Here is a 144,179-nt window from a genome sequence, read left to right as displayed (position 1 = left end):
GTATAGTAGTATATGTGACAGAGTATAGTAAACCATGTATGAGAGTATGATGGTGTGTGTGTGAGAGTATGATGGTGTGTGTGAGAGAGTATGATGGTGTGTGTGAGAGAGTATGATGGTGTGTGTGAGAGAGTATGATGGTGTGTGTGAGAGAGTATGATGGTGTGTGTGAGAGAGTATGATGGTGTGTGTGTGAGAGTATGATGGTGTGTGTGTGAGAGTATGATGGTGTGTGTGAGAGAGTATGATGGTGTGTGTGAGAGAGTATGATGGTGTGTGTGAGAGAGTATGATGGTGTGTGTGTGAGAGAGTATGATGGTGTGTGTGTGAGAGTATGATGGTGTGTGTGTGAGAGTATGATGGTGTGTGTGTGAGAGTATGATGGTGTGTGTGAGAGAGTATGATGGTGTGTGTGTGAGAGTATGATGGTGTGTGTGTGAGAGTATGATGGTGTGTGTGAGAGAGTATGATGGTGTGTGTGTGAGAGTATGATGGTGTGTGTGTGAGAAATCAACTTAGAATTATGGCCTACACGGCCTCTCATAGTTTTTTGTGTTTTTGCTAGAACTGTTTCTACTTGAAGAACTCTGTAGTATAATTCAAGGTTCTTTGCTAACTCAATTAGATTTTTATGGATTTTTTTTTCTTGCCACATATAAATGCACATAACATATAAGCACTGGAAAACAATTGTGCAATTGATACAGGAAAAAAAGGAAAAAGGTGAAAGAAAGGAATCTGTTTGTAATCTACCTGCAAAAATTCTCCTCCTGAGATGTTTTTTTTTGTGTGTGTAAGCAGCAACATACTTCACCTAAAACTTGATATAATCGCCTTCAAGAGAGCCGAAACAGAAATAAAAACATTTTATATTAATTGAAGTTCTACAGGACAACATATGTTAAAGTTTGTAATTTAAGTCACATTCTTGTGAGGATTAAAGCAGGTTGCAGAGCCCGGATAGGTCAGTCGGTAGAGCGTCAGACATTTAATCTGAGGGTCCAGGGTTCAAGTCCCTGTTCGAGTGAGTTGCTTCCTATTGCATTAGGTAAGCGGTAATTTCCAGCATTTAACCAGCCACAGCGAAGAACTGTTGGAGTAGCGACTAATCTTAACCCATCAGATACACGACCATTCTTTTGTTACAGTAAGCTTGCAAGCAGAGCAACAAGACGGTTAGTATTTAAGGGCTTACTTTCTTACAACATTTCTTCTGCTAAACCATCGTGCTGTATGCTTAATTTAAGACTCCGTGGTGCATCGGTGTGTTTGAGCTTGTTTAAAAGCTCATTGGCTTTAGAACGTTTGCTGTTTTCACAGTGTCTGCGTTCCATTTTAGGTATAAACACAGTTATTGGGTGAGTACAAGTTTTTTTTTTTATTATGTTTCCTATTATATCATAGTTGCATGTAGTCAGAGTGATGCTAGAGATAACAGCAACGATACAAAGGTACACCAAGTTAAGGTTTGTGTGCACAGTTACATAAAAAAAAAAGTTAAGAAAGGTGGGTCAAAAAGGGCATGTGCCACACTTGGGATTGTGATTGAGTATACGTTGCATTGGGTGGGTAAACATGGAGCCGGCGTTGAAAAGCATGAGTTGGCAGCGGTGGGATTCGAACCCACGCCCCCGAAGAGACTGGAGCCTTAATCCAGCGCCTTAGACCGCTCGGCCACACTACCACTGGGTAAGGGGCAGATCGAAACGAGCAACTACGTATGCAATTTCTACCTGCATTTTCCAATAGAAGTCAAAGAGGTTGCAAGTGCAGTCACCACACTTGTGATGGAGCACAAGCTACACCAAACTGGTAAACATCATGAGTTGGTGATGAACTTTCTTCTTCAGACTGGTTTTTAAATGAAGGTCAAAGAGAAGGCAGGAACCTGGATAGCTCAGTCGGTAGAGCATCAGACTTTTAATCTGAGGGTCCAGGGTTCAAGTCCCTGTTCGGGCAAGTTGTTTCTTACTGCATTAGGTGAGCGGTAATGTCCCGTACTACATGCTTTGTTTAGAATGATGAAGAATTTGTACTTTGTGAGATATTTCTAAGTAAAATAGCATGTACTTGATAAGCTTGAAATAATTGCGCACTGCATGTGTAACATGTTCTCCACACCAACTAGTTGTTTTAAACAGACTGTAGTAAATAGAGGACCGTTTAAATCTATATTTATGTGCAGCCTAATAATGCACTGAGTTTTAGATATTAATACCTACATATTTTATGTTTAATGACATGCATCATAATTTTAGTTCTTGCTTCACAGAGCTGCTTTGTTATTGCTCTGCACTAAACAGTTGGTATATCCTGCACTATTTTGGCTCTTACATAATGCAGCATCAACCCTTAAGTCAGTCTGTCAGTGGTACAAAGTTACGATTTGGTTCAGTTCGTCCTAAAGGCTGCGATAAACGTGAGTACGTGAGCTTAAACACGTTGAACCCCCACTTTATAATGCAGCATCAATGATCTGTTAGTACATTACAATTTACAAAGGGTAAAGGCGAGTTCTTTATACGAGGAATTAGCTCAATTGTTAGAGCGCTTGCTTCGCGTGTGAGAGATAGCGGGATCGATGCCCGCATTCTCCAATGCAGAAACATTATGATCGTTTAAAGGCAACACGTAATGTAAGACTCGTTTCGTCATTGCTCACTGAAACGCTGCGTCAAAAATGAGGTCAGTTTTCGCTCTATTTTCATTCATCGTTTAATTTAAAGACCTTTATTAATTTTTTTTAATTGTCAAACATGCAATAACTTTGAAACAATCTTGAAACAAATCTTTTCACATTATTACGTATGGTAGAGGGTTAAAGATGTAAATTTGTATAAAGCATGAGCTGTAGCTGCACGCATTCAGTTTAAAACACTGATGCTCGCCTACAAAGCCAAAAATGGACCAGCCCCAAGCTACCATCGTGGTCTAATCAAACCCCGCTCTGTACCACGCAACCTCCGAGCCACTAGTCTCGCTCGACTTGAGCCCCCACCCAGGACTAAAGGAAGACAAGCATCAAGGCTCTTCTCTGTTCTAGCACCCAAGTGGTGGAATGAACTTCCTCTGTCTGTCCGAACATCTGAGTCTCTTGCTGTCTTTAAAAAACGATTAAAAACCCACCTTTTTATTAAGCACTTAAGCTGACTTGTACTTATTTACTAACATTTTTTTTCCATTTCCAAAAAAAAAAAAAAAAAAAAAAACACTTTTAACAGGTTTCAGCAGATTTGTGTTCTTTGACTGTTGTTTACTAAAACTTGAGAAATGAAATGTTTACTATGGAAGCTCTGGATGAGAGCGTCTGCTAAATGCAGAAAATGTAAATGTAAAATGTTAAAAGTGGAATTTAAACCTACGCCTCCAGGGGAGACTGCAAACTAAACACAGCACCTTAGACCACTCAACCATCCTGACCTGCTTGCAAAGGTCTAATACCAATCCCACAACACCCCCACGTGAACTAAGCTTTGGATGAACTGTTGTATCTTTTCACATTATTATGTATGGTAGAGGGTTACAGATCGCAGCACCTTAGACCGCATCCTGACTAGCTTGGGTACCGTTGACACCACATCATATATCAATAGAAAGGGAGCCCCATATGAGCACTCCAACTGACCAAATAATGATTTTGGGTGGACCATTCTTAGCACTGTAACGGCACTAGCATGTTAGGGTGTGTTTTATCTGGTATGAGTGTATTAGGTACAGCCTTCTTGTTGGGTTTTTAACTGACTGGATTATTTGTTAATAACTCAAACCCTGTTTGTGCTGGTTGTAGGCTATTCAATCGACCACTAGATGTAGTGTAGTGTGTATTCGTGTTTCCTTAATTTCGTTGTGTTCTCCCTTAATGTAATTGCGTTCCACCTTAAAGAATTTGTGTTGTCTCTTAATATATTCGTGTTTTTCCTTATTGTTGTTGTGTTGTCAGCTTTTGTTTGTTTTGTAAATGTTATTGTGTTTTAACTCAGCGGGCCACCGTAATATAGATGGCATAATATGAATACAGTTAGAAAGTAAAACGATGTCGCATGCTGACCTGTGTGGAATACAACTAATGTATGTAGTACTAAGAAGTGTTCCTTAAGGGTTTTTTTTTGGTGTTCTTGCTGGAACTGTTCTACAGGACAACGTATGTTAAAGTTTGTAATTCAAGTCACGTCCTTGTGAGGGTTAAAGCAACTTGCAGAGCCCGGGTAGCTCAGTCGGTAGAGCATCAGACTTTTAATCTGAGGGTCCAGGGTTCAAGTCCCTGTTTGGGAGAGTTGTTTATTACTGCATTAGGTAAGCGGAAATGTCCCGTACAACATGGTTTAATTAGAAAGTTGAAGAATTTGTACTTTGTGAGATGTTATTAAGTGAAATACCATGTACTTGATAAGCTTGAAATAATAGCACTCTGTGTGTGTAACATGTTCTCCACACCAACTAGTTGTTTCAAACAGACTGTAGTAAATAGAGGACAGTTTAAATCTATATTTATGTGTAGCCTAATAATGCGCTGAGTTTTAGATATTAATACCCACATATTTTTTGTTGCCTTAAAGACTCACTTAAATCCTGATCATAATTTTTGATGCTGCGTTTCATTAAGCGATGCCGCAACGAGTTTCATATTACATGATACCCTTAAATAATCATAATGTATCTGCACTGGAGAATGCGGGCATCGATCCCGCTACCTCTCACATGCTAAGCGAGCGCTCTACCATTTGAGCTAATTCCCCTTACGATGCTCCCTTGTTCCCATTTTGAAGGTTGTGATATTACTTTAAACTTACCTTTTCTTTTTCATGTAATTACTGATATTTTACTGGATCTCTGCTGATATCTTGTGGGCCATATTGACTAATCAGTGAAAATTAATGTTTCCTTGTATAATAAAACCATTATGCTTATTTAGCTTTAATTAGCTTTAATTATTAAAGAGTTAATAAGATAGTGATGGTGAAACTAAAAACCTGTTATTACCATCACTAAGTGTCTTTACCATCACAAGTTATGTGTCGGTAATGACATGTTGAGGTAATAACAGTTTTTACTTAGGGAAAAAAGTAAACAGCTAGTATACAATGTACTTTACATACATTTAAATAATGTGAACATTTCAATTGTAAAATACTCCTGTAACAATGTAAATAGACACTGAATAAACATACTTTATGATCAGAATGAATACATGTTTAAATTTCTCACATTTTCAGATATCAAAGCCTGGGTCCTGGCACCCATGTGGATGTTACTTTGACACGTACCACCTACCTCAGCATTGTTGCAGACCATGTACACCCTTTCATGCAAACTGTATTCCCTGATGGCTGTTGACTCTGAAGAAGTAACTTTGTATAAAGCTTGAGATGTCAGAAGTGGGATACGAACTCACACCTCCAGGGGAGACTGCGACCTGAACGCAGCGCCTTAGACCGCTCGGCCATCCTAACATGCTTACGAGGTCCTAATGCCAATTACCAACAACACCCCCACATGGCCAAAGATTTGTACAAAGTGCTGAATCTTTTCACATTGTTATGTATGTTAGAGGGTTAAAGACATAAATTTGTATAAAGCACTAGCAGTCAGAAGTGGGATTCAAACCCACGCCTCATGGGACACTGTGACCTGAACTTAGCGTTTTAGACCTCATCCTGACTAGCTTGGGTACCATCGACACCACCATTTGTACGAACTGCTTAATCTTTTCACATCATTATGTATGGTAAATTTACTGACTGTAACCCATTTGCTGCACTGTACACTTTGTCACTAGGCTGTAAACCATATATCAATCGAAAGGGAGCCCCATATGAGATCTCCAACTGACCAAATAATGTTTTTGGGTGGACCATTGTTAGCACTGTAACGGCACTAGCATGTTAGGGTGTGTTTTCCCTGGTATATGTGTATTAGGTACAGCCTTCTTTTTGGGTTTTTAACTGACTGGATTATTTATTAAGAACTCAAACCCTGTTTGTGCTCGTTGTAGGCTATTCAATCGTCCATTAGATGGAATAATATGAATACAGTTAATATTGCGTTAGAATCAAGCAATAGAACACGAGAGGGAGTGTGTTATCGCGAATAACATCACGGCTGTGATTCGGTCGCAGCCGTGATGTTATTCGCGATAACACATGACCTCAAGTGTTCTATTGCTTTTATACAACAGTTTTTACAAAATAAAGAAAGAAAATAAATCAAAGAAGCCCTGAATTTCATAATAAATATGCTTTAATATTGACAATACCTTCCGCCAAAAAGTAGTTCCACAACGAATATAAAGTTTAACACTACGATCGGGAAAAAGGTCTGTGTCTCCTGCGTGCGCGTTTGTGTGCATGAAGCTTGTCGTTACTGGCAACGTGTCAGCGGAGTAATACAGTTGTGGTGTGAAAAGGCTGTGCTGTTATCACGAATATCAGCACGGTTAGAACGCTTCTCAACCAATCAGATTGTAAGGTCGGAACTAACTGTGGTATAAAGTAAAACGATGTCTGTTTCTATCACAGTTTCATCGCATGTTGACCTCTAGAATACAACTGATGTATGTAGCACTAAGAAGTGTTTCTTAAGGGTTTTTTTGTGTTCTTGGTAGAACTGTTGCTACTTGAAGAACCCTTTAGTAGAATTCAAGGTTCTTTGCTAACTCAATTTGATTTTTATGGATTTTTTTTTCTCTTGCCACATATAAATGCACATTACATTTTAATGACTGGAAAACAATCGTGCAAAATTCTCCTCCAGAGATGTTTTTCTTTGTGTGTAAACAGCAACAGCCTTCACCTTTAAAGCACCTTTAAAACCCCCTTTAGCCTTTTGTAAATTGTAATGTACTATCAGAGCGTTGATGCTGCATTATAAAGTGCCCAGACAGCACAATACGTAGGTGAAGCATCGGTAAAACACCGCCGTGAAGGAAATTCATCGCGTTCTATTTTTAGACGTAGGATATTGGGAGGCAAAACGTGGAAGTGTCGCTTTTTGCTTTCCTATGCAACGTGCATCGGCTGAAGATCGGAACATCGCGTTTTCAGCTCCACTGTCGCATCAGGGTCACATGGAGCCGTGGTCAGAGAAGCCCGCTTGGGACTGAAAGATCACCGGTTCTATTCATCAGACTGTATCAACGATTTTAAAGGAGCAGAGATGTACATGCAGGAAAAGTAAAGCCAAATATTACCCAGAAGAAAAAGATATTTTACTGATACTATCGTCAACAATAAATATAAACTCAAGACACACGAAATTCACTGCTGGTTGTGGACAGAAAATGAAATTGCTATATTAGATTTATATGCACTGCCCCCTGGTTCCATGAACTATAGCTACTGTATAGAAATCATATTGTGTACACTGCCAACCCTGGTGACTATAACAACCACTGTATCAGAGAATGTAATGTGGCCTTTCATTAAAAAAATAAATCAATGTCAGGTGTAAAATGATAACCAGACAGTAGCAACATTTACAGTCACAAACAAATCAGGTTGGTTTACTGCAATGGTAGTTTGAAATGCAGTGGCATTAATAAAAATATTGTTTCAACAACAACACAAAAAGCTCAATAAGAGCATTTTCCACACCTTTAACTGTATACACAGGTGTAAAATATGTAATTTTTAAGATATAAAATATTCTTTGCCAGCCCATTACAGCTTCACATAGTGCCCAGCTCACTCTCTTCCTGCCAGCAGCAACAGAATTTCTGTTATCCATCAATGAACATTTAAAGGAAATGGTATCCTACACCTAACACCAAAGATTGCTGTGGCCATTTATGATCTGATAAGCAAAACATAATTTATCATGTAATGTTGAGCATTTAGCAGTTTGCAATAAAATAAATCCTTCAGCTAATAATTAAGGTTGCTGTGGCTGTTTATGATCCAATCAGCAACACTTGCTTCATTTGTACATTAGGCTTATTAATGCTGGCAAATTTTCTCTAATGATTTACAAAAAATGAATTTGTAGAAATGCTTCAGCTGATGCCAAGTAGCCTTTATTACATGGAAACTTGCAGAAAATATAAAAATATTATAAGGTCAACATCATACAACAGATAAAAATTGAGTTTAATGTACATATAACAATATAGAACATGATGTAACCTTAAAAATAGTGAGCCTGCATGAGATTACAGCCACCTGTAATATAGTTTCAGTTCAGAGTTGACTGAATAAAATATTTATCGATTTAAACACATTTACGAATGATGGTAGAACCAATCATGTTAAAATACAACATAAATTGAACTTGAGTTGCATTAGATACAGCTGGGAAAATGTGATACATTACATAAATTAAAATGAAAATGACAGCACTTTTCACAATCAGACTCGAAGTAGTTTACAAAAAACCCTGGTCCAAACCTTAATGAACAAGCTAAGCAAAACATTGGCAAGGAAAACTACTCCCTCAGAGCAAGAGGAAGAAACCTTAAGAGACTCATCCTACACTGGTCCAAACTAGAAAAATTAATAAGAATAACGAATAATTAGCCTTGGCCTAATAATTAGAGGACTGGGCTTGGTACCAGAAGGTTGCCGGTTCAATTCCCAGGATCCATGGCTGAAGTGCCATGGGCACCGGGGATGGCTGCCCGACACACTGGGTGTGTGTTGACTGGTGCACTGGTGTGTGCGTGTTCACTGCCACAGATGGGTTAAATGCAGAAGACATTATTTTATAGTCAATGCGAAATCTGACCGGGAGCCAGTGCAGTGTGCATAAGACAGGGGTGATGTGTTCATATTTTCTGGTTCTAGTAAGGATTCTGGCTGCTGCATTCTGGACTAACTGCAGTTTGTTTATACACCTACTGGAACAACCAGACAAAAGGGATTACAATAATCCAACCTAGAGGTAACAAAAGCATGGACAAGTATTTCTGCGTCATGTAGTGACATCATAGCTTAGCAAGGTTTCTAAGATGATAGAAGGCTATCCTGGTGGTGATAGCTACATGAGCTTCAAAAGAAAAACTGGAATTAATAATCACACCAAGGTCTATAACAGCTGTACATGGTGTAACTGAAATACCATCCAGAGTTACTATGTAATCAGAAAGTTTACTTCTAGCTGCCTGTGGTCCTAATATTTTTTATTATATAATTTAGTAAAAGAAAATTGTTCAACATCCAGAGTCTAAACTGGTGTCTCTCATCTGGATGTGCTGACACATAGAACTGTGTATCATCAGCATAACAGTGAAAGCTGATACCATGTTTAAGAATAATATTAACCAGAGGTAGCATATCTATACATACATAGATGGGCCTAAAACAGAACCTTGTGGAACACCAAACTTAACCTTACTGTGCATAGAATATTCACCATTTACATCTACAAACTGATAACGGTCACTCAAATAGGCTGTTCCCTAAACTCCAACAATATTTTCCAGCCTATAAAGGAGATCAATGGTGTCAAAAGCTGCACTTAAGTCAAGCAGTACAAGCAGGGAGACACAACCCTGATCAGAGGCCAGTAACAGGTCATTCACAACTTTAACCAGCGCTGTCTCTGTGCTATGATGAGGCCTAAACCCTGACTGACAAATGTTATTTCTATGCAGGTATGAACATAGCTGCTGTGCTACAACCTTTTCTAGGATTTTGGAGATGAAGGGGAGGGTTGATATCGGTCTGTAATTAGACAACTGGCAGGGGTCTAGGTTAGGTTTTTTGCCAGAGGTTTGATAACTGCTTTAAATGATTTAGGGACATAGCCAGTACTAAGAGATGAATTTATCTTTTTTAAAAGAGTTGTATCTGTTTTAGGAAAGTTGTGGGTACGGGATCTAGTATACATGTTGTCGATTTTGATCAAGAAATTAGTGAAATTAACTTGGTCTCACGGAGAGGGTTAAAAGACTCTAAACGCTGATCTGATGTAACTATACTGACATCTAGTTGGTTTGTCATCAGATTGCTCAGGTTTAGATTAATAGTATTAATTTTGTGCCATATGTTTTCAACTTCATCACTGAAAAAATTCAAAAAGTTGTCGCTGCTAAATACTGATGGTGTGGATGCTTCTGTAGTGGTGGTCTTCCTAGTTAGTTTTGCTACAGTATTAAATGTAGGATTAGTTTTGTTTTCTTCTAGCGAGGAGAAATATTTTGCTCTAGCAGCACTAAGAGCTTTTCTATAATTTAGGAGACTCTCCTTCCATGCGGTTTGGAACACAACCTGGTTAGTTTGACTCTGTTCTAAGACAGTCATTCTGCTGTTCACTCAAGGGGAGGCTGCTACAGGAAGCCAGGGAAGGGTACACAGGAGGGAAGTGATGTCTTTGAACTTTTGAAGGTTGAAGACAACTTAAGCTGCTGCTCCATAAGATGATGTCCGTTGTACATGCTGAGATTCGAGCCAAAACCTGTGTCAAAAGGAAGAAAAGAAAGAATAAGTTGAGTGTTGTTAAGCAAAACAATGGTAGACAAAGCCAAGTGAAGAAAACATCACCAAATTAGGTTATGAAGAACACTGCCATATTGTTATTGCTGTACTGTCCTGCTGCAGTGGCATCAGATCTGTTTTTTTTTTTACAAAATATATACACAACAAATGAGTGTTTCAGCTAAAATAGCTCAATAGATCAAGTTACAGAAGACAGTATATTTGCTGTACACATTACATAATAACCAAACATTAAGTGGTTTAGTTCCTTAAACATCACATGTACTGCATGCAGCACCTCAGATTGATCTTTCAGGCAGTCCTTTACACCAAACTTGTTTTTAGTAGGGTTGAACTAATAGAAAAACTAAAATTAGGGCAATAATCTTTGAAAAGCAATACAGCAGTGTATTCTGATAGTCAGTCAGACATTTTCTCATCTGCTCAGTCCGTCAGAGTGGTGGTTTGTCCAGAGCCCACCCGGAATCACTCAGCACAAAGCAGGAATACATATACCACATACCACACACACACACACCGAGGGGCAATTACGTGTATCCAATAAGCCTACCCTTTGTGTTTTTCAGGAGCAGGGAGGGAACCAGAGCACCTGGCGAAAACCCACACAGACACAGGGAGAAGCTCCAAACTCCTCACAGACAGATGCTGAAGCGAGACTCGCCTGTATAGTTTTTCAATTCTAGCAATATCTTTAAGTCATATATTTGACACATAAAACATTAAGTCTGGTAATACCTATAAACTGTGATTGCCTGTCATTATTTTCACATTTGTTTAATTCTGTTTTGTGAAAATAATAAATATTAAAATATAAAATATCACTCCAACGGGTCACATTTTTTACCCCAGTGGTGGAGCATGGAGTGATGCACATTCAAAGGGTAAAATATTTAAAGCATAAGACTGAATATCTGTGCATTAACACATCTTAGTGAATTATCCCATACTAAATTAGTCAATTTAGGGAACATTAACAAATAAGACTAGTATACTGAATAAAGTATGCAACACATTAACCACAAACAGCCTATTTATTATGCTGTAGGCATTGTGATTCTCTTGACTATCACCTTATGTTGCAACTCATCTGATTTTAAATTAATAACAAAGGAAAAAGAAAAAGTTAGTGAGACTGAAAATACAAGGCGAGTTAAACGTCAAACAATTTATCATAATAGGCTTTATGGGAAGCTCATGCTCAGTACAAAAATATTGTACTACCGTATAAAAGTAAAAGTTAAAAAATAAAAAAGTTACTCTTTTACTATATTAAATGTAAGTTATACTTAAGCAATCTTGATGGTGTATATTAATAACCTACTGTAGGAGCACTGGGTGCTGCATGGTGAAGGAGCAGTGATGCCACAGTGATGCTACAGACTGCCAAGTGGACCATGGCTAGATTAAAATTCAACATTTGCTGTGGCTGCAATTTCATTCAAGGTCAACACCCATTCCATTTCAAGTTATGTCAATCCATTTACCTTCAGTTTTAGAAAACCAAAAACCTATGTGAACACACCAGGCCCAGTTCTAACACCCTGCATCCATCTTTGCAGGGCTCTTATTCTTGGTAGAGGAACCCTGCACTACCTGCAGGGTCTTGTAACCTGTTGGACCAGCAGCAAAGTGATTTATCTATTTCGTCCCTTTTGTGTTTAGTCTGACTAATGCCTCAATTTGGTCATTTTGAAAAAGTGGTCTTTAAATGATTTGCCCCCAATTCACTTTGTTTGAGAGCAGCATTATCGTTCTTTATTATTTTAGTGCTGCTTTTGCTTTTTTTCTTGTCTATATTTTTTTAACAGATCCCAATGACCTTTCCCTATTCCTTACTTTAAGTAAATCAAACTTTAAGCTTCCCAGTGCTGTGGTTTTTGTTTGTAAAAAGTGCAAATGCAGTGTTTGAATAGGATTACCTCATTTTTGTTGGTGTAATCTCTGGTAATGTTAAGATGTGTGTCAGTCACTCTGAGCGACAGGAGCATCTCCAGGCAGCACAACAAACCATGGTGGAGACTATATGCAGGACAACGCAGAGGAAAGAGCACAGACAAACTGTTTAAGTTCATGAGACATTCATTTAATGAATTTATGATGAATGGTAAATAAGTGCATAGTAAAAACAAGGACAAGGCACATGTGTGTGTGTGCACAGATATATAAATGTGTTTTAATGTGTCATGTCCTGTCTAGACATGTGGCGTTTGAATGTTTCCTTTTTAATAGCAGATTTCTGCACCTGCAAGTCAATTTTGGCTTCTTCTCCTTCTGTTGTATTTAAAAGTCAAAGTTTACACTAGTCAGTAAGTTAAGATTACACAGACCCTCAGTTAAATATATCAATAAAAATTAGGATATGACTTCTTTTGACAACCATACCAAGTTTAAGAACATAAAGGTGCACTCACACTAGGCGCTGTTGCCTTGTACAATACCAGAGAATGATTGTACTCCCTTTTCCCCTGTGCACACTGCTATGTTCTGGGCCCGAGCACACTTGTGTCTTCACTATGCAACTGTTTTGTTGGAGAAAGGTATGTTTGCTACGACAGCATATTAGGGCCACTGCTAAATACATGAATAAATACATACATTCATACATGGATAAATGCTCTTTAACCAAGGTAACTCTTTTCTTTAAAAAAATGCATACTGATGTAACTATGTAAACATGTTGATGTGCTATATAAATATTGTTAATCAATGTATTTATTAACTATTGATTACCAAAACTCACTGTTTTGTCTGAGTCCACATGAATCTATTGACCACCAAGCGTACTGAACTGCCTTCGATGCGTCTCACTCAACACATCTATGCTTGCAGGCTTGTCACGTGTCACTTTGTTCCCTAATTTTGGTTCAACTGCAAATACATATGACCAGTATAAAAGCAAACCAGGACCCAATGTATTTGTTTCGTGTTAAATATAGCGTCATCCCCTGTAGCAAGTAAAAGTTTCTCCTCCTGATCAAATGCAATGAAGCATACCTTGGTCTAGCTGCTCTAAATCCTACATATACACCTAATAGGGACAAAAGTATTTGGACACCTACATATTACACCTACAGGAGAATTCATGACATCCCACTGTGAAGGCTTTCTACAAGATTTGAGTGTGTCTGTGGGAATTATTGTCCATTCATCCATAAGAGCATTTGTGAGGTCAGGAAGTGATGGACAAGAAGACATGGCTCACAATCTCCATTCTCCATTTCCCCCCAAAGGTGTTCGATGGGGTTGTGGTCAGAGCTCTGTGTGGACCAATCACGTTCTTCCAGACCAAACTCACCCAACCATGCCTTTATGAACCTTTCTTTGTACACTGGGACACAGTCATGTACAAACAGAAAAGAGCCTTCTCCAAACAGTTCCCACAAAGTTGAAACCAAATAACTGTCCAAAATGACTTGGTGTAATGAAGCATTAAGAATTCTCATTCCCAGGCCTAGACCAAGCCCTGAAAAACCCCATAACATTATCCCTCCTCCACCAAACTGGGTTGACACTGTGCACTCATTCTCCTGGCATTCACTAGGTGTTTGATTTTATATACCTGTGGCAATGGGACTGAACAAACCCCCTAAATTTAGTGATTAAGAAGTGTGTCCCAATACTTTTGTCCATATAGTGTATAAAATCAAGCACTTAGTGAATGCCCATACAGAGCTCTGACCTCAACCCCCTCAAACACTGCTGGGATAAACTAGAATTAAGATTGTGAGCCAGGTCCTCTCATCCAACATCACTGTCTGATCTCACAGATGCTATATGAACTGATACATTTCCCACAGACACACTCTTGTAGAAAGCCTTCCCAGAAGAATGGGAGCTGTTATAGCTGCAGAGGGGAACAGACTATATATAAATGTCTATGGATTTAGAATGGGGTGTTATAAAAGAATACTTTTGTCCATACAGTGTAGCTGATTATATTTACTAGACTGAACACCCTGAGGAGGGCGGCGGGAAAGTGTGAAAGTGACTGCACGCGCTAGCAGTCTCGCGCAGTTTGAGGGTATAAAAAGCCGTTTTTAACCCTCAGTTCGTTATTTCTGGCTTTAAGGAGTTTACCAGAGCAGAGTTTAGAGGTAAGAAATAAATAAAATAAAACACAAGATATGAAAAATTAATATGTTATAATGGGTGACAAAACAATATAATATACCGGTATATTAATCAGAATAAAATAAATATTTTTAGATTAACCAGGTTAACTTGAGTTAGCTTTGAGGCTAACACAGATGGATTGTTGTGGTAAATAAAATACCAAACAATATTTTTCATTTTCAGTTTGAGAGGAACATTATTAAACGTTTAATATTTTATTAATTCTCGAAATATATAATTCAGAGGAGTCGATTCCTCTACACCGATCGCCAGAGGAGTCGATTCCTCTACGCCGATTACTGTTGTTATTGTAAAGTGTAACGGAATCGTGGATCCCGCTTTGGTCCGCGATGCGTGGTGCCGTGGTTAACATTGAGTCGACTCAGAGTCGTGATTTATTAGTTGACCATCGAGCACCAACAAAACGGAACACTGTAAATTATCTTAAGCTCTAAGATGTTCAGTAGTAAAACATTAGGCACAGTTTAAACACACACTTTAAACTAAATGTCCAACGTGTCTGACTCCAACAGGCTAAACAGCTGGGCTGCTCACGTTCAGCACAATATCACTGACATATACTGGACAATTACCATTTAAACAAGAACTTAACACATTACCGACATTTCTTAAAGCTTAATTACGTGCCACTACTTTATAAAGTTCAACAACATGAAAGACTCACCTCATCTGATAACAGAGGAGGAAAAATCCACGAGCATCCCCCGTTCTGCTCCCACACGTGGACTAAGTGTTTACAGCTCACTGCAGACAAGAAGCGCCTACTTTCAGAGAAAGATCTGACTGACATCCAGAACCACCAATCACCAAATTACGCCGATCGGAGCAGCGAGCTGAGGGCGGGACTAAATTAATGTCCCATCTGCAAATTAAATATGTAAATAATATAAAATGTTCGAATATTTTTTACATTTGAATAGATATTGTATTTTGTGATTTAATTAAAAGGGTAAAAAAAAAAGAGATGCAATATTGTTATGTGCAGTGCGCTCTGGCCAGGGATTCGCTTACAACTCTGGGTCAGAAGAAGTGATTGACACTTCTGCAAACCAATAGCAGGGACTTGGAGGAAGACAAAGAGGCGATTAGCCAAGATCACTCACACTTAGTGAGCTTTGGTGAGGGAGAGCGCGTCAATCAGTAACAGATGCGCTGGAGCTTAGAAAATATGCGCGCCTATATCTGAAGAAGCGCTGTGGAATCCCACCTGGGCAAAACCTCTTACAATAAATCTACGTTTACTTGTTCATCACAGATAAAACAAATCAAATCTTTATGTTTTGTTAGAGACTATTTAAAATGTTTTGGGAACACATTGCCTACATTCAGAAAATGCTCCAGAATAATTTAATGGATTGGCCCAAGTGAATAAAATAATTATGACTAGTATGTTATCCACAACAGTTAAATACACATTGTCCACCCTAAATATAACAGACACGTCTTTCTTTTTCTCACTTTTTAGGGGGGCTACAGGTCTAACCACACCCACGTCTGCCATCAATCCCATTACAACAAACAAAACTTACAAACTGAAGAAGTTTATTGAAATAGTGTTTTAGGGTCAGTTAGGGTCAAAATAAAAGATATCAAGAAAGACATAATATTTTGTGATTAAGCTCTACTTCAAGATTATCAAAAATATTTAATACTAAAGTCATATTTATGATGGTGACCAAAAAATGTAAAGTTTAAAATCGTAATGAGATCAAAGTCATAATTATTTTGAGATTAAAGTTGTAATAGTTTGAGAATAAATGTGTAATATTTAGAGCATCATTGGACTACCAGAATCCAAATTCTAACCGTAAAAACACATGACCATCTTTAGGGCTGCATTGGGGTTTTCTGATAATATTACTAACACTTTCCTCGGTCAGGTTTGTGATTAAACATCAGTAAATGATGTGTAATTTATTTTAGAATCCAGTTCTTTTGCGGATTCAATACCTGAGCCTTTTAGTAGAATGTTTCCGTGTGCCTCACACACTACCATAAAATGCTGTTGGGTAGTCCACAGTGATTTCACATTCTCAAAATTTTAAGTTTAATCTTAAAATAATTATTTTAATCTTGAAATATTATGACTCTGTTCTTGAAATACTTGAGTTATAACTTAAATAGTGAAGTTCTACAATTATGTTCTACAGTAACGGAGCATGACATAAGTAACACTATAGTTTTTGTTATAATTAATATATTTCTCTTAAAACAGATTTCCAATTCTGTGATTATCCTGTGAAGTTTTTCATCTGCATCCAGTAAGTAACCATTGTGAAGATGGAACAGAAGACTGTTTAAAACATTTATTTTATGTTTCATGTTTGGTCTTTTTAAATTCTCAGTATGGCTTTCACAACACCCTCATATTGGACAATAAGAAGAAAATCCAAAGCCAGAGTTAATGAACAATTAATTTCTGTCTACGTAAATGAACTGGGCTGTGGGAGTCCATATCAAAGGCAGGAACAAAATACTGAGGAAATTGAAGACTGTTTGTCCAATGAGGACAACAAGGAATTTTTTGATGCCTTTGAACTCACAGAAACAGAATCAGACACAGACTCAGATTCAGAAGTCCAAGCCTCTCTGCATAGTAGACTGGCATCATGGGCTGTTGAGCAAAATGTTACACATTCTGCTTTAAACAGTCTCCTAAAGATCCTCGCAGATTACCACCCAAAACTCCCTCATGATGCAAGAACATTGCTTGGAACTGTTCGTTCTACAAAAATGACCTGCAAAGATATTGCTGGGGGACAGTATTACCATTTTGGTGTGCTTGAAGCTATTACACATCTCTTAGAAGAACACAAGCATGTCATAAAAGAAACACACCTTCTGAACCTCCAGGTCAATATTGATGGTTTACCTTTATTCAAGAGTTCCACCACACAGTTTTGGCCAATTCTAGGAATTATTGAAAATCTTCCAAAACATGACCCAGTCATAATAGGTTTGTTTTGTGGCAACCAAAAACCAGGATCCCTGGATGCCTTCCTAGAAGATTTTGTGTCAGACATTTCTAATCTGGAAAAAGGATTTAATTACAAAGGAGATTTCCTATACTTAAGGCTGTGCACAGTAGTTTGTGATGCTCCGGCATGTGCCTTTGTGAAAAACATAAAAGGTCACTCTGGCTATAGTGGCTGTGGGAAATGTACCCAAGAGGGGAAGTATATTGAGAATCGAGTTGTTTTTCCTGAAATTGATGCTTTACTGAGAACAGATGAGTCATTCAGGGCTCAAATAGATGAAGAACATCATCATGGTCCCACACCACTGCAAAGAACATCACTGAAAATGGTAACAGGCTTTCCATTAGACTATATGCACCTTGTGTGCCTTGGTGTTATGCGCAGGCTCCTTTTGTTGTGGCTACGGGGTCCTTTGTCCTGCAGACTGCCTGCCTCTACTGTTGACAACCTTTCAAGCAGACTTCAGCAAATCCGTAAAAATGTTCCCTTGGAATTCTCGCGACAACCAAGGTCTGTAAGTGAGTTAGACAGGTGGAAAGCTACTGAGTTCCGGCAGTTTTTGTTGTACAGTGGGCCTGTTCTTTTAAATAGCACACTCATTACAACAGCATACCAAAACTTTCTTCTACTTTTTGTGGGAGTGTTCATTTTATCCAGCAAACAGCTACTCCGAGACCATCTTGAGTATGCTAATGACATTTTGGTTTTATTTGTGAAACACTTTCAAGAGCTCTATGGGGAAAAGTTCATGTCTTACAATGTACACAACCTTGTTCACTTGGCACAAGATGTAAAAATACATGGTGCACTCGATAATTTCAGTGCATTTAAATTTGAATCTTTCCTTCACCAGATTAAAAAGCTAATTAGAAAACCTGGCTTCCCACTCAGTCAGGTCATTAGAAGACTGTCAGAGAGGCCCAAAAAACTGAATCGAAATAGGAAAAGAATGGGATTATACAAAGTTCATGCATGTGGTCCACTTCCCAGGTCCATCCAAACAGCCAGTCAGTATCGCGAACTGAGGACACAGAGTTTCTCATTGAGATTAGATGAAGCCAACAGCTTTATTTACATCAACAACAAAGTTGCCAGAGTGAAAAATATTTTCTCCCATGGAAATGAGGTCTACATTGCATACTGCTGTTTTCTCGAACAGGAATCATTCTTCGAATACCCTCTTTCCTCAGCCACACTTGGCATCTACTTAATAGACAAGGTCTCAGGGGCCACTGAATATTGCACATTTTCAGAAGTTCAATCAACAGAAGGCATTTCTTTTGCCATATAAGATGAAATTTGTATCTTTTCCCCTTCTGCATACCAGTTCATGAGAAATCTGCTACCAGAACCTCCCTTTTCATCCCCACTGAGTTTTTTTACATTTTCTTCTTCATAATCAAGTTTATTTTTTTTTATAGTTTTCATGACATATGAGTAGCATGATAGATCCCTGTATTATAGGAATGTACCTACTGGTTGAATTTGTGGATGAGGGAACAACAAGCCCGGTGGCAGCAGAGTGGTACCATGAGGGCATATCATGGTGGCCTCCATACACAGTCAAAGCCAAACTTCTAAAAAGTATCCGAGGCAGTGAGGTCCCAAATGTGAGCAGAGGATGGACACAGCACCAAGCTCGTATCCTTTACAGCTCAGGTAATCTAAAATGTATAAGAATATTGATTAGATAAACATTATCTATATTATGTACATTATACAGTACAGACCAAAAGTTTGGACACACCCTTCTCATTCAAAGAGTTCATGACTTATTTTCATGACTATGAAAATTGTAGATTCACACTGAAGGCATCAAAACTATGAATTAACACATGTGGAATTTTATACTTAACAAAAAAGTGTGAAACAACTGAAAATATGTTTTATATTCTCGGTTCTTCAAAATTACTGCTTCGCACACTCTTGGCATTCTCTTGATGAGCTTTAAGAGGTAGTCACCTGAAATGGTTTTCACTTCTCAGGTGTCCCCTGTCAGGTTTAATAAGTGGGATTTCTTGCCTTATAAATGGGGTTGGGACCATCAGTTGTGTTGTGCAGAAGTCAGGTGGATACACAGCTGATAGTCCTACTGAATAGACTGTTAGAATTTGTATTATGGCAAGAAAAAAAGCAGCTAAGTAAAGGAAAATGAGTGGCCATCATTACTTTAAGAACTGAAGATCAGTCAAATCTTGTGAAAAGTGAAAGTGAAAGTGTCCCCAAGTGCAGTCGCAAAAACCATCAAGCGCTACAAAGAAACTGGCTTACATGAGGACCGCCCCAGGAAAGGAAGACCAAGAGTCACCTCTGCTGCGGAGGATAAGCTCATACGAGTCACCAGCCTCAGAAATCGCAGGTTAACAGCAGCTCAGATTAGAGACCAGGTAAATGCCACACAGAGTTGTAGCAGCAGACACATCTCTAGAACAACGGTTAAGAGGAGACTGTGTGCATCAGGCCTTCATGGTAAAATAGCTGTTAGGAAACCTCTGCTAAGGACAGGCAACAAGCAGAAGAGACTTGTTTGGGCTAAAGAACACAAGGAATGGACATTAGACCAGTGAAAATCTGTGCTTTGGTCTGATCAGTCCAAATTTGAGATCTTTGGTTCCAACCACCGTGTCTTTGTGCAGCGCAGAAAAGGTGAACGGATGTGCTCTACTGCAAAGCAGTAATCAAAGCAAAAGGTGGCTACTATAATATAAAACATATTTTCAGTTGTTTCACACTTTTGTTAAGTATATAATTCCACATGTGTTAATTCATAGTTTTGATGCCTTCAGTGTGAATCTACCATGTTCATAGTCATGAAAAAAAAGAACAATCTTTGAATGAGAAGGTGTGTCCAAACTTTTGGTCTGTACTGTATGTACAGTCATGTGAAAAAGTAAGTACACCCTCTTTGAATTCTATGGTTTTGTGTATTCAGACATAATAAAAACCATCTATTTCTTATCAGGTCTTAAAATTATATAAATACAGTCTCAGATAAACAATAATGCATAATAAATTACACTCATTCATTCATTTGTATAAAAACACTAGACCAAAATAGAAAAAGCAGTATGTGAAAAAATAAGTACACCCCATGAATGAATAGCATGTAGAATCTCATTTATTAGTAATAAGTTGTAGTAATGGTTTTCTGTATGACTTTATCAGTCTCTAACATCGTTCTGGAGGATTTTTACTCCACTCTTCTTTACAACATTACTTCAGTTCACTGAGGTTTGTGTCCATTCATTTGTAAATGATCTCAAATTTAACTCTAGAATACTTTGGTTTCAAGAGGAGTTCATGGTCGACTCAACGGCTGTAATCTGTCCAGATCCTGTGACTGTAACACAAACCCCTAATCGTCACCCCTTCACCACCATGATTGACAGTTTGTATGGGGTGTTTGTGCTGATATGCTGTGTTTGTTTTTTGTCAGATGTGCCGTTGTGAATTTTGGCCAAATATCTCAATTTTGGTTTCGTCTGTCCACAGGACATTGTTCCAGAAATCTTGTGGTTTATTTCAGATGCAACTTTGCAAACTTAATCTGTTTTGTCATGTTCATTTTAAAGAGAGAACATTTTCTTTCAGAAACCCTTCCAGCAGGCCAAACCTGTTCAGTCTTTTTGTTTTAGTTGAACAGTCATTAAATTGAACATTTAACATGCTAACCGAAGCCTGTAGAGTCTTAGATGAAGCTCTTGGATGTTTTGCAATTTCTCAGAGCATTGCACAGTCTGATCTCGTGGTGAACTTGCAGGGACGTCTACTACTGGGAAGCTGCCTTGAATGTTTTCCACTTGTAAATGATCTTTCTTACTGTAGAACGATGAACTTCAGATTTGGAAATGGCTTTATAACCCTTCCCAGAATAATCAGCAGGAACAATTCTTTGTCTAAGATCATTGTTGATGTCTTTCCTACTTGGTATTGTGTTTACACACACCTGAATGGTCCAGACCACAATAAGTGCCAAAACTTCTGATTTTATAGACGTGATCACACTTACTAATCATCAGTTAATCAAGATCATTTGTTAAGCAGAACCTGACTGATAAATACCCTCTTAATTCCTTTAGAAACAGTAAGGGTGTACTTATTTTTTCACACACTGCTTTTTGTATTTTGATCTAGTTTTTTATATAAATAATGAGATGGTGTAATTTGTTATGTGTTATTGTCTATCTGAGGTTGTATTTATATAATGGTAAGACCTGATGAAGAACAGATGATTTATATTATGTCCTGATACATAAAAACATAAAATTCAAAGAGGGTGTACTTACGTTTTCCCATGACTGTATATTATGCATTTAATTGTCTGCATGCAAAATATATTACAGATTGTTTGGACAAGGTCGTCCAGAAATGGAGAATATCCTGCGAGACCTCGGATTTAAATTCAGACAATGATTTCCCACGAAAACGAAAGTAATTTTATAACATGTCACACAACATTGTGTAGTACTTCATGAAGATTTCTATTTGATTTTTCTTTTACTTTTTAGACCTAAAAAGCCATTTGAATTTATTGAAAAGTCTCAAGCAAAATGGCATCCCAGCCCTCAAAAACAGAATCTCAAAATGAAAAAGAAAACAGTGCATTCCCTACCACCACCACCACCAATACCACCACCACCACCTGCTGACCATCGAAACCCTGGAACAAACAGAAGTAGTAAGTTTAGTGTATTTTTCTTCCCCAAAAAAAAAAAAAAAAAAAAAAAAAAAAAAACCAGTCCAAGATGTAACACTCTTTGCAACTTGAGCTGGACTAGATGGGTCTAAATGGCTGAAGGCTGAACAGATACATACATGCGCCTGGCATTTTTGTGACATCACCAAAAATAAAAAAAAAAACACCCTCAGCCTTATTTTGATAAAATAATAATAAAAATACATTTTGAATCTTGTTTATATACTTATACCACCTTATAGGGCCCCTTAAATTTTAGGAAACACAATAGCTCAGAAGACTTAAATCTTTTCATTCCATTGCCTGAATAAAATATAGTTTGAAAGACTGGGAAAAGCCTGGCAAATCTTTAAAACACAACACTGGCTTTAAAGCTTATGATATTTCACATTTCCACATTATTACTGGGCGTTTATTAGAAATCTCATACTGAAGATTGTTAATATTCACTATAATTAGTTAGATACTGTTAAGAATGTGTTTGTTAAACTGTTTGAGGACTAAGCAGTGCAAAGCTAGTCTATAATAATATAACCAATGCCCAGAGAAAAATAAAATCATTTTTTTTAAGTTCCATCATATTTATAGAAGCTTAGTATTTCAAACATCACGCATAAACGCATATTGAAAAAAACAGGTTTTTAAAATGGACAGTGTACTTACCAAATTATGATTTTTCAGTGATGTCACAGGATGAGTGCTTCCAGACAAATGTTCAGGGATACTCGGATGAAATCTCCTTCCCAGAATCTAGACAAGGTAAAGTTCATTGAAAATGAAGAAATTAAATATATAAAAACATTACAACACTTTCCAAAAAAGTTGGGATGCTGGGCAACATATAAATAATAACAGAATACAATGATGTGCAAATTATTTACATTGTATTTTTAATTGAAAATAGTACCAAGAAAACATATCAAATGTTGAAACTGAGATATTCTCCTACTAATTAATAAAACAAGTTTAACATATTTAAATAAATTCAATTAAGCAATGGAACAAAAATGTTTCATGCTGTGGAAATGACTAGATTTAGGAGAGCTTACAGTATTTTTTTCCTTTTATCCTGTCCAACTAATAAAAGTTCTGAAGTGCAGTTTTAATTTCAGTCCACAATAAAACAAACTTAGAATAACAAATTTAAATTATGAATATAGTACATACCTATTTCTTTTTTTCAGTGATGTCAAAGGCCCAGTCCTATCAGGGAAGAATTCAGGATGCTTGGTTCACTGAACCAACACAGCAGAGTAAAATCACATTTGTCATATATGCTATTCATAGAAACCCCCTGCTTGATAAGTATTTATCAAAACAAATAGAGAAATATACATAACCTTACAAATTCATAAAAAGTTTAATCACCCATGCATAATTATTTGCTTTCAGTGATGTCACAAATCCAATTGCTCAGTCAAGATGGACAGTCCACCATCACAGAACAAAGTAAGGTTTATCTACAGCCATTAACATTACAATTAACTAAAATGTTTCTTAATAATTTAATAGAAAATTTCACTATAGATCTTCAGCATGTTTAAGAAGACAAACTTAAATCTTACCAAGTGCTTACCTTTCTCCTTAAGTGACAGAAGACAATCAAAGTGTTGGTTTGGAAAGCCACTGTGACATTCTGTCTGCAGGACCAGGTAAGATAACAGCACTGCACAAATTACAGTGACTTTATATTTGTGGTTAATATTCTGTCCTCAGTGTGTGTGTCTGTACACAAATTGACAGATAGCTAACACAGTGCCAAGAAAAAGTCAGAAGCTGGAGTAAAGTTAAATGTTCTTTACTGTGGTCTTCGTTTTTCAAGAAACAATTTGTAAAACTGAAATAATACAGAAGGAAAGCACTGGTTAGAAATACCATATACAAAGTATATGCAAATAACATTTCCATGTAAATGTAAATACAGAAGTAAATACTTAAATGTAACATATTTATAGCATTACACTAATATTATATTAAATGTAAACATAAATGTAACTTACAAGCGATGCTTTTCAAGGCACAAACAACAGAATGGATAGAAACAAGAACTGGAGCTGTAAGCTGACCACATGGCATGTAACCTCTAATGGTTTTCCTGATCACACCATGAACTATAACCTGACCATGTCATGTGAACAAACTAACCAATCAACACAAAGGCTGGAATTACACACGAAAACAATAAATCACTCTAAAACACCAGTAGAGGGAGGAAAAGTACCATAAATAAAAAAAAACTCTTACAGGGACATGACAGTTAACCTCACTTATTATTGTTATACTTAAATACTTATAAGTAGACCAATATACTGTCCTTGGTGTTAATAGCTAACGCACCTAGAGTCCGTCTGCCTACAGGCCGACTAGTGCCGGGTCAATGCACACGTAAGTTTAAGTAAATTCTATTTTATAAAATTCTTAATTGTCTTATTTATTGATCTAATAAAGATGTGTGAATAACCATGATATTATTATGTGACTTCCCAGCAGCAGAGAGGGCCATCTTAGAGATGCTGGGGGAACTGCAGCTCCAGGTCCAGCATCTCACTTCTGTTATTACCCAAAGAGGCCCCTTTTTGGGTAACAGCAGTCTGAAGATGCCACCTGCACCAGCAGATAAAGAGGAAGAAGATGGACTTCCACTGGAAAGCATTCAGGCCTTGAATGACTTTGAAGTCCATCTTCAAAACAAGATCTTCAAGCAAAAATTGGTAATTTACTGTACCTTACACACACACACACACACACTATATATACAGTGTATCACAAAAGTGAGTACACCCCTCACATTTCTGCAAATATTTCATTATATCTTTTCATCGGACAACACTATAGACATGAAACTTGGATATAACTTAGAGTAGTCAGTGTACAGCTTGTATAGCAGTGTAGATTTACTGTCTTCTGAAAATAACTCAACACACAGCCATTAATGTCTAAATGGCTGGCAACATAAGTGAGTACACCCCACAGTGAACATGTCCAAATTGTGCCCAAATGTGTCGTTGTCCCTCCCTGGTGTCATGTGTCAAGGTCCCAGGTGTGAATGGGAGCAGGGCTGTTAAATTTGGTGTTTTGGGTACAATTCTCTCATACTGGCCACTGGATATTCAACATGGCACCTCATGGCAAAGAACCCTCTGAGGATGTGAGAAATAGAATTGTTGCTCTCCACAAAGATGGCCTGGGCTATAAGAAGATTGCTAACACCCTGAAACTGAGCTACAGCATGGTGGCCAAGGTCATACAGCGGTTTTCCAGGACAGGTTCCACTCGGAACAGGCTTCGCCAGGGTCGACCAAAGAAGTTGAGTCCACGTGTTCGGCGTCATATCCAGAGGTTGGCTTTAAAAAATAGACACATGAGTGCTGCCAGCATTGCTGCAGAGGTTGAAGACGTGGGAGGTCAGCCTGTCAGTGCTCAGACCATACGCCGCACACTGCATCAACTCGGTCTGCATGGTCGTCATCCCAGAAGGAAGCTGACGCACAAGAAAGCCAGCAAACAGTTTGCTGAAGGCAAGCAGTCCAAGAACATGGATTACTGGAATGCCCTGTGGTCTGACGAGACCAAAATAAACTTGTTTGGCTCAGATGGTGTCCAGCATGTGTGGCGGCGCCCTGGTGAGAAGTACCAAGACAACTGTATCTTGCCTACAGTCAAGCATGGTGGTGGTAGCATCATGGTCTTGGGCTGCATGAGTGTTGCTGGCACTGGGGAGCTGCAGTTCATTGAGGGAAACATGAATTTCAACATGTACTGTGACATTCTGAAACAGAGCATGATCCCCTCCCTTCGAAAACTGGGCCTCATGGCAGTTTTCCAACAGGATAACGACCCCAAACACAACCTCCAAGATGACAACTGCCTTGCTGAGGAAGCTGAAGGTAAAGGTGATGGACTAAACCCAATTGAGCACCTGTGGCGCATCCTCAAGTGGAAGGTGGAGGAGTTCAAGGTGTCTAACATCCACCAGCTCCGTGATGTCATCATGGAGGAGTGGAAGAGGATTCCAGTAGCAACCTGTGCAGCTCTGGTGAACTCCATGCCCAGGAGGGTTAAGGCAGTGCTGGATAATAATGGTGGTCACACAAAATATTGACACTTTGGGCACAATTTGGACATGTTCACTGTGGGGTGTACTCACTTATGTTGCCAGCCATTTAGACATTAATGGCTGTGTGTTGAGTTATTTTCAGAAGACAGTAAATCTACACTGCTATACAAGTTGTACACTGACTACTCTAAGTTATATCCAAGTTTCATGTCTATAGTGTTGTCCCATGAAAAGATATAATGAAATATTTGCAGAAATGTGAGGGGTGTACTCACTTTTGTGATACACTGTATATATATATATTGTACACTGCATGTACATTACTTACCGAATATTTTTGTCAACTTCAGGTGTCAAAACTGTCACTGGTTGGGGGGCAAACACTTAAAAAAACAGTGTGGCGGATTTGTGGCAAAGTGTTTGCTCCTCAACTAGCTGTGCAGTTGAACTGGTGTGGCAGAGGAGAGAAAACGGCCATCAAAAACACACACCTGAAAGACACAATTGTCTGTAAGTATAAACATTTTTGTGAACAATTTTTTGTTCTGTATATTGACTTAAGATATCTTGTTTGTGCACCTTCTAGTCCACTAGACCATAATCAGTAGTCATTTTCTAACCACAGGATCATTGCTGGATGGATATTTTTGTGATCTTCCATTGATTAACAGAGTACAGTAGTCTTTATATGGTGTATAGGCTGTAGTCTTTAATCCTAGATGAATGCCTTACCATTCTCATGTGGAATTGTTTAATATGCCAAAAATTCATAGCTCTATCAAAAGATGACAAGCTATTGCAGTCTAATGGCATTAACCCTCCTGTTGTCCTCGGGTCAAAATGACCCGCCACTGTGTTAAAACCCCCCCAAAAATCCACTAAATGCTATTTTTTTACCTTGAAATTTTATGACTTTTCCTAGATTGGCCCCAACAATAGAAAAAGTGAAATGTTGCTTTTATTCACATTTCCATGTAAGCTGTACAAAAAAAGGTAAAAAGGTGGTCTTCGGGTCAAAATGACCCGTGAGGCAAATAGAGTTGAAATCAAGGTCACAGAGTTATTTACAACCCACAGAATGTTACAATGTTTTAGTTGTGTCTCAAATCAATCAGTAGCAGAAGTAATCAGGTGGTGTTCTCGCAGACTTCAGAAGACCACCTGTTTATTTCCAGAGGTTATAAAGGTGCTGCAGATAACAGGACCCAGAATTCTGTCTGTACTGAAGCCATGAGTGTGCGTTATAGCGTTGAAGAGGCTGTAGAGCTGATTTCCTCAGATGTCCAGCAAGACAACTCTAATTCAAAAGAGGAAGTGGAGCATGTATCCGAAGAAGAAGATGGGGAGGAATACAACCCAGAGCATGATGAATCATCTTCAGAAGAAGAAGAAAACCCTGAAGCTAAAAGAGAGACTTTCCTTTCAAAAAATGGCAAAATAACATGGTCCTCAGCAGCATATGACCAACACGGCAGGCATGCAGAACAAAACGTTGTGCTTGATGTGACAGAGGGACTGAGGGGTCACAATGTGACATGTGACAATTTCTTCACCTCTTATGAACTCGGACTGCAGCTCCTGAAGAGGAAGATCACCATGGTTGGTGCAGTTCGAAAGAACAAGCCTGAGCTCCCACCTGCACTGCTTGCGTCAAAGGAGAGAAAGGTCTTCTCCTCAAAGTTTGCCTTCACGCCCACCACCACTCCAGTGTCCTACCTCCCAAAGAAAAACAAGAATGTAGTTCTTCTGAGCACACTGCACGCAGATGGTGACATTAGCGATCGTGAGGACAGGAAGTCAATCATCATCCTAGACTACAACCGCAACAAAGGAGGTGTGGACAACCTAGATAAGGTGTTTGGAACAGATAGCTGCAGAAGAATGACTGCCCGCTGGCCCCTGGTCATCTTCCACAACATCATTGATGTTTCCTCCTACAATGCCTTTGTGATTTGGAGAGAGATCAACCCGACCTGGATGTCTCGTAAGCAGAACAAGAGGAGGGTGTTCCTGGAGCAGCTAGGAAAGGCACTTGTAACTCCACTCATTGAAAGAAGGAAGCATGTCCCCCACACAGAAGCCTCAGCAGCAGTTGTGAAAGCTATTCAGAGTGCAGGAGCCCCTGATCAACCTGAGGATCCAGCTACCACAGCCACTTCCCCAGCTAGGGCAAGTAAGAGGAAGAGATGTCAGTTCTGCCCTCAAAAGAAGGACTGTAAAACACATACTGTGTGCTGCAGGTGTAAGAAATATTTCTGCAAAGGCTGTGCACTTGCATACTGCCCTCCATGTGCTAATTAGTTGAATGGGTTGTTATATTTCATATTTTTGTATTGTACATTGTCTTAAATTGTTCACTGGAGAAAAAAAAAAGAAACTGAGTCATTGGGATGAATAAAATTTCATTTAATACAGCGAGACTATTTATTCTATTACTCATGTCTAATGTTACAGCTACATATACCTACTCTTTTTGTAATCCGATTTTTTTTTCAGTATCAGCAATGAGAAACCCGCTGCTCCCCTCTCCAAATGAGGCTGAAGCTGAGAAGATAATTAAAGAGTGGCTTCGCCTTTCCAGTGACAGGCTCAGAAAAAGGCAGCGATAGTTTTTACATTTATTTTATGTTTTATATATATATAATAGTTTATGTATATATAAATACTTGTAAATATGTTCTGTTTTTTTTAAAGTTAAGGCTAAGTTAGTAGTATGTAAGTTATTATATATTTATATGTGTATGTTAAAATAAGAAACATTTAATATCAAATGTTTTACATAATTTTGCAATTTTTTAAAATGTTTAATTCCTAATAAAAGTTTATTGTTAAACCTTTCATAATTTGAACTCAGTTTTGCTAAAAGACAAAACACAAAATAAAAATAAAACATTAAAACAAGACTGTGATAGAAGTAGTACAGAATTCATGTCGCCGAAAGGGAGTTTGGAAAATACATCGCGGAGACATCGGATGAAAGTCGTAGAAGGGGAAGCTGGACGTAGGTATGTCGGAAAATACGTCGCGGATACACCGGATCAGCGTCGTTTTAAGGGAGCTTTTTCATCAAAGCTACGTAGTGCCAATGTGCAAACGACATAAATACTATGTAATGCCAACCATTCTAAGTAGGGAGCAGCGACGTAGCAGCGACGTATTTGTGCTGTCTGGGTGAGGGTGCAACGTGTTTAAGCTCACATACTCTTTTCTGTATTATACCTTGCTTTTAAACCATCACAGACTCGCAGCCTTTCGGACGATCTAAACCCAATCAAAACTGTCTTTGTACCACTGATAGACTGACTTAAGGGTTGATGCTGCATTTTAAAGGGAATGTCGTGAGTTTCAGCTGTTCATCTTCTATGAAGCAGTTTCACCAGAATAAAAACCATTAAAAAGTCACGTACCTCTACTTTAATAAAAAGTCATTTCAGATAAAACTCCGAGACATTTCAAAATTGGAGAATTATAAGTTATTGTGTGTTTGTGTAGCCCAATTAAAATTTGGGCATAACTAATATGTTAATTTATAACTAGTAAATAAGTTGTTCTTATTTGTTCTGTAAATAATGTTCTGGTTGTTTTATGCTGTTTAAAGTAAAGTGTATGTATAGCCCTCCCTTGATTTATTTTTAAGCCAATCAGCATGAACTGTCACAGGTCGGGAAAAGAGCGAGAGAAAGTGGGTGGAAAAGAAGAAACAAGTGTCATGTAAGCGGGTAAAACACCTGTTTAGGATTTATCTCTCTTGATGCATTAAGACAAACGGACAGTGAGTCTTATATTAACATCTTGCAGTCGATTAGTGACATTGTTTATGCTGTATCAGCCGTGAACTTCGTCTCTTGAGTTTACGCGCATGGACATTGAAGGCAGTACGCTTCCTCAGCAGCTGTGATGATTACAGTGGATTAAAAGCATCGGATAAACTCTGATTGATTCATCCAAGATCAAAAGGAAAAAGACTGGTGGATTGTTTCTGTTTCATCCATGTAAACAAAGAACGTGGACAGCTCCACCACAACCGACCAAATATATACTTCGTGATCTGTGCTGATTGGGACTATTAGGTTGGATCAGGCCTGCAACGGTAATTTTGGGTACCCTTTTTTTAGTTAGTTATTTACCTAACTTAGGAGAGATTGATAATATTTTGAATATTACTGATGGCAATTTGAGTGAATCTGTATTATAACATTTTTGTAAAATATATTGGGGTTTGAAATGCATATTAATGATTGTGTAAATGAGTAAATAGTTAATTTGTTTAAGTATTATTAACGTATACAAGTTTGGTATGTGAGTCAGGGATAATGTTAATACAGCTACTGTAAATGGTGTTAGTCGCAGGTTTTTTTGTGCAAGGTTAGTACCACATATATACTGTATATAGGGTAATTGAAGTAGTTTTTTCGGTTTAAATAAGAGTATAGCTTAAATATAAAATAATCGTAAGTACTGATAAGTAGTGGCCCTTTTAAATCCTTACATTACCACAAAGAAAGAGATTTCTTAAACAAATAAAAGAAGTCAGGGAGCGCTTTCCAAATACAGCCAGGTGTGCTAGGGGGCGCTACATTTGTCAATTTAAACAAGTCAAAAAAGGTCTTTAAACCAAACGATTTGAGTAAAAATAGAGCATAACTGTCACACTTACAGACTGACCTAATGTTTGATGCAGCGTTTCAGTGAGCAACAACTTTCATATTATGTGTTGCCTTTAAGTGATCATAATGTTTCGGCATTGGAGAATGTGGGCATCGATCCCACTACCTCTCGCATGCTAAGCGAGCGCTCTACCATTTGAGCTAATTCCCCTTACACAGAACCTTCCTTTAGGATTTGTAAATTGTAATGTACTAACAGAGTGTTGATGCTGCATTATAAAGTGAGGGTGCAACGTGTGTAAGCTCACGTACTCTTTTCTATATTACGCGTTGTTTTTAAACCATCACAGACTCAGTTTATTTAAAACGTTGATCTTAGCCTTTAGGACGAACAATGTGAGGTCTTTTATGAAGTGCATTTTTTCTTTGATTTTGTTGGACCTGTAGGAGATTGTCCTGTTCTTGTTGCAGCTCTGCTGGAGGGTTATTTTCTTGGTGTTTGTGGTGGTGGTGGTGGTGGGGTCTTTGTTCCCATTTTGGTTTATTTAGTAAATGATGTACTTTACATCCATTTAAATAATGTGAACATTTCAATTTTTGTCGTAAAATACTGCTGTAACAATGTAAATGGACGCTGAATAAACATACTTAAATGGATATTTAAGTATTTAAGTACATATTTAAATGGATGTAAAGTACATCATATACTAAATAAACCAAAATGGGAACAAAGACCCCACCACCACAAACACCAAAAAAATAACCCTACAGCAGAGCTGCAACAATAATCAGAGCAAGATCAGGATGAATACATGATTCAGTTTCTCAGAGATCAAAAGCCTGGGTCCTGGCATCCATGTGGATGTTACTTTGGCACGTACCACCTACCTCAGCATTGTTGCAGACCATGTTCACCCTTTGATGAAAACTGTATTCCCTGATGGCTGTGTCCTCTAAAGAAGTAGATTTGTTTAAATCATGAGCTGTCAGAAGTGGGATTCGAACCCGTAAACTGCTTAATCTTTTCACATTATTATGTATTGTAAATGTACTGACTGTAACCCATCTGCTGCACTGTACACTTTGTCACTAGGCTGTAAACCAAAAATCAATAGAAAGGGAGCCCCATATGAGATCTCCAACTGACCAAATAATGTTTTTGGGTGGACCATTCTTAGCACTGTAACAGCACTAGCATGTTAGGGTGTGTTTTCTCTAGTCTGAGTGTATTAGGTACAGCCTTCTTGTTGGGTTTTTAACTGACTGGATTATTTATTAAGATTAATTATTATTCATTAAGAACTCAAACCCTGTTTGTGCTGGTTGTAGGCTTTTCAATTGTCCACTAGATGACATAATATGAATACAGTTACAAAGTAAAACGATGTCTGTTTCGAGCAAAGTTTAATCGCATGCTGACCTGTGTGGAATACAACTGATGTACAGTATGTAGCACTAAGAAGTGTTTCTTAAGGGTTCCTTTAGGTGTTCTTGCCCAGCTAGCAAAATTGTATCGGCCCACAAGCGGCCCGAATCGCGCATGCCGGAAAAAAACCAGTCGGCCCGATGCCGGCGCGCCGAGTCGGCGTTGTCTCGGTTGTGAATCACGGCCACAGCGCGGCCCGATATTTCTGGCCCGAGTCTGGGAATAACTCGGCCCGGACTCGGCCAAGTGTTACGGCTGAGATACGGCTCAAATGAGTCGGCCCTCGACCGGCAAGCCATAATACGGCCTAGTTTGAGCCAGATGTATGCCGTAAGTACCTGACTCGGCCCAGTTTCGGCTTATTACCAGTATCCCCCCATCCTATCCCACCCTGTCTGCCAATCCTTCCCTCAGAAAACAGAATCAGGTTACATGGAAAATGACTGCTTTTATTAAATAACGATTTACATACATTACAATACAATGTCTCTATAAAAAAATGGCAACTGCAGTATACACAAACCTAAATCACGATATATATATATTTATATGTATATATATATATACATATACATATATATATATACATATATATATATATATATACAGTGTATCACAAAAGTGAGTACACCCCTCACATTTCTGCAGATATTTAAGTATATCTTTTCATGGGACAACACTGACAAAATGACACTTTGACACAATGAAAAGTAGTCTGTGTGCAGCTTATATAACAGTGTAAATTTATTCTTCCCTCAAAATAACTCAATATACAGCCATTAATGTCTAAACCACCGGCAACAAAAGTGAGTACACCCCTTAGTGAAAGTTCCTGAAGTGTCAATATTTTGTGTGGCCACCATTATTTCCCAGAACTGCCTTAACTCTCCTGGGCATGGAGTTTACCAGAGCTTCACAGGTTGCCACTGGAATGCTTTTCCACTCCTCCATGACGACATCACGGAGCTGGCGGATATTCGAGACTTTGCGCTCCTCCACCTTCCGCTTGAGGATGCCCCAAAGATGTTCTATTGGGTTTAGGTCTGGAGACATGCTTGGCCAGTCCATCACCTTTACCCTCAGCCTCTTCAATAAAGCAGTGGTCGTCTTAGAGGTGTGTTTGGGGTCATTATCATGCTGGAACACTGCCCTGCGACCCAGTTTCCGGAGGGAGGGGATCATGCTCTGCTCAGTATTTCACAGTACATATTGGAGTTCATGTGTCCCTCAATGAAATGTAACTCCCCAACACCTGCTGCACTCATGCAGCCCCAGACCATGGCATTCCCACCACCATGCTTGACTGTAGGCATGACACACTTATCTTTGTACTCCTCACCTGATTGCCGCCACACATGCTTGAGACCATCTGAACCAAACAAATTAATCTTGGTCTCATCAGACCATAGGACATGGTTCCAGTAATCCATGTCCTTTGTTGACATGTCTTCAGCAAACTGTTTGCGGGCTTTCTTGTGTAGAGACTTCAGAAGAGGCTTCCTTCTGGGGTGACAGCCATGCAGACCAATTTGATGTAGTGTGCGGCGTATGGTCTGAGCACTGACAGGCTGACCCCCCACCTTTTCAATCTCTGCAGCAATGCTGACAGCACTCCTGCGCCTATCTTTCAAAGACAGCAGTTGGATGTGACGCTGAGCACGTGCACTCAGCTTCTTTGGACGACCAACGCGAGGTCTGTTCTGAGTGGACCCTGCTCTTTTAAAACGCTGGATGATCTTGGCCACTGTGCTGCAGCTCAGTTTCAGGGTGTTGGCAATCTTCTTGTAGCCTTGGCCATCTTCATGTAGCGCAACAATTCGTCTTTTAAGATCCTCAGAGAGTTATTTGCCATGAGGTGCCATGTTGGAACTTTCAGTGACCAGTATGAGAGAGTGTGAGAGCTGTACTACTAAATTGAACACACCTGCTCCCTATGCACACCTGAGACCTAGTAACACTAATGAGTCACATGACATTTTGGAGGGAAAATGACAAGCAGTGCTCAATTTGGACATTTAGGGGTGTAGTCTCTTAGGGGTGTACTCACTTTTGTTGCCGGTGGTTTAGACATTAATGGCTGTATATTGAGTTATTTTGAGGGAAGAATAAATTTACACTGTTATATAAGCTGCACACAGACTACTTTTCATTGTGTCAAAGTGTCATTTTGTCAGTGTTGTCCCATGAAAAGATATACTTAAATATCTGCAGAAATGTGAGGGGTGTACTCACTTTTGTGATACACTGTATATATATATATACAGGGGTTGGACAAAATAACTGAAACACCTGGTTTTAGACCACAATAATTTATTAGTATGGTGTAGGGCCTCCTTTTGCGGCCAATACAGCGTCAATTCATCTTGGAAATGACATATACAAGTCCTGCACAGTGGTCAGAGGGATTTTAAATCATTCTTCTTGCAGGGTAGTGGCCAGGTCACTACGTGATGCTGGTGGAGGAAAACGTTTCCTGACTCGCTTCTCCAAAACACCACAAAGTGGCTCAATAATATTTAGATCTGGTGACTGTGCAGGCCATGGGAGATGTTCAACTTCACTTTCATGTTCATCAAACCAATCTTTCACCAGTCTTGCTGTGTGTATTGGTGCATTGTCATCCTGATACACGGCACCGCCATTGGATGCACATGGTCCTACAGAATGGTTCGGTAGTCCTTGGCAGTGACGCGCCCATCTAGCACAAGTATTGGGCCAAGGGAATGCCATGATATGGCAGCCCAAACCATCACTGATCCACCCCCATGCTTCACTCTGGGCATGCAACAGTCTGGGTGGTACGCTTCTTTGGGGCTTCTCCACACCGTAACTCTCCCGGATGTGGGGAAAACAGTAAAGGTGGACTCATCAGAGAACAATACATGTTTCACATTGTCCACAGCCCAAGATTTGCGCTCCTTGCACCATTGAAACCGACGTTTGGCATTGGCACGAGTGACCAAAGGTTTGGCTATAGCAGCCCGGCCGTGTATATTGACCCTGTGGAGCTCCCGACGGACAGTTCTGGTGGAAACAGGAGAGTTGAGGTGCACATTTAATTCTGCCGTGATTTGGGCAGCCGTGGTTTTATGTTTTTTGGATACAATCCGGGTTAGCACCCGAACATCCCTTTCAGACAGCTTCCTCTTGCGTCCACAGTTAATCCTGTTGGATGTGGTTTGTCCTTCTTGGTGGTATGCTGACATTACCCTGGATACCGTGGCTCTTGATACATCACAAAGACTTGCTGTCTTGGTCACAGATGCGCCAGCAAGACGTGCACCAACAATTTGTCCTCTTTTGAACTCTGGTATGTCACCCATAATGTTGTGTGCATTGCAATATTTTGAGCAAAACTGTGCTCTTACCCTGCTAATTGAACCTTCACACTCTGCTCTTACTGGTGCAATGTGCAATTAATGAAGATTGGCCACCAGACTGGTCCAATTTAGCCATGAAACCTCCCACACTAAAATGATAGGTGTTTCAGTTATTTTGTCCAACCCCTGTATATATATATTGTGTAGCGTCGCCAGTGGGAGGGGCCGGCACGGGCTTTACCCAGAAAGCCTTGCGGCCGTGGTATCCAGGCTTACCGTCAGCGTGTATCCCAGTGAAGGGGCCTGCGTGGCTGCGGTGAGGGCTGGATAGGCAGCTTAAATGTTTGTCTGTTGTATGAATGTATGTGTGTGTGAATGAGTGTCTGTCCTAAACCACTGAGAGAACTGCCAAGGGCAGCTCACTCGCGGCCCTGACGCTATCCTTCCTGCTCGTCTTCCGCCACAATATATATACACACACACACACACACACATATATTTACAGGTCCTTCTAAAAAAATTAGCATATTGTGATAAAGTTCATTATTTTCCATAATGTAATGATAAAAATTAAACTTTCATATATTTTAGATTCATTGCACACCAACTGAAATATTTCAGGTCTTTTATTGTTTTAATACTGATGATTTTGGCATACAGCTCATGAAAACCCAAAATTCCTATCTCAAAAAATTAGCATATCATGAAAAGGTTCTCTAAACGAGCTATTAACCTAATCATTTGAATCAACGAATTAACTCTAAACACCTGCAAAAGATTCCTGAGGCTTTTAAAAACTCCCAGCCTGGTTCATTACTCAAAACTGCAATCATGGGTAAGACTGCCGACCTGACTGCTGTCCAGAAGGCCATCATTGACACCCTCAAGCAAGAGGGTAAGACACAGAAAGAAATTTCTGAACGAATAGGCTGTTCCCAGAGTGCTGTATCAAGGCCAGTGGGAAGTCTGTGGGAAGGAAAAAGTGTGGCAGAAAACGCTGCACAACAAGAAGAGGTGACCGGACCCTGAGGAAGATTGTGGAGAAGGGCCGATTCCAGACCTTGGGGGATCTGCGGAAGCAGTGGACTGAGTCTGGAGTAGAAACATCCAGAGCCACCGTGCACAGGCGTGTGCAGGAAATGGGCTACAGGTGCCGCATTCCCCAGGTCAAGCCACTTTTGAACTAGAAACAGCGGCAGAAGCGCCTGACCTGGGCTACAGAGAAGCAGCACTGGACTGTTGCTCAGTGGTCCAAAGTACTGTTTTCGGAAATCAAGGTGCCAGAGTCTGGAGGAAGACTGGGGAGAAGGAAATGCCAAAATGCCTGAAGTCCAGTGTCAAGTACCCACAGTCAGTGATGGTCTGGGGTGCCATGTCAGCTGCTGGTGTTGGTCCACTGTGTTTTATCAAGGGCACGGTCAATGCAGCTAGCTATCAGGAGATTTTGGAGCACTTCATGCTTCCATCTGCTGAAAAGCTTTATGGAGATGAAGATTTCATTTTTCAGCACGACCTGGCACCTGCTCACAGTGCCAAAACCACTGGTGAATGGTTTACTGACCATGGTATTACTGTGCTCAATTGGCCTGCCAACTCTCCTGACCTGAACCCCATAGAGAATCTGTGGGATATTGTGAAGAGAAAGTTGAGAGACACAAGACCCAACACTCTGGATGAGCTTAAGGCCGCTATCGAAGCATCCTGGGCCTCCATAACACCTCAGCAGTGCCACAGGCTGATTGCCTCCATGCCACGCCGCATTGAAGCAGTCATTTCTGCAAAAGGATTCCCGACCAAGTATTGAGTGCATAACTGAACATAATTATTTGAAGGTTGACTTTTTTTGTATTAAAAACACTTTTCTTTTATTGGTCGGATGAAATATGCTAATTTTTTGAGATAGGAATTTTGGGTTTTCATGAGCTGTATGCCAAAATCATCAGTATTAAAACAATAAAAGACCTGAAATATTTCAGTTGGTGTGCAATGAATCTAAAATATATGAAAGTTTAATTTTTATCATTACATTATGGAAAATAATGAACTTTATCACAATATGCTAATTTTTTGAGAAGGACCTGTACATATACAAATAGATAGAGAGATAGATCTAGATATATAGACAGATATATAGACATACATATCTAGATAGATGGAGAGATAGATAGATAGCGTTAGAGATAGATATAGAAATAGATATATAGACAAATATATAGATAGACAGATATAGAGACAGAGTTAGAAATAGTTAGATATCTATAGATAGAGAGATAAGATAGACAGATATATAGATAGATGGATATATATAGACATATATATAGATAGATGGAGAGATAGATAGATAGAGACAGACAGATAGATATCACATTATACATATATTATGTTTACTAAGTAGAAAACAGATTTTATTCCACATTAATTATAATTTATGAGAGCAGAGCCATATGTGTGTATAATAAAAACCTGTACTAGTATAAACTTAGAGCATGCTATGCTATAACAAACATATATAAACCTGGGTAAAGTTTACAAAATAAGGTTTCTAATTTTAAATTTGAGATTATATTTCACAAATCCACGGGTATTTTACAAAATCAGGAGTACGGATTACAAATTAACGGGTACAGTTTATAAACAGAGAATGGATTACTAAACCATGGGGACTAAACCATTTCCTTTTTAGTGACCGCTACCATGTGCTGTAAATTAGAATCAAATGGAATGACTTTTCCTGTTTGTAGAGCTGCATTTCCTCTTCCACATCAGGCCGTATCTTCCATATCTTACCAGTTCTTCTAGTCTTTCACTGGAGCTGTAAAATGCAGGAGCAGTGAATCAGTTTTCTAATGGACATAAATCTCATCTAATCTATAATTCAATTGTGGTTGTACAGTGAGAGTACAGACACAAGTCTACACTGACTTTTGACTGGTGGCAAGCTTCCCCTTTTTAATTTTTTTTTAAATGTTTTTTTGTTGTTGTTGTTTAAGAAAACAGGTCACTATACATCGACATCGACTGCATGCCTCTACAAATCAGCTACCCATTCAACTGTTTGAAATATAGTAGAGAGGTATGTAATGCAGAAATTACCTCCTATTGTCTCCTTGCCCTCTCCTTTCTCCCTCCATCTCTATCTGGAGCCAGATGTAGCCATCTTTTTACCACTGACTCAATGGCTACATCTGTGGCTTCTGCGCACACAACATTTTTTCTCAGTGACTCTAAAATAGAGAAACATGACATGTTAGGCAAATATCTATCACTTAAAAACAGTACTTGAAATTAGGAGAGTCCTCATGGTCAGATTATGACAGTAAAGGGCCCCTGGGTAAGAAAGTGCTATAGATCCCACCTGTCCCTCAGGAAAACTGAGATCTACAATATGTTATGTAGTTTGTCCCTCCTGAACATGACACTGTCTTTTATGTGATTATTAATCAGTGTACTTACGATTGACTATTTCTCGTAAACATGAGTCGCTGAATGAGACCTTTCCATTGGCCCCTTTCCAGTTCATTGATCTAGCGAGGTCATTTGAAATCATCTTCTGAAGAGTACGCCATGTCGTATCTCTTACATTTGTACCCCCGATGATGCCAAAATAGTTTATCTGAAGCAAAACAGCAATAAGTTGACATTGTGTAAGCTAATTTACAATTCTTTAAAAAAAGATAAAAGTAGTGATCAGATGTGAAATCTAAAAAAAAGAAGCACTAGAACACAATCATAATACGAACAAAAAAGGCTTCCCACCCCTGATATTAGGGCAGTCATGGGCTTAAGGAACCGGCATTGTGATCTGAAGGTCCCCGGTTCGATTCCCGGTAAAGCCCAGTCATGATACGGCTGAAGTGCCCTTGGGCAAGGCACCTTACTCCGAATTGTTCCCTGGGTGCTGTGAAGGCTGCTCATCACTCTAGGCATTTGTGTTCACTTCACTAGTGTATGTGTGTGTGTGTGCATATTATATTATAGCATATTATAATATATATATTATATATTATATTATAATATATATACTGTATATATATACAGTGTATCACAAAAGTGAGTACACCCCTCACATTTCTGCAAATATTTCATTATATCTTTTCATGGGACAACACTATAGACATGAAACTTGGATATAACTTAGAGTAGTCAGTGTACAGCTTGTATAGCAGTGTAGATTTACTGTCTTCTGAAAATAACTCAACACACAGCCATTAATGTCTAAATAGCTGGCAACATAAGTGAGTACACCCCACAGTGAACATGTACAAATTGTGCCCAAATGTGTCGTTGTCCCTCCCTGGTGTCATGTGTCAAGGTCCCAGGTGTAAATGGGGAGCAGGGCTGTTAAATTTGGTGTTTTGGGTACAATTCTCTCATACTGGCCACTGGATATTCAACATGGCACCTCATGGCAAATAACTCTCTGGGGATGTGAGAAATAGAATTGTTGCTCTCCACAAAGATGGCCTGGGCTATAAGAAGATTGCTAACACCCTGAAACTGAGCTACAGCATGGTGGCCAAGGTCATACAGCGGTTTTCCAGGACAGGTTCCACTCGGAACAGGCTTCGCCAGGGTCGACCAAAGAAGTTGAGTCCACGTGTTCGGCGTCATATCCAGAGGTTGGCTTTAAAAAATAGACACATGAGTGCTGCCAGCATTGCTGCAGAGGTTGAAGACGTGGGAGGTCAGCCTGTCAGTGCTCAGACCATACGCCGCACACTGCATCAACTCGGTCTGCATGGTCGTCATCCCAGAAGGAAGCTGACGCACAAGAAAGCCAACAAACAGTTTGCTGAAAACAAGCAGTCCAAGAACATGGATTACTGGAATGCCCTGTGGTCTGACGAGACCAAGATAAACTTGTTTGGCTCAGATGGTGTCCAGCATGTGTGGCGGCGCCCTGGTGAGAAGTACCAAGACAACTGTATCTTGCCTACAGTCAAGCATGGTGGTGGTAGCATCATGGTCTTGGGCTGCATGAGTGTTGCTGGCACTGGGGAGCTGCAGTTCATTGAGGGAAACATGAATTCCAACATGTACTGTGACATTCTGAAACAGAGCATGATCCCCTCCCTTCGAAAACTGGGCCTCATGGCAGTTTTCCAACAGGATAACGACCCCAAACACAACCTCCAAGATGACAACTGCCTTGCTGAGGAAGCTGAAGGTAAAGGTGATGGACTAAACCCAATTGAGCACCTGTGGCGCATCCTCAAGTGGAAGGTGGAGGAGTTCAAGGTGTCTAACATCCACCAGCTCCGTGATGTCATCATGGAGGAGTGGAAGAGGATTCCAGTAGCAACCTGTGCAGCTCTGGTGAATTCCATGCCCAGGAGGGTTAAGGCAGTGCTGGATAATAATGGTGGTCACACAAAATATTGACACTTTGGGCACAATTTGGACATGTTCACTGTGGGGTGTACTCACTTATGTTGCCAGCCATTTAGACATTAATGGCTGTGTGTTGAGTTATTTTCAGAAGACAGTAAATCTACACTGCTATACAAGTTGTACACTGACTACTCTAAGTTATATCCAAGTTTCATGTCTATAGTGTTGTCCCATGAAAAGATATAATAAAATATTTGCAGAAATGTGAGGGGTGTACTCACTTTTGTGATACACTGTATATAGGACGGCACGGTGGTACGGTATATATATATTGTAATATGTAGATATATATATAAACACACACACACACACATACATATACACACACACACACACACACACAATGTGTGTGTTTCATTACATGGATGGGTCGAATGCGAATGGACCAATTCTGCTGTGTACAAGCATAGTGGCAAATAAATCACTTTCATACTGTATTTACTTACTGCTTTCTCTTTGATGGCTGGGCTTTCACGAAGCTCTTGCTCTAGTGTGGTAAGACCACTCCTGTCCTTAATGGGAAACTTTGCTGCTATCGCCACCACTTCTGTCTGGTCTGTACCCATAGCACCCATAGAGTTTTGTTTTTGTAGTAACAGCAGGATTTGGGCCTGTTGCTGCTTGATTATTTCAAGCTGAGTGAGAATTTCGATCTGCACAGCTATGAAATATTAAGACTGTTAGCACATGTCCCTATGTCCCAAAAAGGAATGGATTCAAGAATGTAATCAGTGCTGACCCCACATTTAGGCCTGATGGAGACTGGTGTGTCAGCAAACATTACTCTCTAACAAACTAGTGTATTATATTTTAAGCAAAAAGAAAAAAGCTTGCTCACTCCTGAATGTTACACATTCTTTAGAATCTATTTTCAATTAGAACTACTTACGTGTGGTTGTCTCGATCTGCAGTTGTCTCCTTGCTGGGGTATTTAACCTAAGTGATGTCGGTAGCTGAGGTGTTTGTGCTGTGATGCCTATAGAAAGATAAACAATTAACCTGTTAACACTGCAATATAGTCAGTATATTATAATTTAATTTAAAATGATTAACAAGAATGATGTACCTAGAGTTCTTTCAGGCACATTGGGTGGTATTGTCCCAGCATCAGTGGCTTGACTAGTAGCTGGAGTATAACAATAACAATAATAATAATAATAATAGCATTTTACCAACTTTTCTTGCATTCGTTTGAATTTAAAGCTGCTTACATGCATCTGCCTCGCTCTGCATTTGTCGGGTTGCTGGGGTATTTACCATCAATGTTGTTCGGAGCTGAGGTGGTGGAAACAGGGGTGGTGGTGTGATGCCTAAAGAAAGATGAACATTTCCTGTTTACGCTGCAGTGTAGTCGATAGATCAGAATTTCTACATCATATTCAAGCAAGGCATAACACGTGAAATATGCATTTATTTAGAAAACAGAAAATGTTTAACAAGAATGTACCTAGAGTTCTTTCTGGCACATTGGGTGGTGATGTCGCATTAGTTGGTTGTCTAGTAGCTGGAGGTTAACAACATCAGTACAAAAATCTTCAGTTTATCAACATATGCATACTTTGAATTTAAATCTACAAGAGGCAAGTTGTTTTATATGCATCAGCAATAACTTTCCTGGAGTTGGGCTTACTACAGTTCATGAAATACTGTCTGCAGTTGTGTTCTCTGCTGAGTGTCATTATCAGAGGCCAATATGGACAAGCTCTTGATGCACAGAACACGTTAGCAAGTTTTATGTATAATTATAAGGATTTAGGTAAAAAAAAAAAAAAAAGCACCAAATTGACCCATTAACTCTGGAGACGTTCCAAGGTTAATATTAACGTATCAATAAACGATTAGTTTGTGCTTGTTAGGTTTCACCATACTAAAATAAAATTTTCTTACCATTGGCAGTATCAGTACCGAAGACCTGCCGCGCCATTTACAAACACAGTTACTCACATCGGCTTGTAAAATACGCCAAACAACGCGCATTACTAATATTAAAATACTTAGGTATGTCAGAGCGATTGTATGAGGGCTACGTTTATCATTAAAGAATGTTAGCTATGTGAGAAAAAGTGTAGCTAGTTAGCTAGCTAAAGTAAGCATAAAAATAATTTTTATATTGTAAAAATACAATTACATTTTACTATAGCATTCGATAGAAAAACTTATATATAATTAACAGTTTTAACTACACCTGAGTGATATATATATATATACAAAAATATAAGATTAAATTGAAATACTTACAGAATGAAGCAGGACACTGAGGCGGGTGAGAGCTCGCGCACGGCGGTGAGAGAAAAGAGCGGGAATCTTCATCGTCTTCTTCTTCGGTGGTTTTTACCTCAGCTTACTTTCACCCCTTCATGTTCCTCATTCAGAGTTTATTCATTATAAAGTACAGTGTATCACAAAAGTGAGTACACCCCTCACATTTCTGCAGATATTTAAGTATATCTTTTCATGGGACAACACTGACAAAATGACACTTTGACACAATGAAAAGTAGTCTGTGTGCAGCTTATATAACAGTGTAAATTTATTCTTCCCTCAAAATAACTCAATATACAGCCATTAATGTCTAAACCACCGGCAACAAAAGTGAGTACACCCCTTAGTGAAAGTTCCTGAAGTGTCAATATTTTGTGTGGCCACCATTATTTCCCAGAACTGCCTTAACTCTCCTGGGCATGGAGTTTACCAGAGCTTCACAGGTTGCCACTGGAATGCTTTTCCACTCCTCCATGACGACATCACGGAGCTGGTGGATATTCGAGACTTTGCGCTCCTCCACCTTCCGCTTGAGGATGCCCCAAAGATGTTCTATTGGGTTTAGGTCTGGAGACATGCTTGGCCAGTCCATCACCTTTACCCTCAGCCTCTTCAATAAAGCAGTGGTCGTCTTAGAGGTGTGTTTGGGGTCATTATCATGCTGGAACACTGCCCTGCGACCCAGTTTCCGGAGGGAGGGGATCATGCTCTGCTTCAGTATTTCACAGTACATATTGGAGTTCATGTGTCCCTCAATGAAATGTAACTCCCCAACACCTGCTGCACTCATGCAGCCCCAGACCATGGCATTCCCACCACCATGCTTGACTGTAGGCATTACACACTTATCTTTGTACTCCTCACCTGATTGCCACCACACATGCTTGAGACCATCTGAACCAAACAAATTAATCTTGGTCTCATCAGACCATAGGACATGGTTCTAGTAATCCATGTCCTTTGTTGACATGTCTTCAGCAAACTGTTTGCGGGCTTTCTTGTGTAGAGACTTCAGAAGAGGCTTCCTTCTGGGGTGACAGCCATGCAGACCAATTTGATGTAGTGTGCGGCGTATGGTCTGAGCACTGACAGGCTGACCCCCCACATTTTCAATCTCTGCAGCAATGCTGACAGCACTCCTGCGCCTATCTTTCAAAGACAGCAGTTGGATGTGACGCTGAGCACGTGCACTCAGCTTCTTTGGACGACCAACGCGAGGTCTGTTCTGAGTGGACCCTGCTCTTTTAAAACGCTGGATGATCTTGGCCACTGTGCTGTAGCTCAGTTTCAGGGTGTTGGCAATCTTCTTGTAGCCTTGGCCATCTTCATGTAGCGCAACAATTCGTCTTTTAAGATCCTCAGAGAGTTCTTTGCCATGAGGTGCCATGTTGGAACTTTCAGTGACCAGTATGAGAGAGTGTGAGAGCTGTACTACTAAATTGAACACACCTGCTCCCTATGCACACCTGAGACCTAGTAACACTAACAAATCACATGACATTTTGGAGGGAAAATGACAAGCAGTGCTCAATTTGGACATTTAGGGGTGTAGTCTCTTAGGGGTGTACTCACTTTTGTTGCCGGTGGTTTAGACATTAATGGCTGTATATTGAGTTATTTTGAGGGAAGAATAAATTTACACTGTTATATAAGCTGCACACAGACTACTTTTCATTGTGTCAAAGTGTCATTTTGTCAGTGTTGTCCCATACAAAGATATACTTAAATATCTGCAGAAATGTGAGGGGTGTACTCACATTTGTGATACACTGTATATTTCAGTCCAGTCGTCTTTAAAACATTACTTATTTAATCTCTTCTGTCTCCGTATTAACCTGCACTATTTCCCCTAATCATTTTTGTCGTTCATGTCTCAGTCATTAGAGCATATCAATTATCAATTATCGTTTTCCAGACAGTTACCGGTATCGGTCCGAGTCTCTGATATTTATAGTGGGCCACATACCTCATGCTGAACGTGGCCCGAGTTCGGTTATACAGAACTCAGCCGCTTCTCTTACTACAGATATCAGCCCAGACTCGGCCCTAATGACGTCACCCGAGTCCGACAGTACGCCAGATGTCCCGTATGGCGTCACATCAATGTCAAAACTATCGCGAGTGCAAATGTGAAACTCGCGAGCACAAAAAGAGGAATTGCGTGCACACTGATCATAAAATCGCTCTCAAACTGTCTTTTTCACTCTCGAATGTTGTTTTTCTGCTCGATTTCATTGTTGTGCGCGCGCGCGAAAGCAAATTGCGCTCGGCTGCTCTTTCTGCGCGAGAGAAGATTTTGCGCTCGCGTTTTCAAAGAGGCGGTTTTGACAGTTTGGGGGCGGAGTCAGGGCCGGCTCTATCAGCGAATGCTATTGGCTCTATGCATGCAAGCTCTGTGACGTGTTTCCGTTTAGCCTTAGTCGGACAGTCTAGCTTCTGTTTTGTGAGAACCCCCAGCAAAGTTCTAAACGCAACATGTCGTATAGCGATGAATATATAGAGTTTGCGTTTTCAAACACAAGATCGAGGTGGATCAGAACATTCTCAGGGTTCATGTTGAACGCTGCATTCGACGGGTAAAAGAGCATAAGTTGTTCGACACGGTGATCGCTATGTCCATTTCTGTTTACTGTGTTTTGCCTGCATGTGAACTATCGGATTGGACCACTTGACAAGGCATGAAGCTAAACACTCGCCTTTATCTGCAATTTTTTTTTTTAAATAACGTGTACATTTAAATATTGTAAATATATATTATAGTTTATACTCTATTTCTGTGTTAAACAAAAGCATAAAAACCAACAAAAGCCTCTTTATTATGTAAACATCTTTTATATCTACACTCTTTGATTATTTTATCAGTTCTACAATTACAGACTGTAGTTCATCTGTTTCTCTCTATACTGTGTTAGCCTCCTTTCTGTTCTTAATAATCAGGACCACCACAGAGCAGGTATTATTTAGGTGGTGGATGATTCTCAGCACTGCAGTGACACTGACATGGTGGTGGTGTGTTAGTGTGTGTTGTGCTGGTATGAGTGGATCAGATACAGCAGCGCTGCTGGAGTTTTTTAATATCATGTCCACTTACTGTCCACTTTATTAGACACTTCTACCTAGTTGGTCCACCTTCGGTCATCTATTGCTGCTGTTTGAGTTGGTCATCTTCTAGACCTTCATCAGTGGGCACAGGACGCTGCCCACCGGGCGCTGTATTTATCGTCTTATTTACTCATACCAGCACAACACACACTAACACACCACCACCATGTCAGTGTCACTGCAGTGCTGAGAATGATCCACCACCTAAATAATACCTGCTCTGTGGTGGTCCTGATTATTAAGAACAGGGTGAAAGGGGGGCTAACAATGCATGCAAAGAAACAGATTACAGGCAGTAATTGTAGAACTACAAAGTGCTTCTATAAGGTAAGTGGAGCTGATAAAATGGACAGTGAGTGTAGAAACAAGGAGGTGGTTTTAATGTTATGGCTGATCAGTGATAGATGGATGGATCGATCGATATCAGAAGAAACAATAAATGAGCTGGTGTTTCAATACTTGTCCATATTTAGTGTGTAAAACAGTTTATCTCCACCTTTGCCGTTTCTCACGTTTTGTGAATCTGGCAGTTGTTTAGCATTCATTTCATGATAAATAGACCACTTAAATGGTGTTAAAGACTTGAAATAAAATCTTTTTACATTTAACTTTAAATGAAAGTCAGTTTTTTCTCTTTTGTAACATGATACAAGGTTTTGAATTGAACAGCATATTGCTGCCAGCTTGACACTGATAAATTCTGTAATGATTATGTCTTGATAACCTGCCGTAAGAAACATAAAAAAAAAAAAAAAAATCAAGTTCACCCTCACATTTACTACAAAAATGTTTTTTTTGGAGAAAGACATGTTAATACTGTAACATCAAATTAATTAAATGACATGAAAATTTAAAGGTCTGACATAACATTTGATAATAAATAAAAGATAACTCATTAATATATTGGCAAACAAAACTTTTTACACTTAATGAAAAGATTGAGGGTAAATTGGTAATATATTCAGTCAGATATGTTAAGTTTGTTTTATTAGGAATTTAAAGTCATGTTTTACACTTTGGTTACATTCATGACAGAAACGGTAGTTACTCATTACACAAGATTCATCAGTTCAATTCATCAATATCAATTAATTATCAATTAATTAATTAATATAAATTATATTAATATAATAAATAATTAATATCAAACAGTCATGGACAATTTAGTGTCTCCAATTCACCTCACTTACACACTTCTGGACTGTGGGAGGAAACACGGAGGAGCACCCGGAGGAAACCCACATGGATACAGGGAGAACATGCAAACTCCACACAGAAAGAACCCAGACCACTCCACCTGGGAATTAATCACACACACATACATTATATATACATATACCTGACACTGTGCAAAGAGAAGATGCATCAAAATTAAATTGTAATGGTATGCTTCAAAGCTAACTAAAACATAAATCTCAATACTGGTCTGTCAAGCTAGATGTAGTGTTTGTCTAGTCTAGCAAAACAACCACTAACCAGTTTACAACCAGCCTACCTGCATGGTTATAAGGAAATGCTTGCAAACGTACTTACCTTCATATTTGTCAATGTAGCTGGTGTTGTACATTTAAAATCGTTCACCGTCAGACGAGGTTAATCTTGAAGAGAACAAGTGTAAAAGAGAGAGCCACGATATCTGCTTGTTGACAACCGGCGTCTGAATACCGGAAGTTGATCTGTCCCGTACACGAGAACCCGGAAGTAAGGCGTGCATAGAGCCGGCCCTGACTCCGCCCCCAAACTGTCAAAACCGCCCCTTTGATAACGCGAGCGCAAAATCTTCTCTCGCGCAGAAAGAGCAGCCGAGCGCAATTTGCTTTCGCGCGCGCGCACAACAATGAAATCGAGCAGAAAAACAACATTCGAGAGTGAAAAAGACAGTTTGAGAGCGATTTTATGATCAGTGTGCACGCAATTCCTCTTTTTGCGCTCGCGAGAGGGATATTTACACACGCGAAATGTTAAAAGTTGCGCCCTCTAGTTTTGACATTGATGTGACGCCATAGTCCCGCACCTCACCCACATGTGGCCCGATAGTACACTGCTAGCTGGGTGGTAGAACTGTTTCTACTTGAAGAACCATTTAGCATAATTTAAGGTTCTCTGCTAACTCAATTTGATTTTTATGGATTTTTTTATTTTGCCACATATAAATGCACATAACATTTTAATGAAAAGCAACGCATAATATAGAAAAGAGTACGTGAGCTTAAACATGTTGCACTCTCACTTTATAATGCAGCATTAACACTCTGTTAGTACATTACAATTTACAAAGGGTAAAGGAAAGTTTTGTGTAAGGGGAATTAGCTCAAATGGTAGAGCGCTCGCTTAGCATGCGAGAGGTAGTGGGATCGATGCCCACATTCTCCAGTACACAAACATTATGATCATTTTGCAATCTGAAAAGATGAAATTACGGTAAAATTCGTTGCAGCATCAACCATAAGGCTAGTCTGTCCGTGTTACAATGTCAGTAACGCCCTATTTACGCTCAAACTGTTTTGTTTACATACCTTTTTTGTTTTGTTTTGACAGAAACGCATAAACTTATAATTTTTTATAATGTTTTATTATTTGATACTGTTACAATTGATACATTATAAAGTATTGTACATATTTAAGTTCGGTGGCATAATTGGCTTGCTTTTAAAAACGACTACAGTGCGCCATCTACAGGCCATTCTTGGTACGTCTTGTTAAAACGTAGCCAATGGAAAACTGGTGCCCACACTTCTGTGGCTTGGGATCTACTATTTCAGTCAACAGGTCATCGGGATCTACTTTTTAAAAAGGTTGGTCTCATCATTTTTCAAGAATGCTTTAAAGCTTTTTTAAATGCGCTTCATTTGCCTGTATTGATATTCAGCATTACAGGGCAAGCGTGGGTCCAGTGTCACGAACACGGGGCTCAAGACAAAAATACACCCTGGACAGGGCGCGTCAAACCATCGCAAAGCATCACACACTAATTTATCCACTCACTCACACATACAGGTGCAATTTAGAGCAGCAATTACACCTACTGGCACGTTTTCAAACCCGGAGGAAAGCCACGCATACATGGTGAGTATACACCGATCAGCCATAACATTAAAACCACCTCCTTGTTTCTACACTCACTGTCCATTTTATCAGCTCCACCATATAGAAGCACTTTGTAGTTCTACAATTACTGACTGTAATCCATCTGTTTCTCTACATGCTTTTTTATCCCCCTTTTATGCTGTTCTTCAATGGTCAGGACTCTCCCAGGACCACTACAGAGCAGGTATTATTTGGGTGGTGGATCATTCTCAACACTGCAGTGACACTGACATGGTGGTGGTGTCTTAGTGTGTTGTGCTGGTATGAGTGGATAAGACATAGCAGCGCTGCAGGTTTTTAAACACCTCATTGTCACTGCTGGACCGAGAACAGTCCACCAACCAAAAACATCTAGCCAACAGCACCCTGTGGGCAGTGTCCTATGACCACTGATGAAGGTCTAGAACAGGGGTATTCAACTAAAATTTGAAGAGGTCCAGTTAGGGAAAATTTCTTGAAGCAAAGGTCCGGAATGTTTAACTATATATATATATAGCATTTAGCAGACACTTTTATCCAAAGCAACTTACACAATGAGCAACTGAGGGTTAAGGGCCTTACTCAGGGACCCAACAGTGGCAACTTGGTGGTGGTGGGGCTTGAACCGGCAACCTTTTGTTTATTTGTCCAGTACCTTAACCACTGAGCTATCACTGCATAACATATAATATATATATTGATATATATTATATATAAGTAGCCTAGTAGTTGTATCAACATCTGCATGTAATCAATAACTGGCTGTCAAATCAAATGTCTGTTTGTTTATTAGGATTATAACGTCATGTTTTACACTTTGGTTACATTCATGACAGGAACAGTAGTTACTCATTACACAAGACTCATCAGTTCACAAGTTTATATCCAACACAGTCATGGACAATTCAGTGTCTCCAATTCACCTCACTTGCACGTCTTTGTACTGTGGGAGGAAACCGGAGCACCGAAGTAAACCCATGCAGACACGGGGAGAACATGCAAACTCCACATTCCAATTCACCTCACTAAAATAGACAGCGAGTGTAGAAACAAGGAGGTGGTTTTAATGTTATGGTTGATTAGTGTAAACTCACACACTGTTGTATGTGCTTGCATGACTGTAGGACGCGTTTTCAGTGCATTACCGTAATATCCATAAAATGTGTCCTTGCGATTTCAGTGCAGAAAAGTTTGTGTAGAGACTGCAGCAGCGGATACTGTGTTTGTTTAGAAATTGTGGTCATACTTTATTAACAAGGTAAGTTTATTTTTTAAAGAAAAGTTTGTGTATATTAGCTTCTGGATATTTTCGGATGCTACGGACAAAACTGTGTTGTACTGCTATGATGATACGACTATGTTCCAAACTCTTTTAGACTCTTCCAACACCGTTAGCGCTTCTCTCAGTTAGTTCAGCTCATTAAATATATTATCTACTGTATCCCTTATCTTTACAAACCCAATTCCAAAAATGTTAAGACAGAAGAGAAAATGTCAATGTAAATAGACAGCAGTTTGTAAAAGATGTTATTTATATTCTAGCATACAAACGTACATCGCTCCAAAATATGAATGAACGCTTCAGTCAGGGTTGCCAGATTGCGCATCTCAAAGTCCGCCAAAATGCATGGAAAACCGCCCAACATACTCACGAAAAACAGCCGATAATCAGCGCTTAAACAATATTAAACCAGTTAAACATGATCTACTACTGCTGATATCTCACAAATCAGTGATTATAAATTATTAATGGCATTTGAAATAATAAAAAACTAAGACTAACTAGTACTAAGATTTGTACTAACTGTTATATCTTTTCACATTATTATGTATGGTAGAGGGTTAAAGATGTAAATTTGTATAAAGCATGAGCTGTCAGATGTGGGATTTGAACCCACGCCTCCAGGGGAGACTGCGACCTGAACGCAGCACCTTAGACCGCTCGGCCATCCTGACTATCTGAAGTACCCCAGATACCACCCTCGCCCCACACGGACTAATATTTGTACAAACTCCTGAATCTTTTCACATTATTATGTATGGTAAATTTACTGACTGTAACCCATCTGCTGCACTCTACACTTTGTCACTAGGCTGTAAATCATATATCAATGGAAAGAAAGCCCCATATAAGCACTCCAACTGACCAAATAATGTTTTTTGGGTGGACCATTCTTAGCACTGTAACGTCACTAGCGTGTTAGGGTGAACTGAAGTTCATATGCGTGTGAAGGCAGACGAGTGAATACTTTTGGCAATAAAACCTTTTTATATTAATTGTTAAAATTCTTGAAAGTTTTACAGGACAACGTATGTTAAAGTTTGTAATTTATGTCACATCCTTGTGGGATTAAAGCAGGTTGCAGAGCCCGAATAGCTCAGTCGGTAGAGCAGTAATGTCCCGTACTACATGGTTTATTTAGAAAGTTAAAGAATTTGTACTTTGTGAGATGTTTCTAAGTGAAATAGCATGTACTTGATCAGCTTGAAATAATAGCACACTGTATGTGTAACATGTTCTCCACACCAACTAGTTGTAAGCCCAGCTGTTTCAAACAAACTGTAGTAATTGCACTATAATAAACAGTTGGTATATCCTGCACTATTTTGGACCTTACATAATGCAGCAACAACACTCTGTTAGTACATTACAATTTACAAAGCGTCCTTTGTAGAAGGAATTAGCTCAAATGGTATCGCGTTTGCTTAGCATGCGAGAGGTAGCGGGATTAATTCCCGCATTCTCCAGTGTACAAACATTGTGATCATTTAACGGCATCACGTAATACCAAAGTCAATGCGTCATTGCTCACTGAAACTATATCTTTTCAGTTTGTTATGTATCTTATTGGGTTAAAGATGTAAATTTGTATGAAGCATGAGCTGTCAGAAGTGGTATTCAAACCCACGCCTCCAGGGGAGACTGCGACCTGATCGTAGTGCCTTAGACCGCTCGGCCATCCTAACTACCTGAGTTATTATAAAAACCACCCTCGCCCTACACGGACTAAGATTTGTACAAACTGCTTAATCTTTTCAAGCAACAAATTGTACCCCCAGCCGTTTCAAACACACTGTAGTAAAAAGAGGACCGTTTGAAACTATAATTATGTGCAGCCTAATAATGCACTGAGTTGTACAAATTAATACCCACATATTTTATGTCAAATTAAATGCTTTTTTTTTTTGTTCAGTTCTTGCCTTACAAAGCCGTTTTGTTACTGCACTGCACTAAACAATTGGTATATCCTGCACTATTTTGGCCCTTACATAATGAGTTCTTTCTGTGTTCTGACTGACCTTATTGATGACTGATTCAGTATTATCTTAAAATGACAATCACAAAAAACTGAATAGCTTAGTGTGCAGTGATAACCATTGTTATAGTTGTCATTGTAGCATACACTGTTGCTCAGTTACAGACTAACCCAACATAACACCAGCACAGTCTATTTTAAACCAAAAGTAGATTAATCTCAGGTGCGTGTAAGTGCAGCATATTCTTTTATTTAATTTAATTTTCATCAAACATTTTTATCTTGGACGGGGTTGTGGTGGGTCATTTTTTACTGGGAATTTCTGGGCGGAGGGAAAGTATACAGTATATACACAATATTAAACATAAACTTTATTATAAATACTTGTAGTGCTTGTGCCTGTGCTGACTTGATCATTTAGAAACTACACACCCAGAAGCAGCAGCCACCTCACTGGCCTATAGTATGTCATCTATATTTTATTGTTCAGTGTGTTGTACTCGTCGAGTACTTTATGCCAGTTTGTTTTTGGGCAAGACAGTAAATAAGTCTCTATAGTTCTACCTAATGTTTAGTCATGTGATGTTCAAGTCCATGCAGACACAAGTACTACAATGAGCAATATATAAATATAAAAAGTCATTCGTTTGCATGAATAGTTAAAAGCTACTGAATGGATTGTTGGATGGATAAATGCATTTAGATTCCCTCGATTTTACTTCATGGTAAAAACCCTACACAGACAGAAGAACAAAATAAATAGTATGAAGACCATGTTTTTAACTACAGTGCGTTACAAGTCTAAATGTTATTTACAAGTCCCTACTTAGCTCACGGGAAAATGTGCTTAAAAGTTTGCAATGCTTCTGCATTGGAGAATGCGAGCATCGATCCAGCTACCTCTCGCATGCTATGCGAGCACTCTACCATTCGAGCTAATTCCCCTTACGATGAACCCCCTTTAGCCTTTTGTAAATTGTAATGTACTATCAGAGCGTTGATGCTGCATTATAAAGTGAGGGTGCAACGTGTTTAAGCTCACGTACTCTTTTCTGTATTATGCCTTGCTTTTAAACCATCACAGACTCTGTTTATCGCAGCCTTTAGGACGATCGAAACCCAATCAAAACTGTCTTTGTACCACTGATAGACTGACTTAAGGGTTGATGCTGCATTTTTTTAGATTAGATTAGATTAGATTAGATTCAACTTTATTGTCATTACACATGTACAAGTACAATGCAACGAAATGCAGTTTAGCATCTAACCAGAAGTGCAATAAGCAGAAAGTGCAGAATAAACAGTATTTATGATATACATTACTTACAGTGGGTAAATAGCAGTGGTATTAACAGGATCTATAAACTATACTATAAACAAGATATGTAGCTGAAAACAATATATATATTAAGGTGCTATGCAGGTTAAAGTGATTAAGGTGCTATGGACACGATCAAGGAATGAGTACGTAAAAACATAATAAACAGATATATACAGCATTTATGAGATTTATGTACAAATGAGGTATGTACCAGTGAAATACAAAGCGGAAAAAGGATAAAAATTATCATGTTTGTAGTGTGTGTGTGTGGGAGGGGGGAGGGGGGGGGAGCTGTTCCTCAGTCTAGTAGTCCTTGTCCGGAGGCTCCTAAAGCGCCTGCCAGAGGGCAGAAGGGCAAATAGTCTGTGTGCAGGGTGGGAGGAGTCCTTAAGAATGCTGCGAGCTCGACGCCGACAGCGTTTCCTCTGGACGTCCTCAATGGGTGGAAGTGAAGTCCCTGTGATGCGCTGGGCCGTTTTCACCACTCGTTGCAGTGCCTTGCGGTTTGCAACAGTGCAGTTTCCATACCAGACTGTGATACTGCTGGTCAGGATACTTTCTATTGCACAGTGGTAAAAGTTCACCAGGATGGCCGAAGACAGATGGTGTTTCCTGAGTGTCCTCAGGAAGAAGAGGCACTGGTGAGCCTTCTTGGCCAAGCTGGAGGTGTTGGTGGTCCAGGACAGGTCCTCCGAAATGTGGGTCCCCAAAAACTTGAAGCTGGAGACACGTTCAACAGCTATTCCGTCTATGTGGATGGGGTCATGCGTGCCTCCTCCTTCCCTCCTGAAGTCCACGATGAGCTCTTTAGTTTTGTTGTTGTTGAGGAGCAGATTGTTGTCCTCACACCATGTGGCCAGATGCTGTACCTCCTCCCTGTAGGCTGTCTCATCGTTGTTACTGATGAGTCCAATCACCGTGGTGTCGTCAGCAAACTTAATGATGGAGTTGGATCCATGCACAGGCCTGCAGTCGTGGGTGAAAAGGGAGTAGAGGAATGGGCTCAGCACACAGCCCTGTGGTACGCCTGTATTGAGTGAGATGGTGATGGAGTAGGTGTGGCCTGACCTAACATGCTGAGGTCTGTTGGTAAGAAAGTCCATAATCCAGTGACAAAGGGAGGTGTTAATACCCAGATCTCCAAGTTTAGTGACTAACTTGGAAGGGATTACAGTATTAAATGCTGAGCTGAAGTCAAAAAACAGCATTCGTGCTTTTTAAAGGGGATGTCATTTTTCAGCATTTTAAAGGGGATGTCGTGAGTTTCAGCTGTTCATCTTTCATGAAGCAGTTTCACCAGATGAAAAACCATTCAAAAGTCACGTACCGCTACTTTAACAAAAAGTCGTTTCAGATAAAACTCCGAGACATTTCAAAATTGGAGAATTATAAATTATTGTGTGTTTGTGTAACCCAATTAAAATTTGGGGATTACTAATATTTTTGTTTATGTTAATTTATAACTAGTAAATAAGTTGTTCTTATTTGTTCTGTAAATAATGTTCTGGTTGTTTTATGCTGTTTAAAGTAAAGTGTATGTATAGCCCTCCCTTGATTTATTTTTAAGCCAATCAGCATGAACTGTCACAGGTCGGGAAAAGAGCGGGAGAAAGTGGGTGGAAAAAGAAGAAAAAAGTGGAGAAAATAGCGTGATGTGAAACAAGTGTCATGTAAGCGGGTAAAACACCTGTTTAGGATTTATCTCTCTTGATGCGTTAAGACAAACAGACAGTGAGTCTTATATTAACATCTTGCAGTCAATTAGTGACATTGTTTATGCTGTATCAGCCGTGAACTTCGTCTCTTGAGTTTTCGCGCATGGACATTGAAGGCAGTACGCTTCCTCAGCAACTGTGCCGATTACAGTGGATTAAAAGCATCGGATAAACTCTGATTGTTTCATCCAAGATCAAAAGGAAAAAGACTGGTGGATTTTTTCTGTTTCATCCATGTAAACAAAGAACGTGGACAGCTCCACCACAACCGACCAAATATACTTCGTGATCTGTGCTGATTGGGACTATTAGGTTGGATCAGGCCTGCAACGGTAATTTTGGATACCCTTTTTTTATTGTATTATAACATTTTTGTAAAATATATTGGGGTTTGAAATGCATATTAATGATTGTGTAAATGAGTAAATAGTTAATTTGTTTAAGTATTATTAACGTATACAAGTTTGGTATGTGAGTCAGGGATAATGTTAATACAGCTACTGTAAATGGTGTTAGTCGCAGGTTTTTTTGTGCAAGGTTAGTACCACATATATATAGGGTAATTGAAGCAGTTTTTTCAGTTTAAATAAGAGTATAGTTTAAATATAAAATAATCGTAAGTACTGATAAGTAGTGGCCCTTTTAAATCCTTACATTACCACAAAGAAAGAGATTTCTTAAACAATTAAAAGAAGTCAAGGAGCGCTTTCCAAATACAGCCAGGGGTGCTAGGGGGCGCTACATTTGTCAATTTAAACAAGTCAAAAAAGGTCTTTAAACCAAACGATTTGAGTAAAAATAGAGCATAACTGTCACTGTAGAACTTACAGACTGACCTAATGTTTGATGCAGCGTTTCAGTGAGCAACGACTTTTGTATTATGTGTTGCCTTTAAATGATCATAATGTTTCGGCATTGGAGAATGTGGGCATCGATCCCACTACCTCTCGCATGCTAAGCAAGCGCTCTACCATTTGAGCTAATTCCCCTTACACAGAACCTTCCTTTAGGATTTGTAAATTGTAATGTACTAACAGAGCGTTGATGCTGCATTATAAAGTGAGAGTGCAACGTGTTTGAGCTCACGTACTCTTTTCTATATTATGCGTTGCTTTTAAACCATCACAGACTCTGTTTATTTAAAACGTTGATCTTAGCCTTTAGGACGAACAATGTGAGGTCTTTTATGAAGTGCATTTTTTCTTTGATTTTGTTGGACCTGTAGGAGATTGTCCTGTTCTTGTTGCAGCTCTGCTGGAGGGTTATTTTCTTGGTGTTTGTGGTGGTGGTGGTGGTGGTGGGGTCTTTGTTCCCATTTTGGTTTATTCAGTATATGATGTACTTTACATCCATTTCAATAATGTGAACATTTCCATTTTTGTCGTAAAATACTGCTGTAACAATGTAAATGGACGCTGAATAAACATACTTAAATGGATATTTAAGTATTTAAGTACATATTTAAATGGATGTAAAGTACATCATATACTAAATAAACCAAAATGGGAACAAAGACCCCACCACCACCACCACAAACACCAAAAAAATAACCCTCCAGCAGAGCTGCAAAAATAAACAGAGCAAGATCAGGATGAATACATGATTCAGTTTCTCACATTTTCAGTGATCAAAAGCCTGGGTCCTGGCATCCACGTGGATGTTACTTTGACACGTACCACCTACTTCAGCATTGTTGCAGACCATGTTCACCCTTTGATGAAAACTGTATTCCCTGATGGTTGTGTCCTCTAAAGAAGTAGATTTGTATAAAGCATGAGCTGTCAGAAGTGGGATTCGAACCCACGCCTCCAGTGGAGACTGCGACCTGAACACAGCTCCTTAGACCGCTCGGCCATCCTGACCTGAACGCACATTATGAAAGACAATTTTCCTCAACACCCCCACATGGCCAAAGATTTGTACGAACTGCTGAATCTTTTCACATTATTATGTATGTTAGAGGGTTAAAGACATAAATTTGTATAAAGCACTAGCAGTCAGAAGTGGGATTCAAACCCACGCCTCAATGAGAGACTGTGACCTGAACGCAGCGCGTTAGACTGCATCCTGACTAGCTTGGGTACCATCGACACCACCCTCGCCCCACACGGACTAAGATTTGTACGAACTTTTCACATTATTATGAGTAACTGTGATGATGTCAAGGCGCCAGACACATCACCAGTAACACCAGATTCTGTCAGACTCCCAAGCATGGCTGGATTACTGACCGGGCCAGTGGGGCCAGCGCCCAGGGGCCCTTGATGTCAGGGGGCCCAAAACATTTTGCAATGCCTATCAACATTTATTATACAATATATTTTTATTTCCGAGGGCCCTCCATTTTAAGGATCCTCTGACTATTAGGGACTTTGACCCCAGGGCCTCTTGGTGGCCCTAGCCATGCTTTTGGGGCCCTCATGAAAATGGATGAGGCGTTGTGGCACTGCTCTGACTTCGACTTCTGGCTATTAGGGGTCCTAGAAAAGAGAGGGGCATATTTTTAGAGGGCCCTGGTTATGAGAGCCCATACCAGGGGGCCCTAGAGAAGAGCAGGGCATATTATTAGAGGGCCCTTGATCATGAGGGCCCCTGCTATGGGGCCCTTGACTTCCATAGAAGTCGTTTACCATGGCTTCTTGACTTTCTAGGGACCTACAAATTGCCAGGCAAGCTACCATATTTCATAACAGACGTTTTGTTGCAAATATGCGATTCAGGCCCTTACTTAATGTTTCTGAATTTGTATTGTTTCAAAATTATTATGTTCAATTTCTCTTAAGCGCAGAGACACAAATTAATTTAGCAATTTCAAGCAGTTTGAATGCATACACACACTTAACTGAGCTATTTGATGTTCTTTTCATGCCTGACAATATGTCCAACAGTGAGCTCACTTTAAAGGCTAACTCACTCGCTGCAGCATATCCTTCAGATCTGAACATGAGCCTGGCAGATGAATTGATACAATACAAATAATTCATAACAGAAAAAGAAAAATGTCCTAGTAAAATGCTCAAAACCATGATAAATTTGAATTTACAGTCAACCTTTCCAAATGTCTACATAGCACTTAGACTTTTTTTGACTGTGCCTATCACAAATTGTGAAGGGGAGCGTTCATTCTCCAAACTGGCTCGTATTAAGAATGAACTCAGCGGGGGATGGGGGGGCCCTGGGCAACTCTTTGCCCAGGGGCCCAGACTATCCTTAATCCGTCCTTGCTCCCAAGCTATCTTAAACATGTGTGCACACATTAATGATTAGACAGATGTAGGAGTATGAGCTCATAAAAATATGCATATGCTAATGTTGTTGATAATGCCGGTATTGTAAATGGATACACTGTTTTAATGATCCTTTCAGTGACCCGTGAATGGTATGCTCCAAGAAAGGGGGAGGGGCATCCGGGTTATAAACTTCAAATCAAAACTGCTAAAAGGTGAAAAGGTGTGTATTCATTATTAGGCATTAAGGGCATTACAACTACCCCATACCACCCCCAGACTGACGGCATGGTAGAACGTTTTAACAAAACCCTGAAATCTATGCTGAAAGAGTTTGTGGATGACACTGGCTCGGATTGGGACACGTGGCTCCCCTGTCTTCTTTTTGCTTACAGAGAGGTCCCACAAGCTTCTTCAGGCTTCGCTCCCTTTGAACTGCTGTATGGAAGAGAAGTGAGAGGGCCATTGGATGTCCTTAAAGAGGCATGGGAAGGTGACAACCCTACTGATGAGTTGAATATCCTTTCCTTTGTGCTCAAAATGCGGGACAAATTGGCAGATTTATCGGTAAAGGTACGTGAAAACATGGCAGCAGCTCAAGCAAAGCAAAAAAGGTGGTACGACAAGGCAGCAAGATGTCTGGAGCTAAAACCAGGTGATAGAGAACTCAATCTTTTTACCAACTTCTGACACTGGTCTACTTGCAAAATGGCAAGGACCATACACTGTCCGCAAGAAGATCAACCAGATCACCTACGAACTGGTGCTGCCAGATCGGAAGAAACAAGTGCAGAGCTTCCACATCAATATGCTCAGGAAATGGCACCAGAAAGAGCCCCCAACAGCCCTCAACTTGTGGATAAGAGCAATTGGAGAAGAGGAAGAGCACCAAGAGCAGTATTTTCTGGGCTCAAGCACAGCACCAGGCACACCGGGTGTGTCACATCTCAGTGAGGACCAGCAGGGCAAAGATAGCAAAGATTCTGCCAGTGTTACTCTTCAGTGCAGAGCCAGGGAGGACAAACATGACGCAGCACAAGATCCAGCTAGCAAAGACCGAGCCTATCCGGCAAACATGTTGCAGAGTGCCAGCCCGTCTAGTCCCTGACCTGAAAAATGAGGTGAAGGCAATGCTGGAGATGGATGTTATTGAGCCATCATCCAGTGAGTGGTGTAGCCCTGTAGGACTGCGATTTTGTGTGTATTTTTCCTAGTTGAATGCTTTCTCTACTTTTGACCCATACCCCATTCCTAGAGCTGACGAATTGATAGAGAGGTTGGGTAAGGCAGCTTTCCTTACCACCCTTGATTTATGTAAGGGATATTGGCAAGTCCCATTGGACCCAGCAGTGCGAGAATTGACTGCATTTCGGGTGCCAAGTGGACTATATCATTTAAAAGTGATGGCTTTTGGGCTGCATGGAGCAGCAGCAACTTTTCAAAGACTTATGGATAAAGTACTGAGAGGCACTGACGAGTATGCTGCAGCATATATTGATGATGTGATTGTTTACAGTGCGACATGGGAAGAGCACCTGAAACATCTTGTCTTCCAGAAACTCGCGGCTGCAGGTCTGACAATCAATCCAGCCAAGTGCAGCATCGCCAGGTCCGAGGTTTCCTACTTAGGGTACATGCTTGGGAGCAGAGTCATCAGACCACAGGTAGATAAGGTCGAGGCCATCAGAGCAAGTCCAGTTCCAACAACCAAGAAAAGGGTAAGATCGTTCTTGGGATTAGTTGGATGGTTTAGACGTTTTATTCCTGACTTTGCCAGCCGGGCAGCCGTTTTAACAGACCTCACAAAAAAGGACATGCCCCAGAGAGTGCGATGGACTCCTGAATGTGAAGCAGCTTTCCAGGATCTTAAGAACTGTATGTGTTCAGAACCGGTATTGAGGAGTCCGGACTTTAGTAAACCTTTCATAGTGCAAACAGACGCTTCAGGTCTGGGTCTAGGAGCAGTTTTACTCCAGGGGCAAGGGGAAGAACAAAAACCAATTTTGTACATTAGTCGGAAGTTGTTTCCCAGAGAGACTAGATACTCAACTGTAGAGAAAGAGGCGCTAGCTGTTAAGTGGGCCTTAGATTCTCTTAAGTATTATCTAGTTGGGGCTGAGTTCACACTTGAGTCTGACCACAGAGCATTACATCAGTCTGTTAGAATACCAAGTTACCTTAGATATGTGTGCTAACTAATAGTGTTGATAATACCGGTATTGTGAATGAATGTATTGTTTCAGGATCCTTTCTGTGACCCGCAAATGGTATGCTCCAGGAAAGGGAGAGGGGCATCCCGTTTATAAGTGCCCATCTAATCAAGATGGAGGACAGTTTTGATTGTGGAGGAGCTGGGTGCGTGAACCGCAGCTCGGAGGGGCATAATTGTTTGTTGTGTGCTACAAAGTTAGTCCCGAGTAAAGCAAGGTACAGGCTGCAGTAGCCTTTGCATCATTTTATGCTTTTTCTTTTCTTTTTCCAATGTTTGTAAATTATCACTGGATTCTTCAATAAAATATCAACTTTTGCTATGACCTGACGACGCATCTCTGGCAAGTTCTTACGGTGGCCTCATAAAATCGACCACTCATGACCACGTTATCACAGTAAGTATCATGGTTGCACTGCAACAGTGTGGGGCCTGGGCGTTAAAGGAATGTTAAGCAGGCCTGAAATGCAGGAATGGATGTTTATTAATAAATGAAATGAAGTTGAGCAGATGAAAGATGACATATCTCAGGTTCTGAGAATAAATAAGTTAAAGTCAATGTGTTTTCAGTATTTGCATTTTCCGTACTGTCCCAACGTTTTCTGATTTGGGGTTGTACATCCCGTGGGCCATTTGCAGCCTGTTATTCTTTTTTACACAACTAGTGAGGTATTTTAGAAATAAAATTTAACTTGCCGCTATAATCAAGTTTTATAAAACCTGCTAGAACTGTTTGACCTCTGGGTGGTGCTCTCACATAAACCAGATCTAAGACTCTCCCCGTCTTCTTTTCCCCTTGACTCAAAACATTAACGTCACACTAGGGTTGGGCGGTATGACGATATTACCGTATACCGCGGATTTTAAAAATGGTGACGGTATTAAAAAATGGTGCCGGTATTTTTTAAATGTGAAGCGCCAAATTTCTGCTTCAGGTTTACCTTGAAAACTGAGACTTTAGGACATGCGCGCATCCACAGTGAGGGAGGGGTGGGAGGGGTAGGCGGTTGGAGCTCGCTGATTGGCTGTGGGGTGCTTACTGGTGATAACACAGAGAGACGAGTGAAGAGCCACACTGGCGCTAGCGTTAGCTGTGAGCTAACAAGCAGAAACTGAAAAACGGCTCGTCTTTAAATTTTTCAAAATCAACATTTTTTATCAGTTCAACCGGAAATGAACACAAGCGCGTGCATGCGCGGACATGTACTTATTTACTAAATATATCTTCAGTGTAAATCGAGCACAAGTGTTGAGAAAAAGGAGCAAACAGTAATAATAACGTTACGCCCAATACTATGGAAGTAAATCTGTCTCATCAGATTTTGAAAATTAAAAGCCTTTGAATTTTGATTACTGAACTTTAAGCCTTTGAATTTTGATTACTGAACTTTTTTGCCTCAGAATTCAACCCACACATTTTACAATAACTCATTTTCACTTTCATTTTTTGATGTTAACAAATTCAAAATCAAAAATTCAAGTTTATAAAATTCAAATAATATATATTCAGGTTGCTCAAATTCGATAGGTCAAATTCAGATCACAAAATTCAGATTAAAAAATTCAGACTAAACATCCGGGACACGCAGGATGAGCAATCGATTCCAGAGCCGTAGAGAGAACAGAGTAGCGACACTCCCATAGAGAACCGCTGTGACGGGGGCGGGACATTTCTCTGCACAGCTCCGGGTGGAGCTCTGTTCATTTCCACTACTGAGCAGCATTTTCAGCTGTATGTTGCTTTGTTTTAAAGAAATAATGAATTTGATGTCATTAATATACTTAATACTGTTATTGTTTAGCATTTGCTCAGCACTAAATGTTACATGTTTATCTTATTTAATAGGTATAACTGAATTTAGCTCAGTCAGTTAAGCTTAATTAATGCCACTAGAGTCTTTTCACCTAAAATGAGGTGATTAATCAAGAGTCTTGTTACAGAAATGATAATAAAACATTAGAGCCATAATAAATCATGCTACTTTTACTTTCACACTTAAGTACATTTGAAGGTAAATACTTTAGTACTTTTACTCAGTGAAGTGGAGGTAAAGAGTATTTTACTTTTACTGGAGTAATATTTTACCGTGGGTATCTCTACTTCTAATCAACTACATGGTTTGTGTACCTTGTCCACCACTTACATTAGACAAAATGAACTAGTGCATATTATTATGAATTAATTCATGTATTACATGTAGGAATGAATTATTAATCACTCATGAAATAAGAGATGAATGAAGCTATTTCCTGTACCTGCACAATAATGTTAAAGGTACGGTAATGTGTTTATCAATCTGTTCATTCAGTGCAGGTAAACCTTATGAATCCAGCCACATGGCTCAGTGTTTAACCAAAATGATTATTATTATTATTATTATGAATCCTCAGGAAAGTGAAGGGAGATTATAGTTTATGCAAAAAAAAAAGAAAGAAAAAAAGCTCTTTAATCTCTGTACTGTATATTGTTTATACTACTTAATGATATCACATTATGTAATGTATGCTAATATAATGTACTGTGTGTTAACAAGAACAACCTATTAAGTCATTATAAAAATCTTCCACTTCATATACCAAACTGACATTAAAGCAGATGCAGTAAATGTAAAGGCAGGTGAAAATACCCAGAAATTGTACAATATTTTATTATTTGCCGTTTAATATTTCACTCACTGCTGCTTGTCCCATGACAGCGCCGGGTTTGTTTGGAACTACTGGAGGGGTACATAAACCACGTGACCGCGAGAACAAGAAGTGTCGCAACTCTCTCTCTCTACGGCTCTGCTGTAAACGAAGCCGCTTCGTTGTCACTTGATCGCTGGAGTGTAACTTGATTGGCTGGGTGTCGGTTCGATTTGAGACAGAATCGATCAGAGCCGTAGATAGAGAGAGTTGCGACACTCCTTGTTCTCGCCGCCACACGGTCACGTGGTTTATGTATCCATCCAATAGTTTCAAAAAACCCAGCGCTGTCATGTTCTCATATCCCAGCTAGCACAATCATCTGGTCCAGCTCCCTCTTTTCTATCGGCACAGTCGGCCGAGTGTCAGAATCGGCCAGAATCAGTGTAGCCAGATCCGGTCCAGTTGTTACCACAGCTGGGTTTGGCTGGTGCTCGTAGAGACGCGGAACAACGTCACCATAGCAACAGTGCGATGCGAGCCGTTAAAAAAGAGGACTAATTATTTGTTCGTGTTTGGTAAATTAACGTTGAATCTTAACATTTTACTTAGCAAAATGTAAGCAGAAAGTCTATTAATGAGTTTTGGATTAAGATACAGTGTATCACAAAAGTGAGTACACCCCTCACATTTCTGCAGATATTTAAGTATATCTTTTCATGGGACAACACTGACAAAATGACACTTTGACACAATGAAAAGTAGTCTGTGTGCAGCTTATATAACAGTGTAAATTTATTCTTCCCTCAAAATAACTCAATATACAGCCATTAATGTCTAAACCACCGGCAACAAAAGTGAGTACACCCCTAAGAGACTACACCCCTAAATGTCCAAATTGAGCACTGCTTGTCATTTTCCCTCCAAAATGTCATGTGATTTGTTAGTGTTACTAGGTCTCAGGTGTGCATAGGGAGCAGGTGTGTTCAATTTAGTAGTACAGCTCTCACACTCTCTCATACTGGTCACTGAAAGTTCCAACATGGCACCTCATGGCAAAGAACTCTCTGAGGATCTTAAAAGACGAATTGTTGCGCTACATGAAGATGGCCAAGGCTACAAGAAGATTGCCAACACCCTGAAACTGAGCTGCAGCACAGTGGCCAAGATCATCCAGCGTTTTAAAAGAGCAGGGTCCACTCAGAAAAGACCTCACGTTGGTCGTCCAAAGAAGCTGAGTGCACGTGCTCAGCGTCACATCCAACTGCTGTCTTTGAAAGATAGGCGCAGGAGTGCTGTCAGCATTGCTGCAGAGATTGAAAAGGTGGGGGGTCAGCCTGTCAGTGCTCAGACCATACGCCGCACACTACATCAAATTGGTCTGCATGGCTGTCACCCCAAAAGGAAGCCTCTTCTGAAGTCTCTACACAAGAAAGCCCGCAAACAGTTTGCTGAAGACATGTCAACAAAGGACATGGATTACTGGAACCATGTCCTATGGTCTGATGAGACCAAGATTAATTTGTTTGGTTCAGATGGTCTCAAGCATGTGTGGCGGCAATCAGGTGAGGAGTACAAAAATAAGTGTGTCATGCCTACAGTCAAGCATGGTGGTGGGAATGCCATGGTCTGGGGCTGCATGAGTGCAGCAGGTGTTGGGGAGTTACAGTTCATTGAGGGACACATGAACTCCAATATGTACTGTGAAATACTGAAGCAGAGCATGATCCCCTCCCTCCGGAAACTGGGTCGCAGGGCAGTGTTCCAGCATGATAATGACCCCAAACACACCTCTAAGACGACCACTGCTTTATTGAAGAGGCTGAGGGTAAAGGTGATAGACTGGCCAAGCATGTCTCCAGACCTAAACCCAATAGAACATCTTTGGGGCATCCTCAAGCGGAAGGTGGAGAAGCGCAAAGTCTCGAATATCCGCCAGCTCCGTGATGTCGTCATGGAGGAGTGGAAAAGCATTCCAGTGGCAACCTGTGAAGCTCTGGTAAACTCCATGCCCAGGAGAGTTAAGGCAGTTCTGGGAAATAATGGTGGCCACACAAAATATTGACACTTCAGGAACTTTCACTAAGGGGTGTACTCACTTTTGTTGCCGGTGGTTTAGACATTAATGGCTGTATATTGAGTTATTTTGAGGGAAGAATAAATTTACACTGTTATATAAGCTGCACACAGACTACTTTTCATTGTGTCAAAGTGTCATTTTGTCAGTGTTGTCCCATGAAAAGATATACTTAAATATCTGCAGAAATGTGAGGGGTGTACTCACTTTTGTGATACACTGTAGAGAGCAATTTGGAAATGGAAACTGTTAGGTAATGTTATCTATTGAGTTTCAGGTTAACTGGTAGTCTGAACTAATACACTTCAGGTAACGTTAGCTAAAAGGTAAACAGTTTCTTGCATTAGCCAACAGCTGCAAAATAATTAAAGCTCATTCAATAGTATATTAAATACTTAATAATAATAATTAATAATATAAAATACTTATTTCCACCACTGTATATATATATATATATATATATGTGTGTGTGTGTGTGTGTGTGTGTGTGTGTGTAAAATATTTATGGTATGTATGTAGGCTGTATTAGTAGATGTAGTTGTAGTAGTAGTATGTTTAGTAGTATTGTGTATGCGTAGTATAGTATGTATATTTACAATATTGTTCACTTTGATAATTATCATTCTTATATGCAATTATATGTTATTTTCTATATATAATATTAATATAGTTGTCATTTTGTTTCACTTTTATAATTTGTCTTATTTTTAATATTCTGATTATTATTATTATTATTATTATTATACTTGCTGCAATTATCTTAATAAAATACTTTCTGCTGCACAATCTGTAGTTAATCTGTAGTTAATCTGTAGTTAATCTGTAGTTAATCTGTAGAATAAATGTATTATTTTATCTATGAGGATGTGAAAGGAGAAGAAAATGGGAAATAAATGGTATCGCAGTGTTTTGGGGGCTATTCCGGCCCAGCTGCGCCGGAAGTGGGCCACAATTACAAGGCTAGCTGGGATGGGACAAGCAGCAGTGAATGAAGTATTAAACACTAAATAATAAACATTTGTACAATTTCTGGGTATTTTCAACTGCCTTTACATTTACTGCATTTGGTATATGAAGTGAAAGATTGATGTTTATAATGACTTATAATGAATAGATCGTTCTTGTTAACACACAGTACATTATATTAGCATACATTACATAATGTGATATCATTAAGTAGTATAAACAATATACAGTACAGAGATTAAAGAGCTTTTTTTCTTTCTTTTTTTTTGCATAAACTATAATCTCCCTTCACTTTCCTGAGGATTCATAATAATAATAATAATCATCATTTTGGTTAAACACTGAGCCATGTGGCTGGATTCATAAGGTTTACCTGCACTGAATGAACAGATTGATAAACACATTACCGTACCTTTAACATTATTGTGCAGGTACATGAAATAGCTTCATTCATCTCTTATTTCATGAGTGATTAATAATTGATTCCTACATGTAATACATGAATTAATTCATAATAATATGCACAAGTTCATTTTGTCTAATGTAAGTGGTGGACAAGGTACACAAACCATGTAGTTGAGTTGAAGTAGAGATATCCAAGGTAAAATATTACTCCAGTAAAAGTAGTAGTAGAAGTAAAAATACTCTTTACCTCCACTTCACTGAGTAAAAGTACTAAAGTATTTACCTTCAAATGTACTTAAGTGTGAAAGTAAAAGTAGCATGATTTATTATGGTTCTAATGTTTTATTATCATTTCTGTAACAAGACTCTTTATTAATCACCTCATTTTAGGTGAAAAGACTCTAGTGGCATTAATTAAGCTTAACTGACTGAGCTAAATTCAGTTATACCTATTAAATAAGATAAACATGTAACATTTAGTGCTGAGCAAATGCTAAACAATAACAGTATTAAGTATATTAATGACATCAAATTCATTATTTCTTTAAAACAAAGCAACATACAGCTGAAAATGCTGCTCAGTAGTGGAAATGAACAGAGCTCCACCCGGAGCTGTGCAGAGAAATGTCCCGCCCCCGTCACAGCGGTTCTCTATGGGAGTGTCGCTACTCTGTTCTCTCTACGGCTCTGGAATCGATTGCTCATCCTGCGTGTCCCGGATGTTTAGTCTGAATTTTTTAATCTGAATTTTGTGATCTGAATTTGACCTATCGAATTTGAGCAACCTGAATATATATTATTTGAATTTTATAAACTTGAATTTTTGATTTTGAATTTGTTAACATCAAAAAATGAAAGTGAAAATGAGTTATTGTAAAATGTGTGGGTTGAATTCTGAGGCAAAAAAGTTCAGTAATCAAAATTCAAAGGCTTAAAGTTCAGTAATCAAAATTCAAAGGCTTTTAAATTCAAAATCTGATGAGACAGATTTACTTCCATACAATACGCTGTTCTGACTCTTGTCTGCCATAGATTTTCCTGCCTATGTAAGAACTATTTTTTCCTAAATAAAAGTGCTATATTAAGAAAAAAGAACGTCTCACCTGTCGTGTAATGTGAATTATAAAATATATAGTCTGGCCCTTTAAGAAAGTTAAGCGCACTATAGGGCGTAGGGAGCGAGTGTGTAGGGAAGAGATCGGATTTGTACCGTTTCTGTGCTCGTGTTTTGCACTGAGCTTGTGTGACATGTAAAGTAGCGTTCTCGTTAACCACTCAAATGTTTGGACTTTGAATTATTTTAACATTATTTTACATCACCGTCATCGCAACATGAACATTTACATTCATATTTTTTGTTACGGTATAGAACTTAATTCTGGATTACAGGCATAACTAATCGTACACGTTCATACACTTTTAAGAAATATCTGTAACTATAAACTAAGCAGTTAACTTTTGAAATATATTGAAGTGTTTAACCTGCTATTATTCTGTTTTGTGTGGGCAGAGAGAGATTACAATGCCAAAATGTTATGTGTTAATGTTTGTGTTAAAGTGTAATTGATACACATGCATTTATACTTATGCGTATTTATTATAGATCAGACAAGATAAGCAATGTTTGACGTTCAGATTGTTAAATCTTTTTATAATAAAACATTGAAATATTGTAATTACACTCAAGTGTGTACACTGTAAAGTTTGTCCGCGACACCCCCCACCCCAAACAAAAGCTCAGGATCACATTTCATAGGAAACACTCACTGGTCCAAGCTCTCAATCCTTGCACTATAATAAACTGCTTTGGATAAAAGTGCCTGGTAAAAGTTTTAGATGTTTTAAATGTTATAGACATGTAGAATTTAGCATCTTATAACAGCTACATCCAGCATGATGCTGCATTGTAAACGAGTTGAGTGGTTTATCAGAGTGGCCTCCCCAGTCACTAAATCCTGATCCTAAGCCTAACGAGGCATGGACTCCACTAGACCCCTGAAGGTGTGCTGTGGTATCTGGCACCAAGATGTCAGCAGCAGATCCTTTAACTCCTGTCTGTATATTGTGAGGTGGGGCCTCAGACTTGTTTGTCCAGCACGTCCCACAGATGTTTGATTGGATTGAGATCTGGGAAATTTGGAGGCCAAGTCGACACCTCAAACTGGTTGTTGTGCTCCTCAAACCATTCCTGAAGCATTTTAGCTTTGTGGCAGGGTGCATCATCCTGCTGAAAGAGTCCACAACCATCATGGAACCGTCTCCATGAAAGGGTGAACATGGTATGCAACAATGCTTAGGTAGGTGCTACGTGTCAAAGTAACATCCACATGGATGGCGGGACCCAAGGTTTCCCAGGAGAACGTCGCCCAAAGCATTAATAAACATCCATTCCTGCATTTCAGGCCTGCAAAAATTCGCACATTCCAAAAAAAGTTGGGACGGGGGCAATTTAGAGCTAGTAATGAGGTGAAAATACTAAATAATGATGTGATTTTAAACAGATGATTGTAATCATGGTTTGGTACAAAAGCAGCATTCAGGAAAGGCTGAGAGTCTCTGATGAGCAAAGATGATCAGAGGATCTCCAGTTTGCCCACAAATGTGTGAGAAAATGATTAAAATGTTTACAAACAATGAACCTCAAAGAAAGATTGGAAGGGATTTGTATGTTCTCCCTCTACAGTGCATATAATCATTAAACCTTTCAAGGAATCAGGAGGAATTTCAGTGTAAAGGCCAAGAGTGCAAGTTTAATCTGAACGCCCGTGATCTTCCATCCCTCAGACGGCATCAAGAACCACCACTCAACAATAGCTGATATAACCACAATTATAACAAACAATGTAAGAAACTCTATTTTTATTTTATTTACATTTTCTATAGTGTCCCAACTTTTTCTGATTTGGAACTGTATTTTACAATAAATGATTTACTGTGATATTTCATTTTTTTCATTTATTATTAATTTTCATTTATTCCTTCAAGAAAAGAATGAATACATTTAAATGTACTTAATAAGCATATAGTGTAAAGTTACAGTAATTATTAATTACAATACATTTGTGTTGGGGGGGTGTAAAATCATTTTAGTAACATAATGATAAATAAACAAATGATAAAGTTCAGACACGTCCATATTTGGTAATATAGAGGTACACCGTTACCATGGTGACGTTACACCTCAGCCCTCTGCACTCTGCCTCCTTGTGCCATTGTGACATCATCATTCTGATGGCACTGAGGGTTCTAACAGTGAGTACTTATGGAACGAGAGCTCAGTTTAGTTTAACCTTCAGTGTGTGCACATCACTCTCATCATGGCTCCTGAACAGAAGAGATGTGCTACCCACCGTCCCGCTCGAATGCAGCGCTTTCTGGGTATCCCGTGTCGGCGCTGGCCGCACAATCGAGCTCATCCTCAGCCCTTTCAGGATGTTTGTGCTGGAGAAACCGAATCAAAGGGCGGCGTGGAGGCCAAGAAGCAGATCATTATGGAGGGATATTTGTTCAAGAGGGGCAGTAACGTCTTCAAAACATGGAACAGGTCTGTAGAGAGTGAGAGCAGATGATGAGAGAAGTACAAATTAATCACCTCTAATCATCATAGTGATCATGTCCTACATATTTCCTACAACTGTACTGACTCGGACTGATCAATGTCGTGTTAAATCAGAAAACACGAGGATTTAAATCTGATCTATTATTAAATTATTGTATTATTTACAAGTTCAAATGTATTAAATCCATCACGCCGTTGTTTTATTTCTATTATTTCTTTTCTTCAGGCGCTGGTTCCTGATCCAAAACAACCAGCTCATGTACCAGAAGAAGTCTGAGGTCTGTAACGTGTCCTTTACATCAAATAAAATGCTTTATCTGCAGTAAACTCGAGCTTTTTCAGCTGCTTTTCAGTAGTAATGGTCCAGTTCAAATGATCCAGCAGGAGTGAATATGATGATGGAAGCACTGGCAGCTGAAATATTAGAGATTGTATTTAACCTAAGCTGTGTGTTCTAACCCATGAAAATATATACAGTGTATCACAAAAGTGAGTACACCCCTCACATTTCTGCAGATATTTAAGTATATCTTTTCATGGGACAACACTGACAAAATGACACTTTGACACAATGAAAAGTAGTCTGTGTGCAGCTTATATAATAGTGTAAAGTTATTCTTCCCTCAAAATAAGTCAATATACAGCCATTAATGTCTAAACCACCGGCAACAAAAGTGAGTACACCCCTAAGAGACTACACCCCTAAATGTCCAAATTGAGCACTGCTTGTCATTTTCCCTCCAAAATGTCATGTGATTTGTTAGTGTTACTAGGTCTCAGGTGTGCATAGGGAGCAGGTGTGTTCAATTTAGTAGTACAGCTCTCACACTCTCTCATACTGGTCACTGAAAGTTCCAACATGGCACCTCATGGCAAAGAACTCTCTGAGGATCTTAAAAGACGAATTGTTGCGCTACATGAAGATGGCCAAGGCTACAAGAAGATTGCCAACACCCTGAAACTGAGCTGCAGGATAGTGGCCAAGATCATCCAGCGTTTTAAAAGAGCAGGGTCCTCAGAACAGACCTCGCGTTGGTTGTTTAAAGAAGCTGAGTGCACGTGCTCAGCGTCACATCCAACTGCTGTCTTTGAAAGATAGGCGCAGGAGTGCTGTCAGCATTGCTGCAGAGATTGAAAAGGTGGGGGGGTCAGCCTGTCAGTGCTCAGACCATACGCCGCACACTACATCAAATTGGTCTGCATGGCTGTCACCCCAGAAGGAAGCCTCTTCTGAAGTCTCTACACAAGAAAGCCCGCAAACAGTTTGCTGAAGACATGTCAACAAAGGACATGGATTACTGGAACCTCTGATGAGACCAAGATTAATTTGTTTGGTTCAGATGGTCTCAAGCATATGTGGCGGCAATCAGGTGAGGAGTACAAAGATAAGTGTGTCATGCCTACAGTCAAGCATGGTGGTGGGAATGCCATGGTCTGGGGCTGCATGAGTGCAGCAGGTGTTGGGGAGTTACATTTCATTGAGGGACACATGAACTCCAATATGTACTGTGAAATACTGAAGCAGAGCATGATCCCCTCCCTCCGGAAACTGGGTCGCAGGGCAGTGTTCCAGCATGATAATGACCCCAAACACACCTCTAAGACGACCACTGCTTTATTGAAGAGGCTGAGGGTAAAGGTGATGGACTGGCCAAGCATGTCTCCAGACCTAAACCCAATAGAACATCTTTGGGGCATCCTCAAGCGGAAGGTGGAGGAGCGCAAAGTCTCGAATATCCGCCAGCTCCGTGATGTCGTCATGGAGGAGTGGAAAAGCATTCCAGTGGCAACCTGTGAAGCTCTGGTAAACTCCATGCCCAGGAGAGTCAAGGCAGTTCTGGGAAATAATGGTGGCCACACAAAATATTGACACTTCAGGAACTTTCACTTAGGGGTGTACTCACTTTTGTTGCCGGTGGTTTAGACATTAATGGCATTATATTGAGTTATTTTGAGGGATGAATAAATTTACACTGTTATATAAGCTGCACACAGACTACTTTTCATTGTGTCAAAGTGTCATTTTGTCAGTGTTGTCCCATGAAAAGATATACTTAAATATCTGCAGACATGTGAGGGGTGTACTCACTTTTGTGATACACTGTATATACAGCAGCACCTTGTAACTTGACGTCAGTTGGTTCTGGGAGCGGTGTTGAGTTTTAAAGATTATTTTTCTTCATAAGGATGTTTGGGAAACCTGTTAATGCATCCATGGTCCCGTAGAGCTGCAGATATTTTTGTCTCATGTAAAATAATGAGGTTGTTTTTGACACTTAAACACTGAAAATAACACAAATCTAATATTAAACACTGAAATACAATTACAAACAGTTAACCATCAATAAAAATACAATAAAAGCTGTACTTTAGCTTTAATTCTTTATTGTTCTCTGACGCTTCTTTATGCTGGAGATGCTTGATGTTGGAATACCGTATTCCCTTCAGCACTGGCGCATTCACTTGAGAAGGGACAAAACCGCTTTTGTGCCGCTGTGCCGTTATTTCCTATGAAGTGTGACGGCGGTGCACAAAACTTAACGTGATTATTGTAGTAAAACAGCGAGTGAGGAATTTGATTAGTGGAGGAACTTTTGAGCAGTAATAATGAAGAGAAGTTTAGTGCTCCTGTCTCCTTCTTTTACTACATTAAACCACGTTAAGCTTTATTTTGAACCAAAAGTGTTTTAGACTCTGGGAGAAGCTGATTCTGATTCTCACCATTTCTCAGAAGCTCGGGCTGTAACACAAGTTTACAAGTGAAACAGGAAGGACAATCCAGATAAACATATACATGTGGAGCTGTAACACTGGATCTGACGCTTCTTCCACACTAATGCAGATTCAGCTCAGATTCACACGCTGATGAGGTTTTACTGCTGAACAAAGCGGCTGTTTATTGTTCATTTAAAATTAAATAAATAATTCTTTTAAAAAACAAACTATACATGTTGAGTTTAAGGGAAATGTTGAGTTACAAGGTACCGCTGTATATATAAAAAAGGGGGCGGCACGGTAACTATCGTTTTTGTCATTAATGGAAGTGTGTAAAACATGACGTTAAAAGGACTCGTTTGCTAAAGTTTGAGTCGTTTTGCTTGTGCTTTGATTTAAACTGGTATTTTGGAGGTAAAGATGTTTGATAAACTATTTGCCCCCCAGCAGAACCCCACTGTGGTGATGGAGGATCTACGTCTGTGCACGGCTGAACACTATAAGAGCATCGGACGCCGTTTCTGCTTTAAGGTGGTTTCACCTACAAAGTGAGTCAAGTTCACCATCAGCCATGAACATTCATTATAATTCTATATTTATGAGGTATTTATGATAGAGCACGTGTTGTGTACATGTTTACATGTGTGTGTGTGTGTGTGTGTAGGAAATGTGTATTACAGGCTGATTCAGAGGAGAGAAGAGAGGCCTGGATCAGAACTATTTAGAACATCGTCGTTAAAACTGATGATAACAGAAGAGACGACTCCGAGGCCGAGGTGACTCTATTTTAATTCTGTTTTACTCTCATAAACCTCTTTAGAGCATCACTAACACTTTACAGATCGCACACAGTCAAAACGTCCAATCATGACTGTTTTGCTAAGATTCTTTTACATTTAAATGCAGAGAAAAGGAAAATAAATGTCAGAAAATGTCTCACAATCCAGCGCTCACCTTCTAAACACTGTCATTTCATCTCGTTTGTTCATTTTGTGACATCGATGGATTTTCCAGCTTTAAAAACATTAATAATAATAATAATAATAATAATAATATCTCAGTGCACCTCGTCTGTATTGTGTGTTCGACAGGAGCCGGACAGGAAGCTGTCGTCATCATCATCGTCCGGTGAAACTCTGAAGTCGATTTCCATCACATCCCAGTTAAACAAGGTGGTGGATTTAAAAGCAAAGCAGGAAGGATTCAGTAGCTCTGAATCTCGAGGATCTAAACACGCCGAGAGAGACTCGCTACGTCTAAAATCAGTCTTTGGATCCTCAGGTGGGTTCAGGACCCCGGTCAGGCTCTAACGAGAACACTTTTATTGTTTAATCATCTGTTCCACCTTTCTTCCTCTTTCTGATTAATTCCTGCTCCACCCTAAACCTCGTACCCCTGACCATCCACTTCTGACCCTGCCTCTGTACAGCTGAGATGAGTCCTGGCGAGATTGTACTCGAATCTGCTGCAAAGTATGATTCCTTCTCCAATGCGTCTCTACTGCACAGTGGTGAGTACGATACAGTGTGACCACTAGAAGCGTTTTTATTCAGAATGAAATATTAAATGTAATAGATAATAATAGATAGTAATAGTTTTGAGTGAAGGATCCATTTCAGGTTTGATTTAGAACTCGTTTTTAATAAAGATTTACTCTGTGATTGTGTGTAAGATGTAAAGTGATAATACTAACACAAAATACCTTTTAAGTATTTAAGACTCTTTAAAGCTCTATACCGGGGTGTCAAACTCATTTTCACCGAGGGCCACATCAGCATCATGGTGGCCCTCAAAGTGCCGATTGTAACGTATCCTGCTGTGACTGCATTTACTTTTACATTATTAGCATTTATTAGATGCTTTTATCCAAAGCGACTTACAGTACTGGGACAGTATACAGTCTGAGCAATTGAGAGTTAAGGGTCTTGCTCAAGGGCCCAACAGCAGCATCCTGGCATTGGTGGGACTCAAACCAGCAACCTTCTGATTACTAGTCCAGTACCTTAACCACTAGGCTACAACAATGGGCAATGGGCAATTGCTCTCTGCCTTTTAATTCTTGGACAGTTTGTTGTTTTTCTTGGAGGATAAATTCTGTGTTTGGTGTATATCTTTATTTATATTGGCCTCCTTTACCACAGACACGCCTCATAACACAAAAGAGGTCGGCACGGTGGCTCGTTGGGTAGCACTGTCGCCTCACAGCAAGAAGGTCCTGGGTTTGATCCCCAGGTGGGGCGGTCCGGGGTCCTTTCTGTGTGGAGTTTGCATGTTCTCCGCGTGTCCACGTGGGTTTCCCCCGGGTGCTCCGGTTTCCTCCCACAGTCCAAAGACATGCAAGTACATTTCCTCCTTCTGCTTTAGTTTTGGGCTTATGTGTAAATATTTCTCAGCATCACTTGTTGGAAAACCGCCTCAGTTAAACGCTGGTGTAGAAACACCGCCATCTAGTGGCGGGATGCGGTCACGTTGCGGGTCACAAAATCCACATGCATTGTGGGAGATGCAGTTTATGTAGGATTTTACAGAGTATTTTAAGACAATCAGACGTCTTTTAAGCTCACACGGGCCACATAAAATGACGTGGCGGTCAGATTTAAGTTTGACACACGTGTTCCATACAGTTGTTCTACATCTGACGTGTTGGAGATCAGTTACTAACAGTGATTTAATGATGTTTGTGTAAACAGTAGCTGGTGATAAGAGCAAGACTTCAGTCCAGAGGAGCAGCTCTCCTTCTAAAGTTCTGACCAGATTCACAGCTTTTATAGAACGAATCTTCTCTACTGTTGGTGAGGTTGTACTCGAACCTGCTGCCGAGTACGATTCCTTCTCCGATGCGTCTCTACTGCACAGTGGTGAGTACGATACAGCACGACGACTAGAAGCGTTTTTATTCGGAATGAAATATTAAATGTAATAGATTGAAGTTTTGAGTGAAGGATCCAGTTCAGGTTTGATTTAGAACTCATTTCTAATAAAGATTTACTCTGTGATTGTGTGTAAGATGTAAAGTGATAACACTAACACAAAATACCTCTTTTAAGTCGAGATTGCCGGAGCTAGGGTCCGACGGACGCCACATATCAGAGAAAGCCTGGAGCAGGAACTGAGCACGTTCTCCAGCTACTTCATCCACACAGGTCAGCCAGATGTCTTTTAAGCTCACGCGGGCCACATAAAATGACGTGGCGTTCTAAAGTTTACGTAGGATCTTCTAAAGTTCTGTCCAGCCTCACAGCTTTTATAGAACGAATCTTCTTTACTGCTTCATTAATAACTGAGAAAAGTAAACTTTATACAGAGGACTTTAACTGTTTTACAGAGGACTTTGATAGACGGTACCGAGTGGGAAAGCTCCTGGGGAAAGGCGGCTGTGGTTCGGTTTTCGCAGGACTCCGGAAGATTGATGGACAAGAGGTGAAATATTTATTCGGCTCTGCTCAGTGCCACACAGGAAGCGTTCATCATTACAAGCTGCATCGCTGAACGTACACAACGACTTTACATCTCATCAAACCTGTAGTTAAAAAGCGAGCGCTTCTGTTCAGCCTCTCGGTTACGGTTGGTCGAGCTGTAAAGTCTGTTCCCATAATATTCCTTTATGATTTTATTCATGAAGTTCTGCATGTAAAGATAAAAAAACAAATGTTGACCAAAACTAGGTGTCCATAAACTTTTCTAACATTAACTAACACACCTCACTGAGTCAGGCTCCAGATACAGATTACATTTACAGCACTTAGCGGACGCTTTTATCCAAAGTGACTTACAGTACAGTGACAGAATACAGTCTGAGCTATTGAGGGTTAGGGGCCTTACTCAAGGGCCCAGCAGTGGCTACGTGGCAGTGATGGGGCTTGAACCAGCGACCTTTTGATTATTAGTCCAAAACCTTAACCACTAGACTACAACAGCCCACAATACATCTAATCAATCTGTCTGTCTGTCTGTCTGTCTGTCTGCCTATCTATCTATCTATCTATCTATCTATCTATCTATCTATCTATCTATCTATCTATCTATCTATCTATCTATCTATCTATCTATCTATCTATCTATCTATCTATCTATCTATCTATCTATCTATCTATCTATCTATCTATCATGCCACTAGGCCTGTTGACTATTGGTTCCAATCCCACTCTAACCATGTCTGCTTATATTTTAGCCTGGAGAGAAGAACAGCCTCCCAAAAGAGGTGGCGTTAATGCTGATGGCGTCCGAGCCACCTCGCTGTGAACACGTCCTAGAGCTTCTGGAATGGTTCGACACTCCAGAGTGTTACTTCCTAATCCTGGAGCGACCCGTCCTCTGCATGAACCTCTTCGAGTACCGCAGAGACGACGCCCTTCCTGAACGTCTGGCTCAGATCATCATGCGGCAGGTGGTTCTCGCTGCACGTCACTGCCAGGATTGCGGGGTTCTTCACCGAGACATCAAGGAGGGGAACCTGCTGGTGTGTTTGGACAGATTAGAAGTGAAGCTCATTGATTTTGGGTGTGGGGACTTGCTCAAGTCGAGCCCCTACAGGGGATTTTCAGGTAATTGTACCTCAGAGGTCAGTAGTTATGAGACACAGATGAAAGCTGTGTGTGACCCTCACTGATCTCTCTCACTTTTACTCAGGAACCTTGTTATACGCCCCACCTGAATGGTTCAAGCGAGGTAAGTATCATGGCTGCCCTGCAACTGTCTGGAGTCTGGGGATCTTACTGTTCGTTTTAGTGTGTGGAGAGATGCCGTTCTGGAACGAGAGGGAGATCACTGCTGGACACCTGAAGTTCAAACTTGGTGTGTCTAAGGGTAAGAAGATGCAGGACGTTCACATTTAGACTTGTGTACACACAGTTTCCATCAGGATTTTGATCTGAACCGATTACTGTACCCAAAGCCTGCCGTCATCTGATCAGGAGCTGCCTGAGCAAGAATCCAAAGAAGCGGCCCAGCCTCGAGAAGATCCTGGAGCACCACTGGTTTCCAGAGAGCCTCAAGAACTAAGTCCAGGTCAGTCCAAACAGATAGGAACAGACCTCAATGGATTTAGCTGAGAGACTGTGTTAGCATGTAGCTCAGATCACGTGTATTGTGAGTAATCGTTAATCTGTGTTTTTATTCTACAGGCACCTGTAGAATTTTAGCAGCTGGATCATAGGTGAGCATATCAGTGACTGATGTTTGCTTCCATGTAATGTTGGAGAAACTCTGGACTGATGGAGATCAGCAATATTTTGTGGATCGGCTTGACGAGTCAGTCGACTGAATAATCCAGACGTTTTTCACGCTGCGTTTCATCCGTTTCACCTGTTAGATCATTATTATCCTGATTATTATCCTGAATAATAGGAATCATTATGTTTTAAGTCGCTATTTTTCTCTAGGACCTAAAAACTGAGGTCAGAATGAATCTAAATTATTCTACTTTCAATCAAGACGTTTTATAAGCTGATGTGACTGCAGCGCTCCATCACCTGAACCTTAATACAGACGTGAGTGACGAATCACGCTTCTCCGTCTGGCGATCCGATGGACGAGTCTGGGTTTGGTGGTTGCCAGGAGAACGGTACTTGTCTGACTGCATTGTGCCGAGTGTAAAGTGTGGTGGAGGGTGGATTATGGTGTGGGGTTGTTTCTCAGGAGTTGGGCTCGGCCCCTTAGTTCCAGTGAAATTAGTTCCTTAGTTCCTCTTAATGCTTCAGCACACCAAGAGATTTTGGACAATTTTATGCTCCCAACTTTGTGGGAACAGTTTGGGGATGGCCCCTTCCTGTTCTAACATGACTGTGCACCAGTGCACAAAGCACAAGCTCCATAAAGACATGGATGAGCCAGTTTGGTGTGGAAGAACTTGACTGGCCTGCACAGAGTCCTGACCTCAACCCGATAGAACACCTTTGGGATGAATTAGAGCGGAGACCGTAAGCCAGACCTTCTCGTCCAACATCAGTGTCTGACTTCACAAATGCTGTTCTGGAAGAACGGTCAAAAATTCCCATAAACACACTCCTAAACCTTGTGGAAAGCCTTCCCAGAAGAGTTGAAGCTTTTATAGCTGCAAAGGGGGGCCGACATCATATTAAACCCTATGGATTAAGAATGGGACGTCAGTTCATATGCATGTGAAGGCAGACGCGCGAATACTTTTGGCAATATAGTGTATATTTGGTCGGTTGTGGTGGAGCTGTCCACGTTCTTTGTTTACATGGATGAAACAGAAACAAATCCACCAGTCTTTTCCCTTTTGATCTTGGATGAAACAATCAGAGTTTATCCGATGCTTTTAATCCACTGTAATCGTCACAGTTGCTGAGGAAGCGTACTGCCTTCAATGTCCATGCGTGAAAACTCAAGAGACGAAGTTCACGGCTGATACAGCATAAACAATGTCACTAATCGACTGCAAGATGTTAATATAAGACTCACTGTCCGTTTGTCTTTACACATCAACAGAGATCCTAAACAGGTGTTTTACCCGCTTACATGACACTTGTTTCACGTCGCTATTTTCTCCACTTTTTTCTTCTTTTTCCACCCACTTTCTCCCGCTCTTTTCCTGACCTGTGACCCTTCATGCTGATTGGCTTAAACATAAATCAAACGTGGGCTATACATACACTTTGCTTTAAACAGCATAAAACAACCAGAACATTATTTACAAAACAAATAAGAACAACTTATTTACTAGTTATGAATTAACATAAAACATTACACAAACACACAATAACTTATAATTCTCCAATTTTGAAATGTCTCTGAGGTTTTATCTGAAATGACTTTTTTGTTAAAGTAGCGGTAAGTGACTTTTTGATGGTTTTTTATCTGGTGAACTGCTTTGTAAAAGATCAACAGCTAAAACTCACGACATCCCCTTTAAAATGCAAGAGGTAACAGGATCGATGCCCGCATTCTCCAGTGCAGAAGCATTATCACATAATCATTCACAGACAACACGTAATACGAAAGTCGATGCGTCATTGCTCAGTGAAACGCAGCATCAAAAATACGTTCAGTCTGTTCAGTGTTACAATGACATTTACGCTCTATATTCACTCAAATCGTTTTGTTTAAATTAGGGCTGTCGAAGTTAACGCGATAATAACGCATTAACGCGACCTCAATTTAACGCGATTAAAAAAATTAGTGCCATTAACGCAAATTCTAGTTCATGTTGACACTTGACTGGTAGAACAAACGTTTTAATGTCGGACTTGCCACCGTTTTTCATTTGCGGTTTGTTAACATAATGTAACCGATCGTGGTAGTGATGCACTTGCATAATAAAGAAATAAATACACGCTATATTCACAAGTTGTCGGGAGCAGAACACTTTATTACACTTAATTAACTTCTTCTTCTGTACCGAATACCGGAAAGCTGAGTCGAGCACGTTAGTTCATGAACTATGGAAGCCCCAAAGGGTCAAAACACACTCACTTCGTGTAGAAACGTCCATCAAACCATCGTCACGATACAACCACAGACAAGTCTGATACAATAACTACGCCTTATCCCACCTAAAGCACCGCTGATCTACAATGTTTGCTGATGGAGAAATTCTAACCTACAATCTGACATTTACTGCCTAGTATGTGAGTGAATAAAACTCCCTTACAGTTTTCTCTTGTCCCAGCAGTTTTTAACATCAGTACATTTAGCATAAAATGTGTTCACCATTTTAATTGTAACATTTCACATAAAAATCCTTGTTTTCTATAACATTTACACAGATTTTTTTTAATGCGATTAATCGCGATTAACTATATGAAATTCTGAGATTAATCGCGATTAAAAATTTTAATCGTTTGACAGCCCTAGTTTAAATACATTTTTCATTTGTTTTTAATTGGCAAACACACAATAACTTATTATTATTCAATTTTGAAATGTCTCGGAGTTTTATCTGAAATGACTTTTTTGTTAAAGTAGCAGTACGTGACATTCTGATGGGGACAGTGGTAGCCTAGTGGGTAGAGCAAGGCCCTTAACCCTCTCTGCTCCAGGGACATACGATGGCTGACCCTGCGCTCTGACCCCTGCTTCCAAACAAGCTGGGATATGCGGAGAAAGAATTTCATTGTACTGTACAACTGTATATGTGTATATGTATATATGACAAATAAAGTATATCTTAAACTGCTTCGTAAAAGATGAACAGCTGGAACTCACGACATTCCTCTTAAAATGCAGCATCAACCCCTAAGCTATGCAGCATCAACGCTCTGTTAGTACATTAAAATTTACAAAGAGTAAAGGATGTTTTTTGTAATAAAAAAACTAAGACTAACTAGGACTAAGATTTGTACTAACTGTTGTATCTTTTCACATTATTATGTATGGTAGAGGGTTAAAGATGTAAATTTGTATAAAGTATGAGCTGTCAGAAGTGGGATTTGAATACACACCTCGAGGGAAGACTGTGACCTGAACACAGCGTCTTAGACCGCTCAGCCATCCTGACTAGCTAAGGTATGAACAATACCACCTCGCCCCACATGGACTAATATTTGCATAAACTGCTTAATCTTTTCACATTATTATGTATTGTAAATGTACTGACTGTAACCCATTTGCTGCACTGTACACTTTGTCACTAGGCTGTAAACCATATATCAATCGAAAGGGAGCCCCATATGAAATCTCCAACTGACCAAAAAAATTTTTGGGGTGGACCATTCTTAGCACTGTAACGGCACTAGCATGTTTTCTCTAGTCTGAGTGTATTAGGTACAGCCTTCTTGTTGGGTTTTTAACTGACTGGATTATTTATTAAGATTAATAATTATTCATTAAGAACTCAAACCCTGTTTGTGCTCGTTGTAGGCTATTCAATTGTCCACTAGATGACATAATATGAATACAGTTAGAAAGTAAAACGATGTCTGTTTCGAGCAAAGTTTCATCGCATGCTGACCTGTGTGGAATACAACTGATGTATGTAGCACTAAGAAGTGTTTCTTAAGGGTTTTTTTAGGTGTTCTTGGTAGAACTGTTTCTACTTGAAGAACCATTTAGTATAATTTAAGGTTCTTTGCTAACTCAATTTGATTTTTATGGATTTTTTTATTTTGCCACATATAAATGCACATAACATTTTAATGACTGAAAAACCATCTTGCAATTGATACAGGAAAAAAGTGTGTGTGTAAGCAGCAACATACTTCACCTAAAATTTTATCTAATCACCTTCAAGAGAGCCGAAACAGGTATAAAACATTTTATATTAATTCAAGTTTTACAGGACAAGGTATGTTAAAGTTTGTAATTTATGTCATGTCCTTGTGAGGAATAGCTCATTTGGTAGAGCATCAGACTTTTAATCTGAGGGTCCAGGGTTCAAGTCCCTGTTCGGGCGAGTTCCTTCTTACTGCATTAGGTAAGCGGTAATGTCCCGTACGACATGGTTTATTTAGAAAGTTGAAGAATTTGTACTTTGTGAGATATTTCTAAGTGAAATAGCATGTACTTGATCAGCTTGAAATAATAGCACACTGTATGTGTAACATGTTCTCCACCCCAAGTAGTTGTACGTCCAGCTGTTTCAAACAGACTGTAGTAAATAGAGGACTGTTTAAATCTATTTATGTGTAGCCTAATAATGCGTTTTAGATATTAATACCCACATATTTTATGTTGCCTTAAAGACTCACTTGAATCCTGACCTAATTTTTGATGCTGCGTTTCATTAAGCGATGCCGCAACGGGTTTCATATTATGTGTTGCCCTTAAATAATCATAATGTTACTGGAGAATGTGTGCATCGATCCCGCTACCTCCCGCATGCTAAGCGAGCGCTCTACCATTTGAGCTAATTCCCCTCACAAGGAACCCACCAAATTGTAATGTACTAACAGAGCGTTGATGCTGCATTATAAAGTGAGGGTGCAACGTGTTTACAGTTTTTAACAACTGTTTACACACATTTTCAAAACTCTGTGTCTACTTTTCAAAACTCTACACACAAAACCCACAATTGCTCACACAAAATGCAAAATGCCTCAGATCTCCAGCAAAATGACACACGACATTCAAAATGTCATAAACACATCTCAAAAGCAAGCATTGACCTCACATTGCAAACACTTTTGTCATAATATGACATTTTGGATACATCATGTACACACTGTTGTTTAAAACCTAAAGCTCTTCTGTCTTTCATGGGATTCTATGTTTATTTCCATACAAACATGCAGAGACAAGGTGAAATATACTCACAACACACATAAGCAGTATAGAAACCAAAAATATTTATTTTTTCCAAATCATTTGCTGCTCTGAATACAATATTTGCACAGCACATAAGAAGAAAAAACATCCAACCACATGTAGTTGGAGAGAAACCAAACACGTCTACCCACAACTTTGGAATAATCTTCCTGCCTCTGTTCGGGATTCGGACACAGTCTCAATGTTTAAGTCTAGACTGAAAACATATTTATTTTCTCAGGCTTTTGATTAGTATAGACAAAGGCGCAGAGCTTGGGGGTTCTTGGTCATAGAAACTTGTGGTGATCAGGGATGTTGGGTTGCTGTCGTTCTGCCTCTCTTGTCCGATCACTCCCGTTTGGGTAGGAGAGGTGGGCGCTGATGTCCTGTGAAAGCCTTCATGACCTTGTTACCTGCTCGCTCTCCCTTTTAGTTATGCTGTAATATTTAGGGCTGCCGGAGTCTAAAACTCTCTGTAAAACTGTTTTACTTAACTAGCATTGTACATTATTAACTACATTCTTTGTTGTTTTACTCCAAAGGCATTCTGATGGAAACCTGTTTACCCGCCGAGGTTAAGGATTAAAGTCGAGACTGCCGTGACAACGATGCTGCTCCTGCTGGATGTGACGGGTCTGGAGTAATTGCACCAAGAATGACAAGAACTCACTACAGACTTTATTGAAGACTAGAGCGAATAACAACTCTATTATTATTTATTTATTTATCTATTTATTACCAGTTATAACTTTTAGATCATTTAATTCTGTGTTTGTATGCTTTGTGTAAATCGTGTATTTATTTAAAGTATCCTCCAGACCACCCAAGAAGGATGGGCCCTGCTGAGTCTGGTTCCTCTCAAGGTTTCTTCCTGTAATTTTCAGGGAGTTTTTCCTTGCCACAGTCGCCCTCGGCTTGCTCAACAGGGGTTTTCGTATCTGTTGGTCCTGGATTTTGTAAAGTTGCTTTGAGACAATGTCTATTGTAAAAAGCGCTATATAAATAAAGTTGACTTGACGACTTGAAATCTATGAAAAAGCTGATTTCAAACAAATGATTTTATTTTTTACCAAAAAATGTGTGTGTGTGTTGGTTGGGGGGAGGGTAGGGGTTGGGTGTGTGTCTAGGCTTCATCTCTCCTCCGGGCTCGAACCCGAACCCCTTGTGGTCTGCCTCTACCTCCAACTCTCCTGGCTCTCTCTGCGTTGTCATTCATTGTTCAAAACAGACATCTTGACATCTGACCTATGCTAAGCCAATGATTCGCTGGTGTTCAATAAAGTAATGAGTGTTTGCACATGTGAGGAGTGAGAGTGAAGAACTGGTGATTTAGTGTGGCATTTTGATAGGTTGTGTTTGAAAAAGGAAATCATGTTAATTCCTGTTAGATTTTTGTGTATTAGGTAGAAAATAGTGTGTGGAGTTTTGCAAAATGTGTTTTAGGAAATTGAAAACTGAGTCAGACACTGAGAATTAGTGTATGGTTTTGCAGATTTGGTGTGGGGTTCTGGTGTTTGAAAGACATGTTTAGAAAGTTGTGTGACAAGCAAATATTTAGTGTGTAAGCAGTTGAAAAAAACTGTAAACTCACGTACTCTTGTTTATACACTGCCTGGCCAAAAAAAAAGGTCACCACCTGGATTTAACTAAGCAAATAGGTAAGAGCCTCCCATTGGATAATTACTGCATGGGTGATTATGTTTTAGCTGGCAACAAGTTATTTAACCCTAACTGATGCAGTGAATAGCTTCTCATTTGTTAAACAACCATGTTGAAAGATACATCCTGTGGTCGTGGAAAAGATGTTAATCTGTTTCAGAAGGGTCAAATTATTGGCATGCATCAAGCAGAGAAAACATCTAAGGAGATTGCTGAAATTACTAAAATCGGGTTAAGAACTGTCCAACGCATTATTGATTTTTTCAAATTGGCATAGAGGGTTAAAGATGTAAATTTGTATAAAGCATGTGCTGTCAGAAGTGGGATTCAAATCCACACCTCTATTGGAGACTGCGACCTGAACGCAGTGCCTTAGACCGCTCGGCCATCCTAACTACCTGAGTTATTATCAACACACCCCACACGGACTAAGATTTGTACGAACTCCTGAATCTTTTCACATTATTATGTATGGTAAATTTACTGACTGTAACCTATTTGCTGCACTGTACACTTTGTCACTAGGCTGTAAACCATATATTAATCGAAAGGGAGCCCCATATGGGCACTCCAACTGACCAAATAATGTTTTTGGGTGGACCATTCTTAGCACTGGAATAAACCAGCTTGTAGTGTCCGAATAGCTCGGTCGGTAGAGCATCAGACTTTTAATCTGAGGTCCAGGGTTCAGGTCCCTTTTCGGGAGAGTTGGTTCTTACTGCATTAGGTAAGCGGTAATGTCCCGTACTACATGGTTAGTTTACAGTTTTTCTCAATTGCTTTGGTGCATTTGTTTGATCAGAATTAAAATTCTCATAACTGTTAGTTCAACCTCCACAAGATTTAGTCATTTGTGCACATCACAGTAGCAGTTTCTCATTCCTTCCAACAAACTGCAAATGCTTTTGGACATGCATCAATTGCTTCCATACAATTCTCTGCTGTTTTATAACATTATCATTTGCTTATGTCATGTCAGTCAAAATGAACTATACTTATGAATGCTGAATAGTCATTCCTTATGAAACTAATAGTCCTCATTTCATTGCTTGAATCATTACATACAAAAATGTTGAACTAGTTGTCAAAATCAGTATGTTGTATGTTCCAATTCAGTTCCAATATGTACTGCAATATTGTTTACAGTTGTGCACAGCTCTACCCAAAGTGTGTTTCTTATGTTTGTTGTAAATAAGTTTGTACTTGTACTGCTTTAGCACAATGCTGTGAAGAAATTAGAATTGCAAAGAGCATATGCAGTAAAAATGTGATTGTTTACACAAATGTGATTGTTTACACACATTTTCTGAAAGCTTGTCTCATACTCTCAAAACTCTACACACAAATCAAAAAACACACACACAATGGGCAAAACCCCTCAATTCTCCTGCAAAATGAAACTTTACATTCAAAACAATGTTTTCTCTTCTCAAAATGGTATTTTGTTTTCAGATGACACAGACAAACCATCATATGAATAGCCATTTATAAGAACCAGTTGAACACTGATGTGCTCAACATAAAACACTATGATGAATGGAAAACACTTCTTCTCCATTCATCATAATTACTTGGGCCTTTTTTTGTTTAGTGTTACACTTACTACTGACAGTACATACATACGTGTGTTGTAAAATATTTTGGAATATTGTTTTTATACTCAGAACACACAAATACACGGTAACAAATGTATTTTATTTTTCCCACAAAAACAATGTACACAGTGTACATCCCAACCAAAACAAAGTTGCACATACAGTGGTCTACATACAAAAGAACAGAAGAATTTACTGTATACAGTTACAGTAAAAAAAAAAAACGTTTTGAAATATCTCATTGTTTTCTATTATTTTTCTTTGTATTTGCCATAATGTTATGGAATTATTTTCTAGGACCATGTTCATGATTTCAGTTTCCTGTTCAGGAGACAGAAGACGTTCCCGTCCACCTTGTGTTGGTAATCTTTCAGTTCTGCAATAAAAATAGTAAAATACTGTAAATACTGTATTATTCCCAAATAATTGAAACATACTTAATTTTTACAGTCCTACAGAACAGTCCACATGCAATACGGCACTACTGTACTCATTGAGTACTGTATTGATATGCAGTACTGCAGTTTTGTAGTGAGAGTAGATTTCTTACCTGTTCTCATTTCGGAAAGTCTGGATGATGGATGCTACAGTGTACCTGCTCAAATTTGGCTGTACTCTTTGCCCAGCCTTTGTTAGACCATGGTTGACCACATGGTCAACCAAAGTGGCTCGGATCTAATCAGAGATTACTGTCACTGGCCTTCCTCGTCCTCCCCGTCCTCCTCCTCCTCTTACTTTTACTCCTCTGGCTCTGCCTCTGTTTCCAATGTTGGCATCCATTGCTCCAAAACAGAAGAGCTCACCTGTTGGCCTTTTATACTAAAGCTCTGATTTCTGATTGTTAACCTGTGTGACAGGTGTTTGCCCATGTGATGAGTCAGTGTGCATAGTAGGGCAATTAACGTTAGAGTTAGGAATAACAGAATGTTCCTTGTGAAAACAAGAGATTTTCTTCATGAAAATTGTGTGTAGTGTTTTGAAAAAGTGTGTTTTAGAACTGCAATTTAAGTGTAAAGCAGGAATTGTGCTTGTAGTTTAGCAGAACTGGTTTAGGAAGTTGGTGCATGAGTTACATGTTGTGGTCATTGTGTCTCAAGTACCAGAATTTGTGTGTAAACAATCGAGAAAAAGTGTAAGTGTCTTGTACCCATTTACCTCACTAAATACAATAATGTGTAACCTAACTGTAGATTTTAAATGGGTGTGCTAATAGTGTATAGTGCTGTCTTGAGCATTTTCAGGTAGTGTCATTGCATTGAAAAAAACACTTACATAGTGAACTGTCATAATGAAAACATGACAAAGCCATTTGACTAACTTGTTCATAAACAATGGTGTTAGGACTTTTTATTTTGATGACACTGACACTTTCATTGACATGAATACTTGCTTTTGAGGAATGAACTCTCCATTTTAAGCAAGTGACACGCTTTTGCAGGTTATACACTAGGTTTTGCAGTTTGTACTAATTGTTTTGAGAAATGTACTTACTGTTGTGCAAATGTTACAGTTTTTCTCAGTCGATTTGGTTCATTTCTCAGATCAGAATTGAAATTCTCAAAACTGTTCATTCAATCTCCACATCTCCTTGTCACTTGTGCAGATCATAATAGCATTTCTCATTGTGTTTCACATTTTGCAAATGATTTTGTACATTCATGCAAATGGTCATGCAATTGTCTGCTGTCCTTTGCATTATCAATTGCTTATGTCATGTTTATCAAAATGTGTTCTACTGATTGTCTGTTGAATTGTCTTACCCTCCAAAACATTTAGGCTTTGGGTCATTGCCTAGGTCATTACATGCAAAAGTGCTGAACATGTTGTCATAATCTCTCAGGCATAATTTGTACATTTCTATGAAACTTTTATGGTAAATTTTGGTAATTTATCATAAATTGATTAAATTGTTCTCAGGTGAATCTTGGCTTTCAGTTAAGAAGGGGAATTTGTGAAGGTTTAGATCAACCAATGGTCAAACAGCTCTCAACCATAGGTCAGAGGTACATCTCATGAACCTTCAATTGACAAACATATATAGACACAAAACATTGCAATGTCACAAAGTCTCACAATGAAAAGACAAGGCTGTGTACAGGGTGAACAGCCAAGAAGAAGGGTAAGGCTGTGTGGTGGAAGGCTGAGGGGACAAAACAGAGGAAGAGGTAGGAGAGTCCATGCCACTCTAACACCATCAGGCAATGGTTTGCCATTCATTATCGAATGCTGATGGTATTCCTCCCACCCTACTCCCCATTCCTGAACCCAATTGAGGAGTTCTTCTCAGCCTGGAGATGGAAGGTGTACGATCACCAGCCGTACACCCAGATAAACCTGCTGACTGCCATGGATGCAGCTTGTGAGGATATCACAGCAGATGCCTGCAGAGGCTGGATTAGGCACTCCAGGAGATTCTTTCCACGCTGCATTGCAAGGGAAGATATCCAGTGTGACGTGGATGAAAACGTGGCCCAACAGAGAGGAGCGTCAGGATGTATAGAAAAGAAAGCACTATAATTCCTTAAGTTGTTGTCTCAGGTTGTTTTGAATGTTTAGAGTAAGTTTCTAATTTTGTAGTTTTTCCTCTGTGTTATAGAGTGCTGCCAAACAGTTGTCTGTCTTTCCTGAATTTCTATCTGATTTTTTTGTCAACAGATTGCAGTGCGAACAATACAGTAAAATAATATTACTGTATAAATTTGATTCCAGTCCAATTTCTTGTTGTCAGTCTCCCACATACAGTCATGTGTAACTTTGTGTTCTGTGTAAGTTTGTATTTTGTGTGTAACACGTACCGTTTCAATTGATATGCCACAGAATGTGCAGCGTTCTTGTAATCAAAAGCTTAGCTAGTTTCCATCAGAATATACTTACAGTGTACACTGTTGCACTGACAACATGACTAAGTATTTTTACTGCCTTGTTCATAGGCAATGACACACAGACTAGACATTCTGATGGCACTGACAAGTTGATTGACATAAATATTTGCTTTTGAGGCTAAAACAAAGAATTGTGAGCGAGGTATGTGCTTTTGCAGGTATTTCATTGAGTTTTGCTGTTTGCACTAACTGTTTTGAGAAATGCACTTGTTGTGATGCCAATGTAAATCATGATGTGAGAAATGTACCAAATCGACTGAGAAAAACTGTAATAGTGATGTGAGAAATGCACCAAAGCGACTGAGAAAAACTGTAAGTTATACATTACTGTATTTAGTGAGGTAAATGAGTACAATACGTATGTTTCACATTTTTACTGCATATGCTCTTTGCAATTCTAATTTCTTCACATCATTGTGCTAAAGCAAAGTACAAACTTATTTACAACAAACATAAGAAACACTTTTTGGGTAGAGCTGTGCACAACTGTAAACAATATTGCAGTACATATTGGAACTCAATTGGAACATACAACATACTGATTTTGACAACTAGTTCAACATTTTTGTATGTAATGATTCAAGCAATGAAATGAGGACTATTAGTTTCATAAGGAATGACTATTCAGCATTCATAAGTATAGTTCATTTTGACTGACATGACATAGCAAATAATAATGTTATAAAACAGCAGAAGCAATTGTATGGAAGCAATTGATGCATGTCCAAAAGCATTTGCAATTTGTTGGAAGGAATGAGAAACTGCTACTATGATGTGCACAAATGTAAACTCACACACTGTTGTATGTGCTTGCATGACTGTAGGACGAGTTCTCAGTGCATTACCGTAATATCCATAAAATGTGTTCTTGCGATTTCAGTGCAGAAAAGTTTGTGTAGAGACTGCAGCAGCGGATACTGTGTTTGTTTAGATTTTATGGTCATACTTTATCAACAAGTTTAAGGTAAGTTTATTAAAATAAACGGGTCTTTTTGTATATTAGCTTCTGGATATTTTCGGATGCTACGGACAAAACTGTGTTGTACTGCTATGATGATACGACTATGTTCCAAACCCTTTTAGACTCTTCCACCACCGTTAGCGCTTCTCTCAGTTAGTTTAGCTCATTAAATATATTATCCACAGTATCGCTTACTTTTACAAACCCAATTCCAAAAATGTTTAGACAGAAGAGAAAATGTCAATGTAAATAGACAGCAGTTTGTAAAAGATGTTATTTATATTCTAGCATACAAACATACATCGCTCCAAAAATGAATGAACGCTTCAGCCAGGGTTGCCAGATTGCGCATTTAAAAGCCTCCCAAAATGCATGGAAAACCGCCCAACATACTCACGAAAAACAGCCGATAATCAGCGCTTAAACAATATTAAACCAGTTAAACATGATCTATTACTGCTGATATCTCACAAATCAGTGATTATAAATTATTAATGGCATTTGAAATAATAATAAAAAACTAAGACTAAGAAGTCTTAAGGGTTTTTTGTGTTCTTGCTAGAACTGTTTCTACTTGAAGAACTCTTTAGTATAATTCAAGGTTCTTTGCTAACTCAATTAGATTTTTAGGGATTTGTTTCTCTTGCCACATATAAATGCACATAACATTTAAGGACTGGAAAACAATCGTGCAATTGATACAGGGAAAAGGGAAAAAGGTGAAAGAAAGGAATCTGTTTGTAATCTACCTTCAAAATTCTCCTCCAGAGATGTTTTTTTTGTGTGTGTAAGCAGCAACATACTTCACCTAAAACTTGATATAATCACCTTCAAGAGAGCCGAAACAGAAATAAAAACATTTTATATTAATTGAAGTTCTACAGGACAACATATGTTAAAGTTTGTAATTTAAGTCACATGCTTGTGGGGATTAAAACAGGTTGCAGAGCCCGGATAGCTCAGTCGGTAGAGCATCAGACTTTTAATCTGAGGGTCCAGGGTTCAAGTCCCTGTTCGGGTGAGTTGCTTCTTACTACATTAGGTAAGCGGTAATTTCCAGCATTTAACCAGCCACAGCGAAGAACTGTTGGAGTAGCGACTAATCTTAACCCATCAGATACACAACCGTTCTTTTGTTACAGTAAGCTTGCAAGCAGAGCAACAAGACGGTCAGTATTTAAGGGCTTCCTTTCTTACAACATTTCTTCTGCTAAACCATCGTGCTGTATGCTTAATTTAAGACTCCGTGGTGCATCGGTGTGTTTGAGCTTGTTTAAAAGCTCATTGGCTTTAGAACGTATGCTGTTTTCACAGTGTCTGCGTTCCATTTTAGGTATAAACACAGTTATTGGGTGAGTAAAAGTTTTTTTTTTTATTATGCTTTCTATTATATCATAGTTGCATGTAGTCGGAGTGATGCTAGAGATAACAGCAACGATACAAAGGTACACCAAGTTAAGGTTTGTGTGCACAGTGCGGTCGAACTGTTTCATGTTACATAAAAAAAAAAGTTAAGAAAGGTTGTGGGTCGAAAAGGGCCAATCGCGTGTGCCACACTTGGGATTGTGATTGAGTATACGTTGCATTGGGTGGGTAAACATGGAGCCGGCGTTGAAAAGCATGAGTTGGCAGCGGTGGGATTCGAACCCACGCCCCCGAAGAGACTGGAGCCTTAATCCAGCGCCTTAGACCGCTCGGCCACGCTACCACTGGTTAAGGGGTAGATTGAAACAAGCAACTATGTATGCAATTTCTACCTGCATTTTCCAATAGAAGTCAAATCGCCACACTTGTGATGGAGCACAATCTACACCAAACTGGTAAACATCATGAGTTGGTGATGAACTTTCTTCTTCAGACTGGTTTTTAAATGAAAGTCAAAGAGACGGTAGGAGCCCAGATATCTCAATCGGTCGAGCATCAGACTTTTAATCTGAGGGTCCAGGGTTCAAGTCCCTGTTCGGGCGAGTTGCTTCTTACTGCATTAGGTAAGCGGTAATGTCCCGTACTACATGCTTAGTTTAGAATGATGAAGAATTTGTACTTTGTGAGATATTTCTATGTAAAATTGCATGTACTTGATAAGCTTGAAATAATTGCGCACTGCATGTGTAACATGTTCTCTACACCAACTAGTTGTTTTAAACAGACTGTGGCAGCAGGGGTGCCGCAGGTGCCGCAGGTGGCATGTGCCACCCTATGCCACCCCGGTAGATCCGCCCATGGGTACCGTTGACACCACATCATATATCAATAGAAAGGGAGCCCCATATGAGCACTCCAACTGACCAATTTTTTATCAAAATATGCTATCGGCGATCGGCGATATCTCCTAAAAGTAGCCGATCCGATCGTGTGATATATAAAGATCACGTTAAGTTAACAGCTCAGTGGATTGATCCAGACTTTGAGCTACGACGCCAACCATCACATCACCATTCATCATCACCATCGTACAGAAACCACAGTGAAAGCTCTTCATGACCTAAAATAACATCATTAACGTTGTGCATCATACATACGATGTAATTTTGCTGATTGTAATATTTACTTTAAAAAGATAATTCAACCCGGTCACATCTGAGTCGATTCTATCAGCACGTTATATAAACTCCTGGTTCACTTTGGTAAATCGGAAGCAGTTCTTACTTGTGATGTAGATGAGAACAGAAAACGTTACAGAGCCAATCAGAGGCAAAAGTTTATTCATTACCAAATTCGTTAGTTCAGGATCATCTGCTGAACTTTTAGCTCCACAGACGGAACGAGTCTGACGGTCGGTTACAGATCTGTGGTAATAACAGTTTAATTAAGCTTTTTAATGAAGCTTTTTAATGTAAGAGAGTCACACAGAATGTTCTTTAGTAGTTGGTGTTTATTTAAAACCACGACATTTAATTAATAACAGTAAACACGGAGAGATAACTGAGAAGAGAAACTTACGCGTCGCGAAAAATGACTCGTGAATCAATGAATCACTTATAGCGATACAGTGAACAACGCGTCTCTTCTAAAGGCGCACACACACGCGCGCGCGCTGCTCCGGTTTACTGTGAGGCTCTTTTTAAGTTTATTATTTTATTTACTGCTAAACCCCCCCCCCCCATCGCAATCGGCTATCGGTCGATGTCCCTGAAAGGAGATCGGAGATCGGAATCGATGCCAAAAACCCCGATCGTCCCATCTCTAATTTTGGGTGGACTGGATTATTTGTTAATAACTCAAACCCTGTTTGTGCTGGTTGTAGGCTATTCAGTCGACCACTAGATGTAGTGTAGTGTGTATTTGTGTTTCCTTAATTTCGTTGTGTTCTCCCTTAATGTAATTGCGTTCCACCTTAAAGAATTTGTGTCTCTTGTGTTATTGTGTTTTAACTCAGCAGGCCACCGTAATATAGATGGCATAATATGAATACAGATAGAAAGTAAAACGATGTCGCATGCTGACCTGTGTGGAATACAACTAATGTATGTAGTACTAAGAAGTGTTTCTTTAGGGTTTTTTGGTGTTCTTGCTGGAACTGTTCTACAGGACAACGTATGTTAAAGTTTGTAATTCAAGTCACATCCTTGTGAGGGTTAAAGCTATTTGCAGAGCCCGGGTAGCTCAGTCGGTAGAGCATCAGACTTTTAATCTGAGGGTCCAGGGTTCAAGTTCCTATTTGGGCGAGTTGTTTATTACTGCATTAGGTGAGCGGTAATGTCCCGTACAACATGGTTTAATTAGAAAGTTGAAGTATTTGTACTTTGTGAGATATTATTAAGTGAAATAGCATGTACTTGATAAGCTTGAAATAATAGCACACTGTATGTGTAACATGTTCTCCACACCAACTAGTTGTTTCAAACAGACTGTAGTAAATAGAGGACAGTTTAAATCTATATTTATGTGCAAAATTAATGTTTTCTTGTATAATAAAATCATTATGCTTATTTAGCTTTAATTAGCTTTAATTATTAAACAGTTAATAAGATAGTGATGGTGAAACTAATAACCTGTTATTACCATCACTAAGTGTTTTTACCATCACAACAAGTTATGTGTTGGTAATGACATGTTGAGGTAATGACAGTTTTTACTTAGGGAAAAAATGAGGGGCGATGTACCAGCATGCACTGTGAGATCGACTGGTAGATCGTGATCGACGTATTGGGCACCCCTAATGTAAAACAACTGTACTTTTGGTAACCCCTTTTGGAGTCTTTCCAAGAAATTGCTCCTGATAACTTTTATTGTTTATGGAAACACAACATTTCCATCACAGATCTGCTTCAAACTTAGGGAGATCTGCTGTCAGAACTCGGACACAGTCTCTATGTTCAAGTCTAGATTGAAAACATGTTTATTTACTCAGGCTTATGATTGGTCTTTTCTAAACTAAACAAGCAAACCTAGTTATGCTGTAATAGTTAGGGGTGGTGGAGTCTAATCCTGTAAAACTCTCTGATATTTTATTCTTAATGATTTCACATTGTAACAACATCTTCTGTTGTTTTAACCCGAGGAGGCTCTGACGGAAACCTGTTCACCCTCTTGAGGTTAAAGACTGCAAGTCGAGACTGCAGTGCCAACAATGCTGCTCCTACTAGATGTGACAGAGACCTGGCGTGTTTGCACCAAAAATGTCCAGAACGTACAACAGACTTTATCACAGACTGGACTGAACAATGAAGAACTCAACTGAAGAATACAATCTTCAGTTGCCATCCTGATTAGCTGGGGTGACATTGATACCACTTTCGCCTCACACCAACTAAGATTTGTACAAACTGCTAAATCTTTTCACATTATTATGTATGGTAGAGGGTTAAAGATGTAAATTTGTATAAAGCATGAGCTATCAGAAGTGGGATTTGAACCCATCCCTACAGGGAAGACTGCATACTGTGCCTTACAGGGCTCTAGAGTGCGACCAATTTGGTCGCACATGCGACCTAATTTCTCAATGGTGCGACTAAAAAAAATCTCAGGTCGCACCGGTGCGACCAGGCGTCCGAGGGAAAAAAAAAACAACAGACACACATTAGGCCAATAACATGGTCTAAACCAATCAGAGATAGTGAAGGGCGGGACAATATTCTAGCGGCGATATGTAAGCAACATTCAGCTCAGCCAATCAGAATGCAGCACCAGGTTTATACACGTGCGTTCGGACGTTCTGCCGTAAGTTTAGTTTTGTATATGAGACTCGCCGGATGTCCCCAGAATGGAAGTTCGGGTTCTGGAGCTCGGCGGTGTAAAGTGTTGTAACGCTCACTTAAGTCCTGACTAAACAGTTAAAGTGACTCTACCCTGCCGTGTGCCTTTATTCCCACACCTCCACCACCGCACAACAAAAGACCCGCAGCATCCCCACCGGACAGCGGCTAGGTGAGCCGACCCTCTACAGTAGCAAGGGGCTAATGCTAGCGGTAAAGTGCCGCGATAGTGAAAGTAAAAACACGACAATATTTTCGTTAAGTAAAATATAAAAATAACTAAAAGACCAAAATATATTACAATACATGTAGTCAAAATACACAGTGAGTGCACCGCAAGCGATTTTGGGAATCTGTGTAAAAGATTCAGTAAAGCCGATAATATAATGCACTGCATTTAAGATTACACTCTAACACACACACAAACATATACATATAATTTTAAATATACACACACATATAAATAGATATACATACATACATACACATTTACTCTATTATTTTTATAATTTTTATAAGTGTGCTATAATTAGTCTGTAATACTATAATTAACTGTAAAGAAGACAGTGGCCGGCAATAGTATATTTGTGACTGGTTCTAATACATTTCGAATTGAAAGGCTGAAAAAGCCCAATGCATCTATAAAACACATTACATGCCGCGATAAATGCACTGCCCAAGTGTCCCCTCTCCCCACTGCCCTTCATTGTCAGGCAGCAGCAAACAGATCATCAGACGAGGCCATGTTGACCAGATTGTTAGTTATTTCCAAGTCAATATTGCCTGTATGGACAGTGATTTAAAAAAAAAAAAAAAAAGTGAACCTGTAAAACTGCGGTGTTAAATGCGATGCGGTCGAAAATTTGGGTGCACCTAACTTTTGTGCTGGTGCACCTAAGAAAAAAAGTTAGGTGCACCAGTGCAACCAGTGCAAAACGTTAGTCTAGAGCCCTGCCTTAGACTGCTAAACCATCCTGTCTAACTTGGACACTGTTGACGCCACTCCCGCCCCACACAAACTAATATTTGTACGAACTCCTGAATATTTACACATTATTATGTATGGTAAATGTACTGACTCTAACCCATTTGCTGCACTGTACACTTTGTCACTAGGCTGTAAACCACATATCAATCGAAAGGGAGCCCCATATGAGATCTCCAACTGATCAAATAATGTTTTTGGTTGAACCATTCTTAGCATTGTAACAGCACTAGCATGTTAGGGTGTGTTTTCTCTGGTATGAGTGTATTAGGTACAGCCTTCTTGCTGGGTTTTTAACTTACTGGATTATTTCCTAAGAACTCAAACCCGGTTTTTGTGGAACGCTTTCTCAGAAGAGTTATAGCTGTTATAGCTGCAAAGGGTGGGCCGACATCATATTAAACCCTTTGGATTAAGAATGGGAGTCACTCAAGTTCACATGCGTGTGAAGGCAGATGAGTAAATACTTTTGGCAAAAAACCTTTTTATATTAATTGAACAACGTATGTTAAAGTTTGTAATTTATGTCACATTCTTGTAGAGCATCAGACTTTTAATCTGAGGGTCCAGGGTTCAAGTCCCTGTTCGGGCGAGTTGTTTCTGCATTAGGTAAGCGGTAATGTCCCATACTACATGGTTTATTTAGAATGATGAAAAATTTGTACGGGTTAACGCCCAGCTGTTCAACTAGGGGTGGAGTTGAACAGACAGAGTTGAACAAACAGACTGTAGTAAATAGAGGACCGTTTAAATCTATATTTATGTGTAGCCTAATAATGTGCTGAGTTTTAGATATTAATACCCACATATTTTATGATGCTTTAAAGACTCACTTAAATCCTGATCTAATTTTTGATGCTGCGTTTCGTTAAGCAATGCCGCAACGAGTTTCATATTACGTGTTACCATTAAATAATCATAATGCATCTGCACTGGAAAATGTGGGCATCAATCCCACTACCTCTCGCATGCTAAGCGAGCGCGCTACCATTTGAGCTAATTACCCCTACAAAGAATGTACTAACAGAGTGTTGATGCTGCATTATAAAGTGAGGGTGCAACGTGTTTAAACTCACGTACTCTTGTTTATATTATGCGTTGCTTTTAAACGATCATAGACTCACTTAACTTAAACGTTGATCTTAGCATTTAGAACGAACAATGTGAGGTCTTTTATGAAGTGCATTTTCTCTTTGATTTTGTTGGACTTGTGGTGGTGGTGGTTAGGGGAAGGGGGTTGTGATTATATGTAACTTTACTACCTCATGTGCATTTGTGTCTTTATAACATCAAAGACACTAGGTTAGTAATTGGTGTGTAAAGAACTTTTAACCAAATAAAATCATACATTTTTATAGTTATAACAACAATTTCTCATGTCAAACTGTTTTTTTTTTTCCTTTTCTTTACTCTACAGGCACCTGTATGGGTTTGTAGCAGACAGATCATGGGTGAGCATATCAGAGACTAAGCAATGACTAAATGTGTATGAACAAAACCGTCCACTGTTTGCTTTCATGTAATGTAAAAGTAATCTGAGAGCATGAACACCAGAAAACACAACAGGAGTGATTTGGAGATCAGCAAAATTTTGTGGATCAGCTTGACGAGTCAGTCGACTGAATAATACTGAAGTTTTTCAAGCTGCTTTTCATCTGTTTCCCCCCTCAGATAATTATTAGCTTAACATCCCCTTAACACATGATGGAAATCAATCTCACATTATGTTTTCACCACCACAGCACAGGTCTGCTACAAGAACACATCCAGAGGTTTTTAGCTGAGGTTCAGATCACCTCCATTCCTCAGCACCATGTACATACCACGCCAGGTCAGAAAGGTGAGTGCTGGAGAAAGTGGTTTAGGCAGTTAGGAGTTTAACATAATTTAAACATCAATGATTGATATGGGTGTGTGTGTTCTGGGTAATTGTCTTATAGAAAGTCCCATCAATGAACAAGTCTAACCTACTGGAAGAAGCAACCAGATCAGATTTGGGCCTAAGCACCTTGATACCTCACAGAAGATGAAATGACTGAGTCACCACAACAATCTATGGTGGGTGTCTGGGAATGGATCCTGCAGACTTGTAACACATGTGTATTGTGCCTTGATTCCAGTCGATGGTAATTTAACGGTCAGTACATTGTTTTGTGTCCCTACAGATCAACGACCACGTCTGTCATCCTGAAAGCACTTTGACCTTCTCTGTGATGGTGTATGAGACAAGAGAGGAAACAAAACCAATAAAATATTGAATAAAACTGTGTTTGTACTGGCGTGTGTATTTTCTTTACCTACTTTATGACTTGCACAACACAGGAGAGCACCTTTTATGAGTAATTGATGCAGAAATGTAGATGAATCCTAAACAAGTTTGGAATGACCTTTTCCTGCAGCTGTAGTTTTGTACAGCTGAGAACGTATGGATATAAAAAATTATCAAAATTACCCTCTACAGTTGGCACATTTTGCCCAGCAACATTCCAGGAAACCAGACTTCACTCACTAAATCACTAAAGTACTTTATTTAAACCAGAGGGTCTAATGTCATGTAACAAAAAGCATTTTCAAAACTTATTTTGTTTATTAAAACATGTTACATATGACATGTTCTGACATTTCAACAACAAATGTTTAAAAACAACATAAAGGCACTGATCCCATAAACTGTAGTCCAGTGGTCATCAACAGGAACACTTCCATGTTTTTAATAGAAGACTGTGCAACTCCCCAGCACATCACTGTTGTTTAGAACTGGCACTACTTATGTCTGTCCAAAGATCTCTCATGGTTCTGTACAGGCTAAACAACAGAAACAGAAATGAACAAGCAACTCGTCACATAAGTGATAAAATATTATAAACTGAAATCTTTATCAATGAATAATGGAAAAAAAAATTCAAGTTAAATCAAGCAAAGTAAGGTGTGACTCATTTGAGAGTCGTTGCCCCACCTTGCCAGGTGTAAATTGGGGTTAAACTGACTAGGAGGGACATGCTTTATAGGTGGCTGACCAATTGGTGTAAAGTCCCTGGGATAAAGCAGGTTGTGTCTAAAGGTGTTGCTGGGTCTGAAATGCACCAGGGTGTCATGCTTGGAGAAGATAAGAGTTGTTTCTAAATTCCCTGAGGAATGTACATTCATGTTGTAACGACCAGTGTTGCCAGATTTTATTTGAAAGTGGCAGGGTCAAAAAGAGGGTTTTTATTTGGGGGAGTAGAATTTTGGCAGTGTTATTATGACGTTAGTATACTCCCACCATGATTTCTGGGGTGACTGTCAGTTTCATAGTTGTTTGACAGTTTGATTGTTACTGAGGAGAAGATAGTCGATGTAATTTTATCATGGTGGTACCTGGGTGATAATCTTGAAGCTTCAAATATTAATAATAATAATACATTTTATTTATATAGCGCTTTTCAAGATACTCAAAGACGCTTAAATATTGTTATCAAAGCATGTAGAATGTATTTTAATTTTTTTTTTATTGTATAAATATACTCAGATAACCCAGAATAATATAATTTAGTAATGTATTATTCTAATATACTGTACATTGATCAGCTATAACATTAAAACCACCTCCTTGTTTCTACACTCACTGTCCATTTTATGAGCTCCACTTACCATATAGAAGCACTTTGTAGCTCTACAATTACTGACTGTAGTCCATCTGTTTTTCTGCATGTTTTGTTAGTCCCCTTTCATGCTGTTGCTGTGGCCACAACGCAGAGTACTAACCACTATACAATCACGGCTTCCCAGCGCTCAGCCACTGGTGGCTCACGTCAGCTGCTCCCTGATAGACTGCAGTCATAGTTCCAACAGAACAAGCTGCTTGAGCTACAGCAACAAGGCGCCAAGGAACTAATATGCAGAGTTTTACTCGAGTCCAATCAAAAAGGACAATTCCCATACCGGGAGTAGAACCCGGGTCGCCTGGGTGAAAACCAGGAATCCTGACAGCTAGACCATATGGGAAACTGCAAGGCTTAGCACCGGCTGATGCCAGAATCAGCCACTTCTTTTCGCTCTTACAAGCCTTTGTCGTTTTGACAAGACGTGCATTGTTGGATGTGGGGTACAGAGAACCATACATGAGGAGTTAGAGAGACAAAAAAAGGCATAAGGTAACCGAGCCAGCCAGGAGTCAAACCTAGAATCTTCTGATCCGTAGTCAGACGCGTTATCCATTGCACCTCTGGCCCCTCTTGGGTTGTGGTCGTGACTTTCCTGAAGCTCCGGCCCCATTTCTGTCTCTTGACAGAAGCCCTTGACAACCCTTAAGTCAGTCTGTTTTGGTTTGGTTCAGTTCGTCCTAAAGGCTGCGATAAACGTTTCAAATAAACTGAGTCTGTGATGGTTTAAAAGCAACGCATAATATAGAAAAGAGTCTGGCTGCGTCCGAAATCGCATACTTCCATACTCAATAGTACGTGAAATGAGTACGCTAGAGCGGTTAGTATGTCCGAATACATAGTATGCACAAAGAGGTACGTGAGAAGTACCCGGATGACCTACTTCTTTGGCAGCCATGTTTGAGTATGCAAGCGATGCACACTTTCGGTCCGCTAATGTATCCCATAATGCAACTGGAGCTGGGTAGGCGTTCACAGCGGAGAAAGAAAGAAGAAGAAAGATGTCCTCTGTTTACAAGTGTAAGTAAGATAAACAGAATAAAAAATTTATTATTGCGTACAACCCTAAATAACGTTATGATTAGCTTTATGTAAAACGACAGAATTGATTTTGTCTGATTTTAAAAGTGTTATACACCTGTTACCTGTGAGTTTTTAAGTCAGCCAAGGTTATTGTTGTATACTCAAGAAATATAATCCGATAACGCATGTGCTAGGTTAAATATTCAGGATTAACGTCGGTGCTGGTAGATTTACATCTTGTTATTCTGGTAGGACAATAAAAGCGATATACTACTTTTTATTCAATGTATTTAACTACATAGTGTTGTACAACATTACATGTGTACTTAATACTATTGTATTTTAATACTTGCAAATTTGAATACTTGCATACTTTAATACTTGCTTACTATAATACTTTGCATTAATATATAATAATAATAATACATTTTATTTATATAGCGCTTTTCAAGATACTCAAAGACGCTTTACATAAGACAAATAATCAAAACAAATACGTACATACACCATACAAATCATAGTACAAAATCAAAATAGTACATCAACATCAAGAATAATTAAGATAAAAACAAAGAGAGCAGCATAAGACAGTTCATTAAAAATTTGCTAAATTATGAGAGAGAACAACAAATATAGAACAATTTCTTAAAATTAGACAGAAACAGGACAGATTCACATGCAATCAGGAAACTGAAAACTTTACAAGTTTTAGGATCTAGGACTTCACATTTCTGTCGTGATCTAAGTATAAAAACTATTAAAAAGAATAGCAAAAATAAAAGCATTTATTTCGTGTTGTTACAAGTTAAATGCCATTTTGAATAGATGAGTTTTGAGAAGTGACTTGAATTTGGACAGGTCAGGACAATCTCGTAGGTGTTTGGGGAGAGCATTCCATAAAGATGGAGCAGCTATGGAAAAGGCCCTGTCACCCCAGGTCCGGTGCTTGGTCCTAGAGGGTATGGACAGTAGGTTAGCCTCAGAAGAGCGAAGGCTACGGGAGGGAATGTGCTGATGGAGCAGGTCGGTGAGGTAGGATGGGGCCTGATTATGGAGAGCTTTGTGAGTGAATAGAAGAATTTTGAATTGAATGCGTTGAGCAACGGGAAGCCAATGAAGTTTTTGGAGAACAGGTGTAATATGATCACGGGAGCGAGTATGAGTAAGGAGGCGAGCAGCTGAATTCTGGATATACTGAAGTTTTTTTAGGATTTTGTTAGATGTACCATAAAGGATGCTATTGCAATAATCAATTCTGGATGTAATAAAAGCATGAATCAAGGTTTCGGCGGCAGAAAAGGAGAGTGATGGACGTAGACGTGCTATGTTTTTTAGATGAAAGAAAGCAGTTTTGGTGATGTGATTTACATGGCGGTCAAAAGAGAGGTTGCTATCAAAAATTACACCAAGATTTCGGATGTTAGAAGACGGAGACAAAGTGTCATTATCAATGGTAATTTGAAAATTTTTTGTGGTTTTTGCCAGGGTTGTAGGACCTACGATGATCATATCAGATTTTTCACAGTTTAATTTGAGGAAATTAGCTTTCATCCACAATTTCATTTCAGTGATGCAATTTGTCAGAGTGGAGTGAAGTTCAGTATTAATGGATTTGGAGGAGATGTAAAGCTGAATATCATCAGCATAGCAGTGGAAATGTAAACCATGCCGACGTATGATGTCACCAAGGGGGAGCATATAAAGAATAAACAAAAGGGGACCTAACACTGAGCCTTGGGGAACGCCTTGGGACAGTGGAGCAATGGCAGAACTACAATTGTTGATATTAACAAACTGTTGTCTGTTTACGAGATATGACCTTAACCACAAAAGGGCAGTACCAGTGATGTTGACAGAGGATTCAAGGCGGGACAGAAGAATGGAGTGATTAATGGTGTCAAAAGCTGCAGTAAGATCAAGGAGGACGAGAATATTAATTTGTCCAGAGTCTGAGGAAAGAAGAAGGTCATTTGTGACTTTGAGGAGGGCTGACTCAGTGCTGTGCTGGGGGCGGAAACCAGACTGAAATGATTCAAATAGATTATTGGAATTTAGGTGATCTTTGAGCTGTGAGGCAACAACACGTTCCAGTATTTTCGACAGAAATGGAAGATTGGAAATGGGCCGAAAGTTACTCATAATGTTAGAGTCAAGTTCAGGTTTTTTAAGTATGGGAGTAACAGCAGCCAATTTGAGTGATTGAGGGACTGAGCCAGAACTAAGAGAGGAATTGATTATCTCTGTGATAAGTGATGAGATAACTGGAAAACAACCCTTAACCAGTTTTGATGGAGCAGGATCCAAAACACAAGTGGAGCTTCGCATCCCTGTTAAGATCTCAGATAGGTCCAAATGAGACACAGGTGAGAACTGAGACAGAGGCTGGGTAATAAATTGAGGTGAGATAGGCGGAGAAACAGAGATGACAGGGGAAACTGTCAGAAAATTGTGGATATTCTCAACTTTTGTTTGAAAAAATGAGAGGTAAGAGTTACACTTGTCAACTGTAAAGGAATTGGTAGTATTGTCAACTGGTTTGAGAAGTTTATTTATTGTGGAAAAGAGAGTCTTAGGATTTGTTGATCCAGCATGTATGAGTTCGGAATAGTAAGTGGATCGGGCTGCCGTAAGAGCGTCTTTGTAATGTTGAAGATAATCAGAATAAATCTGATAATGTACTGTTAGACCGGTTTTTTTATAAAGTCTTTCAAGCTGGTGTTTACGGGATTTCATTTGGTGAAGCTCAATTGTGTACCATGGTGCAGAATGACTAAATGAAACAAATTTGGTTCTCAAAGGAGCCAGCTCATCAAGACATGAGGCGAGTATGTCATTATAGTAATCGACAAGGTCAGATGAAGTACTAGACAGTACAGGACAGACAGACATCTTTTTAACAAGAGAATCTGAGAAAGCAGAGGGAGAGATATATTGAAGATTCCTGAAGGATATTTTACGTTTAGCTGTAGTGATGGGCTTAGTGACCTCAATGTCCATGATGATTGTCAAATGATCAGAGACAGTAAGGTCATGGCTGGACGGCTGATGAACTAGGACACCAGTAGAGCAGACAAGGTCAAGAGTATGACCTTTTTTATGAGTTGGAAAATTTATATGTTGTGTGAAATTAAAACACTGTAACAATTCCAAAAATTCCCTGGCAAATTTACAGTTGTTGTCATCAATATGGATGTTAAAATCACCCATAAGCAGTACAGAGGATGAGAGGGCACTAAGCTGGGTTAAAAAATCTGAAAAGTCAGAGAGAAAGGAAGCGTTTGGCTTTGGCGGACGATACACCACAGCAGTGACCAGAGGAGTAGGCCCTGACAACTTGAAAGCCAGGTGTTCAAAAGAAAGAGCAGCAGGAAAAGACAAAGTGGTTATTTTAATATCATCCCTATAGACTGCAGCAACACCACCACCTCGCCCTTCCATACGAGGTTCATCAATATACGAGTATCCCATTGGCGTGGTCTGATTTAACGTAAAATAATCCAAGGGTTTATGCCAAGTTTCAGTGAGACAGAAAAAGTCTAGTTCACTGTCAGATATAAATTCACTAAGTACAGTACTTTTTGTGTTGAGTGAACGAACATTAAGCAATGCCATTTTCAAGTGGTATTGTTGTGTAGTTGGCTGTGAGGAACGAGGAAGAGAACGGAGATTTGCAAAGTCCACTCCACGTTTCCCATCCCACTCCGTGGACAGCGTTGTCATGGAGACTACACCGCTACTGGTGTGCAAGGCAGCAGCGCTCTGATGACGTGTTTGCGGAGCGACAGTGCGCACGGCTGACCAGAAGGATGGAATAGCGTTACCGTTTCGAAAATAAACAAGCTTTCTCCGGGAGCCCCTGTGAATATAACGAGGCCGGCGAAAGAGTCCAAGCTGTTTGATGACTGAAATACACGATGGAGTAGTGCAATTGTTGAACTTCCTCAGCTGGTCAACGGAATAGTTCAACTTCGTGCCGATCCCAGGAAAACTCATCCACCGTTCACCACCGGCCGCAGACGCGATGTACAGTAGAAAGAACAAAAAGTATCAAAAGAACAAATAAAAGTATCAAAAGTAACATAAAAGAAATAGATCCACAAGGTGTGTAAAAAGATGAAAACGAAAAACGATAAAATAAAATACGATAAAATACGGTAACGGTAGCGGCAGCCAAATGCGCCAGCGTCCACCATCATGTTATGGAAGAATGTTTAATGCAAAGGAACCGACTAAAACTAATACAGACGTGAGTGACGAATCACACTTCTCCGTCTGGCGATCCGATGGACGAGTCTGGGTTTGGCGGTTGCCAGGAGAACGGTACTTGTCTGACTGCATTGTGCCGAGTGTAAAGTGTGGTGGAGGGGGGATTATGGTGTGGGGTTGTTTCTCAGGAGTTGGGCTCGGCCCCTTAGTTCCAGTGAATGGAACTCTTAATGCTTCAGCACACCAAGAGATTTTGGACAATTTCATGCTCCCAACTTTGTGGGAACAGTTTGGGGATGGCTAGGTGGAGGCAAACCGCAAATTACAAAAACAGTGGCCACATTTCATGTCAATCACATTGACCTGTTAAAATGAGGGGCGATCTACCAGTATGCACTGTGCGATCGACTGGTAGATCGCGATCGACGTATTGGGCACCCCTGATGTGTTACAACTGTACTTTTGGTAACCCCTTTGGAGTCCTTCTAAGGAATTGCTCCTGATAACTTTTATTGTTTATTGAAACACAAATTTTCCATCACAGATCTGTTTCAAAATTTGTAAGGTCAGTTATCAGATCTTGTATTTCTAAATTAAACTGTAATGAGTGACATTATGAGCTTTAATTAACATATCCTCCTGAGACAGAGCAATTCATTTTTGTCCCCTGTGGGAACATGTGTCCGAGATCTCTAACACAAGCACCATTGATGCAATCCATTTGAGTACTACTGTACTTTATAGAGTACACCTTGGGCTTTTTAGTAATGTCACATTTGTGGGTGTGTGGCAGCTCATGATCTTTCTTGTCAATCTTTTCCTAATAATCAAATAGTTTCAAAAGATTTAAAAAATATACAGCAATTTTATTCAATGTCCTTTGTAGTGGACAGCAGGACTTTCTACCCCCTGTTTTTAGCCTATTTCTATACAATAGAAATAGAATTGTGGTCAAACTTTATTAACAAGGCAAGTTTATTAAAATAAACGTTTTTTTTTTTGTATATTAGCTTCTACATATTTTCTGATGCTACGGACAAAACTGTGTTGTACTGCTATGATGATACGACTATGTTCCAAACCCTTTTAGACTCTTCCACCACCGTAAGCGCTTCTCTCTGTTAGTTCAGCTCATTAAATATATTATCCACTGTATCGCTTACTTTTAGAAACCCAATTCCAAGGTTTAGACAGAAGAGAAAATGTCAATGTAAATAGACAGCAGTTTGTAAAAGATTTATATTCTAGCATACAAACATACATCGCTCCAAAATATGAAAATTGTACAAACATTGTGATCATTTAATGGCATCACGTAATACGAAAGTCAATGTGTCATTGCTCACTGAAACTATATCTTTTTAGATTGTTATGTATGGTGGAGGGTTTGTATAAAGCATGTGCTGTCAGAAGTGGAATTTGAACCCACACCTCCAGGGAAGACTGCAAACTGAACACAGTGCCGTAGACCGCTCGGCCATCCCGACCAGCGAGCTCTTTTGGCAATATAGTGTATAATCGACTTCAAGAGAGCCGAGACAGTTATAAAACCTTTTCATATGAATCGAAGTTTTACAGGACAACTCATGTTAAAGTTTGTAATTCAAGTCACGTCCTTGTGAGGATTAAAGCAGCTTGCAGAGCCTGGCTAGCTCAGTCGGTAGAGCATCAGACTTTTAATCTGAGGGTCCAGGGTTCAAGTTCCTGTTCAGGTGAGTTTTTTCTTACTGCATTAGGTAAGCGGTAATGTCCTGTACTACATGGTTTATTTCAGGGGTCATCAAACTACTTTAGGTAGATGCTTTGACCGGCCCCTTTAACCACAGCAGCAGTACATGTTGTCTGGCCGCTGTTCATCTTCAAACTCACAGTATTATAACGGGAAAAAAATAACAGAGGAAACCAAAATTGGCCACCCGGAGTCTCAGTAGATTATACGGCAGCGATCCAACGGGTGGCGCTCCAAGCATGAGGGGAGTGATTGGCGCATCAATAGAGAGATGAGTGACCGCAGCCACTGAACTGTGTTGCAAAGCAGTTAAGTGGGATTTCGTTTTGAAAATCCTCGTGTCCTATGTTAATTTCATTAAAGCTAATGCTCTTAACTACAGGCAGTTTCAGGAATTCTTGTCTGAGCTGAAGATGGGCTTTACTGAGATCTGCTGGCTGAGTCGGGACGAGTTTTGAAATGTTTTAACGACCTGCTCCCGGAGATCAACGCATTTATGCATCCAAAATCAAAACTCAAGCACATTGTTTAATTTTTATGCTTCTCTTTCCATTGCTCCCCGATCTCAATAAAACATGCACTCAAAGTAACTACCGTTTTCGGGAGCATCTGGATCTGTGAGCAGACTTTTTTGAAGTTGAAACACCTTCAATCTCCAACCGGATGCAGTCAGACTGCTAAATTGCTCCACCCCTCATGTACTGTCTATTCACCAGTTACCTTAAACACCTGTGACCTGGTGCTGCCTTTTTCTGCTGATATAGTTCGAATCATGCACTTTAGATCCACATAAAGCTGCTGTAGTTCCTGTGCAATACTTGAATGTAAATGTAAATATTTAAAATTCCTATCTTAGTTATTTCTTCTAGTCTTTTTAAGTCCTAAGTTTTATTTTTACTTAACTTGGTTTTCTTGCTATTTATATTTTATATATTATTATGTTTACACACACCGAGACCTGAGTAAGTGCATTTCGTTCTAATCATGTACATGGTTTTGAATGACAATAAAGCTGAGTCTGAGTCAGATCCAGACTCACTGATCAACATTTATTAGCTATTATGACTGGCAGTAACAAATATGGAACCTGACGCTTACTCTCGTCAGGCAAAAGCAGGCTCACAGTTCACACTGATTTTTTAAGGAAACACTGTATGAGGTAGGATAATGAAAATTATTAAAATAAATAACATTTCTGCATTATCATTATGAACTACAATTATACAAAGCACAGACAATACATCCAGTATACATAGTAAATAGCTTTTTTGGGTGTGTTTACTATTTCACCTGCGGTCCGGCCCCCCGAAACACTGAAGAACAGTAATCTGGCCCTTTGGTTAAAAAGTTTGAGGACCCCTGATTTATTTAGAATGGTGAAGAATTTGTACTTTGTGAGATATTTCTAAGTGAAATAGCATGTACTTGATCAGCTTGAAATAATAGCACACTGTGTGTGTAACATGTTCTCCACACCAACTAGTTGTACGCTCAGCCGTTTCAAACAAACTGTAGTAAATAGAGGACTGTTTAAATCTATATTTATGTGCAGCCTAATAATGCACAGAGATTTAGATATTAATACCCACGTTTTATGTTGAATTACATGCATCATAATTTTAGTTCTTGCTTCACAGAGCTGCTTTGTTATTGCACTGCATTAAACAGCTGGTATATCCTGCACTATTTTGGCCCTTTCATAATGCAGCATCAACGCTCTGTAGTACATTACAATTTACAAAGGGTAAAGGAGGGTCCTTCATCAGGGGAATTAGCTCAAATGGTAGAGAGCTAGCTTAGCATGCGAGAGGTAGCGGGACCGATGCCTGCATTCTCCAGGTTTTAAATTCATGTAGAGAAACAGATGGACTACAGTCAGTAATTGTAGAACTACAAAGTGCTTCTATATGGTAAGTGGAGCTGATAAAATGGACAGTGAGTTTAGAAACAAAGAGGTTTTTTTAATGTTATGTTCTAACCTGTAATAAATTGCATTTCTCAAAATGTCCACTAGGTGGAGGCAAACCGCAAATTTACAATAACACAATGGCCACGTTTCATGTCAATCACGCTGACCTGTTAGAATGAGGGGCGACGTACCAGTATGCACTGTGCGAACAACTGGTAGATCAGGGGTTCTCAACTGGTCTCAGCCCGTGACCCACATTTTCTCATGGTCATTAAGTCGCGACCCACTTTTATAGAATACAAACCAAACAAATGTATTTTTGAAAAATAGCCTTCAAAAACACATTTAAACATATATATGCATGCAAAGTGAATTTAAGAGCAATTTTTTTTTAAGAAACTGAGGAGGACTATGCCAACTGCATGTATAAAAGTTACTACAATAAAATTAAATATCAAAACTGATAAAATTAAATATCAAAACTGCACAAAATAAATAAGGCCACAAAATTTGATATTTCACTTCTCTGCATATCTCTGCATTCAGAGTACATTAGTAAGAAACTGAGGAGGATCATGCCAACTGCATGTATAAAAGTTACTACAATACATTTAAATATCAAAACTGCATAAAATAAATAAGGCTACAAAACAAGATGCTTTCACCTAACCTGTCTTTTGTGGAAGTCAGTGAGACAGTTGGGCATGTACTTTACTTCTGATCAGAGTTTCAAAGTCTGGGGTGACAGTAGACAGAGTTACTCTCAGGTCATGCTCAGTGTTCAACCTGTTTCTCTGCTTTGACTTGAGCTGGACCAAGGTAGAAAAGCCACTTTCACAAAGATAGGTCGTGCTGAATGGTAGGATCGTTTTGACTGCAAGAGTGGCGAGAGATGGATACTCAGCCATCACATCGCTGCACCAGAAGTGGGAAAAACGTACGTCGCCGAATCTCTTTTTCAGCGTCTGGTCACATGACAGCTCCACCAGCTGATGTTCTTCGTTGCTTGGCAACATGACGCTTTCCATGTTGACGCTGAAAGGGTCACGCGCGTATCCAGGCATTAATGTTATCTCCGTGTCTCTCTGGGAAGTAGTCGTCAAACCGAGCTTGAAGTTTATTGAGATGCACCTTGATCGTTTTTTTCAAGTCATTTTTGGCCGTGGTGTGCAGCTGCTGTGCTTCCTGGCAAGCGTTTGGAAACATGTCCAGTCTGTCTTTGAATAAATGATTTACCCACAGTGTGATCTTTTTCTTGAACGCAACAATTTTGTCTGACTGTTCAAAAATGTTGTGTCCTTTCCCCTGCATAGACACGTTTAACGTGTTGAGGTGCTCAAAAATATCAGCAAGATATGCAACAAGTGCGAGCCAGGTGTCGTTGTCAAACAGTTCAGCATATGAGGAGTTATTCTCTGAGAGGAAGGTGGCGATTTCTGTTTTCAGTTCATAAAAGCGTGACAAGACCTTACCCCTCGACAGCCAGCGCACTTCGGAGTGATACAAAACCTGCATATGCTCAGAACCCAAATCTTTACATAGATTTGAAAAGCAGCGGCTGTTCTTCGCACTCCGTTTTATGTGGTTCACCACTTTGATGACATTTTGCAAAGCTTCATCAAGCACAGGAACCATATTCTTAGCCGCCAGTGCCTCTCGGTGCAAAAAGCAGTGGTTCCAAGTCGCATTAGGTGCCCTCATCAGAATTTGTTTCACCACACCTGAATGTTTCCCGGTCATGGAGGCAGCGCCGTCAGTTGTGATTCCAACACAGTATTCCCAGCTTAGGCCCACTGAGCTCAAATACAAGTCTACGGAGTTGAAAATGTCCTCTGCTTTGGTAGTGGTAGGGAGTTCTCTGCTGCAGAGAAATTGTTCCTGCAAATCACCGTCCCACACATGTCTCACATAAAGCAGTAAAATGGCATGGTGAGCTATATCCGTGGATTCATCCATCTGTAATGCGTAGTAAGGGCTTGCCTGGACGCGAGCTGTGGTCTGTTGTTTTATGTTACCAGACATGTCTTCAATACGCCGAGCTATAGTATCATTGGACAGGGGTATTGTTTTAAGCTTGTCTGCCACTGATTGATCCAGCACCTCTCTTACCATGTCCATGGCAGCGGGTAAAATAAGCTCTTCGGCTATTGTGTGGGGTTTCTTGGCCTTCGCAATACGGTGAGCTACGTGATAAGACGCCCGGAGCGCATGTTCTTGTTTGGAGCAAGATGCTGTCAGACACTTCTCTGATACCTTCAGCTCATGAAGTCGTCTTTGAAAAAACTCCACCGGCTTGTCTTTACATGCGGGATGTTTCGTTTGTAAATGTCGCATTAGTTAGGATGGTTTCATGCTCTCTTGTGCCAGCACTTCATTACAAATAACACACTTGGGTTTCTGTCCGTGTTTGTCCTCAATGAACGAAAATCCACATTTCAAATACTCCGGGTTGTATTTGCGTTTCGCCATCTTGCCTCCGAACATCATCACAAATTTAAAGAGAAGGGTAACCGGCAAACGAATGGTGGTTACCATGGCAACGAGAATGCTGCGCGCGTCTGATGCGTGTCTCTCTCTGTCTCTTTTTTTTCCAGATAAAAGACGAGTACAAAATCAGATGAGCATTAATTATTTACAAAAATTTTTAAATGTATTTATTTTTTACAAGCTGTCCGCGACCCGCCCAGAACGTGTCCGCGACCCACTTTTGGGTCGCGACCCACCAGTTGAGAATCGCTGTGGTAGATCATGATCGATGTATTGGGCACCTCTGATGTAAAACAACTGTACTTTTGGTAACCCCTTTGGAGTCTTTCCAAGGAATTGCTCCTGATAACTTTTATTGTTTATTGAAACACAACATTTCCATCACAGATCTGCTTTAAACTTAGGGAGATCCGCTGTCAGAACTCGGACACAGTCTCTATGTTCAAGTCTAGATTGAAAACATATTCATTTACTCAGGCTTTTGATTGGTCTTTTCAAACTAAACAAGCAAACCTAGTTATGCTGTAATAGTTAGGGGTGCTGGAGTCTAAACCTGTAAAACTCTCTGATATTTTACTCTTAACGATTGCTGCTCCTACTAGATGTGATGGAAACCTGCCGTGTTTGCACCAAAAATGTCCAGAACTTACAACGGAGTTTATCACAGACTGGACTGAACAATGAAGAACTCACATTATTTTTCTGCTAGTTACAACTTTCAGTTCAATTTACTTTTGTGTTTGTATGATTTGTGTAAATCCTTTTTATTTAAAGTATCCTCCAGGCCACCCAAGAAGGATGGGTCCCTGCTGAGTCTGGTTTCTCTCAAGGTTTCTTCCTGAGTTTTTCCTTGCCACAGTCGCCCTCGGCTTGCTCAATAGGGGTTTTTGGTCTGTTGGTCCTGGATAAAGTTGCTTTGAGACAATGCTCATTGTAAAAAGCGCTAAATAAATAAATTTGACTTGACATGTGTCCGAGATCTCTAACTCAAGCACCATTGATGCAATCCATTTAAGTACTTCTACTTCATAGAGTACATCCTGGGCTTTTTATTAATGTCACATTTGTGGGTGTGTGGCAAGCAGCTCATGAACTTTCTTTTATAAATGGCTGTCATATCATATTTTACATTTCATGGAAATAAGCAAAGTAAGAGATCAGTTTTGTTCAATATGAGTCGTAACTTCAGTTTATAAAGATTACAGAAATGTACAGCAATTTTAACCCTTTCTAAACAAAACATTTATCCAATGTCCTTTGTTGTGGACAGCAGGACTTACTACACCCGGTTTTTAGCCTATTTCTATACAAGGAAGCAGAGGGCTGAGTAAGGCAGAAAATATTTTATGGAACAGATTTATGCAGGAAATTCAGGTGGTGGTGTGTTAGTGTGTGTTGTGCTGGTATGACTGGATAAGACACAGCAGCGCTGCTAGACTGAGAATAGTCCACCAACCAAAAACATCCAGCCATCAGCACCCTGTGGGAAGCGTCCTATGTCCACTGATGAAGGTCTAGTAGATGACCAACTCAAACAGCAGCAATAGATGAGCGATCGTTTCTGACTTTACATCTACAAGGTGGACCAACTAGGTAGGAGTGTCTAATAGAGTGGACAGTGAGTGGACACGGTAGTTAAAAACTCCAGCAGCGCTGCTGTGTCTGATCCACTCATACCAGCACAACACACACTAACACACCAGCACCATGTCAGTGTCAATGCAGTACTGAGAATGATCCACCATCCAAATAATACCTGCTCTGTGGTGGTCCTGTCAATAATTGTAGAACTACAAAGTGCTCCTATATGGTAAGTGGAGCTGATAAAATAGACAGTGAGTGTAGAAACAAGGAGGTGGTTTTAATGTTATGGTTGATTAGTGTAAACTTACACACTGCTGTATGTGCTTGCATGACTGCAGGACGAGTTCTCAGTGCATTACCGTAATATCCATAAAATGTGTCCTTGCGATTTCAGTGCAGCAAAGTTTGTGTAGAGACTGCAGCAGCGGATACTGTGTTTGTTTTGATTTTATGGTCATACTTTATTAACAAGTTTAAGGTAAGTTTAAAATAATTTATTATTAAAATAAACGTTTTTTGTATATTAGCTTCTGGATATTTTCGGATGCTACGGACAAAACTGTGTTGTACTGCTATGATGATACGACTATGTTCCAAACCCTTTTAGACTCTTCCACCACCGTTAGCGCTTCTCTCAGTTAGTTTAGCTCATTAAATATATTATCCACAGTATCGCTTACTTTTACAAACACAATTCCAAAAATGTTTAGACAGAAGAGAAAATGTCAATGTAAATAGACAGCAGTTTGTAAAAGATGTTATTTATATTCTAGCATACAAACATACATCGCTCCAAAATATGAATGAACGCTTCAGCCAGGGTTGCCAGATTGCGCATTTTAAAAGTCCGTCAAAATGCATGGAAAACCGCCCAACATACTCACGAAAAACAGCCGATAATCAGCGATTAAACAATATTAAACCAGTTAAACATGATCTACTACTGCTGATATCTCACAAATCAGTGATTATAAATTATTAATGTCATTTGAAATAATAGAAAAAACTAAGACTAAGAAGTCTTAAGGGTTTTTTGTGTTTTTGCTAGAACTGTTTCTACTTGAAGAACTCTTTAGTATAATTCAAGGTTCTTTGCTAACTCAATTTGATTTTTATGGATTTTTTTCTCTTGCCACATATAAATGCACATAACATTTAAAGACTGGAAAACAATCGTGCAATTGATACAGGAAAAAAAGGAAAAAGGTGAAAGAAAGGAATCTGTTTGTAATCTACCTGCAAAAAATTCTCCTCCTGAGATGTTTTTTTTTGTGTGTGTAAGCAGCAACATACTTCACCTAAAACTTTATATAATCGCCTTCAAGAGAGCCGAAACAGAAATAAAAACATTTTATATTAATTGAAGTTCTACAGGACAACATATGTTAAAGTTTGTAATTTAAGTCACATGCTTGTGGGGATTAAAGCAGGTTGCAGATCCTGGATAGCTCAGTCGGTAGAGCATCAGACTTCTAATCTGAGGGTCTAGGGTTCAAGTCCCTGTTCGGGTGAGTTGCTTCTTACTACATTAGGTAAGCGGTAATTTCCAGCATTTAACCAGCCACAGTGAAGAACTGTTGGAGTAGCGACTAATCTTAACCCATCAGATACACGACCTTTCTTTTGTTACAGTAAGCTTGCAAGCAGAGCAACAAGACGGTCAGTATTTAAGGGCTTCCTTACAACATTTCTTCTGCTAAACCATCGTGCTGTATGCTTAATTTAAGACTCCGTGGTGCATCGGTGTGTTTGAGCTTGTTTAAAAGCTCATTGACTTTAGAACGTATGCTGTTTTCACAGTGTCTGCGTTCCATTTTAGGTGTAAACACAGTTATTGGGTGAGTAAGTTTTTTTTTTATGCTTCTTATTATATCATAGTTGCATGTAGTCGGAGCGATGCTAGAGATAACAGCAACGATACAAAGGTACACCAAGTTAAGGTTTGTGTGCACAGTGCGGTCGAACTGTTTCATGTTACATAAAAAAAAAAAGTTAAGAAAGGTTGTGGGTCGAAAAGGGCCAATCGCGAGTGCCATACTTGGGATTGTGATTGAGTATACGTTGCATTGGGTGGGTAATCATGGAGCCACCATTGAAAAGCATGAGTTGGCAGCGGTGGGATTCGAACCCACGACCCTCGTAGAGACTGAAGGCTTAATCCAGCGCCTTAGACCGCTCGGCCACGCTACTGTTATAATATAAATAATTATTGGGCATTACAATATTGGTCTAAAAACATTTAGGTATTCAAGGAATGTGATTGGAGTTGTTCCAAACCGCCACGTGGCATAAAACCGGTTAGAACTGGCTGAGTGGAAGCCTGGAACAAAAGGAATACCTTATATGGAGTAGTACTACACCTGGCCACTAGGGGGTGGTGGTAAACTATAAATAAGAGCTGCGCGCTCTACACGTGGTCTGTTGCATCTCTTCACTCAGAGGCTTCAGAACGCAGCTGCTTTGTGACTTGGAGGACGAACCAACCTTTTTCTGAATAAAACTTTTAAAAGGACGTCACCTTGCCTCCTGATCAATTCGGATCGATTCTAACAAAAGATCCACGTTCTAACAAATGGTAGCAGAGTATGGTTTAAAATCGATTAATTAGTGTTCATCCAGAAATCAGGAGGACTGCAAAGGTGAACGGGATCAGATTGGATCCAGGATCGGGAGAATTCAAAATCTGCCAGACTCAAAAGGGTACCCGACTAAAAAGGTAAGGGCGATTTAAGTCCTCATTTAGATGCAATCAAATATTTAGTTCTGAGTCTGGTATGTTGACAATTCTCTTGTAGATAATTAGAAATAATTACTGATAAATGCTAAGACGTGGTTCCTCTTTCACTAGCAAAGGTATGGTGGGCATGCCTTGACTCCTGGTGAGTCTAAAGGATCCGGTGTGGTTAGAGTCCATGCCAGTTTGGTTAGAGTCCAAACTCAAAGCCTGGTACCAGGTCAGTTGGTTCGAGTCCAACTGTGAAAGCCTGAATGGGTTCAGGTCGGTTGGTTAAAGTCCAACCGTTTGTGTGGTAAGTTATTTTCTGGTCGGTGTTGAGCAGTCGGTCCTGAAAACCAATATAGCAATTGCTTTGTGGAATAATCATTGGAATTGATTAAGTTTCCTATTGCATTGTTAGTAATTTGTTAGTAAAGTCAGTGAGGCTAGAACTGGTCAGGGAAACTACTTACCGGTGTCTTGGTGATGGGTATGTTGTTTTAGTTGTTGTATAAGATTTGTATAGATTCCTGTTTTAGTTGTTGTATAAGATTTGTATAGATTCCTGTTTTAGTTGTTGTATAGGATTTGTATAGTTTCCTGTTTCTGTGTGCTCTGTTCTGTTTTCTCTAGTTTTCTATTCTGCTAACTTTCTAAAATAAATAAATAAATAAAAAATAATGGCCTCCATAACAGCTGGAGAATTGGAAAGGCGGGTAAAAAGTCGAATTGAACAAACTTCTTCAATGAAAATTCGTAAGGCCATGCTAAAGAAAGTAGAACAATGGTTTAAACTTCGTGTAGACAAAGGATTGTATCCTACACGTGGGGACCCAACCCCCGACACAAATACTAGATTAGCGTATGTGAAAATTGCTAAACAGGGTGTAAGCGATGCAAAAACTGAATTGAAGAAAGCTAAAGGGTTGAAAAAATTTACTTTTAAAAGGGTCTTAATATCTGCTGAAAATGATTTAGCTCTGACACAGATTATGATCCAGCATATGAATCATATTTGTTTAAACGTGAATTCTGCCCCCGCCGAGAATCACACACACACACCCACTGAGGAAGTAACCAATTCAGCACAGATGGCCCTGCCCGACACAGCTGTGCTGGGCTGCGCCCCTCTCCCATATGTAGCGTCAGCCATTCCTGAGCAGACGACTGCCCCCCTCCCGTCTCCCACTCTCACACACCTCAAATACCACACCCAGCGCCCCTTTTTTACCACACACACAAATGCAGACTGGTACGAATCCGGTGCGTGTTATGTTTTCTGATAACGAACATCAGAGTAAACAAAGTGAAGACATACACACATCAAATGTGACATTAAAGGTGCTAAGTGGGGTTTTACATGCTAAATCAGAAGAATATGAGCAGCTTAGAAGGCAACAGTTAGATTTCCAAGTGAAAGTACAAGAACAGGTACAGCAATTGTCTAATGTGTTAACAGATCAAGTAAAGATGTTGACTGATAGAGTAGAGAGGGCTGAGTATGTTCCTCCAACAGAACAGGAACTAGTATCTGGGAGGGAGGAATCAGAAGAAGAAGAGGAGGAAGATATTGGAAGTGAAGGTAGCAGCTGGAGGAGAGCAAGTAGGGGAAGAAAACAAGGTAAAATGCAAGGTAGGGTTGTTAGGCCTACAATTAGGGCCAGTAACAGTAGAGAAGGTGTATTAATTACTGGTGAGGATCTGGATGTGGAATGGAAGGAAAGGAAAGACAGTAGAAGCAGAAAAGTGAAGTTGGAAAGGAAAGGAAAGTTGAGTAAAAATGAATCTCTTGACAGGTATGAGAGGGACTTGAGACGGTTATCAAATCAGCTAGAAACTTCAAGGGCTGAGTTTGACATAAGGATGGGAACAGGTGAGACTGGCCATGAAGAGCCAAGATGTACTAGAACTGGTAGCCCTGTGTCTAGCAGAACTAGGGGGAAACTACAAAGTTGGGACGAACTAGAACCCCTAGTGGACATGAGCGTTACTAATGGACAGAGTAATGAGCTTGGGGTAGGACAATTCTCTCCGATAGTGACAGGAAATGGACGTGATTACGTTCCATGGTCGCACAGAGACATGCAAGCTCTAGCAGAGGACTTACCTCCTCTGTCTAAAGGGGCATCCCCATGGATCAGTACCTTTGAAAAGTTAACGGCAGCGGACACATTAGCCCTAGGGGATATAAGGGCTATCATGAAAAGGACGAGTAATGACTCAACCTGGCAGGCTGTAGAGGTAGCTCTGAGGTTGGGAGCTGTACCAGATGATAGGTTGTTCAATCAACACAGGAATGCAGCATGGGGACAGTTAAGACAATTGTTGCCAGCTTCAGTGGACTATCAGGCACTCAAGGGAATGGCTAGGAAGGAGAATGAGGATCCTAGGGAATTTTTGGAGCGTGCTGCTAGGACTTGGAGATCTTCTACTGGAACTAGACCTGATTGCAATCACGCTACACAGACCCTTTTTAGACAAGGAGTAATGGGATGCTTACCAAAGCCTGTACAAGAAAAGCTAGAGGATGTGGTATGGTTAGATCAGATGGATGAGCAGATGTGGAGCACACAGGTTGTTCATTATTTGACAAAACATGACAGAAAAATTAAAGACTCCGAAGATGTTGATAAAAATGTACTAATGAAACTGAATAAGCTTAAGTTACAGGAGAGCACCAAACAACCAAAGAAGCAGATGGTGTCAAGTGAAACTCCTGAAAGTTGCAGCACTCAAGCAGTAGTGTCGGTGCCTACCCGAAGCCAACCAGTACAGGCCCAAACTGTTGGTCCCTATCAGACTGTACCTCAACAGCCACCCATGCCAACTCCAGTGATCATCTATCAACAGCCAGGAGGAGTCACCTTTCAGAGAGGTCGAAATATGCCCAATTGGAAGAGTGGTAGACAGGGACAGAGACCAAACGCTGGTGTGGCCTCTGGAAACTGCTTGATCTGGGGACAACCAGGTCACTGGTGGAGAAATTGTCCAATGGCTAATGCTGGCGTCATGAATTATGCCATGCCACAAGCTCTTGCACCGCAAGCACCTCAGCCACCAGCCTTCCAAGTTCCCTCACAGGCCCTACTTCCACAGCAGGTCAGTGCCAACCAGACCCAATTTCAGCCTTATAGGTCATACTGATGGTGCCCAGTGTCCAGCCCCTCACATGGTTGTACCCAAGAACCCATTTTGACATTACAGGTTGAGGGGATTGATGTTGACTTCTTAGTGAATACTGTGGCCACCACATCTGTTTTGATTGACAAAAGGTGGGCCAACAGACTATCCAATAAAACTGTCACAACTACTGGATTCTCGGGTACCAGACAGGTGCAACCATTCACAACTCCTTTGTCAGTACGATTGGGAACTGAAACTGTGTATCATCCTTTTCTATATTCCTCAAATTGTCCAGTTAATTTACTAGGAAGAGACCTGTTGTGTTCTGTTTCTAGCACAATACTTTGCAGCTCTGATGGCACTCTTTCTGTTTATGTAGCCGATTCAGATGGCACACCAGCTAGCCGTATCCTGCTTGTTTCCAGTATTCCTAGTCCTGTCACAACTCTGTGTGATATCTATTGGGCTAAGTTCAACTTACCTGTAACAAAGGCGGACCAAAGTAACCTTCTTTATGTCCTGTCTTTGTGGAAGCCTTGGCTTTCAGCCAGGGTGCCCATGGTACCTCCTATCGATCCGCCACATTGCACTTTCTACTACTGCAGACAACAAGATGAAAGCTACGACCAACACTGGTATGCAGTGGCGGAAGGCCAGCTTACCACCATTCACACTGACTGTCTTATTTTGGGCCCTGAAGGTGTAGCTGCCCATGCTGTCTTAACACCAGAACAAACTGACCTATGGCACTTTAGTTCTGAACAAAACTCACCACATGTTTCCTTGCTTTTGTCCCGTGGTCATGAGGCCAGACAACTAGGTACAATGGTACAAAAGGCCATGTCTTTGGAATTCTTTCCTACGGAGGTTCAAGGACTATCAACTACAAAGGACCAAACATATTGGAAAATTGCTTGTGACTGCACAGACAGCGCAGTCTATGAACATGAGCAGTTGGAGAGGTATCACGGCAGGGAACTAACTGACCATTCATCCGCTAGTGATTATCTAGCCACTGTTCCTGAGAAGCTGTGGACCACCCATAAGGTAGATGTAGGCTGTGTCCCACACCATTTGGCCCCAATTCGTCTAAGACCAGATGCCCAAATCATTTGTAAACCACAATACCCGCTGAAGCCAGAAGCTGAGATAGGCATACAGCACACCATTAATGATCTACTGACTTGTGGCGTCTTGATTCCGACCATGTCTGCTTGGAACACACCAATTCTGCCAGTGGCTAAGGCTGGCAAAGACAGGTGTGAATACAGAATGGTCCATGACTTAAGAGCCATAAACAAAGTCACACATACTGAAAACATTACTGTCCCAGACCCCTACAGATCCCTGCAGAATCTGACTCCTGATCATTGTTTCTTCTCTGTGGTAGACTTAGCGAATGCCTTTTTTAGTATTCCCATTCCCAGTGACATTCAGCCAATCTTTGCTTTCACATACAGAAGCTAACAGTACACTTACACCAGATTGCCTCAAGGCTATAAGGATAGCCCGGGCATCTTCAACAAATGTCTGGTGGAAGACCTTTCTGTCTTACTGACACAGAACCTTTTGAGCAGTGACACCGTGTTGATTCAATATGTCGATGACTTACTAATTGCTTGTACTTCTGAAGAGCTCTGTTTACAGGATACTGTTACCATTCTTACTCATTTGGCGAACTTAGGATACAAAGTCAACAAAGCCAAACTGCAGATATGCCGACCTGTCGTGACATTTCTAGGACGGAGGGTTTCCAGCAAGGGTCACTCCCTGACTGCTGACACCAGAGTTTGCATCCTGAATCACCCGAAGCCAACTACCGTAAGTCACCTTCTGTCTTTTCTTGGCTTGACAGGTTATTCCAGGAATTACATTCCTAATTACTCAGGCTTGGTTGCACCTTTGAGGGCTGAAATTACCAGGTTAGGTCAAAGAAACCTAACAGCCAAAGTAGAGTGGACCAAGCCCCTTGAGGCTGCTTTTATTGAATTAAAACAGCAACTGACCTTAGCCAGTGACCTACAACAACCGAAATACTCTGACCCTTTCTATTTGGATGTTTCTGAAAAGAATGGCATTATAAATGCAGTTCTTTTTCAGAAAAGGGGGAGTGGTGTCAGAGCTGTACTCTTGTACCATAGCTCAAGATTGGACCCTGTGGTAACAGGTCAACCAGGTTGTGTCAGATACCTAGCAGCATTGTCCACAGCAATTACCAAAACAGCACATTTGGTAATGTGTCATCCTCTTATTGTCAATACAAGTCATGGTGTGACTGCATTTTTTATTTCCACAGCCTTTACCCTGTCAAGAGCGAGAAAAGACAGAATCAATAGTATTCTCACTTAACCTCATATCTCATACACTACAGGGAAAATGGTGAACATGACTGAAGGTCTGAATTCCGACCCTGATGCAGAACCACATTGCTGTGAGCAAATTACACAAAAACTGTTGAAGTGTAGGGAAGATTTGGAAGACACTCCTTTAGAGGACCCTGACTTGACTCTATTCTGTGACGGATGCTGTTACAAAGGGGACAAGGGAATTGTAGCCTCATATGCAGTAGTCAATCAGACTAATGAGGGTTTCATCCCTGTGGACTCAGGAATCATTGAACAACCAGCGTCTGCCCAATTGGCTGAGTTAGTAGCAATCACCAAAGCATTGGAGAAAGCTGCTGATCAAACAGCTAACATCTACACAGACTCAGCTTATGCCCATTCTGCGTTGCATCTAGATGGGCCGCAGTGGATAAGGAGAGGACTAGTGACTGCACAAGGGACACCCATCAAGCATGCAACACAGATTTTTAAGCTGTTGAAAGCAGTAAATAAACCAAAGAGAGTGGCTGTGATTAAGTGTAAGGGTCATTCAAAAGAGCCTGGACTAGTGACACTAGGTAATGATGCAGCAGATCAGGCAGCAAAGAAAGCGGGAGGGTACATTAGCCAAATGGTGGTGTTGGCATCAGAAAACTTGCCTGAGCTAAAAGAAGAGCAGGTAAGGGAAATGCAGAAAAAGGCAGGAGCATATGAAAAGAACAGCTGGTTAGATAAGGGAGCTAGTGTAGTGGAAGGACTGTGGAAAAGTAAGGAAGGATTGATTGTGGCACCATCACATTTGCTCACACTGTTGATGAAAGAAGCACATGGTCCAACACATGTAGGTACGTCCAACATTCTTGACAGTCTGATGCAAAATTGGTGGCATCCACACATTAGGGATATGGTGAAGAGGTTCGTGATTGACTGTGAGGTGTGTCAGAGCTACAATCCAAAACCAGGGTATAGAGTGACTGCAGGACGGTTTCCTGTCCCTGAAGGACCCTTTAAAGAAATTTGCATCGATTTCACTGATATGGGGATGGAACACCGAGTGAACGGCTATCGTTACATCCTAGTCATGGTAGATAGATTCACTAGGTGGGTTGAAGCAATCCCAGCCAAAAAGGAAGACTCTAAAACGGTGGTGAAATGGTTAAAAACAGAACTAATACCCAGATATGGAGTTCCCACTTTGATTCGTTCAGATAATGGGGTTTATTTTAATAATGCCAAATTGCAGGAGGTGGAAAAAGCTTTGGGGATAACACACAGATTTGGAGCTGTGTACCATTCCCAGTCCCAAGGGCTGGTGGAAAGGGCCAATAACACCATCAAGACTAAACTGGCCAAAACATGTCAAGGCTCCAAATTAAATTGGGTTGAGGCTTTGCCCCTGGTGTTGATGTCCATGAGAGCATCGCCCAGGAGTGACACTCACTTCTCCCCACACCAATTGTTAACTGGCAGACGCATGCCAGGGCCACCTAGAGACAGGGTGGTGAATAAGGCACTGGATTTGTGGGATGAAGAATTGGACAGCTACATGAAAGCCTTAACCAAGCTTATTTCCAGCATTAATCAACAGGTTAGGCCCAAGGACAAGAAGAAGGAGCCAGAACCAAAACCAAAGGTAAAAGTTGGACAGTGGGTAAGAACCAAGGTTCACAAAAGGAAGTGGGACAGCCCAAGGTGGACCGGTCCGTGGCAAGTGACAGAGGTCACCTCACATGCTGTGAAAGTCAAGGGTAAGAAAGGAAATCTGTGGCACCACATCACACATTGTACCCCTGCAGATCCACCAAGCAGAACCTGTGAAGAGACCAGAGAAGACCTGAGCAAGAATCTGCCCCTTTTCTGGCACGAGACGGAATTGCCAGAGAAACACTCAGGCTGGTGGGAAGAGAGATCAGGTGATGTAGTCACTGAAGGAGGTAAGTATATTGCCCATTGTATTGGTACTGATCTTGTTCCAGAAGCCGGAGTTGCAAAACAGATAGGAGAACAACTTGGAGTGAAGGACTTGACAACAGCTCCTGTGGGTAAATGCACAATACACAGTGAAAAGGGAGTGACAGTGTTTAATTTGGTGACTAAAACTCACTCAAAGGACAAACCAACATTGCAGAACTTCATCTTAGCTGTGCAACACCTGGCCGACTTACTTAAAACCTTAAAAGTACCTGAATTAGGCATTCCTAAATTGGGTGGTGGCCTGGACGGACTTGATTGGCGTACAGTCCGACCAATTTTGCAGGCTTTACTAAAGGACACAGGCACTAAGGTTACTATTTTCTATAGGGAATAGAGAACTCACTGCCTGACTAACACAATGCCTTTTCATCCACTAACAGATCCGTTTAATCAGGCTTTGAAACGATCAGGATGTGGATGCATTACCATGACCATTTTGGCAATATTGACCATATTATTGGTGGGTTCAATTTTCCCACTCAGTACAAAGGGGGATCAAGCACTAAAACTAAAACAGGATAACGATAATCTAGCTAGAGTCAGGAGAGCCCGACAGGTACCATCCATAAGGCAAGATGGAAACAACAAGGTAGCAACCATTCCATATGGGAATTCCAGCACTGCAAATATACCGATGAAAGATGATGGGGAAAAGGTAGTAGTGGTGGCAAGAGCAGAGTTGACTTGGAGGGACCAGCTGGCTATTGAAACGGGTTATGAAGAGACCAATACTTGGCTGGAGTGGATAAGGTACACAATAGGGGAACTGGGAGTGAAAAACTGTTTTGTATGTGCGGCAGCAAAACCCACATTAGCTACTCGCCCTGTTAAATCGAAAAACCTGACGTGTCTGACTTCTCTATTCACCGATGAGCCCAGGAATGACACAAATTGTAGGGAGCAGGGTAAACTATTCCCAATCACGGAGCAAACAACTCCCACTAGCGTAAAGGCATACAAAGGTGAGTATATTTGCTTTAAATCAGACAAAACTGGTGAAATAATTAACAGGGGCAATTTCCCTAGGGGTTGGTGCAATGAAACAATTCCCCTAGGGGATGATGGCATATATAATGATTACAAACTGTTCAATCAAACATCTGCAAGAGCTGACCTTTTGTGGTTATGTGGGGACATGAAGGTCAGATAAAGGCTGTCTGGTGTCTGGAGAGGGGAGTGCGCTTTGGTGTATTTGATTATGCCTTTCAGAATCTATCATCAAGAAGGTGTGAAGGACCCTGCAGATGTGATGAGACATCACCGCCAGACCAGAGAGGTGAAGCCTGGAGGATCTTTTGACAAAACTGTCTGGATAGATGGAATTGGAGTGCCGAGAGGAGTTCCTGATGAGTTCAAGGCTAGAGACCAGATTGCTGCAGGCTTTGAGAGTGTATTCTTCTGGTGGTCCACAATAAACAAAAATGTAGATTGGATTAACTATTTGTATTATAACCAGCAGAGATTTGTAAATTTCACTGTCCAGGCAGTGGAAGGACTTAGAGATCAATTGGACAAAACCTCACTAATGACTGTCCAAAATAGAATGGCACTAGATATGTTGCTGGCAGATAAAGGAGGTGTCTGTCACATGATTGGAACCACCTGCTGCACCTTCATACCCAACAATACTGCCCCAGATGGAACTGTTTCCAGAGCCTTGGAGGGGCTGAAGGCTCTCTCAAAGGAATGGAAAGAGAACTCTGGTATCGAAAATTGGTTCACTAAGTGGATGGAGAATTTCTTTGGCTCATGGAAAGGAGTAATAACGCAATTGGCTATGGCAGTTTGTGTGGGATTGGCTATCCTAGTGGTGTGTGGATGTTTTTGTGTGCCATGCATAAAGACCCTGATTGTGAGATTCATCAAAAGGGGGCAGCAGCAGGCGAAGTCCAGGAAACTGTACTCTACATGCAAACCGATGGGCCAAAAGAAAACTTAAAGAATGAGGAAGATCAGGAGTACTGGACTTAAACTTCAATGTTGAGTGTTTGTCTGTCTCGTTTGTCAATATTCTTCTGTCTAGATTGCTGATCGATGGACGACACCAAAGGGGGACCCCAAGAAGCAAGAATAGAAGAAAATGTCGTGAATTAATGTTTTGTGTGTATTTAGCTACAATACAACATATATAGGATAAAGGACATATTGATAGTTTAAGTAAATAGTAATGTTAAGTTGCAAAACACATAGGCACATATTTGATTAATGTAATCCTTGCATGATTGGTGATGGTTCAAGCTGTCCAAAAGGAGATCACTGAAATCAAAAGGGGGACCATGGATTTCCTGTCAACAAAAAGATATCATCATCAACACATAAGGGAATTTAGCTTACTTTGAAGATGTAACACATATAGGGAAGTCTCTAAAGGACTATACATTTTGAATTTCTTTGTGTAACTATAGCCTTCTGAAGCTCTTTGTTGAAGTGAACGCAATGTTTTGCATTCAAAGGGGGAATTGTTATAATATAAATTATTATTGGGCATTACAATATTGGTCTAAAAACATTTAGGTATTCAAGGAATGTGATTGGAGTTGTTCCAAACCGCCACGTGGCATAAAACCGGTTAGAACTGGCTGAGTGGAAGCCTGGAACAAAAGGAATACCTTATATGGAGTAGTACTACACCTGGCCACTAGGGGGTGGTGGTAAACTATAAATAAGAGCTGCGCGCTCTACACGTGGTCTGTTGCATCTCTTCACTCAGAGGCTTCAGAACGCAGCTGCTTTGTGACTTGGAGGACGAACCAACCTTTTTCTGAATAAAACTTTTAAAAGGACGTCACCTTGCCTCCTGATAAATTCGGATCGATTCTAACAAAAGATCCACGTTCTAACACTACCACTGGTTAAGGGGCAGATCGAAACGAGCAACTACGTATGCAATTTCTACATGCATTTTCCAATAGAAGTCAAAGACGTTGCAAGTGCAGTCGCCACACTTGTGATGGAGCACAAGCTACACCAAACTGGTAAACATCATGAGTTGGTGATGAACTTTCTTCTTCAGACTGGTTTTTAAATGAAAGTCAAAGAGAAGGTAAGAGCCTAGATAGCTCAGTCGGTAGAGCATCAGACTTTTAATCTGAGGGTCCAGGGTTCAAGTCCCTGTTTGGGCGAGTTGTTTCTTACTGCATTAGGTGAGCGGTAATGTCCCGTACTACGTGGTTTATTTAGAATGATGAAGAATTTGTACTTTGTGAGATATTTCTAAGTAAAATAGCATGTACTTGATAAGCTTGAAATAATTGCACACTGCATGTGTAACATGTTCTCCACACCAACTAGTTGTTTTAAACAGACTGTAGTAAATAGAGGACAGTTTAAATCTATATTTATGTGCAGCCTAATAATGCACTGAGTTTTAGATATTAATACCTACATATTTTATGTTGAATGACATGCATCATAATTTCAGTTCTTGCTTCACAGAGCTGCTTTGTTATTGCTCTGCACTAAACAGTTGGTATATCCTGCACTATTTTGGCTCTTACATAATGCAGCATCAACCCTTAAGTCAGTCTGTCAGTGGTACAAAGTTACGATTTGGTTCAGTTCGTCCTAAAGGCTGCGATAAACGTGAGTACGTGAGCTTAAACACGTTGAACCCCCACTTTATAATGCAGCATCAATGATCTGTTAGTACATTACAATTTAAAAAGGGTAAAGGAGAGTTCTTTATACGGGGAATTAGCTCAATTGGTAAAATCCTTGCTTCGCGTGCGAGAGGTAACGGGATCGATGCCCGCATTCTCCAATGCAGAAACATTATGATCGTTTAAAGGCAACACGTAACATCAGACTCCTTTCGTCATTGCTCACTGAAACGCTGCGTCAAAAATGAGGTCAGTTTTCGCTCTATTTTCATTCATCGTTTAGTTTAAAGACCTTTATTAATTTTTTTAATTGACAAACATGCAATAACTTTGAAACAATCTTGAAACAAATCTTTTCACATTATTATGTATGGTAGAGGGTTAAAGATGTAAATTTGTATAAAGCATGAGCTGTAGCTGCACGCATTCAGTTTAAAACACTGATGCTCGCCTACAAAGCCAAAAATGGACCAGCCCCAAGCTACCATCGCGGTCTAATCAAACCCCGCTCTGTACCACGCAACCTCCGAGCCACTAGTCTCGCTCGACTTGAGCCCCCACCCAGGACTAAAGGAAGTCAAGCATCAAGGCTCTTCTCTGTTCTAGCACCCAAGTGGTGGAATGAACTTCCTCTGTCTGTCCGAACATCTGAGTCTCTTGCTGTCTTTAAAAAATGATTAAAAACCCACCTTTTTACTAAGCACTTAAGCTGACTTGTACTTATTTACTAACATTTTTTTTCCATTTCCAAAAAACCCCCCAAAAAACCCCACTTTGGTTCTAACATGTTTCAGCAGATTTGTGTTCTTTGACTGTTGTTTACTAAAACTTGAGAAATTAAATGTTTACTATGGAAGCACTTCTGTAAGTCGCTCTGGATGAGAGCGTCTGCTAAATGCAGAAAATGTAAATGTAAAATGTTAGAAGTATCTTTTCATATTATTATGTATGGTAGAGGGTTAAAGATGTAAATTTGTATAAAGCATGAGCTGTCAGAAGTGAGATTCAAACCCACGCCTCAATGAGAGACTGTGACCTGAACGCAGCACCTTAGACCGCATCCTGACTTGCTTGGGTACCGTTGACACCACATCATATATCAATAGAAAGGGAGCCCCATATGAGCACTCCAACTGACCAAATAATGATTTTGGGTGGACCATTCTTAGCACTGTAACGGCACTAGCATGTTAGGGTGTGTTTTCTCTGATATGAGTGTATTAGGTACAGCCTTCTTGTTGGGTTTTTAACTGACTGGATTATGTGTTAATAACTCAAACCCTGTTTGTGCTGGTTGTAGGCTATTCAATCGACCACTAGATGTAGTGTAGTGTGTATTCGTGTTTCCTTAATTTCGTTGTGTTCTCCCTTAATGTAATTGCGTTCCACTTTAAAGAATTTGTGTTGTCTCTTAATATATTCGCGTTTTTCCTTATTGTTGTTGACATGTCAGCTTTTGTTTGTTTTGTAAATGTTATTGTGTTTTAACTCAGCGGGCCACCGTAATATAGATGGCATAATATGAATACAGTTAGAAAGTAAAACGATGTCGCATGCTGACCTGTGTGGAATACAACTAATGTATGTAGTACTAAGAAGTGTTTCTTAAGGGTTTTTTTGTGTGTTCTTGCTGGAACTGTTCTACAGGACAACGTATGTTAAAGTTTGTAATTCAAGTCACATCCTTGTGAGGGTTAACGCAATTTGCAGAATCCGGGTAGCTCAGTCGGTAGAGCCTCAGACTTTTAATCTGAGGGTCCAGGGTTCAAGTCCCTCTTTGGGCGAGTTGTTTATTACTGCATTAGGTGAGCGGTAATGTCCCGCACTTCATGGTTTAATTAGAAAGTTGAAGAATTTGTACTTTGTGAGATGTTATTAAGTGAAATACCATGTACTTGATAAGCTTGAAATAATAGCACTCTGTGTGTGTAACATGTTCTCCACACCAACTAGTTGTTTCAAACAGACTGTAGTAAATAGAGGACAGTTTAAATCTATATTTATATTTATATATTTATCTATACTTGAATTTATCACTGGGCCAGTGATAGCTCAGTGATTAAGGTACTGGACTAGTAAACAGAAGGTTGCCGGTTCAAGCCCCGCCACCACCAAGTTGCTACTGTTGGGTCCCTGAGCAAGGCCCTTAACCCTCAATTGCTCATTGTGTAAGTTGCTTTGGATAAAAGTGTCTGCTAAATGCTGAAAATGTAAATTTATGTGTAGCCTAATAATGCGCTGAGTTTTAGATATTAATACCCACATATTTTTTGTTGCCTTAAAGACTCACTTAAATCCTGATCTAATTTTTGAAGCTGCGATTAAGCGATGCCGCAACGAGTTTCATATTACATGAAACCCTTAAATAATCATAATGTATCTGCACTGGAGAATGCAGGCATCGACCCCACTACCTCTCACATGCTAAGCGAGCGCTCTACCATTTGAGCTAATTCCCCTTACGATGCACCTTTGTTCCCATTTTGGAGGTTGTGATATTACTTTAAACTTACCTTTTCTTGCCGCTCAGGTGGCGCAGCGGTAAAAAGAAACGCGCTGCAACCAGGGCTGGATTCTGCGAAGCGTCGTATCGAATCCAGCCTTGCTTTACCGGTTCGAAGCTGAGTGGCTATATGAGCAACGATTGGCCGGTTGCTCATGTGGGGGGTGGGACAAAGAACCGGATGTGGGTCTCTCTCTGTCAGAATGCGATTGCGTTCTCTGCCGGCTGATTGGAGGCGCTTACACAAAGATGGGAGGGGGTGCCCTTAGGGTGTGTCTCTCCGCAATGTGTGGGTGGCAAAGATGCATCTGGCTGCTGCTCGTGTTTCGGAGGGGATACGGGTTAGCTTCAATCACCTCCGTCAGGGCAGGGTTCGGCATAGACAGAGAGGAAGCACGATGCTAATTGAACAATTGGATGCGCTGAAAAAGGGGTAATAAAAATAAAAAAAACTTACCTTTTCTTTTTCATGTAATTACTGATATTTTACTGGATCTCTGCTGATATCTTGTGGGCCATATTGACTAATCAGTGAACATTAATGTTTCCTTGTATAATAAAACCATTATGCTTATTTAGCTTTAATTAGCTTTAATTATTAAATAGTTAATAAGATAGTGATGGTGAAACTAAAAACCTGTAATTACCATCACTAAGTGTTTTTACCATCACAACAAGATATGTGTTGGTAATGACATGTTGAGGTAATGACAGTTTTTACTTAGGAAAAAAGTAAACAGCTAGTATACAATGTACTTTACATACATTTAAATAATGTGAACATTTCAGTTGTAAAATACTGCTGTAACAATGTAAATAGACGCTGATAAACATACTTTATGATCAGGATGAATACATGTTTAAATTTCTCACACTTTTAGAGATCAAAAGCCTGGGTCCTGGCATCCATGCGGATGTTACTTTGACACGTACCACCTACCTCAGCATTGTTGCAGACCATGTACACCCAGTTCATGCAAACTGTATTCCCTGATGGCTGTGTCCTCTGAAGAAGTAAACTTGCATAAAGCATGAGATGTCAGAAGTGGGATTCGAACCCACGCCTCCAGGGGAGACTGCGACCTGAACACAGCGCCTTAGACCGCTCGGCCATACTGACACGCTTGCAAGGACCTAATGCCAATTACCAACATTACCCCCACATGGCCAAAGATTTGTACAAAGTGCTGAATCTTTTCACATTATTATGTATGTTAGAGGGTTAAAGACATAAATTTGTATAAAGCACTAGCAGTCAGAAGTGGGATTCAAACCCACGCCTCATGGGACACTGTGACCTAAACTTAGCGTTTTAGACCTCATCCTGACTAGCTTGGGTACCATCGACACCACCATTTGTACGAACTGCTTAATCTTTTCGCATTATTATGTATGGTAAATGTACTGATTGTAACCCATTTGCTGCACTGTACACTTTGTCACTAGGTTGTAAATCATATATCAATAGAAAGGGAGCCCCATATGAGATCTCCAACTGACCAAATAATGTTTTTGGGTGGACTATTGTTAGCACTGTAACGGCACTAGCATGTTAGGGTGTGTTTTCTCTGGTATGAGTGTATTAGGTACAGCCTTCTTTTTGGGTTTTTAACTGACTGGATTATTTATTAAGAACTCAAACCCTGTTTGTGCTTGTTGTAGGCTATTCAATCGTCCATCAGATGGCATAATATGCATACAGTTAATTTTGCGTTAGAATCAAGCAATAGAACACGAGAGGGAGTGTGTTATCGCGAATAACATCACGGCTGTGATTCGGTCGCAGCCGTGATGTTATTTGCGATAACACATGACCTCAAGTGTTCTATTGCTTTTATACAACAGTTTTTACAAAATAAAGAAAAAAAATAAATCAAAGAAGCCCTGAATTTCATAATAAATATGCTTTAATATTGACAATACCTTCTGCCAAAAAGTAGTTCCACAACGAATATAAAGTTTAACACTACAAAGCAGACATCCCAAGTTGCAAAAACTCATTTCAGGGAGGTAAGAACAACAAGAAGAAAATGGCAAGAACCTCCGAAGGAAAAAAATAAATAAAAAACCTCTTGCACACACCAAAGGATATTGGTGATAACAGAACTTTTAGGAGCTGCTAACTGGGCTATTAAACTAACTGTTCGCGTTACAAACACATTAATGTTCCCTACATAGTGCACTAGATTGTGTATCAGATCACGGATTCATGTTCCCTACATAGTGCACTAGACAGTGAATTAGACAACTGATTTATGTTCCCTACACAGTGCGCTAGATTGTATATCAGATAACGGATTTAAAACGCGATCGGGAAAAAGGTCTGTGTCGCCTGCGTGCGCGTTTGTGTGCATGAAGCTTGTCGTTACTGGCAACGCGTCAGCGGTGTAATACAGTTGTGGTGTGAAAAGGCTGTGCTGTTATCACGAATATCACTTCTCAACCAATCAGATTGTAAGGTCGGAACTAACTGTTGTATAAAGTAAAACGATGTCTGTTTCTATCACAGTTTCATCGCATGCTGACCTCTAGAATACAACTAATGTATGTAGCACTAAGAAGTGTTTCTTAAGGGTTCTTTTTGTGTTCTTGGTAGAACTGTTTCTACTTGAAGAACTCTTTAGTATAATTTAAGGTTCTTTGCTAACTCAATTTGAGTTTTATGGATTTTTTTTTCTCTTGCCACATATAAATGCACATAACATTTTAATGACTGGAAAACAATCGTGCAATTGATACAGGAAAAAAGGAAAAAAGTGAAAGAAAGGAATCTGTTTGTAATCTACCTGCAAAATTCTCCTCCCGAGATGTTTTTCTTTGTGTGTGTAAGCAGCAACATACTTCACCTAAAACTTTATATAATCGCCTTCAAGAGAGATAGCCCGGATCTCTACAGCCCGGATAGCTCAGTCGGTAGAGCATCAGACTTTAATCTGAGGGTCCAGGGTTCATGTTCGGGCGAGTTGTTTCTTACTGCATTAGGTAAGTGGTAATTTCCTTTACTACATGGTTTATTCTGAAAGTTGAAGAATTTGTACTTTGTGAGATATTTCTAAGTGAAATAGCATGTACTTGATCAGCTTGAAATAATAGCACCTTGTACAGTGTATCACAAAAGTGAGTACACCCCTCACATTTCTGCAGATATTTAAGTATATCTTTTCATGGGACAACACTGACAAAATGACACTTTGACACAATGAAAAGTAGTCTGTGTGCAGCTTATATAACAGTGTAAATTCATTCTTCCCTCAAAATAACTCAATATACAGCCATTAATGTCTAAACCACCGGCAACAAAAGTGAGTACACCCCTTAGTGAAAGTTCCTGAAGTGTCATTATTTTGTGTGGCCACCATTATTTCCCAGAACTGCCTTAACTCTCCTGGGCATGGAGTTTACCAGAGCTTCACAGGTTGCCACTGGAATGCTTTTCCACTGCTCCATGACGACATCACGGAGCTGGCGGATATTCAAGACTTTGCGCTCCTCCACCTTCCGCTTGAGGATGCCCCAAAGATGTTCTATTGGGTTTAGGTCTGGAGACATGCTTGGCCAGTCCATCACCTTTACCCTCAGCTTCTTCAATAAAGCAGTGGTCGTCTTAGAGGTGTGTTTGGGGTCATTATCATGCTGGAACACTGCCCTGCGACCCAGTTTCCGGAGGGAGGGGATCATGCTCTGCTTCAGTATTTCACAGTACATATTGGAGTTCATGTGTCCCTCAATGAAATGTAACTCCCAAACACCTGCTGCACTCATGCAGCCCCAGACCATGGCATTCCCACCACCATGCTTGACTGTAGGCATGACACACTTATCTTTGTACTCCTCACCTGATTGCCGCCACACATGCTTGAGACCATCTGAACCAAACAAATTAATCTTGGTCTCATCAGACCATAAGACATGGTTCCAGTAATCCATGTCCTTTGTTGACATGTCTTCAGCAAACTGTTTGCGGGCTTTCTTGTGTAGAGACTTCAGAAGAGGCTTCCTTCTGGGGTGACAGCCATGCAGACCAATTTGATGTAGTGTGCGGTGTATGGTCTGAGCACTGACAGGCTGACCCCCCACCTTTTCAATCTCTGCAGCAATGCTGACAGCACTCCTGCACCTATCTTTCAAAGACAGCAGTTGGATGTGACGCTGAGCACGTGCACTCAGCTTCTTTGGACGACCAACGCGAGGTCTGTTCTGAGTGGACCCTGCTCTTTTAAAACGCTGAATGATCTTGGCCACTGTGCTGCAGCTCAGTTTCAGGGTGTTGGCAATCTTCTTGTAGCCTTGGCCATCTTCATGTAGCGCAACAATTCGTCTTTTAAGATCCTCAGAGAGTTCTTTGCCATGAGGTGCCATGTTGGAACTTTCAGTGACCAGTATGAGAGAGTGTGAGAGCTGTACTACTAAATTGAACACACCTGCTCCCTATGCACACCTGAGACCTAGTAACACTAACAAATCACATGACATTTTGGAGGGAAAATGACAAGCAGTGCTCAATTTGGACATTTAGGGGTGTAGTCTCTTAGGGGTGTACTCACTTTTGTTGCCGGTGGTTTAGACATTAATGGCTGTATATTCAGTTATTATTATTATTTTTCTTAAATTTTTACCCCTTTTTCTCCCCTTTTAGCACATCCAATTGTTCAATTAGCATCGTGCTTCCTCTCTGTCTATGCCGAACCCTGCCCTGACGGAAGTGATTGAAGCTAACCCGTATCCCCTCCGAAACACGAGCAGCAGCCAGATGCATCTTTGCCACCCACACATTGATGAGTTTGGCGCCACCTAGCGTTGCATGCGGAGAGACACACTCTAAGGGCACCCTCTCTCATCTCTGTGTAAGCACCTCCAATCAGCCGGCAGAGAACGCAATCGCATTCTGACAGAGAGAGACCCACATCCGGTTCTTTGTCCCACCCCCCACATGAGCAACCGGCCAATCGTTGCTCATATAGCCACTCAGCTTCGAACCAGTAAAGCAAGGCTGGATTCGATACCACGCTCTCAGAATCCAGCCCTGGTTGTAGCGTGTTTCTTTTTACCGCTGCGCCACCTGAGCGGCTATATTGAGTTATTTTGAGGGAAGAATAAATTTACACTGTTATATAAGCTGCACACAGACTACTTTTCATTGTGTCAAAGTGTCATTTTGTCAGTGTTGTCCCATAAAAAGATATACTTAAATATCTGCAGAAATGTGAGGGGTGTACTCACTTTTGTGATACACTGTATGTGCAACATGTTCTCCACCCCAACTTGTTGTACGCCAAGCTGTTTCAAACAGACTGTAGTAATTGCACTACATTAAACAGTTGGTATATCCTGCACTATTGTGGCCCTTACATAATGCAGCATCAACACTCTGTTAGTACATTACAATTTACAAAGGGTCCTTCGTAAGGGGAATTAGCTTAAATGGTAGAGCGCTTGCTTAACACGCGAGAGGTAGAGGGATCTATGCCCGCATTCTCTAGTGTACAGACATTGTGATAATTTAATGGCATCACGTAATACGAAAGTCAATGCGTCATTGCTCACTGAAACTATATCTTTTCAGATTGTTATGTATGGTAGGGGGTTAAAGATGTAAATTTGTATATAGCATGCGCTGTCAGAAGTGGGATTCGAACCCACGCCTCCAAGGGAGACTGTGACCTGAACACAGCACATTAGACAGCTCGGCCATGCTGACTAGTGAGTACTTTTGGCAATATAGTGTATTAAGTGACTTCAAAAGAGTCGAAACAGGTATAAAACCTTTTTATATGAATTGAAGTTTTACAGGACAACGTATGTTAAAGTTTGTAATTCAAGTCACGTCCTTGTGAGGATTAAAGCAGGTTGCAGAGCCCGGATAGCTCAGTCGGTAAAGCATCAGACTTTTAATCTGAGGGTTCAGGGTTCAAGTCCCTGTTCAGGCAAGTTGCTTCCTACTGCATTAGGTAAGCATTAATGTCCCGTACTACGTGGTTTGTTTAGAATGATGAAGGAATTTGTACTTTGTGAGACGTTTGTAAGTGAAATAGCATGTACTTGATCAGCTTGAAATAATAGCACACTGTATGTGTAACATGTTCTCCACACCATCTAGTTGTACGTCCAGCTGTTTCAAACAGATTGTAGTAAAAAGAGGACAGTTTAAATCTATATGTACAGGTCCTTCTCAAAAAATTAGCATATTGTGATAAAGTTCATTATTTTCCATAATGTAATGATAAAAATTAAACTTTCATATATTTTAGATTCATTGCACACCAACTGAAATATTTCAGGTCTTTTATTGTTTTAATACTGATGATTTTGGCATACAGCTCATGAAAACCCAAAATTCCTATCTCAAAAAATTAGCATATTTCATCCGACCAATAAAAGAAAAGTGTTTTTAATACAAAAAAAGTCAACCTTCAAATAATTATGTTCAGTTATGCACTCAATACTTGGTCGGGAATCCTTTTGCAGAAATGACTGCTTCAATGCGGCGTGGCATGGAGGCAATCAGCCTGTGGCACTGCTGAGGTGTTATGGAGGCCCAGGATGCTTCGATAGCGGCCTTAAGCTCATCCAGAGTGTTGGGTCTTGTGTCTCTCAACTTTCTCTTCACAATATCCCACAGATTCTCTATGGGGTTCAGGTCAGGAGAGTTGGCAGGCCAATTGAGCACAGTAATACCATGGTCAGTAAACCATTCACCAGTGGTTTTGGCACTGTGAGCAGGTGCCAGGTCGTGCTGAAAAATGAAATCTTCATCTCCATAAAGCTTTTCAGCAGATGGAAGCATGAAGTGCTCCAAAATCTCCTGATAGCTAGCTGCATTGACCCTGCCCTTGATAAAACACAGTGGACCAACACCAGCAGCTGACATGGCACCCCAGACCATCACTGACTGTGGGTACTTGACACTGGACTTCAGGCATTTTGGCATTTCCTTCTCCCCAGTCTTCCTCCAGACTCTGGCACCTTGATTTCCGAAAACAGTACTTTGGACCACTGAGCAACAGTCCAGTGCTGCTTCTCTGTAGCCCAGGTCAGGCGCTTCTGCCGCTGTTTCTGGTTCAAAAGTGGCTTGACCTGGGGAATGCGGCACCTGTAGCCCATTTCCTGCACACGCCTGTGCACGGTGGCTCTGGATGTTTCTACTCCAGACTCAGTCCACTGCTTCCGCAGGTCCCCCAAGGTCTGGAATCGGCCCTTCTCCACAATCTTCCTCAGGGTCCGGTCACCTCTTCTCGTTGTGCAGCGTTTTCTGCCACACTTTTTCCTTCCCACAGACTTCCCACTGAGGTGCCTTGATACAGCACTCTGGGAACAGCCTATTCATTCAGAAATTTCTTTCTGTGTCTTACCCTCTTGCTTGAGGGTGTCAATGATGGCCTTCTGGACAGCAGTCAGGTCGGCAGTCTTACCCATGATTGCAGTTTTGAGTAATGAACCAGGCTGGGAGTTTTTAAAAGCCTCAGGAATCTTTTGCAGGTGTTTAGAGTTAATTCGTTGATTCAGATGATTAGGTTAATAGCTCGTTTAGAGAACCTTTTCATGATATGCTAATTTTTTGAGATAGGAATTTTGGGTTTTCATGAGCTGTATGCCAAAATCATCAGTATTAAAACAATAAAAGACCTGAAATATTTCAGTTGGTGTGCAATGAATCTAAAATATATGAAAGTTTAATTTTTATCATTACATTATGGAAAATAATGAACTTTATCACAATATGCTAATTTTTTTAGAAGGACCTGTATGTGCAGCCTAATAATGCACTGAGTTTTAGATATTAATACCCACATATTTTATGTTGAATAACATGCATTATAATTTCAGTTCTTGCTTCACAGAGCTGCTTTGTTATTGCACTGCACTAAACAGTTGGTATATCCTGCACTATTGTGGCCCTTACATAATGCAGCATCAATGCTCTGTTAGTACATTACAATTTACAAATGGTAAAGGAAGGTCCTTCATAATGGGAATTAGCTCAAATTGTGGAGCGCTCGCTTAGCATGTGAGAGGTAGTGAGATCGATGCCCGCGTTCTCCAGGTTTTAAAATTATGTAGAGAAACAGATGGACTACAGTCAGTAATTGTAGAACTACAAAGTGCTTCAATATGGTAAGCGGAGCTGATAAAATGGACAGTGAGTCTAGAAACAAGGAGGTTGTTTTAATGTTATGTTCTAACCTGTAATAAATTGCATTTCTGAAAATGTCCACTAGGTGGAGGCAAACCCCAAATTTACAAAATTGCTCCTGATGACTTTATTGTTTATTGAAACACAACATTTCCATCACAGATCTGCTTCAAACTTAGGGAAATCCGCTGTCAGAACTCGGACACAGTCTCTATGTTCAAGTCTAGATTGAAAACATATTTATTTACTCAGGCTTTTGATTGGTCTTTTCAAACTAAACAAGCAAACCTAGTTATGCTGTAATAGTTAGGGGTGCTGGAGTCTAATCCTGTAAAACTCTCTGATATTTTACTCTTAACGATTTCACATTGTAACAACATCTTCTGTTGTTTTAACCCGAGGAGGCTCTGACGGAAACCTGTTCACCCTCTCGAGGTTAAAGACTGCAAGTCGAGACTGCAGTGCCAATAATGCTGCTCCTACTAGATGTGACGGAAAACCTGGCGTGTTTGCACCAAAAATGTCCAGAACTTAAAACGGACTTTATCACAGACTGGACTGAACAATGAAGAACTTACATTATTTTTTTGCTAGTTACAACTTTCAGTTCAATTTTATTTTGTGTTTGTATGATTTGTGTAAATCCTATTTATTTAAAATATCCTCCAGGCCACCCAAGAAGGACTTTTATACAACAGTTTTTACAAAATAAAGAAAGAAAATAAATCAAAGAAGCCCTGAATTTTATAATAAATATGCTTTAATATTGACAATACCTTCCGCCAAAAAGTAGTTCCACAACGAATATAGAGTTTAACACTACGATCGGGAAAAAGGTCTGTGTCGCCTGCGTGCGCGTTTGTGTGCATGAAGCTTGTCGTTACTGGCAACGCGTCAGCGGAGTAATACAGTTGTGGTGTGAAAAGGCTGTGCTGTTATCACGAATATCAGCACGGTTAGAACGCTTCTCAACCAATCAGATTGTAAGGTCGGAACTAACTGTGGTATAAAGTAAAACGATGTCTGTTTCTATCACAGTTTCATCGCATGCTGACCTCTAGAATACAACTGATGTATGTAGCACTAAGAAGTGTTTCTTAAGGATTTTTTTGTGTTCTTGGTAGAACTGTTGCTACTTGAAGAACCCTTTAGTAGAATTCAAGGTTCTTTGCTAACTCAATTAGATTTTTATGGATTTTTTTTTCTCTTGCCACATATAAATGCACATTACATTTTAATGACTGGAAAACAATCGTGCAAAATTCTCCTCCAGAGATGTTTTTCTTTGTGTGTAAACAGCAACAGCCTTCACCTTTAAAGCACCTTTAAAACCCCCTTTAGCCTTTTGTAAATTGTAATGTACTATCAGAGCGTTGATGCTGCATTATAAAGTGAGAGTGCAACGTGTTTAAGCTCACATACTCTTTTCTGTATTATACCTTGCTTTTAAACCATCACAGACTCTATTTATCGCAGCCTTTAGGACGATCTAAACCCAATCAAAACTGTCTTTGTACCACTGATAGACTGACTTAAGGGTTGATGCTGCATTTTAAAGGGAATGTCGTGAGTTTCAGCTGTTCATCTTCTATGAAGCAGTTTCACCAGAAGAAAAACCATTAAAAAGTCACGTACCTCTACTTTAACAAAAAGTCATTTCAGATAAAACTCCGAGACATTTCAAAATTGGAGAATTATAAATTATTGTGTGTTTGTGTAGCCCAATAAAAATTTGGGCATAACTAATATTTTGTTTATGTTAATTTATAACTAGTAAATAAGTTGTTCTTATTTGTTCTGTAAATAATGTTCTGGTTGTTTTATGCTGTTTAAAGTAAAGTGTATGTATAGCCCTCCCTTGATTTATTTTTAAGCCAATCAGCATGAACTGTCACAGGTTGGGAAAAGAGCGGGAGAAAGTGGGTGGAAAAGAAGAAAAAAGTGTCATGTAAGCGGGTAAAACACCTGTTTAGGATTTATCTCTCTTGATGCATTAAGACAAACGGACAGTGAGTCTTATATTAACATCTTGCAGTCGATTAGTGACATTGTTTATGCTGTATCAGCCGTGAACTTCGTCTCTTGAGTTTTCGCGCATGGACATTGAAGGCAGTACGCTTCCTCAGCAACTGTGATGATTACAGTGGATTAAAAGCATCGGATAAACTCTGATTGTTTCATCCAAGATCAAAAGGAAAAAGACTGGTGGATTTTTTCTGTTTCATCCATGTAAACAAAGAACGTGGACAGCTCCACCACAACCGACCAAATATACTTCGTGATCTGTGCTGATTGGGACTATTAGGTTGGATCAGGCCTGCAACGGTAATTTTGGGTACCCTTTTTTTAGTTAGTTATTTACCTAACTTAGGAGAGATTGATAATGTTTTGAATATTACTGATGGTAATTTGAGTGAATCTGTATTATAACATTTTTGTAAAATATATTGGGGTTTGAAATGCATATTAATGATTGTGTAAATGAGTAAATAGTTAATTTGTTTAAGTATTATTAATGTGTACAAGTTTGGTATGTGAGTCAGGGATAATGTTAATACAGTTTTGTGTAAGGGGAATTAGCTCAAATAGTAGAGCGCTCGCTTAGCATGCGAGAGGTAGTTGGATCGATGCCCACATTCTCCAGTGCACAAACATTATGATCATTTTGCAATCTGAAAAGATGAAATTACGGTAAAATTCGTTGCAGCATCAACCATAAGGCTAGTCTGTCCGTGTTACAATGTCAGTAACACCCTATTTACGCTCAAACAGTTTTGTTTACATACCTTTTTTGTTTTGTTTTGACAGAAACGCATAAACTTATAATTTTTTATAATGTTTTATTATTTGATACTGTTACAATTGATACATTATAAAGTATTGTACATATTTAAGTTCGGTGGCATAATTGGCTTGCTTTTAAAAACGACTACAGTGCGCCATCTACAGGCCATTCTTGGTACGTCTTGTTAAACCGTAGCCAATGTAAAACTGGTGCCCACACTTCTGTGGCTTGGGATCTACTATTTCAGTCAACAGGTCATCGGGATCTACTTTTTAAAAAGGTTGGCCTGATCATTTTTCAAGAATGCTTTAAAGCTTTTTTAAATGCGCTTCATTTGCCTGTATTGATATTCAGCATTACAGGGCAAGCGTGGGTCCAGTGTCACGAACACTGGGCTCGAGACAAAAATACACCCTGGACAGGGCGCGTCAAACCATCGCAAAGCATCACACACTAATTTATCCACTCACTCACACATACAGGTGCAATTTAGAGCAGCAATTACACCTACTGGCACGTTTTCATACCCGGAGGAAAGCCACGCATACATGGTGAGTATACACCGATCAGCCATAACATTAAAACCACTTCCTTGTTTCTGCACTGACTGTCCATTTTATCAGCTCCACCATATAGAAGCACTTTGTAGTTCTACAATTACTGACTGTAATCCATCTGTTTCTCGACATCCTTTTTTATCCCCCTTTTATGGTGTTCTTCAATGGTCAGGACTCTCCCAGGACCACTACAGAGCAGCTATTATTTGGGTGGTGGGTCATTCTCAACACTGCAGTGACACTGACATGGTGGTGGTGTCTTTGTGTGAGTTGTACTGGTATGAGTGGATAAGACATAGCAGCGCTGCAGGTTTTTAAACACCTCACTGTCACTGCTGGACTGAGAATAGTCCACCAACCAAAAACATCCAGCCAACAGCGCCCTGTGGGAAGTGTCCTATGACCACTGATGAAGGTCTAGAAGATGACCAACTCAAACAGCAGCAATAGATGAACGATCGTCTCTGACTGTCTCTACAAGGTGGACCAACTAGGTAGGAGTGTCTAATAGAGTGGACAGTGAGTGGACACAGTATTTAAAAACTCCAGCAGCGCTGCTGTGTCTGATCCACTCATACCAGCACAACACACACTAACACACCAACACCATGTCAGTGTCACTGCAGTACTGAGAATGATCCTCCACCTAAATAATACCTGCTCTGTAGTGGTCCTGTCAATAATTGTAGAAATTCAAAGTGCTCCTATATGGTAAGTGGAGCTGATAAAATAGACAGTGAGTGTAGAAACAAGGAGGTGGTTTTAATGTTATGGTTGATTAGTGTAAACTCACACACTGCTGTATGTGCTTGCATGACTGTAAGACGAGTTTTCAGTGCATTACCGTAATATCCATAAAATGTGTCCTTGCGATTTCAGTGCAGCAAAGTTTGTGTAGAGACTGCAGCAGCGGATACTGTGTTTGTTTTGATTTTGAGGTCATACTTTATTAACAAGGTAAGTTTATTTTTTAAAGAAAAGTTTGTGTATATTAGCTTCTGGATATTTTCGGATGCTACGGACAAAACTGTGTTGTACTGCTATGATGATACGACTATGTTCCAAACCCTTTTAGACTCTTCCACCACCGTTAGCGCTTCTCTCAGTTAGTTTAGCTCTTTACATATATTATCTACTGTATCCCTTATCTTTACAAACCCAATTCCAAAAATGTTTAGACAGAAGGGAAAATGTCAATGTAATAGACAGTTTGTAAAAGATGTCATTTATATTCTAGCATACAAACATACATCGCTCCAAAATATGAATGAACGCTTCAGTCAGGGTTGCCAGATTGCGCATTTAAAAGCCGCCAAAATGAATGGAAAACCGCCCAACATACTCACGAAAAACAGCCGATAATCAGCGCTTAAACAATATTAAACCAGTTAAACATGATCTACTACTGCTGATATCTCACAAATCAGTGATTATAAATTATTAATGGCATTTGAAATAATAAAAAACTAAGACTAACTAGTACTAAGATTTGTACTAACTTTTATATCTTTTCACATTATTATGTATGGTAGAGGGTTTTACATTTTACATTTACATTTACATTTACATTTTCTGCATTTAGCAGACGCTCTTATCCAGAGCGACTTACAGAAGTGTTAAAGATATAAAAGGGTTATCTATTGTAAGCTGTAAAAGGGTTGAACCTGGATAGCTCAGTCGGTAGTGCGTCAGACTTTTAATCTGAGGGTCAAGTGTTCAAGTCCCTGTTCGGGAGAGTTGGTTCTTACTGCATTAGGTAAGCGGTAATGTCCTGTACTACATGCTTTGTTTAGAATGATGAAGAATTTGTACTTTGTGAGTTGTTTGTAAGTGAACTAGCATGTACTTCATAAGCTTAAAATAATAGCACACTGTATGTGTAACATGTTCTCCACACCAACTAGTTGTTCGCCCAGCTGTTTCAAACAGACTGTTGTAAATAGAGGACCGTTTAAATCTATAATTACATTTACATTTTACATTTTCTGCATTTAGCAGACGCTCTCATCCAGAGCGACTTACAGAAGTGCTTCCATAGTAAACATTTCATTTCTCAAGTTTTAGTAAACAACAGTCGAAGAAAACAAATCTGCTGAAACCTGTTAGAACCAAAGTGTTTTTTTTTTTTTTTTTGGAAATGGAAAAAATTTTTTAGTAAATAGGTACAAGTCAGCTTAAGTGCTTAGTAAAAAGGTGGGTTTTTAATCGTTTTTTAAAGACAGCAAGAGACTCAGATGTTCGGACGGACAGAGGAAGTTCATTCCACCACTTGGGTGCTAGAACAGAGAAGAGCCTTGATGCTTGTCTTCCTTTAGTCCTGGGTGGAGGATCAAGTCGGGCGAGACTAGTGATTCGGAGGTTGCGTGGTACAGAGCGGGGGTTTGATTAGACCACGAAGGTAGCTTGGGGCTGGTCCATTTTTGGCTTTGTAGGCGAGCATCAGTGTTTTAAACTGAATGCGTTCAGCTACAGGAAGCCAGTGAAGAGAACGCAGCAGTGGGGTGATGTGGCAGTGTTTGGGCTGGTTAAAAACCAGACGAGCAGCTGCATTTTGAATGAGCTGCAAGGGTTTAATAGTGGACATGGGAGCTCCTGCCAGGAGGGAGTTGCAGTAGTCCAACCGTGAGATTACAAGTGATTGGACCAGAATCTGGGTAGCTTTCCTGGAGAGAAATGGCCGAATCTTCCTGATGTTGTACAGGAGGAACCGGCACGATCTTGTCATGTTGGCTATATAAGGAGAGAAGGTCAGCTGGTTATCCAGGACAGCACCAAGACTTCTTACCTTATCAGATGGTCTGATCTGGGAGTCATCCAGAGAAATGACTAGGTCCTGGGTTGGAGACTGATCTCCAGGAATAAG

The 144,179-nt window shown here is 40.0% G+C and overlaps 2 protein-coding genes, 2 long non-coding RNA genes and 10 other non-coding genes across 14 annotated transcripts; 8 read left to right on the top strand and 6 right to left on the bottom strand.

The window, feature by feature from the left end:
• Positions 1-1,602: 1,602 nt before the first annotated feature.
• On the bottom strand, positions 1,603-1,684 carry trnal-aag (transfer RNA leucine (anticodon AAG)). The gene has a single exon. It is a non-coding gene; the product is annotated as a tRNA-Leu (tRNA).
• A 202-nt stretch (positions 1,685-1,886) lies between these two features.
• trnak-uuu (transfer RNA lysine (anticodon UUU)) lies at positions 1,887-1,959 on the top strand. Its single transcript has one exon. It is a non-coding gene; the product is annotated as a tRNA-Lys (tRNA).
• Positions 1,960-7,986: 6,027 nt separating this feature from the next.
• On the bottom strand, positions 7,987-13,643 carry LOC134321201 (uncharacterized). The gene is made up of 2 exons (XR_010013795.1): positions 12,347-13,643; positions 7,987-10,386 (listed from the first exon to the last, which is right to left on the bottom strand). It is a non-coding gene; the product is annotated as an uncharacterized LOC134321201 (long non-coding RNA).
• Positions 13,644-14,463: 820 nt separating this feature from the next.
• On the top strand, positions 14,464-29,102 carry LOC134321200 (uncharacterized). The gene is made up of 12 exons (XM_063002811.1): positions 14,464-14,521; positions 19,004-19,198; positions 21,883-21,970; positions 22,048-22,217; positions 22,917-22,994; positions 23,420-23,488; positions 23,628-23,684; positions 23,825-23,887; positions 24,564-24,620; positions 24,723-24,946; positions 26,643-26,802; positions 28,789-29,102. The coding sequence occupies exons 2-12, from the start codon at positions 19,006-19,008 to the stop codon at positions 28,899-28,901; spliced, it is 1,272 nt and encodes a 423-aa protein (XP_062858881.1). The 5' UTR covers positions 14,464-14,521; positions 19,004-19,005; the 3' UTR covers positions 28,902-29,102.
• Positions 29,103-31,037: 1,935 nt separating this feature from the next.
• On the bottom strand, positions 31,038-31,110 carry trnaa-agc (transfer RNA alanine (anticodon AGC)). Its single transcript has one exon. It is a non-coding gene; the product is annotated as a tRNA-Ala (tRNA).
• A 17,590-nt stretch (positions 31,111-48,700) lies between these two features.
• trnaa-agc (transfer RNA alanine (anticodon AGC)) lies at positions 48,701-48,773 on the top strand. Its single transcript has one exon. It is a non-coding gene; the product is annotated as a tRNA-Ala (tRNA).
• Positions 48,774-70,575: 21,802 nt separating this feature from the next.
• On the top strand, positions 70,576-84,761 carry LOC134321607 (serine/threonine-protein kinase par-1-like). Its single transcript, XM_063003414.1, has 13 exons — positions 70,576-70,812; positions 71,054-71,105; positions 73,993-74,090; positions 74,207-74,246; positions 74,634-74,823; positions 76,233-76,400; positions 76,590-76,685; positions 76,868-76,962; positions 77,714-78,086; positions 78,172-78,348; positions 78,437-78,549; positions 78,666-78,697; positions 84,288-84,761. Exons 1-11 carry the CDS (start codon positions 70,586-70,588, stop codon positions 78,541-78,543), a joined length of 1,623 nt encoding a protein of 540 aa, XP_062859484.1. The 5' UTR covers positions 70,576-70,585; the 3' UTR covers positions 78,544-78,549; positions 78,666-78,697; positions 84,288-84,761.
• A 7,029-nt stretch (positions 84,762-91,790) lies between these two features.
• Positions 91,791-91,863, top strand: trnak-uuu (transfer RNA lysine (anticodon UUU)). The gene has a single exon. It is a non-coding gene; the product is annotated as a tRNA-Lys (tRNA).
• A 605-nt stretch (positions 91,864-92,468) lies between these two features.
• On the bottom strand, positions 92,469-92,550 carry trnal-aag (transfer RNA leucine (anticodon AAG)). Its single transcript has one exon. It is a non-coding gene; the product is annotated as a tRNA-Leu (tRNA).
• Positions 92,551-98,336: 5,786 nt separating this feature from the next.
• Positions 98,337-99,292, top strand: LOC134321745 (uncharacterized). The gene is made up of 4 exons (XR_010013892.1): positions 98,337-98,476; positions 98,768-98,865; positions 98,966-99,083; positions 99,191-99,292. It is a non-coding gene; the product is annotated as an uncharacterized LOC134321745 (long non-coding RNA).
• A 15,750-nt stretch (positions 99,293-115,042) lies between these two features.
• On the top strand, positions 115,043-115,117 carry trnar-ucu (transfer RNA arginine (anticodon UCU)). The gene has a single exon. It is a non-coding gene; the product is annotated as a tRNA-Arg (tRNA).
• A 594-nt stretch (positions 115,118-115,711) lies between these two features.
• Positions 115,712-115,794, bottom strand: trnal-aag (transfer RNA leucine (anticodon AAG)). The gene has a single exon. It is a non-coding gene; the product is annotated as a tRNA-Leu (tRNA).
• Positions 115,795-126,790: 10,996 nt separating this feature from the next.
• On the top strand, positions 126,791-126,863 carry trnak-uuu (transfer RNA lysine (anticodon UUU)). The gene has a single exon. It is a non-coding gene; the product is annotated as a tRNA-Lys (tRNA).
• Positions 126,864-130,880: 4,017 nt separating this feature from the next.
• trnal-cag (transfer RNA leucine (anticodon CAG)) lies at positions 130,881-130,963 on the bottom strand. Its single transcript has one exon. It is a non-coding gene; the product is annotated as a tRNA-Leu (tRNA).
• Between the last annotated feature and the right edge of the window lie 13,216 nt (positions 130,964-144,179).

Source organism: Trichomycterus rosablanca, chromosome 10, assembly GCF_030014385.1.
Source record: "Trichomycterus rosablanca isolate fTriRos1 chromosome 10, fTriRos1.hap1, whole genome shotgun sequence".
NCBI lineage: Eukaryota > Metazoa > Chordata > Actinopteri > Siluriformes > Trichomycteridae > Trichomycterus > Trichomycterus rosablanca.
This window is presented reverse-complemented; position numbering and strand designations above follow the sequence as displayed.

Coding starts and splice junctions, on each gene's coding strand:
- LOC134321200 (XM_063002811.1), top strand. CDS start 19,006: ATGTACCTACTGGTTGAATTTGTGGATGAGGGAACAACAAGCCCGGTG. Junction 22,218..22,916: donor CCCTGGAACAAACAGAAGTA/GTAAGTTTAGTG, acceptor ATGATTTTTCAG/TGATGTCACAGGATGAGTGC. Junction 26,803..28,788: donor CCTGAAAGACACAATTGTCT/GTAAGTATAAAC, acceptor TTTTTTTTTCAG/TATCAGCAATGAGAAACCCG.
- LOC134321607 (XM_063003414.1), top strand. CDS start 70,586: ATGGCTCCTGAACAGAAGAGATGTGCTACCCACCGTCCCGCTCGAATG. Junction 74,824..76,232: donor ATCAGTCTTTGGATCCTCAG/GTGGGTTCAGGA, acceptor TTGTGTAAACAG/TAGCTGGTGATAAGAGCAAG. Junction 78,087..78,171: donor CCCCTACAGGGGATTTTCAG/GTAATTGTACCT, acceptor ACTTTTACTCAG/GAACCTTGTTATACGCCCCA.